The following is a 144,179-nucleotide window of genomic DNA, read 5'->3' on the forward strand; positions in this document are numbered from 1 at the left end:
CCCCATATTCTCATTAAAGATCCCACAAGGACTAGTCCTGTTTTTATTTTTTGCCAGATTCCAGTGTAATTAGTCACTAGGTATAAGAAGTCACAGCCATAAGAATTCAGTAAATGAAATTCTTCACTTTCCATTCTCATTTTAGGGTTAGTATATGCTGTTAAGTAGATGCCATCTTCCACCCTAGCAAAGCCTACAGTTGAGTGGTAAATGATGCAATTGTTACAGTACCTATAGCTTGTACAGTATGTTTGGTAATTAAAGGTGCTATGTTAGTATATATAAATACTAGGGTTTTCCTATCTTACAGTGAGGCTCCAAGACTTAAGAGGGGAGCAGGTTAATATACCACCTATGTCCTCTTAGCCAATCGCTGTTATATGACTGACTGGGAAAAAAAAGTCATTGAGAGACCCAAGTAGCAATGGGAATATTGTACTCTACGATTGCAGCAATAATTAAATGCTTCCTACGTTTAAAAGCTTAATGAGGAATTTCAAAAGATGTTTGTCATAGAATAAGGAGGATTCCTTTGCCACTAGTGAGTCCTCTTCTGAAAAGCACTTGACTGCCAAGAAGAGAGAGGAGCTTATACCACATGCAGCGCCTTTGATAGAGACCCAGTTTGTTTTGTTTTAGATTTGTTTGAACATCGCAAAATACACAGCCTAAAGCATTAGAGAAGACTTGACTGCAGAATTCAGTAGGGTTTATTCTACAAATACTTTGAATCAATGCTAGTGATACAAGTTGTACGAATTTCCTTTAAAAATACAAGTCAGTATAAAAGATTCCAATTAGCATATAATGCAAGGTAGTGAATGATTCAGTTTCAAAACGGTTAAGGAATTATCAGGTCTTTTTTTGGACCATGCTACAAAAGTATTGAAATCAATGCTGGCAGGAGACAAAAAAGGAGAAAGGTACCTAAAGGAAGGAAGTATCAGAGGGGTAGCCGTGTTAGTCTGGATCTGTAAAGGCAGCAAAGAGTCCTGTGGCACCTTATAGACTAACAGACATATTGGAGCATGAGCTGTCGTGGGTGAATACCCTCTTCTTCGGATGCAACTTGCATCCGAAGAAGTGGGTATTCACCCACGACAGCTCATGCTCCAATATGTCTGTTAGTCTATAAGGTGCCACAGGACTCTTTGCTGCCTAAAGGAAGGAGTATTTCAATTTGTAGGAGAGAAAGACTGCCTCCCTTACTTTAGGAGGGGCTTGCATCTTTTATTGCCAAAATATTTTAAAGAGCAATATGCGAAGTGCATAGCAGCCTAGCTCAAATTGGACAGAACTGCTGCTTTCAGCATTTCTTCACAGCACACGTTCTATTAATCCATGACACATTAGGTAGCAACAAGCTCCCTGGTATCTATGTAAACCTAAGGACCTGTGAAGAGGGAACATCTCCCTCCCTAAACATTTTGCCCAACAACATTGCCAGGAGTGGTTAATGCTGTTGCTTCAGCCTAAATGTCACTTAATTTGATGTTCAAAACCCTACCTTTGTAATGTTAAACCAGTGTGATTGCTTAAAAAAAAATTCAGTGCAATCTTGCTTGTTTATCATAGTTTCAGGGGAAATTAGAATATAACTATCAATTTTCCTCATTCCTAGTCTGATGAAAGCTTTTCCACTGAGAATTGTACTATAGTTTAGAAAAAGCCACTTACTGTTTCTTTATTTTGGAGCACGCTGCTATTTTTGTGGCTATTTAAAACAGTTAGATTTATGACACTGATAGGTGCCCAATGTTAAACACAACTATTGTGGGTCAACGTCTCCCAGGTATGAGTCTTTTAACATCCATTGCAATGAGAGCAGGGATGAATCAGGCTTACTGTTCGTTCCTGGAGAAGTAGGTTACTCTGTTTACACACAGACAGTAGGACCATATACTACCAGAGCGCACACATTGCATTTTTAGCAAGCTGGCTCCTCCCACCTCTTCCTCTTACTATACTTTTCACCATGTAAGGTTAGAAAAACTGTTCCTCTTACTAAACCCAGCAGTCTGTGTGGTAGCAGACCCATATTAGTTACCACAGAGCAGATAACATGCACCTATCTGCAGGGGCAGATTGAGGGAAGCTAGGTTAACAATGCATTATTACATTTCTAAACAAGGCTTCATCAGTGCAGACAGGGACAGAAATTCTGATTGTACCAAAAACCTGATCAGACTATGCAATCCCCCCAAAATTGCATACAGTAAGCATGTAGCTTACATACTTTACTCAATGAGAAAATCCTCCTCTCCTCCAAAGGGAGCAGCAGTAGAGCATGGACACCACAGAGTTTCTGCTACTGTGTGTGTGTGTACACACTCACTCTCTGTCAGGATTAGGTGCCATCCCCTTACTGACAACATACGGTGGGGTTTAAATACCATTCCAATGCTCAGTCTCTCTAAGGTAAGCCATTCTGGAGGCTGATTAAATGGCTGTCTGCTCTTAAATACGTACTGTCGTTCTGAGTTGTCTCAGTGTATTAAATGTATCCTAATTCTCTAACAGTCACATTTAACCCAAGTCAAAAACTCAGTAGCCCATACCATGGGCCCTGTTAATGATCGAAACAATGAAATACAGTGTGTCATTACGGCATCTACTAATATAGAATAGGTTTACTTTGTCTCTAAGTCAAATATTTAATACAAGACAGGTAGGTCTTATGATCAACTCACAGTTTATCTATTTGGAACAAAGTATGGCACAGATTCCAGACATCGCTCAGGAGCTTGTGTATTCACACACTTTTCCCTCTTTTGCAATGATTATCAATTCGCCAAAAATAGTGTAACAGTCAACAAAGAAGAGTGGAGAAAAACAGATTTAGGAGAAATCTTTCTCTTCTAGGAGGTGAAAGTAAGTGACTTTTCTTCTAGTTCTTTAGTAAGAAACTTTATTTTAGAAAATGCATTCTCTCCTTCTCAAAACCTTAAAAAAAATTGCAATAGCAACCCTTGCATTCAAAAGAAAACATGCAAACTTGATGGCTGAAAATATTCTGCATAAAAATCCAAGACACGAGGCAAAAGTGTGCCCTCCCCCACTCGTGCCTTTAGGGACTCCAAACCATAAACAGCTTTCAGTGCAATGTCTGTTACTTCCAGTTTGTGGGGAAACATATGGCCGAAGCTTGTCTTCTGATAGCTAATCTTGTCAGATGTTTGAAGCAAAACCAGTCTCAGCTATATTTAAAATGTCATTGTTAACCTCTGTTTCAATAAGTACAAACAGAATTCAATAAAATGCCAGAATCCAGTGAAGAAAAATGTTAAGTTCTACCCTGTGCCATACACGTTTTAAAAAAATTAGACAAACAGTTTCAGATTTTATTAATACACCCTTTTTAAAGTTTATTTCTGAAAGCAGCTCTTTCGCAAATCAAAAGCAGTTCCTGAGTAACTGCAGTAAACAGCGTCTTAAATATGTTGGGTTTTTTTGCCTCTCAGCTCTTCCGTTTTGGTTCTTACTTAATTTTTCCCTAGTTTCAAGTTTAATCACAGGTCCTTTTCCAAAAAATGTGCAAGTTCAGTTAGGAACATTTCCAGGAATCCACATGTTGCAGATGTTCCTGCAATATCAAAGAGCTGCACATTTGCCAGGTTGTGTTCCTACAGCTATTGCAGATTTCCCTCTCCAAACTTTATAGCGGGAGTCTTCACGTTTTCTTCAGCATACGTCGGGACTGCCACGTGTGGAACTTATTGTAGGCTGTCTGCAACATCTCTTCTATATGATTTATCAACTGAAAGATAAAACAAAGGGATCTTCCCAGTATCTGAGAAACGTGTGCCCTTACTCTGATCAAACCTAAATGGGATTGATTGTCGTTTCTCTCAGTATGAGGAATCAGGAGTAACCACTAAAGCCTAGGGAGTTGCATCAAGGTATGTGATGTGAGAGGAGAATTGGCCACAATTGTTTCAATTACAAAATGTCTTGAAGTTTTATTAGTCAAGTATGGCAGAGTATCAGTAAAGACAGTGGATATGCAGTTAGCTAGTTCAAGGGAAACTATGTGGATGACTTATGTTCAAGTGCTGTACTTAAAAGCACTTTCAATAGTCACTGGAAACTAGCTAAACAGGCCATTCATCCAATCATTGAGAAATCAGACTTGCAAGATGATAAAAGGAGAAAATTATTCCAGAATGTAATACCCCTACATCCTTTTCTCCATCAGCCATAGTTGTTTTTTTTTTTTTGGGGGTGGGGGGTGGGGGGTGGGGGGAGAGGGTGAAGGGACGGGGACGGGCAAGAAGATGAGAGAAACACACTTAAGAAGAATTAAGCATTATACATATAGTTAACAGAACAAATTAAAAACCCCAAATACAGGAGACCAAAATCTGCCATCCTGTGATAAATATGACAGGTTTCAGAGTAGCAGCTGTGCTAGTCTGTATCTGCAAAAAACAGGAGTACTTGTGGCACCTTAGAGACTAACAAATTTATTAGAGCATAAGCTTGAAGTGGGCTGTAGCCCACGAAAGCTTATGCTCTAATAAATTTGTTAGTCTCCAAGGTGCCACAAGTACTCCTGTTCTTTTTGTGATAAATATGAGTCTTTTTTTTTCCCCCCAAGGTCAATATGCACACAAATAATTGAAATGAGAAAGGATACTTTTTCCTCTTACATTTGTGCTTAAATACTGTCTCCGAATTTTTTCTTGGAATGGACAGAGCTTTGTAACTTGAAATCTTTCCAAGTTACTCTTCATTTTCATAACCTGAAAGACATCAATAGGAAAAAAGTGTACAAACTCCTGCATATGAACATTTTCTTGCTTTCAGCAAATTGAAATACCTGGAAGCTAGTACCTAGGGTTACTGTAAATATGCACAGTTAAAACAAATTGCTAGGAAGCACTTACTGTATTGAAAAGATGATCTCTGTTTTAAACTTATGGAAACAAGCACTAAATGGTTATGACCAGATGGCATTCACCCAAGAGTTCTGAAAGAACTCAAATATGAAATTGCGGAACTATTAACTATGGTTTGTAACCTGTCCTTCAAATCAGCTTGCGTACCCAATGATTGGAAGATAGCTAAAGTAACGCCAATATTTAAAAAGGGCTCTAGAGGTGATCGCGGCAATTACAGACCAGTAAGTCTAACGTCAATACCGGGCAAATTACTTGAAACAATAGTAAAGAATAAAATTGTCAGACACATAGAAGAACGTAAATTGTTGGGCAAAAGTCAACTTGGTTTCTGTAAAGGGAAATCATGTCTTACTAATCTATTAAAGTTCATTGAAGGGATCAAACAAACATGTGGACAAGGGGGATCCAGTGGACATAGTGTACTTAGATTTCTAGAAAGCCTTTGACAAGGTACCTCACCACAGGCTCTTACATAAATTAAGTTGTCCTGGGATAAGAGGGAAGATCCTTTCATGGATTGAGAACTGGTTAAAAGACAGGGAACAAAGGGTAGGAATAAATGGTAAATTTTCAGAATGGAGAGAGGTAACTAGTGGTGTTCCCCAAGGGTCAGTCCTAGGACCAATCCTATTCAACTTTTTCATAAATGATCTGGAGAAAGGGATAAACAGCCAGGTGGCTAAATTTGCAGATGATACTAAACTGCTCAAGATAAGACCAAAGCAGACTGCGAAGAACTTCAAAAAGCTCTCACAAAACTGGGGCAACAAAATGGCAAATAAAATTTAAAATGTGGATAAATGTAAAGTAATGCACATTGGAAAAAATAACCCCAACTATATATACACAATATGACGGGGGCTAATTTAGCTACAACTAATCAGGAAAGAGATCTTGGAGTCATCGTGGATAATTTTCTGAAGATGTCCACGCAGTGTGCAGCAGCAGTCAAAAAAGCAAACAGGATGTTAGGAATCATTAAAAAAAGAGATGGAGAATATCTTATTGCCCTTATATTAACCCATGGTACGCCCACATTTTGAATACTGCGTACAGATATGGTGGTCTCATCTCAAAAAAGATATACTGGCATTAGAAAAGGTTCAGAGAAGAGCAACTAAAATGAATGATTTGGAATGGGTCCCATATGAGGAGAGATTAGAGGCTGGGACTTTTCAGCTTGGAAAAGAGGAGACTAACGGGGGATATGATAGAGGTATATAAAATCATGAGTGGTGTGGAGAAAGTGAATAAGGAAAAGTTCTTTACTTGTTCCCATAATATAAGAACTAGGGGCCACCAAGTGAAATTAATGGGCAGCAGGTTTAAAACAAATAAAAGGAAGTTCTTCTTCACACAGCACACAGTCAACCTGTGGAACTCCTTGCCTGAGGAGGTTGTGAAGGCTAGGACTATAACAGGGTTTAAAAGAGAACTAGATAAATTCATGGAGATTAAGTCCATTAATGGCTATTAGCCAGGATTGGTAAGGAATGGTGTCCCTAGCCTCTGTTTGTCAGAGGGTGGAGACAGATGGCAGGAGAGATCACTTGATCATTACCGGTTAGGTTCACTCCCTCTGGGGCACCTGGCATTGGTCACTGTCAGCAGACAGAATACCGGGCTGGATTGACCTTTGATCTGACCCACTATGGCCATTCTTATGTTCTTAAACTTAAGCGGTTTAACCGAGCATAATATGCTTCACAAATGTACTGTGGTAATTTCTACAGTATCTTTGTCAGCAGCACTTTACATTTAACATTATTTATCTCTCTGCTTCAAGCCAACAGCGTACTATGATTTTTAAAAAAGTTTTGCAGTAGAAGGCCCAAGACATCTGAATAGAAGTTTTCATTTCCCATAGTAACCTTCTTTGTCTGATCCAAAATGAAGCACAGTGGTTAAACGCCTTGTCCAAAGTCAAATAGGAAGGCAGTGGCAGAGCTAGAATCCTATGCTTTGTTTCTGATTCCTCATCCCATGCTCTAACCTTTTTGAAGTGCAATTATACTCTGCAAGGTGACTAGAATGGCACAATGATTCTGTGGATGTGTGCGAGATTCTATACTAAACTTGCTCAGTTTAGACAAGTTCTTTCCTGCCTACCACTGTTATCTTGATTTTGAGATCCAAGGTTGATTGTATTTTCTTTCTGGTTCTCATTACCAGTAATCAGGATTCTGCAATTGGAATATAGGTAATATGACAATTTGAGCCACAAGAATTCAGCCACTTCTTCTGTATTGTGGTTAACAGGACAGAGAAAAACAGATTTAGGCAATAGCATTGGCAGATCACACTCCAATTACGCAGAGGGAGCAGACCTGCTGAGTTAAATACACTATTTTTACATAGTGGCTTTCTGTCCATAATCATTTAAGGAGTGAAAGGACAAACATGTAGAGTTATATTGATTAATAACACTGGTCTACAATTTTTGAGAAGTCGTCTGCTTCAGAGATAAAATGTGCTATTATGTATTTTGATGTGCTGAATTCAAATATGACAATTAAAACAACTGATTGGCTACGGTTTAAGATATTTAAGTTTTTACATTTTATGTCTATGTATATTGTGTAGATAGAGTTTTAATCATAAATTGTAAACCTAGGTCTTTTCATGTGTTTATGGTTGCTTTACATGATAATATTTCACCTGTCCTGTTTATGTAACACTTTAAAAATCAGCAAAAGGGTTATATAAATAAAATTGTTTATGAAACAAAAGGCAAAAAACTATTATGTACATAGTTTAGTCCTATTCAGTGTCTACTCGACGCTTCTTGGCTTGTCTCTTGTATTCATTAAATGGAGCATCTCTTGTCACTCTCCAGCAATAGTCTGCAAGCATTGATGGGCTCCATTTGCCCTGATAGCGTTTCTCCATTGTTGCAATGTCCTGGTGAAATCGCTCGCCGTGCTTGTTGCTCACTGCTCCGCAGTTCGGTGGAAAAAAATCTAGATGAGAGTGCAAAAAAAATGTATCTTTAGTGACCTGTTGCAACCAAGGCTTTTGTATGCCTTGAGGAGGTTTTCCACCAACAACCTGTAGTTGTCTGCCTTGTTGTTTTAGAGGAAAATTTATTGCCACTAATTGGAAGGCTTTCCATGCCGTCTTTTCCTTGCCACGCAGTGCATGGTCAAATGCATCATCTTGAAGAAGTTCACGAATCTGAGGACCAACAAGGACACCTTCCTTTATCTTAGCTTCACTTAACCTTGGAAATTTTCCACGGAGGTACTTGAAAACTGCTTGTGTTTTGTCAATGGCCTTGACAAAGTTCTTCATCAGACCCAGATTGATGTGTAAGGGCGGTAACAAAATCTTCCTTGATTCAACAAGTGGAGGATGCTGAACACTTTTCCTTCCAGGCTCCAATGACTGTCTGAGTGGCCAATCTTTCTTGATGTAGTGGGAATCTCTTGCACGACTATCCCATTTGCAGAGAAAACAGCAGTACTTTCTATTCGGTCTGCAGACCAAGCAAGAGAGCAACAACCTTCAAATCGCCACAAAGCTGCCACTGATGTTGGTCATAGTTTATGCACCTCAAAAGTTGTTTCATGTTGTCATAGGTTTCCTTCACATGGACTGCATGACCAACTAGAATTAATGGCAAAACACTGCCATTATGCAGTAAAACAGCTTCAAGACTCGTCTTCGATGAATCAATGAACAGTCTCCACTCATCTGGATTGTGAACAATGTTGAGGGCTGCCATCACACCATCGATGTCGTTACAGGCTACAAGATCACCTTCCATGAAGAAGAATGGGACAAGATCCTTTTGACGGTCATAGAACATGGAAACCCTATCATAACCTGCCAGGAGATTCCACTGCTGTAGTCTGGAGCCCAACAGCTCTGCCTTACTCTTGGGTAGTTCCAAATCCCTGACAAGGTCATTCAGTTCACCTTGTGTTAGGAGGTATGGTTCAGAGGAGGAGGATGGGAGAAAATGTGGGTCCTGTGACATTGATGGTTCAGGACCAGAAGTTTCATCCTCTTCCTCTTCCTCGTCTGACTCAAGTGAGAATGATTCTGGTGCATCAGGAACCGGCAGTCCTTCTTCGTGGGGTAGTGGGCGTATAGATGATGGAATGTTTGGATAATGCACAGACCACTTTTTCTTCTTTGACACACCTTTCCCAACTGGAGGCACCATGCAAAAGTAACAATTGCTGGTATGATCTGTTGGCTCTCTCCAAATCATTGGCACTGCAAAAGGCATAGATTTCCTTTTCCTGTTCAACCACTGGCGAAGATTTGTTGCACAAGCGTTGCAGCATATGTGTGGGGCCCACCTCTTGTCCTGATCTCCAATTTTGCAGCCAAAATAAAGGTGATAGGCTTTCTTAACCATAGTGGTTATACTGTGCTTTTGTGATGCAAAAGTCACTTCACCACAAACATAGCAGAAGTTATCTGCACTGTTCACACAAGTACGAGGCATCTCTGCTCACTTTGGCTAAACAGAAATGTGTCCCTTTGCAAAATCAAACACTGACAAATAAGAGAGCATGACACTGTATGATTTCTAGAGCTGATATAGGGCAATTTGTTCAGCAGAGTGATGTAAGCTTTGTTATGATTGCATCTTCCAGGAATAACATGATGCAATTCCTATCATGTATGATGCAATACCAGCTTCAGATTGCATCATTCATTGTTTTGCCTAAAAAGCAAGTACTGTCCAAACCCAGTCATAGATTTATTCATAGATCCAGTCAAAGATGTATTTTAGTCATTTCTGGTTTAAATTGAGATCCCTTCCCTTTATAATTCACTTATCCTCCGCCATTCCCAAGTCAAGGGTCGTATATACTGACCCAATAGCATAGCTTGAAAACTAGAGCCAATCAACAATTTTAAGCATCATTTTCATTCTCAGTGACCCAGAATTAGTAAAGTTTGACTACATTTATTTCAGAAGCATTTTGGCTATAGAGCAGTGTAATGTGATACTACAGCTTGAATAAAAATACTTTCAATTGTCTCGTTACAGAATACACATATGGTTACAAGATACACTGACATTTATACTAGCAAGTTTATATCCTCAATCCCTCTTACCTTTTCTTCTAGGAATGGTGTATTAACAGGAAAGCAGGACCAGAAGTGTCGCAGTAGCTCCCCAAGTGCCACATACAAGTGTTTCAGTTCAGACTGAACATCATTTGGCACCATCTCTGCAACAGGAAAAGAAATTTTCTAAAAAGCATGTTACTTAAATTATGTAATATGTAAGTAAAATAAGAGTTGGCTAATACATAGCGAAAGCTGTTTGATACCTGTAACAGGAGCAGTCTAGGGCTCAAACAACTGTATTATGCCAGTCCATAAGCAGAGAGTCAATTACACTATTTCTCTGTAGTCTATTTATCAGTCTCTTAAAACAGATGATCATTTAAAAAAGTTAGCAGTGTTTATTAAACTTATTCCCCTGGAGCTAACAGGACCCAAAAAACCACCCACTGTGGTAGGAACACTGGACCTTAACCTGCTTTCTAATATTTTGGGACTGACACAGCTACAACTACACTGCATACAATTATTTCATAGACAGATTTGGTTACAAAATCTGTTTCCAAATCAAATCTAAGGCTTGTTCCCCTAGAATAAATGAAATTTTATTTTGTAAATGGCAGAGAAAACATAAGAGCCAAGAAGCTACCCCTCCGCTTTTACACTCCAAGGCCAGGGAGTGTTGAGTTTTAGCCCTTAACTCAAGGCTTCAGAACTTTCATTTGTTTACACCTGGCAGCTGGACTGCTGCTGCTACCTCTTCTCTCCTGTGGTTCCTCACTGCTACCACTGCAGAAAGCCAGAAGGGGGAGAGAGAAGGGGGAGGAGAATACACAAAGTAGGTATAGAGATGAAAGCACCTAAGTGTGAGCAGAGAGACTGGAGGAGAAAGTAGGCTTAGGGTATGTCTTCACTAGCAACATGGCAGCACTTTAACATGGCTGTGTAGTCGTGGCACCAGTGCTGGGAGACAGCTCTCCCAGCGCTGTAAAACCCACCCCCACGAGGGGAGTAGCTACCAGGGCTGGGAGTGCGGCTTCCAGCGCTGGTGCACTGTCCACACTGTCACTTTACAGAGCTGAAACTTGCAATGCTCAGGGGGATATTTTTTCACACCCCCGAGCGAGAAAGTTGCAGCACTGTAAAGTGGCAGTGTAGCTAAGGTCTTACTGGCTGTCCTCAACTGAACAGAATGGCCACTTGGGCCTCACCCTATCTGCTCAAAATGGTGGCAACAGGTTGGAAGCAGCTAGACAGGGCTTTTAGTGGAGGAGTAAAATGGTCTTACCTTTAAATAACTTAATATTCTGTCAAGTATCAGAGGGGTAGCCGTGTTAGTCTGAATCTGTAAAAAGCAACAGAGGGTCCTGTGGCACCTTTGAGACTAACAGAAGTACTGGGAGCATAAGCTTTCGTGGGTAAGAACCTCACTTCTTCAGATGCAAGTAATGGAAATCTCCAGAGGCAGGTATATATCAGTGTGGAGATAACGAGGTTAGTTCAATCAGGGAGGGTGAGGTGCTCTGCTAGCAGTTGAGGTGTGAACACCAAGGGAGGAGAAACTGTTTCTGTAGTTGGATAGCCATTCACAGTCTTTGTTTAATCCTGATCTGATGGTGTCAAATTTGCAAATGAACTGGAGCTCAGCAGTTTCTCTTTGGAGTCTGGTCCTGAAGTTTTTTTGCTGTAAGATGGCAACCTTTACATCTGCTATTGTGTGGCCAGGGAGGTTGAAGTGTTCTCCTACAGGTTTTTGTATATTGCCATTCCTGATATCTGACTTGTGTCCATTTATCCTCTTGCGTAGTGACTGTCCAGCATATGCCAGCAATGCCCCTCTGCTATGTACATTGGCCAAACTGGACAGTCACTACACAAGAGGATAAATGGACACAAGTCAGATATCAGGAATGGCAATATACAAAAACCTGTAGGAGAACACTTCAACGTCCCTGGCCACACAATAGCAGATGTAAAGGTTGCCATCTTACAGCAAAAAAACTTCAGGACCAGACTCCAAAGAGAAACTGCTGAGCTCCAGTTCATTTGCAAATTTGACACCATCAGATCAGGATTAAACAAAGACTGTGAATGGCTATCCAACTACAGAAACAGTTTCTCCTCCCTTGGTGTTCACACCTCAACTGCTAGCAGAGCACCTCACCCTCCCTGATTGAACTAACCTCGTTATCTCCACACTGATATATACCTGCCTCTGGAGATTTCCATTACTTGCATCTGAAGAAGTGAGGTTCTTACCCACGAAAGCTTATGCTCCCAGTACTTCTGTTAGTCTCAAAGGTGCCACAGGACCCTCTGTTGCTTAATATTCTGTGAGTCAGTCTGACTTTATTTGCTCCTAGCTATCTTAATTCCATTTACCTCAGCACCAGAGCCACCACTGCCTCCTTATTGGGCAGACTGGATTGCTAGTTTCTTTCAGAATTTTTCCTTTGTCACTTCCACCTGATAACTTTTATACTTTGCAACTGTATTTTAGATGAATGTCTCTGCATTTGCTTTGTCAGCATAATCTGTTGTAGCCAAAAATAAAAAAGCCAGAGCCCCCACCGTGTTGTTGGTATAGTCTATACGGCTGAACGATAACATACTACGTAAAAACTTACGGTTTATGGCTTGCTGTGTCCCACCTTGCATAAGTGCTCCTCCAGGTGACAGGGCTGTGATGCTGCTAGTAGCAGCACCACTGGAAAGAACCTTAAAAAAAACCAAAGTCCTTTCATATCATTTCCCCCAGTGACTCGCTTTAAAACATTTTGGACAAATGAAGTTAAAGAAAAGTGTGAATTGCACTGGCTCAGACATATCAATCAGGACGTTAGTTAGTGATTTTAGATTGAAATAATTTTGGAAGTATAAAAGTAATCTCCCCATTGATGCGAGAGGGAATTGGACATGTAGTTCTACTAAGCATTAACTCATGTTGCCTTTGGAAGTTCCAGAAACCATGATGGGAACAGACAGCATCTGTCCACTAGTATTGCTCTCAAATTGAGGTCTATAGTGTGGGTTCTTAACATGCACATGATATTGCCGAACTGGTGCATGTATTGAGTGATCTTGACTTACATACAAATTTTTAATAAGGCAATATAACAATTAAAAGAAAATTTTCACTGGTCCTCATGACTTTAGTAGAACGGTGAGGCACAAACAATTGTGGTAATTTAATAAGGGCCAAATATAAAATTTTCTGAATGCAAGGGAGGTTACGAGAACCAGCTGCCCCAGCGAACCTGAGGGCACAGCACACAGGCAGCCATTTGATAACCTCAGAGATGTAATAGGACCTGTGTCCTACTGATTCACTTAGTCACAAACCACTGGCTGTGACCTTGTATTGCCATTGACTCCTCCCCTCCTTGTGTCTGAGGTAAGGGCCACCAGAAATAGCTTCACCTTCACCTGGTGGAGCTACGTCCCAGTGTGTGGCTTTGTTCTACCCTGTACAGTACAGGGATGCTGATTCCACTACATTTGGAGCTTCCTCACAGGTATGAGAGTGCTGTAGGATTTGTCCATCAGTATATCTGGTAGTTACTTGTCTTAATATTACAACTTCAGAGAACAGCTGAAGTGGTATGGCTAAAACACTGCTCTGCAACTTAAGTAAGTGTTGTTCTGACTGAAGACTTCTTCTAAAACAGTTTCCCACATTATGCAATTTAAGAGGAAAAGTATCAGGTTCACCTTGAGGGACAAAACTGTGCAAGTACCATAATTCTAGTAAGTCAAGAAATATCTGGACTAGTATTAAGGAGGGAGTTTTACTTTTCTGTATTTAAATTAAAATGAATTTTCCTACCTGAGTTAGTCTGGGTATATAGGCTTCCATTTCTTCTCTAATACTATGAAAAGAATTAATAATATCCTGACTGGTTGCATATTGCTGTGATTGAATTGGAGTTGGACCATGATAATACCTATGGGAAGAGAAAGGGGAAAAACAAAACAAAAAAAACACAAGGTAACTTAATTCCCAGTAGACTAAGATTTATGTAATGTAGCAGTTGCACCTCTCAGATTTTAGGTGCAGTACAAATTTGGCTTTTGGCCTCTATTAAAACTTAAATAAATCAGGGGTCTGATTGGAAATGTAAAAAATAAAATAAAAATGTAACTGTAAGCTTTCAAATTCCACCTGCAACCTAAGTTTTTCCCATATGTGACAGCAAAATGAGAAGGGACAGGCCATTCTTGATTTTTTGTTATGCAGATCTTAGGGCAGGTCTATGCTGCATTGGCACAGCTACAGAGCTCTCCTGTCAGCGTAGTTAATCCACCTCTGTGAGAGGCAGTAGCTACACCTCTACTCTGATATAACGTGGTCTTCGGGAGCCAAAAATCTTACCATGTTATAGGTGAGACCGCGTTATATCTGGGTAGAGAGAGGGACTGCTCCTCGCCCCAGCTCACCTCCGCTCTGCCTCCGCCTCCTCCCCTAAGGGCGCCCCCACTGTACTGCTTCTCCCCCCGTCCCTCCCTTCTAGGCTTGCCGCGCCAAACAGCATTGGCGCCGCAAGCCCGGGAGGGAGGGAGGAGAAGCGGAGCTGCAGCGCACTCGTGGGAGGAGGTGGAGGTGAGCTGGGGCGGGGGGCCGCAGCAAGTAAGAGGGGAGCGCAGAGGAACCGCTTGCGGTAACACTAATTCGGATATAACGAAGTAAAGCAGCGCCCCCCCCCCCCCCGGAGTGCTGCTTTACCGCATCATATCCGAATTTGCGTTATATCAGGGTAGAGGTGTATGTTGACAGGAGAAGCTCTCCCGTTGACAAAGCGCTGTCTACATGGGGGGGTGGGGGGGTTGTTAAGGTTGGTATGACTATATCACTCAGGGGAGTGGATTTTTCACACCTGAGTGATGTAGTTATACTGACACAGGTCTGTAGCATAGACCTGGCCTTAATGTCATCACCCCTTTTATGCTTTGCTCAGCACTGGCAGTACTGTCACTTAGTCAGACTCCAGATGAATGGGGCAAGTCCCACCTCTCAGGACTAGTATTTGACAAACACCACTACACCACTGGTTCACATTTGGAAGGATATCTTTGCAACTGTCAGGACAAGAGATATAACATTTTTCAAACTGAAAGGTTAGGTTCTGGAAGACAAAAGGGAAGCACATCACAAAAGAAGTGAATCAAACCATTGAGAATTGTCCCAAGTCAACACCCAAGTAAGATCTGTGTCTGTGGAGTGTGCAAATATTTCCAAATGCATCATACCAACAGAAATGCTGATAAGATGTCTCAAACTACATTAATAAGGTAAATTTGTTAGACTTTCGTACTCAGACTAAAATTATGGATCTCTTCTAGCAATAGTTTGTAATAGGTTTACTAAATTCACAAAAGTTATTATGAACTAAAGATACAGTTTTGCAAATGGTAACTACTTAAATTTGTTTAAACAAGGTTTCAGATTAATTAAATTTTAATCTAGAAGCACTCAAATGCCATGTAAAATACAAAGCAGATTAGGGACAGATTGATTCTGAATAGATCATAAAGAGATTTATATTAGTTTTAATATGTTGAAACATCCAAAGAACTGCAGTTTTCTTTTATTCATTGAACTTACCGATCAGATTTCTTTAGGTTTAGTGCAATAGTTTTAATGCTATTATTCTTTCCTAAATCTTCATATTCAATAGCCTCCTGTAGCTTCACCTGCGATATGAGACACAAATCAAAACTAATTACTTATGATATAGTTGCACATACGTAGACTGTGCTTTTTTCCTTGTCCCTTGTTTCCTGGGAAGAGAATGGAAAAAAAACAAGATAAATGAAAAAAAGCCCAAGTGGCTCAGATCCTCTGCTCTGGCAGTGCATCACCAGCATAGGTTGGGAGGAGAGGTGGCTTTGGCCGCCTAGCACAGTTCTCAGTGACACTGGCTGTGACGGCCACAAGATCCCTATACTATTTGCCATGGCATAGGGGGAGCTGCGGTATTTTCTCTATCTCACAAGAGGATTACCGCCATATACACAGGTCTTCCTTCCATGGCAGGCTGTTGGCCCTGTTACAGAAATAATTTTTTAAATGGCATTTGAGAAATTTTAATAAAAGCAGAAACTTGTCAAAGAACCTAGTGTCTGCCAGTTTTGAAGGAAGTCACAGTAAAACTCACTTGCTCTACGAATATATGAACAGGAAAAACATGACTGAAGCCATATTTAGGTAAATACTCTACTGAAATCCCACGTGCCAAGCTCCACGCCACCCTCCCTTTTTTAAAAAACATGTTCACACACACGTTTTAGTACTAGTGGCCTTTACTACTTTTTCTGCAGATCCTGACCAGGTTTTTTTTTTTTTTTAATATAATCAGAGCCACCTCATTTAAAAAAAAAAAAGCGCACACATACATAAACAACCCTTTTGTAGTCCATGTTTTTGTGCATGTGTTACTTAATACAAGAGGAAGGAACAGGGTTAATGTTTTTTTTAGTGCAGGAATTTAAACCTAGAGCTAGTTCAGATATGTTGCTAAATAAGGTATTCATTTGTGGTAGAAAATATTAAGGAGCATTAACAGTAGCATACTTAAATATGATACAATGAAAATTAAATGAAAACTGCTTTGGAGATCTCTTGCTTTCTTCATCCATTAAGTGTAGAGAGATTTTCCTTTAGTCCTGTTCTGTTGTTCATTCTCACTGAAAGCTGCACCATACAGTGAAGTCAGAGCTAGTGACTGCCCCAAAAGCTACAATGGGTATTTTCTAAAAACTATTTGCTACTTGTGTGGATTTCAAGTAATTTTTGGGGGCTAGGGGAAGTGTATGTGCAAAGGTTAAAAGTTAGTGGAGTTCCCCCCTCTCTTAGCTTTTTGGATTGCACTACAGTCATTCAAAACATTTTATTTTCTTAGCAATTTTTACATAATTCCAGTAATCTAAGAGAAACACTATAGTTGCCTCATTTTTGTGCACCAATAATCAATCAAATCTGACACTCATTTTCAGTTGAGCACGATGATTCTGATGCAAGGTCAACCCTTTAAGTTGAAGTATCAAATCAGCATTCTGCTTACTAATAAGTAGTAAGTGTGCATTCCTTCCCCAATGTATTCAATATATTGATTCCATGCCGTGGTTGCAACTACTATTATCTTAATTCTTTGCCTGGATATTTTCCTAAAGTGCTCAGGCACTTACAGTGGTAATACATTAATATAACCACACACAAAGAACAGAACATGCATTTTAAAATCCATTAGAAAGATATGGGGAAAAATGTCAATGTTCACTCAGTGAAAGAAAAAAAAAAACAGGAAGATTGTATTATCAATTAAAGTTATTTGCATTTAAATAACTAAAGAGCTCTTTGTCAACAGCATGTTCATCTTAAGGCTGTTGTATTTAATTAATACTTTACATTCATATCACTCTTCATACATTTAAGTAGATGATGCTTAATGCAGCTGTTTGCAGTACTATACTTCAACTGGAATTGCAGTGGCAAACTCACATTTTTCATACCTTTTTTATTGGTGGCTGAAAGAAATCTGAATCCCTGGAGTTTCCATCCATACTGCTGGTCTCACTGTAGTGATCATTTTGTGCTTCTCTTAAAATAAAAGACAGTATTAAAAGGAAGTGAACAATAAGTCATCTTTTGGGAGACTGACATTTAGACTGAAGACATGTAGTAGGTTAATCTGTTTCAAAATATTTAATTCCAAATTATTTCTTTCAAAAAGGTCTGCACTTAAATGACTGACCTATGGGTGTCACTCTAAAAAGGGTCAGTATTTTGTTCATGACAGGCAATGGGGATACGATTCCTCATCTCTGCACAAAGAAAAAAATAGTGTACTCCTGACATAGACAGGGAGGTAACAGGACCATAGTGCCGTGAAGCAGTCCTCTTGCCAACTAAAACTTAAGTCACACACGTTGTGTGCTACTGTTAATGCAGTTACATCACATCATTCCCGTGCCAATGTTGGCACACGGGGTAATAACTACTGTCATTTGCTGCTGCTTCCCTCTGCTCTATGGTGTTGAGATCTACTGGTCTGTCTTTCCTGCTAAGTGTTTTTCTTAAGGTTTCTCTTGGACACCCTTGTTTTCTCATACCAGATAGTTTCTACTTAACAGCTTCATGTGGGAGTCCATGTTAGTTTCCGGAGCACAGCTATTTCTTCTGATTCTGGTGGGGATGAGTGGCTGATCTCTCAAATCTCGTCACCTGTAAACAAGTATTTCCAACCAAATACCCAGGATCTGTCATAGGCATTTATTTTCAAAGGGGTCTAGTTTTCTGTCTAACATTTTGATGGATTTCCAGTTCTCGAGGCCATGTGTTAGCACTGAGATTGTTTGAATTGAAAATCCTCAGTTTTGTTCTGGGTATCTTAGATTTCCATACATTAAGTTTAATAAATGCTCTGAATGCCTTTCCTATCCTTGATGTCACTTCCTTCTTGATGTCTCTGTTGGCCATGATGGTGCTGCCCAGGTAGGTGAACTATTCTACTTTCTTGATGTTTTTTGCCTTCAAAATGTGATGTTACTGTTTGATGTCTGGGTTTCCAGTATGTTTGTTTTAGCAGATGTCTGTTTTGAGTGCTGCTTGGCATGCTGTATTTGCCAGGTTGTCTGTTTAACTTTTCAGGGGTGTTGTTCAGTACAGCAATATTAGCAGCCGCAAAATCTAGGCTTTCTAGGTATTTGCCATCTATCCATGCTATTTTGTATTGCTAATACTCTGTTATCCAGTCTATGACAATGCCAAAGAGCAGCAGTGATAAAAGGCGGCCCTCATTTCGTGCTACTCTCCATGTTAAACCACTCTTGTCTGGTTGTTCCCCCTTAGAACACTTCCTATCTCTGTACATGGCCTTGATGATATTGACAACTTTAGCTGGGATGCAATAGGACTGAAGAATATTCACGATGTATGTCTGTGCAGGTTGTCAAATGCCTTTTGAAAAATCAATGAAATAGGTAAGGAGGGCAGCTTGCCATTTTATACATTCTTCTATGAGAGTACTTAGTGCAAATATCTGCTCTACATAGGCTCTCTTGGGCCTCAATCCTGTTCTTCTCTAAGCTTTGCATCCACTGCCTCCATCATCGTCTGTAGTATCACATTGAAGAAGTCTTGCCCAACACCACACTGCCACCTCCACACAAACTTGTCTGGAGTGTGGGAGTGCTGGGCATTCTACATTCCCAGTATGAGAGTTGCTATTCTCTCTAACTGGCACTCTGAACATGATCACTGCTGTGTGCATACAAGAGGAAGTACTCCCACACAGAAGGACGGGAAAGTAAAGGTGCTTTAACATCCAGTTTGTGCATTTTGTAGAAAGGAGCAATCTAAGTTTTGGGGGATGGAATGTTTCCTACCAGAAAGGCTTATTAAGGTACAGTGTTCTATTTAAATGAAAACACAAATACATCATATGAGCAAATATAGAAGCACTAAGGGGAAAAAATGTCCTCCTAAAGAACAGATTGGATAAGTGGACTATAGGTGGGTGAGTTTTGCAGGACTCACGTGGAGAAGAAATCCTTCCTGGGCTGCACAGCAGCTACTACTGCAACAGACTTGTAACAGCCACCTCGCCTCTCTAAGGTTTGGCTCGTGGATCTGCATTAGTAGACCCAATTGCCCTGGCTCTTCTGTCCCCTCCCTCCTGAACACTGCAGTATAAGAAGCCCCTACAGAGCTATGCTCAATGGTTGGATGCAAGGACCTCACATGCAGTTCATACCACCTGCCCAATCTATCCCTCGGCATGGCAAAAATTGGACCAATTTCACTGCACTCATGGCCTCCTAGGCCTTAATTTAGGCTATAGTTTGGATGAGGTTGTCAAATATTCTCTAAAGTGAATCAGTCAAGGCACTTTTTTTTTTTTTATAAAACATGAAAAAAATCCAGAGATACAGTACAGAAGAGGAATACAGGAAGGTATTTCCAGCCTGCAATATTTTACACCACCTCGTGCAAAAACAACACGTCTTTAATTTTGGTGGTTGGCATGGCCTTATACATTGAAAGGAATTTTAAAAGTAAAAAATGGAATCCACATGATCAGATTTGTGTTTAGATCATAATATTCCACAGGCTTCAAGATAACACTTGTAAAGTTTTCAAGTTTGAGTTATTCGCCAGTTCTGAGAGCTTCTTCCTGTGCTGAAACTTACTGTTTTCTGAGCCCAGCTGCAAGGACCATGGCACTGTGATGATTAAAGCGTTTTATAATGGCAGCATTGCTACTCTCCTTTAAGGACTTTGAGGAGTTTGATGTGGATGGCACAGAGGAAACACCATAACCCTGCAAGTAAAGTAATTAACAGTTTGTTAGGTTATTCCAAACTAAATGCAGCATGAGGCATGGGTCACTTGCAGGTTTAAACTAATGTAAATGGTGGATTCTCTAACTTGAAGTCTTTAAGCCACGATTTGAGGTCTTCAGTAACTCAACCAGAGGTTAGGGGTCTATTACAGGAGTGGGTGGGTGAGGTTCTGTTGTCTGCAATGTGCAGGAGGTCAAACTAGATGTTCATGTTGGTCCCTTCTGTCCTTCAAGTCTATGGGTACGTCGATACTTACCTCTGGGTTCAGCAGTAAGCAATCGATCTTCTGGGATCGATTTATCGCGTCTTGTCTAGACGCGATAAATCGATCCTGGAAGTGCTCGCCGTTGACACTGGTACTCCTGCTCCGCAAGAGGAGTACGCGGAGTCGACGGGGGAGCCTGCCTGCCGCGTGTGGACCCGCGGTAAGTACCTTGTAGTTTGAACTAAGATACTTTGACTTCAGCTACATTATTCACGTAGCTGAAGTTGCGAATCTTAGTTCGAACTGGGGGGTTAGTTTGGACCAGCCCTATGAGTCTAAAAAGTGAGACCATTCCCTATTTTCCATTAGATCAGATATGTAGCAGTGATTCTGCATTTCCCATTTTCTGGGCTTTACTGAATGAACAGCATTGCAGTGTGGTCTAGAGGAATATACATAGTATTGGGAGTCCTCAGGGTCCTAATGCTGGCTCTATTGCTTACGTGCAGTGTGACCTCTCGGCCTTAGTTTCCCCATTTGTACACTGGGCATAGTACTTCCCAACCTCAGAGGGATGTTGAGAGGATTAATGTTGGTTTTGCACTTTGAACATGTAAGCCTCTGTATAAATGCTAATTCTTTATTTTCAAACTGTTAGCTGCAATTACCAAATTCTTATAGAAGTTTATAGAAATCCAGCAGGCCAAGGACTATTAAGTTTTCAGTAGTAAACAAATGAATAGGAATGTCATTCACCAAATCTGTCATCTTGTTTTAAATTTTATTAAGTGCTTAGAGATACAGCTTATATCCCTGTAAAACAATATAAAGTTGTACTAATTTGCACTCTGATTTTAGCTACTAATTCTTCTTTTCTAACCATTAAGTCAATGGTATCTTTGGAGCTGTCAAACATGTCTGATGGTGTGTGTGGTGCAAACTATTTGGTATTTAATATTTTAAATTGATATGAAGAAATGTTGTTTTAACTTCATTTTAAATAAATAAGTTCGACCAAAAATGTGGTAACTTTTATATTTATCTTCACTTTGAACTCAATCTTCTGTATTGTAGGATTCCTATTTACCAATGCCAGGTAGCCTCTAAATGGTAAGGATTAAATAAGGAGAGATTTATTTTAAAATGAAAAAGCTGTACAAGAATGCTTCTAGAAGCAAAGTTAGATTTTATACCAGTGTGCTTAGGAAGCCAGGTGAGGTAATGCAGCGCCATAGGGGGGGAGGGGGGGGGGAGGGGAAATCATAGCACACAGACTGAGAATACAAGTTCTGATTCTCCATCCACCTACCCCAATGTATATCAGAAGTAACTCTATGCAGGTATACTGGTGTAGAACTGATGTGATTAGAATCAGACCCAGAACATCAACACAAAGAGGAGAAATTCAGTGACAAATTAGCATTGGGGCACCAGAAGTTGTTCAGTGGAAAGTTGTATTTTAGTATTGTTTGTGGTCCTTTCTCAAGCTAATAAGGTGATTCAGTTTTAAAATGTAGAAACTCTTACATTTTTGTTTTACAGTCTCTGTACTTGCCTCATCTAACGATTTATCCTCCAAGGCCGTTAAATCTAGCAGTGGATTTTTCACCCCTTGAGACACCATTGTTTTTAACCCTATGAGAAGAAAAAAAAATTTTTTCTTGCAAAGTAGTATCTAAACGAGAATATCTGTCGACACTCAGGGTTGATAAAGTGTAAGCCTCAAAGTTATCTGGACTTCAGTACCTTAATATGATTCCATAATTTTCTTACACAACATAGTACTAAATTACTATTAGACACCAATAGACGTGCAGGAAATTTATTTCTAAAACAGCACTAGTTGTTGCTAAACTTGAATTTGTAGTTTAAACAACCAACATGTAAGATATTTGGTACATTTTGGATTATATGGGTTTGCAGGAACCAGTGAACTTAACACTTACAGGTATCAAAAAACCAAGGCTGTATCTATTTTATAACACAGGTATTTCTAAAAAGTACAATGATTTTTTTTTTTTTAATCCTCTGAATATGTTCCATGGCTGGGAAAAAGGGTAGTTCAGAAGGTTTTGCATGTGTCCAAGTGCTATTATGTGCAGTAACTTTCAGCCCTTTACAGCATCTATCATTAAAGTCAGTCTTTTGCTCTGTATTTTTGAAAATTATTACAGGAATTATTCTAACTAGTTCCAGATACTTCCTCATGCGCGCCCCCCGCCCCCAATTCTAAACATTTTCTAGTAATTCATCAATGGTACTGCGTTCAATATAGGCTATTATATTTAATTTTCAAGTAGATAGTGTAATATTAACTAGGGGTTAGAACAGGGAACAGGGAACTGGAAGCCATAACTCCCATGCTCTATTTCCAGTTCTGCCACTGTCTTGCTGTGTGATCTTGGGTAAAACAGTTAACCTTTCTATGCATCACTTCACCCATCTGATGATGTATGGCTTTTTGTTAGTTTTTGCTTTGGGATTGTCAGATAAAGGACACTATCAGAATGAAAAGCATTCAATATTCAGGATCTAGTCTTCTCTCCATATATGTGTGTATCATTCATGGATTATACACATACATCAAGAGAAGATTACATTTTCAGAATATAACTTTTAAGCCTTTCATCTCTAGGTCATTGTTTCAAATATGGTCCAAAACAGTGATGGTCAATAAAAGAAACCAATCTTTATCCACTTTCTAGAGAATTGATTTATCACAAAACCCACATCTGTTGAGAGTCTCAGCAGAGACATCACAGAATAAGTAGTCATGTGAACAAAACTATGCCCTACTATCAGAGGTACGGTTAAGGCTCCTTGGTACATTCTGAGGAAGCTTTCACTGACATTCATGCTGCATGAGTTGTGCAAAAAAGGAGTTTCTAGTGCCGGCATCTTTTAAGCACTAATTTGTTTCTAAGCATTTTAGTATGGCACCTGAAATGTCTTCCATAATCAGATACTGTAAATATATAAACATTCAGCCTGATCAACACTATCCAAAGATTACATCATCGGTCTTGGCTCCTGACATCTTGCAGCATTTATCAAATAACAGGACAAATATATTATTTTTAAAAATGAGAATGCTGGTTTTATCTGATTAATGTGGCTTTCAAAAACTTAGCCACAGTATACTGAAACTTCAACATTAATTAAAAAAATAAAGCTAACACCACAATCACCTGTTGCAGAGAAAGAAAAGCTTACCTTTTTCATCCATTTTGGCACATTCTGCAAAGAGGTCTTTTGAGCCTGTATTTAGCCTATCTCGATGGAAGTAGTGAGACTGGAAAAATCGTGTCCAGAATTCTTTTTCTGTCATATTATGTGGAACATTTTCTGCATATTTCACTTTTACTGCAAAACAAACCAAAGTGCTTATAAGCTATTTTGCAATTCAAGATACTGTTTTACCTGTCAGCATGTGATGGAAAACGACCTAAGCTTATGTTGAATAAGCATAAACACATGCAACTTATCCAAACTCCATATCTTTTTAGTATTAAAAAGAGATGGCAATTTATGCAACAAATGGAAGTTCTGTCATGCCCAACAATGCTTCTAACATATTGGAAACAAACACCAATAGCATATAAACTTTGAAAATGGTATAGCTGGGCACCTCTGGAAAATTTTAAATGTCAGAAGTCTAGTAATTTAAGAGGAATCCTTCCATATTGTTCCCAAGATGGACTGGTTCTTTTTCATCCAGGACTGATCAAACTAATGTCAGTATCAGGGTCCAATCTAGCATTTGTAAATCAGAATTTACCAACAATCTCTCATTAGAAAATTTTAGAGTAGTTAAAATAAATCCTTCAAATGGAGAGTGACACTTGGGCATGAACATTAACTCATGTCTTAAAGGCAAAGCAAACTGAGTAATTCAAGAGTCTTTTCAACCTCAAGCTTAAAATTAGGGTTGTCAAACGATTAAAGTTAATCGTGATTAATTGCATGATTAAAAATTAATCACATGATTAATCGCACTCTTAAACAATAGAATACTGTTTAAATCATGTCGGATATTTTCTATATTTTTCAAATATATTGATTTCAATTACAACTCTGAATACAAAGTGTACAGTGCTCACTTTATATTTTTTATTACAAATATTTGCAATGCCAAAAAAATTGTATTTTTCAATTCACCTAATACAAGTACTGTAATGCAATGTCTATCATGGATGTTGAACGTACAAAAAAAATAACTGGATTCAAAAATAAAACAATGTAAAACTTTAGAGCCTACAAGTCCACTCAGTTCTATTTCTTATTCAGCCGATCGCTCAGACAAACAAGTTTATTTACATTTGCAGGAGATAATGCTACCCGCTTCTTGTTTACAATATCACCTGAAAGTGAGAACAGGTGTTCATATGGTACTCTTTTAGCCGGCATTGCAAGATATTTGTGTCAGATACACGAAAGATTCATATGTCTCTTCATGCTTCAACCACCATTCCAGAGGACATGCGTCCATGCTGATAATGGGTTCTGCTCGATAACCATCCAAAGCAGTGAGGACCAATGCATGTTCATTTTCAACATCTGAGTCAAATGCCACCAGCAGAAGGTTGATTTTCTTTTTTGGTGGTTCGGGTTCTGTAATTTTTGCATCGAAGTGTTGCTCTTTTAAGACTTCTGAAAGCATGCTCCACACCTCGTCCGTCTCAGATTTTGGAAGGCACTTCAGATTCTTAACCCTTGGGTCAAGTGCTGTAGCCATCTTTAGAAGTCTCACATTGGTACCTTCTTTGAGTTTTGTCAAATCTGCAGTGGAAATGTTCTTAAAACAAACAACTTGTGCTGGGTCATTATCTAAGATTGCTATTACATGAAATATATGGCAGAATGCGAGTAAAACAAAACAGGAGACGTACAATTCTCCCCCAAGGAGTTCAGCCACAAATTTATTTAATGCATTATTTTTTTAATGAGCATCATCAGCATGTACTCTGGAATGGTGGCCAAAGCATGAAGGCACATATGAATGTTTAGCATATCTGGCATGTAAATACACGTCTACCCCGATATAACGCGACTCGATACAACACGAATTCTGATATAACATGGTAAAGCAGTGCTCCGGGGGGAGGGGGGCTGTGCACTCCAGCGGATCAAAGCAAGTTCGATAGAACGCGGTTTCACCTATAATGCAGTAAGAGTTTTTGGCTCCCAAGGACAGCGTTATATCGAGGTAGAGATGTACCTTGTAGCCAGCATTGCAAAAGTGCCATGCGAATACCCGTTCTCACTTTCCGGTGACATTGTAAATAAGAAGCAGGCAGCATTATCTCCTGTAAATGTAAACAAACTTGTTTGTTTTAGTGATTGGCTGAACAAGAAGTAGGATTGAGTGGACTTGTAGGCTCTACAGTTTTACATTTTGTTTTTGAGTGCAGTTATGTAACAAAACAAAATCTAATTTTGTAAGTGGCGCTTTCACGATAAAGAGATTGCACTACAGTACTTGTATGAAGTGAACTGAAAAATACTATCGTTTGCCATTTTTACAGTGCAAATATTTGTAATAAAAACAAAGTGAGTACTGTCTACTTTGTATACTGTGTTGTAATTGAAATCAATATATTTGAAAATGTAGAAAAAAATCCAAAAATATTTAATAAATTTCAATTGGTATTCTATTGTTTAACAGTGCGATTAAACTGCGATTAACTGTGATTATTTTTAATCGCGATTAATTTGAGTTAATCGCATGAGTTGGGCTGTTGATTAATCACAGTTTACTTAAAATATTTCCAGACCCTACAAAAAAACCAACACTGAAGTAAGGAAGTAAGACCATATAAGAAGTGCAGAAGAGAGTATGAGGGAATGTTTAAAAGCCCTGCACATTTTACCAACAGAAACAAGTGTAGGACTAACCCTCTGGTCTTCTAATGATCAAACATAATACAAAGCACTCTAAGTTGATTTTATCACATATGTATTGATTTTTCTGCCTACCTGCAGGATACGTCCTGAATATGGATTCAATAATGTCTGAAGTTAAGTTATACCTCAGACCATTGCAACCATCCGTTTGAGGCCGAACATCAGCCTACGGGAATAACATAAGAATATTGTCAAACTGGGTAAAACCTTGTTATGTGTTGAGTTAAAACCTTGTTAAAACTGATGTGTGAACCCACATTTAAGACAGTTGTCAGAGAATTAACCTATATAAACAAAAACAAAAGTAGCAGAGTGGATAGATTTTTTTTTTTAAGGCACAGTACAAAATGAAGAGCAGCTTTGATAGTCGCTTAAGGACACTAATTTATTTGCTCACAGCAAATGTCTTTCACTACAAAATTGTCTTTTCAAGTGGGAAGAATGATTTATCAATAAATATTAAAAGGACTGAATACACATATTTCTTGACTAAAAAGATTAAGGAGAGGGTGGATGATAGCCTATAAATATCTGAAGGTATAAAGAAAAAGGACAGAGGAAGTATCATACAAGGAGTAAAAGAATGAAATTGAAGGGGAAAATTTAGGTTAGTTATCAGGAAAATCTTTCAGATGGAGGTATAGCAGAATATGGAATTGTAACAGGAAATAGAGGAAACCTCCTTTCTCATGACATTTATAAATAGACCAGACAGAACACTTTAGGGCATATGCAGAGAACAATGCTGCACTGACAAGGAGATTAGCTTAACTTCGGAGACTATGGAAAGATAATGAATACTCCTGTTTAAAAGTGGGGAATTTCACTTAAACCCCCCCTCCCCCCACACACATATAAAGCTCAGGTCAGGGTTTTTTTTTTTTTTTTTTTGTATTTCATTAGGTAGAAAAAGATTTCAAAGCAATTGTATTTAGGGTAAAATTTAAATTTTAATTTAGCCACATTTTACAGAGAAAGTCTAGCCAAGAAATAAATGTGTTTGTTTTAAAATCCTTCCTATGTTATGTAGGTCAAACATACCAGAAAAGCTGCAGAGATGCCCACATCCTGCTTACTAGGTGCCACAGAATTATCCACAGCATTCAAGCTTAAACGGTTGGCCCAGAATTCTTCAGCACTAATTACTTGGCTCACAACGAGGTCTTTATAAAGCTGAAACAAAACAGGATCTTCTTGCAGCATTCTAGTAAAAGAATGTATTGAATAAAATTGAAACATTCCACACTAATTCATCAGGATTTCCATGTCAATAAGCCATATGGGTTCCTGAAGGGAACAGATCATAGTGAGGTAAGAAACGCACAGCATTGTCAAAGAAAAGTTATAATTAGTTGTATGAGTGAGATATTGAGGCCAATACTGCGATTCATATTGGCCAAAGTGGAGAGACTAAGGGTTTGTCTGCATGGGGACACTCAGGGAAGTGAAGAAAAATCAACTGAAGATGTGAAGTTCACAAGCATTAGTTTAAAAGGTATTAAACCCCTATGTGGTCACTCATTCAGAAGTAAAATGGCCGTAGTTCACTGTAGCTTAATCCTCACTTAAGAAGAGTCCACCCAGGTTTAACATGCTTTAATTTATGCACTTTAATTTCATATCTTTAGTTGATTCATCTTAACTTTTGTGAGCGTCCTTGTGTAGACAAGCCCTAAACAGAAACAAAGCTGCTGGACGAGGGATAGTTTTAATGGGGAAAAATGGTGATCCCTAGAAAGAAGATGGTGGCCACAAAAAGAAAAAAGTTACTTGCCTTACAGTAACTGGAGTTTGAAAGCTACTGTCAATCTATAGTCACTCTTGGTGCCCATGTGGTTGAGATCGGAGTCTTAGTCTTTTGGCCAGCACTGTCCAGTGGGGATGCACATGCACCCTGAGTGTCCTCCTGCTGTTCCAAGGATATAAAGGGCAGAGTATGCCCAACTGCCACTATTTCCTTCACCATCATCGAATCCAGACGTTCTAGGACTCCATAGTAGCAGGGAAGAAGGATGGGTCACGGAATATACATGGAAAACACATTTCAAATAACTTTTTTTTTCCTTAAGTGGTTGTCAATATATATTCCATTCTTGGTGACTCACAAGCAATGACCTGATGCAAGTAGGTAGGTGCCTGGAGTTTACATAAAGACTGCAGCACAGCATCAGACCTCAATGCTTCTACCCGGGAACAGGTTTACTAAAGTATGGATTGAACCACAAATAACTTCTTTTCAAGTGTCTGAAATAGGTATGCTTTGCCAGGAAGCTATTGGGTATCTAAACTAGCTAATTTGTAACAAATCTTAATACAAACTGAAACACACATGGATAGCCTCTGGGCTGATGCTGCTCAACCTTTCATTCTCTCAGCAAATGCTGTAAATTGATTCAGAGAGGTCCTTCAGGACCTTTGCAAATAAATGGATAGAGCTCTGCACATAATTTAAGGTGTGCAGCCTAACCTTCCCCTGATTAATATGTGACTTAGGGAAGAATACTGGTATGTGAATCATTTGGGCAAGAACTTGGGATGGGGTGTGAGTGATACCTTATCTCTAAGAAATATGGTATAGGGAGGTCCCGTCATAAGAACCTGTTTTGCCCCAACTCTAATTAGCTGATGTAACTGCTACTAAAAAGGATGTTTTCATAGATAAGTCAAGCGAGGGGGAAGAGCATTAAGTACGCCACAACCACATTAAGGTCCTATGGACTGGGAGATTTCCTTACTGATGGAAAAACACATAAGGCCTTTAAGGAATTTCACCACAAGGGGGTGGGAAAAAACTGTAGTTTTCAATGGGGGGCGGGGAAGGTGTAATAAGCAGAAGGGGCTACGAGGCGCACTCTAACAGAGCTAATCAACAGTCCCAAACTCTTTAGAGTAAGCAAGCAATCCAAAACAGGAGGGACCCGGTTGTCAATAGGCTGTAATTTACATTGTTCACAGCAAATCCTGGATCTTTTCCATTTAGCAGCATAAGTTAGTCCTACTCTGGACTAACACATGTTCCTCAGATGTCCAGAATGATCTCGCTGTCTGACATCCACTCAGGAGCCAAGCAGTGAGATAGAGGGAGGCTGGATTTGGATGCGAGTTGTTCATGTTGTCTTGAAAGATTAAGTTTGATAGAAGGGGAAAGGTTTTCAGTGGATGAACTGATAACAGCTCAGCTCCAGGTACCAAAGCTACCTTGGCCAGGTAGGAGCTATCATGATAACTGTGGCTGCATCCTATCCGCTATTCCTCAGCACCCTGGGAATCAGGGATTGGCTGGTAAGCATACATCATCCCTGGGGAATCAATGAATGAGGAGTGTGTTTAACAGAGATCCTGGAGCAGAAGCTGACATACTTCTTGCTCTTGTCTGTTGTGAGCAGGTCTATTGAAGGATGATCCCACTCCTAGAAAATGCAACAGACAATAGAATCCTTGATCATCTACTGGTGGTCTGATGAAAAATGTCTGCTCTAGCAGACCATTTGAGCATTCTGTAGACTCAGAAGATACTTGGTGCTACATGCACGAATTCCATAGCGAAACCACATTCTTTTGCCATAATGGGGATGAATGGGCCCCTTCCTGCCTGTTTATATAAAACATAGCCATTGTGTTGTATTTCATAACTTGTTTAGTCAGTCCTTGAGTCAATGGTAGGAACGTGGACCAGGCTTTGCGAAGGGCTCGAGGCTCCAATATGTTTATATGTAGTAGAATCTCCTGATGATGGTCCAGGTATGCTCCCCAACCCTGAAAGGGACAGGGAGACGGAGTGGGCATAGTATGGAACTGTAGAGAATATCCAGCTATGAGTATCTCTGTTATCAGGTTCCATGACTCCTTGAAAAATTGAAGAAGATTCCCAATTGCATGTGTGTAGGGAGTGGCACAAGAAGAAAGGGTGTTGATCCAGTAGACTGAGCAGAGCGACCCTCAACCAACCCACTGAAATAATCATTTAGATATAGAAGGAGAATGGGATGAAGTCATAGCCAAGACAGAAGAGCTCCTTTTTTGAAAATGCTGCCTTGTTCTTGGAAGCTTTGAGGCTCTCTGGTGAAAGAAGGTACCAGATGATTGTCTCTGTTTGGCATAAGTATGAGGTCTTCCCTATTTTGTCCAGGGGGGAGTCTGCCCTGCCTGAATTGGAGGCTGGGTGCATTGAATGGTCCAACAACAACAACAACAAAAAAGTAAGGTGCATCTCCCAAATCTTTAAAGTCTTTTAGGCCACAATTAACTTAACTTGAGGGGACTGGACTACTGGGATCAGGTGATAGTAAGCTGAACATCTGGGCCTCATAAAAAGGCTTGAGAGAGAATAGTTGGAGAGGAAGCTGTGCCAGAGGCCACAGACAGCAAGAAACTCCTGGAGCGATAAGGAACCACAGGGAGCAAGTTAAGCGCCTATGGGAGGCCTTGAGCTACAAGTCTGCAAGAAGCAGGGAGGTCCTTGGAATGAGACACACTGGGGGGGAACCTACTATGAAAATGACTCCAGGAAAAGCAGCCTAAAAAAATCAGTGCTGTATTAGAAGGATTTAAAGTAGGGCTGTCAATTAATTACAGTTAATGCCTGTGATTAACTGAAAACAAAATTAACATGTTAATATTTTTAACAGTATTAATCGCATATCTCTGGGAGGGATCCTACAGTGCCCGGTTAGGTGCAGTAACCCAATCTGCCTCTGGAGGACAGGAAGAGGAGAGGAGAGAAGAGGAAGTGGCTCCCATCCCAGCTCCGGTGGAGAGGAAGGGATCCTGACCCCACTGTGTCCCACTGCCCCCAGCCAGCCCCTTGCTCCGGGGACTACTCCCTCCATGTTCCATTGCCCCCCACCGGCCCCTCACTTTGTACCCCATAGAGAACAAAGGCCTGGTGAACTCAGCCTCCCTGCACCACTCTCTACAGCACTTGTATGAGGTGAATTGAAATACTATTGCTTTTGTTTGTCTTTTTTTGCAGCGCAAATTTGTAATTAAAAATAATATAAAGTGAGCATTGTACAGTTTGTGTTGTAATTGAAATCAATATTTGAAAATGTACAAAACATCCTAAAATATTAAATAGAATACCATTTATTTAAACAGTGTGACTAAAACTCTGATGAATTGCAATTAATTTGTTTAATAGCTTGACAGCCCTAAATTAAAGATGGCCCAGAAGGAGCTGAGAACAGAATCAAGAAAGTGGGCTGAAGAGTAACCAAAAGGGGCAGAAGAATTGTTTGTCTGATCTTTTGGTTGGACCTTTGCTATCCAAGAGAGAGACTGAACTTTAAGTGTGACCAAGCCATAATGCCAGGTTGCTTGAAGAAGACAACCCTGCAGAACAGATCAGCCAACAAAAGGAAGTGCGGGGGACTGGAAGAACCCCTGCGATGTGTACTGACATGAGGAGGAGCTCCGACAGCAACTGTCACCCAACGTCAGACATGCACAGTGAGTGTTTGTCAGAGATATGAGCCTTTCCAAGACAAAAAGGAATCTGGGATGCCCATTGTTAACTGGAATTGCTGCCTGGCAAAAGGGACAATACTTAAAGCCATGTAATTTAATCCTCAGTACTGACAAGAACATCCTGATCAGAGTTTCTGGGGGAGGGAAGGAATCAAAATAAGGAAGGTAAAAATTTCTAAACTAATCAAATAACTATCCTAGCACTAATATATATATATATATATACACACACACACACACACACACACTTATCTATAAAGACTATGAAAAAGGTTGCATTGAGACCTGGACACTGAGGAGCTCCATTTTGCAGTTATGGATGGTCAGAAGAAACTGAGCGGCAGGGGGACCCACTCTGCCCTTCATGTCCTTGGTACAAGGACACTCAATGTGCATGTGCAGCCCCAAAGGACAATGCTGGCCAAAAAAGACTCCAGTCCAAGCACACGCTCAGCAAGCAGAATATATATATATATAGAGAGAGAGACAAGAACTCAAATAGCCTATGTTTTGTTTTGTTGTAGGCAGTGTATTTATTGCACTTCACATGTTAAGTCAAGACAGTTAAGAATTTCCTACTCAGTCTCACGTTACCTATCAGAAATTCCAATCTAGAAATACTACAGAAGTAGACAGAAATCAGAGTTTGAGAGGTTATTTAGAAATGGGTAGTTTAAAAAAAAGCCTAATTACTAATGAAATAGCAAATTCTAGCCTGCAAACCCTCCATCATGTCCTTTCTAAATGGATACCATGAGGAAAAATTCAAATATTTTTTTTTAAAAACACAGAACTGGAGTGTGGTTTTCCAATACTTCAAAATTATACAACTGTTCCTACTCTTTAAAAATACTGTAATATTTAATGAACTGTGCACTCAAGTCTTATTTCCACCCTGCTGAACACAAGTCTATTTAGAAAAATGGTATAGCTATGTTCAATTTAGGAAGGAAACTGATTGGAGTATTTGTAGTCCAGGGTTGGGGAGGAAATGAATAGATTCCAATGCATCATTTATCTTGCTCTGCTTGTCTGCTAGAAGGAAGTAATTTCTAGTCTCTCTCTCTCTCTGAAATCCATTGATCCTTATGAGGTAACAGGTTAGTCACAAAGCTTTTAACAAAATAAATGGCTTGCTTACATAAGTCCTGTAATATGAAAACATGAAATTCAGAGGAATTTTACCAGAATCTAAAGCCAACAGATTTTTACTACTGAAGTAGAACACAACAAGCACTCTTGTGCTACAGCAATATAGCTCAAGAACTGTTCAAGTCACAAGCAACATTTAAGTTGCTTTTAGAGAGGGAGAAATGAGATTCCTTTTTGAAGATCTTCTCCCTCTCCCCTGCCACTTTACCTGTTCTTTTCCTCAAGTTCTTTATTTGCTTTCCTCTTGAATTTGGGTAACAGCTGCTGAAGAAGGTCCTTCACTGCATCTCTCTCCTTCACTGCTGTGCTTTCATTAGAGAAGTGGAAGTTGGTTGTGTCCCCTGCATGCAATACCAGCTGTAGCTGAATTTTAGCCTTTCCTTCAGGACTGATTTTCTGGCCTAGAATATATAAAGAACAGCAATTAGTGATATAAGTACATTTATGTAACAAACTTTCTCCCCAGAACATTCATTTATATGCTGTTGTCTCCATCATCCTATTAAATCCTGATATCCCACATTGGTGGCATTATAGCACATTTCTTCCAGTCCTGGAAGCGAAGCATGCCGCTGCCTCTACAAGTTAGCTTTAAAAGCTGCATCTCACTTTTCCCACTGCAACCAAAGACATCCTGAGAGGCCCAGATCCTGAGCTGCAGCAGAGTACTCCTTGGCCACCTTTGCTAGTTTTCTAGCAAAACTCGGAGCAGCCCTCAGGTCCCTCCAAGTTGCAGGGCCTAGCAATGGCCCCAAAGCGCTGCTTAGAGCGGATGGAGATCACTAAGTCATAAGGATGCCTGAGCCCTTCCTTCTTTCCCATAGCCACAGAGAAAAAGTAGATAGAGGACCAACTATGGGAAATCTACACTGCCCATAGTGCATATCTACCTGCTTCTATATGGAGGCATTGTCCTATTTGCACTGTTTCCCTAAAGCCAGCATAAGCTGCCCTACCACACCTCAAGATCTGAGCTCACAAACAACAAAAGGGAGCATCTTTCAGCTTCCTATGATTCTCTCTATGCCTACAGATGTAAAGGCTGGAATTTGAGAGAATGTTACTCCATTTACTCAATGTCTTTGCAAGAACTTATATCTTCCACTCCAGTCTTCTAAACTACAATATGTAAATGCTATGATAGGCTCAATAGGTGGAGAGGATAATAGCTTCACACTACTTCTAGATATAAAATAGGTGAACAGACTTTCTAAATGGATATTAAGCAGATATCTGTTAGCGAGCACTGCATTTTAGAGTTTTGACTCAGCATGATTAACAGCCACATATATCTTTTAAAAACGTTGTAACAATCCTATATGAATTTAGATAGCATATGTTCTAAGGCTACAGACAGAAAAAGAGGTATGCAATTTGCAAGGATTTGTGTTTTTGGTATTGAGTAAGGACAGACAGCACTAATCTGATGCAGGCACAGCACAAGCAAGCACTATGGAAACTCAGTTTTGACTTACAGCACACTACTATTTCAGTTGTGGGTGTTTATTGAACAAGATTACTAGTCAAGCCAACTGTCAAGTAATTTTGGAGGACATGGATGATATGAATGAACATATTTTCAGCTGTGACCCCACTATATATCATATTCTAATCTAGATTTCCAAAGATGAGAGGCTAGTATAATAAACTATTACACCACATAACTCGACCAAACTTTAATCAATTTACATCTCACTGTGAGCCGGGTTTTTATAGAATAGACTGTCGCAGAGCTAGATGCACATCCTAATTAGCCAAAAATAGGTTAGGTCAGGGGTCGGCAACCTTTCAGAAGTGGTGTGCCAAGTCTTCATTTATTCACTCTAATTTAAGGTTTCGCATGCCAGTAATACATTTTAATGTTTTTAGAAGGTCTCTTTCTATAAGTCTATAATATATAACTAAATTATTGTTGTATATAAAGTAAACAAGGTTTTTAAAATGTTTAAGAAGCTTCATTTAAAATTAAATTAAAATGCAGAGCCCCCCGCACCTGTGGCCAGGACCTGGGCAGTGAGAGTGCCACTGAAAATCAGCTCGTGTGCCGCCTTCGGCTCGCGTGCCATAGGTTACCTACCCCTGGGTTAGGTAGTTTCCTCTTAGACCCCCATAAATCCTGTATCCCCCAAAACAAGACATATGGCCTAAGTGATTTTCCATTAGACTACAATACATATTTCTGCTTCCAAGCTATTGCAGAGATTGTTAGCAAAGTGGGAAAATGAAAGAAATATTTAAGAAATTTGGGATCTATATTAAAAACCCCTGAAAAACTTTTGAATTGCAGAATCTTTTATGCCTGCAATTTACTCCTGGATCCACTCATGTTTGCCAGAAAGAATAATCTAATGAAATGACCAAATTGGCCAAATACATGTAAAATAAGGTTTGAGTCTTATTTAAATATTTACTGAGAATTTGCATACAAGCGCAATAGAAAGAGCTTTCACTTACATTTTATATCTGCATACATATGGCTGACTGTGAATCGGTCTTTGCCTTCAGGTGCCCATGCTATCCTTTCAGCCATAAGGTAGAGAGCTCCATCCTGTTTCTTTTGACGCACCTTCTTTACGATCAGTAACACTTCCTCAGATGACGTTGCCATGATGGCTATAAGGTGCTATTAAAAGCACATGGTACAGTTAGTTACTTAATTCAATAGCAATTAGTACAGTATTTCCATTGACAGATTTTTTCCAGTATTCCAACTTGTTTCAAGGCTTCAAAACTTGCATTTGCACTTCAATATTTACGTTCTGTAAACTAACAGCAGCATACAGTCATTGTCCAAGCCTTATCAGACAAACACTCTGAGCTCCACTTTATACGTGCGGTCAAACTTTTTCGGATTAAATAAAATAGTCACATACAACTATAATAACCCACAGCCATATTATACTTAGATTTCTTTTCCAATCCTCCTTGTGCTCCAGCTACACCTACATTTCATCTAATTCCTCTATTTTCTATTTCTCTTTTATGTTTCTTTACTGGTTTGTCAAGTTGTGAAGAGCGCTTATACCTCAGAGAGCGTGTACACTCCAAATCCCCGGTAGCATTTCATAGTACTTTCCTTTTGTGATGGGAACTCTATATGTTAAAACTACTTGGAAGGGAAGAGGGACGAAAGTATCGTAGACTTACAGGTTCTTGCAACTGTACCTCCCGAGTAAAACGATGAACTAGTTACTTTCCCCTTCCTTCAGCATGATCCACTGATTACCATGCAAGACTCGAATGAGACTTCAGACACAATCATAATTTTAACTGGCCTATTTATTTTGTTCCAAAAATACTCAAGCTCTAATCTTGCAACCACAGAAAGATTGAGAGTTTTGTCATTGACATCAATAAGCCCTTCTGTAATTGGGAAGAAGGATAACGAAAGTGCCAATGTCTTTTTTCCTTTATTGTTTTCCCAATCTTAAATTTCTCAAGAGAACAGATAAATAGTAACATACATATTTTACTATATTCCATCACTACAAACTTCACTCCTATCAGAATGACATGAAGTTTCCTTCCATACTATATCCTTTAAATATTTTATTCCCATCCTACTCCTGCAGTTTTTTTTGCCATGTACCTTACTGCCCCCGCCTCACTTTGCTACCAGTGTATTAAGTAGTTTTAGAGACCCTTCCAATACTTTGAATATTAACATTTACATTTTCTTATATTTTAATTGCCAAGATCTACATCAATACTTTAAAAGAACATCTGTATAATATTTTAACACCTATTAAGAATAGGTATCAGAAATCAATATATATATCTATTTATACTTACTTATGGATATGTTTTTTACCTGGATTTTAAATACTGTACAACTTTGAAAATAAAAATCTGATTGTTTTAAACTTGAACATCTATATGGATAATTACTAAGGACCAGCACTCTGCTCAGTGAAAATGTTACAAGCTGAGCAATCAGACAAGTGTGTTAAGTACAATATTTGAGAGAAGATGTTTAGTAGTAAGATGTATTTGCACTTAGGTTTTGATCCAGAACCAGATCAACAGGTTTGCTATTAACTTTAATGCTGCAGTATTGGGCACGTATATGATTTCTGCCTGTTTGTGACAAAACTGTGGTAATCACTAGAATACTTAGAAAAACCAGTAACAGCTGATATTTTACCAACAAAGACTTAATGTTTCTGGCACAGTACTTTGCAGTATGCAGCTTCTGAATGCATAATATCCCACAAGTGGCTTGTTCCATTGTCTGGGAAACTGAATGCACTACCTCCGTGCTTTTCTGTTCTTTTTTTGGTCATTGCTACTTCTTTTGCTTTTATGCCTCTGTTATAATTGTACTTTAAAGATGGCAGCTCTGACATAAATGTCTACAAACTACTCGCAAGTAGCAAACATTATCCAAGATGGGGGGGAGGGGAACCCTGAAGTCCTCTTTAAACAGTGCATTAACAATCAAAATATTTCACTAATCAGGGTTTAAAAAAATACTACACACCTACTATCGAACAAGACAAAATGGCTCCACCAGTTAGGTTCTGAGGCAATACAAATACTAAAATAGAAATCCAACAGCTTCTCCTCTAATTGCTGGTGGGAGGGCTCTCTTTTGTATTGTCTCTAGATAATATGTGTCTATTGAACTGAATGAAGAAGACACTGTCTTCTCTATCATCTAAAGCTTTCTAGCTGCTGTGAGGGAGGAAAAGTCCCCCAATATTTTATCCATCCCCTCAGACTCCATTTTTGGGGTGCACTTTCTATTGAAAGTCTGCAGCAGCACTGTGAAAGTGACATGATTCATGACAGTGTCACTACTGCTCCCAGGGGTCTGAACTACAGTTGTCAAGCTGACAAGTTGTGTTAATTTTAATCTGCCGCTTCTTAGCAAAACTATAAATTAGCAGCAAAGGCATTGGAGTTGTCTAGTTGAAACTCAGGAAGATGGCTCTGTGTCAGTTTACACTTGTTTCAAATTTGAAAGATTACCTTTGCAACCACGAAGACTAGAAACCCGGTTTTATTTAAAAGCTTAAATTCTGCAGAAATTGATGGCTTAGGGACCCCCAATCAAGAATGGTAAGAGGATTGTACATGCCATGTACTAAGCATTATGAAATTACAACTTGTTAGATACAGCTTTTAGCTATCTCTGACCGTAATTTATCTATGAAACATGAGGTTATGTTGTTGAACATTTGTGTTCTGCACCAGGATCTTTGAAATAACAAAATACAGAGGAGTCACATCTTACACGGGGGTTAGGTTCTGAAATCAGTGTGTAAGGCAAAAATTGCGTATAGTCAAATGTTAATTGAGTGGAATGGCGGGCGGAATCGCCCGCACTACAGGTACAGTATTTAAATTGTTATTTTTTTCTTTTTTGTTTTGTTTTGCCGAGCGCGTATAGTTAAAATTGCGTAAGTTAAATGCACCTATGATACAACTCCACTGTAGGTAATATTTCCAAAGAGCATGTAGATAAATCAGTGGTTCCAACTTGTGGGTAGGACTCCATGGAGGAGGCACAAAACTTCTCCTGGGACTGAAACTTTCAGCTGTATATGACTGCTGACACTCATCCTGCAGCATAAGTGGTGATTAAAAAAACAAAAACAAAAGAAGACAGAACTACAAGGGTTGTTTATTTCCCAACCCATTTGTGAATATTCCCCTTGAAACTGGGGAAGGAGGGATAAATGCAGGATGTGAAGAGCCCAGCAAAGATTGGACAGCGATAGTGGGGAAAAGGACCTTCAACATACCCACTTCCATTTCCCTAGTTCGTGGATGAAGTCAGGCAGCAGAGACTAGCTAGCAGCTACTTTTAAGCCACCTGTCTGGCTTCTTTGTTTCTCTTTAATTAGCTCTCCCCTACCATTCCTGTTCTCTGCTCCTTCTAGAGTAGCCAAGTAACATAGTGGCACCAGGGAATCTTATCCACTCCCCTCACACATGGATTAATTTGGGAAGTGAGGTATGGACAGAGAAGAGATGCCACTAATAGTCCTGATTTGGCTGAGACAAAAATGGGTTTTGAAATGGTCCTAGGCTTCTGTGACAGGCAGACAAGAAAGGGTGGTCATCTGTCATTTTACTGTAAGGAAGGGTAGAGAGCTACAACTTTTCTGATTAGACAAGCAAGACAACAAGCTGAAGAACTCTGGAACTTATGTTTTGGGCCTGTCTATACAACAAGTCTGGACCCCTGGCATGGTTAGAAGCATCTGTAGTCTAATGTAGTATTTTAGTTGCAGTAAGACTAGAAGAAACAACACCTTACTTGCTTAATTGAGAGAGAAAACTAAGATGTGAATGCATGGCAGATGCCACCTCTTCTTAAATCTGTGGCATTTTCTTTTAGGTTTTGGAAAAAGGAGAGTGGTGCTATTATTTCTTTGCCTTTAACTTACTTTGTATATAGGCCTATGGGCTGTAATCTCCAGCTAAATTTCCCACTATCAAACCTCTGAATCTTGAAGTTTCATTTTAGCTACAGTTTCAATGTCACAAGTGAAAGGAATACTGTGGTTTCCTGCCCTCTTTGGTACTTCTCACTATCTTGGATTTTATGGCAAGATAGCAATGCTGAAGGATGGACAATTACTGGTGACATTTCCATCTCTCCCCTTCTTTAACCTTTTGTTCCAGAACTTCATCTTATCCCTCCCTTTCCAAAGTTTCAGTGTCTCACGTATACACCAAACAGAAAAAGATCACCCAATCTGTTGATGTCATTTGTGCTCCTGCACAGTGGTGCTTTTATCAGCACTGGCAGCATAGTGTATTGAGTGGCAAACAGGCTCAACTGTGCTAGTAGCAGCACAGCATACTGAGACATGAGCAGACTCCTGTCAGTCAAAACACATGGCAACAAGGTCTAAAATGGGATGCTGATTCTTTAAAAAAAATGGGGGAGGGGGGGAAGTGAGGTAAGCCTCACAAAGATTTACAGAACTGTAACTTAAACCTGATCCTACAAGCTACTCCACACAAGCAGATTTTCACACCCACATGGGGCTCTGCAGAGATTCAGAAGTCCACCTGCATAAAGCAGCGTGCATGATCAAGGTATATATTTTAATAAATCACATGATTATCTGAGCTGGGTTCCAACCAGACCATCAAGCATCAAATCCTGATCATTACACAATGGCATTTTTTATCTTTAACAAACACACGAGCAGGACTTTAGGTTTACCTCATTTGGAAGGGCACCATCAGCAGGTCAACATTCCCTCACGTTATGCACTGCTAGAGAAAGGAACATGTTCCTGCCACCACCACCGCACCTACAGGCCCCTGGGTCCTCTCCCGCCCAGCTTGTCCTGTCATTCCCCCAACCCGGCTGCACTCCCTCCCCCACGCCCAAGCACACCGTGTATTAATAAATCCGCCTCTTCCCCTGTCCGCATCTCGCTCGGCGGTAGCGGCCAGCGCAGAACAAGCCGAGCTGCCCTCGCCCGGCGATAGGTGGGGAGCCCGGAGTAGCGGGGGCCGTTGTGCTCTCGGGCTGTCAACGCCGGCTCGCAGGGCTGGGTGCCTCGCTCCCCGCCAGGAGCCAGCACAGGGACCCCGGCCCGGCACACCCCCTCCCCCAAAGACACGGGCCCCCGCCCGGGGAGCAGCCGCCGCCCCCCGCTGTCCCAGCTCCCCCCTCCCCCGGAGACTCCGCGGAGCCCCTGGACACCGTCCAGACTCCTACCGTGCGGGCGGCTGCTCAGGCCCCAGGCCGCCGCTGGCTGCTGCCGCCGGGTGCGGGCGCGGCGGGATGAGGGGGCGGGTGGCGCTGGGTACTAAGTCCAGCCGCTGCCGGTGCCGCTACTAGGGGGGTCTCGCCGCCTCCTGGTCCATGGGGCGGCCAGGGAGCTGGGCAGTAAGGGCACGTGACCGGAACTAGCTAAAGTCCCGCGACGCATCGAGGGAGACCGGGTCACGTGATGGGGGAGACTGCTGTCGCCATGACACCTCCCGGTCACATGACAGGTTTTCCCCGCCACCATAACACTCCAAGATCACGTGATGGCTTCTCCCTCTCCCCCCCCTCCCGTCGCCATGACAGTGCGCGGAAGGGGGTGATGACGGGGTACCAACAACGCGGCCGCCACCGTCCGGTCCCTCCCATCCCGATCACCCGGCCCCGAACACCGAGAAGTCCGGCTCCTTCCTTTTAGTTCCGCCTGTTAGGTCCCGTCTCTTCCGCTCCGGGGTACCGCAGCGCTGAGGGGGGGCGGGGACTTCCCTAGGCAACCGCCCGAGGGGGGAGGGGTGAAAAGAGCGTAGCCGTCACGTGATCTGGGGTTAGCTGTGTGCGTGTGACGCACTTTTTTGCGGGCGGGCGGGCGCGCGCGCGAACTAACGTGTTTCAGGTGGCCGGGGAAGGATCACGTGCCGTGGGGGCGGGGCCGGAGAAGCAGCTGGCGAGTTTGGCGTTCGGTGGGTGAGTGTCCGCGCGGGGAGCTGGGCAGGGGGCCAGGAGGCGGGTGTGGGGAGCCGCAGCAGCGCTGGGGACCAAGCAAGGTGTAGTGGGCGGGTCCCATCCGTTTCCTGCCGTCCCCTCTCCTGTCCTGGTGCCGAGGTGTGACTGTCGCCCAGCTCCCCTGCCTGGGCAGTGCTGGCTCTCGCAGGGGCTGCCGTGTCCCCGGCAGCCTCCCCTGGGTGCCACAGCTGACACTGATACGCCAGCAAACCCCAGCGGGCGAGAGCCACCGTCTGCAGACTGGGAGCCTGAACTTGGAAATAGCTTCTCGGTTTCCCGTCCTGGCGGCTCCGCGTTGTTGTTGCTAGTATGAGTGGCAGCAGGGAGAGTCTCCCCAAGCAGCTCCTGGCCCTGTTTGCCCAAAGTGCTTTCAATCTGAGCTTAAAAATGAACGTAGGAATGGGTGAAACATACGCGCGAGCAAGAAGGTGACCCCGATGGACCTGAGTCTGCAGGCAGACAGCGCTAGTGGCATTGCTGCTCCCTTGGGAAAGCCATGGGCTGACTTGTATTTAGGTTCCTGTGGCAGCAATGAAGGAACATGTATGTCAGTTTCAACTACAGCTTGAGAAAACTGTGGGTGGTAGACATGAGTACTGGAGGTTCCTCAGAGAAAAGAGGATCTACAAAAATAGTTGGGGAGCTCCCCACCCATTCCTCAGAAGAACCTGAAGGAGGGGATGAATGGCAAAGCCCCTTCCAACAGTTGCCAAAAGCTTATGGCAGATGGGAGAACAATTATCCTTTTCCAGGTGTGGGTGGTGTGATTTGTTCAATCTGCTACTGTATGTAGTAGAGTGGAATTAGAGTATTTTGTTTATTAGGCCAAATCTCCCCTAAAACGTGTGAACAGCAATAGATATCTTAGTCTGTAAACACTAGAGATGCTCCCCTCCATATCCTGGAACAGACCCAAGAATTCCAGAAGTCCCAGTGTTTCTTTGCTGTCAGCAAATATCTTTGAAACTCGCTGTCAAAGTACATGTCTTATCCTTCTAGTGGCTGGTCCTCAGTAAATAACAGTCTGCTGCTACTGCCAATTAAGTGGTAGAAGTCTGTGCTGTGGATCTAAAAATGCCCACCCTCCCAATGACGCTAATGTAGGGTGACCAGATGTCCTGATTTTATAGGGACAGTCCCGATATTTGAGGCTTTTTCTTGTATAGAAGCCTATTACCTATTACCCCCCACCACTGTCCCGATTTTTCACACTTGCTGTCTGGTCACCCTACGCTAATGACATGTAGCGTGTTCAGTATAAAAACTTAAGGTAAGTTATTTTTTAAAAAGCCTGAGGAAACTGCCATTTTTGTATTCAGTGCAAGGTTTGGATGGTGGTGTGCAGGAAATAATGCATGGGACCCCAAACTGATAGATGAAGATAAAAATATTGAATAGCTATCCCATTCAATGCATGAATGATGGATCTTGTGGAAACTGTTGTATGTAGTTAGGGTGTATCATAGTGCACATGCACAAGGAGGCTGAGTTAAGATTGAACGGGCTACCTTAATTTTGGTATTTTTTTAACCTTTGAATGCTTGATATTGTAACATTCATATTTTAACAACATATTTTATATGTAATATCAATTTTAAGTGTGCCAATGCAGTGATTTACACTGGTTTAACCAGATTGAGCTTCAGAATTGATTTTTAGCTAAATCAATGCAATTTAGTCTATGGGCTGTGCCTAGATTGCACAGGAGACTGTAAACCCATCAGATATTTACCTTTAGGAATAATCAAATTATAGCTTATCCAACAGACTAACATTTCTTAAATTAATTTCAGTGTAAGTTCATAGACAAAACAAAGTAGGGCCCTACCCTTGCAGTCGGATCCATGTAGGAGGATCAAGTCTGCGGTCTGTTAGATTCCCCCCTCCCTTTTGTATCTTTATGAGCAGTCTTAAGTCTTTGTCTGCATTAAAAAGTGTTTCCCTGTATAGCTATTCCAGCAAATCCTCCTTGTGTAGGCAAAGTTTATACCAGCAAAAGATTTCTTTTGCCGGTATAGCTTATACCAGTTCTCTGAACAAAATAAGCTATACTGCTATACCCGTGTTTGCTGTCAGGCTATATTGGGTTAGGGGTGTTTCCCCTCTCCCCCCTTCTCCTAAGTGACAGCTATGTGAGCATACTTTTACGTGTAGAGTAGGTCTTGAAGAACAAAGGTGGGGCTAGAAAGTAAATTGTAATGGATCAAGAAAGGGATTATATTCTTAAATTTAACTTCTGCAGGTACAGCTAGAAGCTGAAGTAAATAATGCACCAATGATTGAGTATTGCCAGGCTTTCTTAACTCAATGACATCTGTGCCAATGATACCAGACTCTTACAGCCATGTATTGGCAGAACTTGAGTGTTTGGATCCATTGCTTTCTGCACTCAGGTTGGATTCTAGTCGTCTGAAGGTAAGTTTGGTTCATGCTTGTTGCATTTACTATGTTGTTTCTTTTTTTTTTTTTTCTTCAGACACAGAAGTCAATATTTTTGTCATGCTACAGCTTGGTGAATTACTGCATAAAATTACTTTGATTTGTATAGCTCTAGATTAGAAGCTATTATGCAATTTGTAGATTATGACTTGGTATTTGCTACTTAAACCTTGGGTCCAGTTTTATTACTGTCAGCTGCATGGTCGAGAGCAGTGGCTTCTTGGAAGAACAGTTAAGAGCAGTGTAGAACAAACAAAGATGGATTTTCTCTTGTCTATAATGAAATGAATAGAAAAATCTTGCATGTTATCTTTAAAAATGTTGCTTGCCCATTCTTAAAGTCAAAATAATTTGCTATTTAATTCTGTTTTTGAAGCAAATTATGAATATAAGGTACTTTGAAAATAGATTAGTCAGTTGCAGGGAAAATGCAATATTTAACCCCAAAGCCTCTAAGAGCATGGTCACTTAAACCTTAAATCATAATACAAATGTTTTAATTCAAATTATTTTTTGGTCAGCCCATGAAATTGGATGATTGGCTAAACTTTTAAGTGGATGCTACCTTACTCCGATGGACAACTTCATAGGTCAAAGTATAGAACAGTTTGCTGTGCTTATTGAGTATGATGGCAGATCCACCAAAAGAAAATAACTTTTGCACTTGTTTAAAAAATATAGTCTAACAAGGTTTAAAGTGCCCAAACAGCTTATGAAAAAACCTGAATGTGTCTTTTTCTGTGTCCTTTATCACTAAAGATATTTGCAGGAAAACAGTCTTCAAGAGTTTGTTTGCTTTTGTTGTCCACTCCCTTTTTAGAATGCACTGGTTGCACTTCTCTGACAACCTGGCCTTGCTGTTGCATATCTTGGGGGTGGGGGATGAACGATAGGCATAGAATGGGTTCTTTGTCAAAGCTTTGGTTTTTAACAAATAAAGGACAAATATGAGATGCCATTATCAGTGGAATTTACATTTATTTAAGTAGCTACAGTGTCCTGTGTCATAATTCTTTCAGTGCACATGTATAGCTGTGTCTCGGAAATGGCTGGCTCTGGGCAGTTCAGGAGGGGGATTAAACCTGATTCAAAAAGAAGGCTGGAAACAGAGGCTGTTCCTCACTCATAAGGTAAGGTTAGAATTGTGCAAAAACCTCAGGGAAGGGCAATATTTCAGTTGCAGAAGTGGGGAAATGGTAGCTTCGTATTAAAGTCCTAGGAATGTACAGCCTGTTGAATCATCCAAATAAGCTGAATTTTCTGACTTCTTTGTGTTTGAAGAGAGAGGTGGTTGTTTGCAAAAATAGTGCTTTGCAAAGTGTGGGGGTTTGAAAGAGGAGTAGCCTGAAAGGGTGTATAGTCTACGCCAGGGGTCGGCAACGTTTGGCACGCGGCTCGCCAGGGTAAGCACCCTGGCGGGCCGGGCCAGTTTATTTACCTGCTGACGCGGCAGGTTCGGCCGATCGCGGCCCCCACTGGCCGCGGTTCGCTGTCTCGGGCCAATGGGGGCAGCAGGAAGCCGTGGCCAGCAAATCGCTCGCCCATGCCGCTTCTCGCCGCCCCTATTGGCCCGGGATGGCGAACCGCAGCCAGTGGGGGCCGCGATAGGCCGAACCTGCCGCGTCAGCAGGTAAATAAACTGGCCCGGCCCGCCAGGGTGCTTACCATGGCGAGCCGCATGCCAAACGTTGCCGACCCCTGGTCTACGCAGTTGTTCTCCAGACTCATATTTTACCTTTTTAAAAATAAGTCTCTCTCTCTCTGTTATGTTCAAAAGAAAATCTTCAAAATGGGAAGTCAGCATAACCAGTTTGGAGTGTCTATCTAAATTTACAGCCAACCCAAAACAATAACTCTAGCTGTGAATTGCCTCAGTCATTTCAATAGGGGCTAACTCAAATGCCAATGATGATTCTCTAAATATTAACGCTGTTAGCTATTACTAAGGCTATGATTTTGTCACGGAAGTTACAGATTCTGTGACTTTCTGTGACTTTGCAGTGGCTGGTCGTGTTGGCTCCAGGGCTGCCTGAGCCAGGGCCAATCACACCAACCTTTGCTGGGGCAGTTTTCGGCCACCGCAGGAAGAATTTGGGTGGTGGGCTTGGGGCGTGGGAGGGGCAGAGCTTACCTTGGGGGGGCTCCCCAGAAACGGCAACATGTCCCTCCCTCAGCTCCTAGCTCTGCCTGCTGCCTCCGCCCCCGCAGCTGTCATTGGCCGCTGTTCCTGACCAATGGGAGCTGCAGAGCTGGCAGCGTGCAGAGCTAGGAGCTTAGGGAGGGACATGTCGCTGCATCCCAGAAGCTGGGTAGGGAGCCTCCCAACCCCCTCCCGAGCACCAGCGGAAGTCCCAGGCTCCTCGCCATTTGCGGTGCTTCCCTTCACCCCCGGACCATGCTCCCAGCACTAGTGGCGCCCCCCGGACTGCTCCCTCAGCACGTGTATTTGCGGCGCTCCCCGGACCACCACCACCCAGCGTCCGCAGCACTCCCAGTATTTAGTCAGGTGTATAGTACAAGTCATGAACAGGTCACAGGCAGTGAATTTTTGTTTACTGCCCCTGACTTGTCCATGACTTTTACTAAAAATACTCGTAACTAAAATGTAGTCTTAGCTATTACACTGCTCAATGCACGTAAAACAGGAAAAGAAGTATATTACGAAGATCTATCTATTCCAGTGTTCCCCAAAGTTGGTGGCATGTGCAAAGGACTAACTTGGGCTGGAGGAAATGTTGAAAGTATATAAATTAAGATTTTAAAGGCTCATTGGCTTTTAACAACATGTGTTAGGGTTGGAGGCAGGGAATGATGGATTTAATTTTCCTATGGGGAGGAATGGAGCTTCGCTTTCAAAAAGCTGAGACTGTATTATACTAATAATGAAGTGATTGCATATCAAATGGTCTGTTCGTTTTTCACTGTTGTAGGGGGAAGATGGATGAATAAAGGTTTTATTTATTTACAAGTCTTGATTTCTAAAAAAGTACAGAATTAATACTGCTGTGATGCCGGTGATGGGATCAGTAAACCTCCTTGTCAACCAAATGATTTGGAGGCACTTCTATTACAAATATTTCTGTTTCGTTGTCTTCTTGTAAATGTATCTCCTTCAGTACTAACTCTGTCTTTCACTTGTCCAAGTCCTTGAGACAGACATAATTTAGGAGCATTTTTAGATCTAATTATGCCTTTATGGGTATACTTTTGTATTTTATGCCAGGATTTACCCTTTATTTGGTTACTTTTCAAAGTACTCCTTAACACTTGAGTTGTGTACAATTCTTTAAAAATATAACCACAAATTTCCAGTTGGCCCAAGGGCCACATGAAAGATCTTCTTTGTTACTTGAAGTACAGAGTGAAGAGGATGCTGTCTAATACAGATGGTATACTTAACTTCCACGTGCAGGAGACGGTCTTTTTCACTGTGCTAAAATAGGTTGTCAGTTGGTCTCAGTTGCACTGAGGATTTGGTAATTCGTTAGGAGCCTTTTGCATTGAGTTCATCAGTTTAGAATCCAATCCAGATCAGTAGCTATCAGATATCTTTACAGTCTAACAATAGTTGGTGAATTGAAACCACAAACTCATTTTGGTTCCTTGTGCATTGCTGTTTGTATTCTCAAAACAACCTTCATCATTGGCAGAATTGAATGGGTTTGAAAACTGAACCCTTGTCATTCATGGAGCTGGTTCCCTCAGTCCAGAATTTAAGATATTGCGTAGTCGTGTCAGATGAAGTAATTTTCATTGCCACTACCTGTGTTCCTCTTCAATGAATGAACCACAGATCTTCAGTCTCCAGGACTGTCAGTTGGACGTTTTTCAGAACCAGTAAGTTCCACTTAAAAAAAGTGACGAGAAGGCAAAGAATCCAAGAGCACTCGAAGCTACTATGTAGACTGACTTTCATCTCTTGTTGTAGTTCTCAGGTAGAGGATAAGAACTGTGTATAACTAAACATAGTAATGAGAACTAACTTGACTACTGCACTTGGAACTGTAGTCACTTCATCACTTGACTGGTCTTTCTTGCATCAGGAAGGTGCCATTTCCCGGGTCGCCTGTTGTTTACATGATGAAGATCATGTTGCTGTTGCCACCAGGTGAGAAATTTGATTTAATTAATTTTCCCCTTCCTGCCCCAAGGCTATAAAGCAACTTCTCGGGTGGAGTGTATTCCACCATAGCCATGTTGGTCAATTTCCCTGTTAGCTAAGCCCGAGACATTTCAGCGGCATGTGAAAGTGTGTTCGCTGACCTGATAAAGTGAAATGGGTAATTAAAACATTTATACGTTGAAATTCCAGTTAGTTACATTTATTTAACTCACAACTGCCACCTTTATTGGCAGTTTCAGAACAGAGGCCCAGGTTTGAGTGAGCAACCCTCCAAGTTAGGGCTGATGTACATTGGTAGGTTGGTGTGTGGAAGCTTGTATTGTGCTTATCTTTGGATAAATGTAGCACTTTGTTTTTCAGAATTGTCAACCTCACACTTTTCATATGCACAGCATTCAAACACAACTTATATTAAAATGTATTCTTTGTTTAGCTTGCCTCTTTCTTGCAAGCAGCACTTCTTTACTACTGTTATAAATGATTGTCACTTTCAAAAGATCAGTTCTCTTAAAAATGTTAATCTCCTAACTATTACAGTCAAGGCCTTGTAGTGGTCTGGGAACTCAATCAGGAGCGTCGTGGAAAGCCAGAGAGGATTTATGTTTCCACTGAGCACAAAGGCAAAAAAGTCACATCTCTTTGTTGGGATACAGCCGCACTTCGAGTTTTTGTAGGAGATCATGTGGGAAAAGTGTCTGCTATCAAGATTAATACATCCAAACAAGGGAAGGTAAAATATTACCCATTTTCTTTGCAATGAGAGGAGATTCCAACAGATAGAGAGACAGATTGTGTGTCCATGTTTGTAAGTAAAATCAGGATGGGGGAAAGAATTCACTAGCAAATTAAGTTCTGCTCGTTTTAGAGACTAGTCAGGAGTGATGAACTAGATACTGGTATAAATGTTTGCTTCAATTCTTGACAGTATACATAGCTAGTCCAGCAAGTGGCAATATAATGTAAATATTCTAAAACACATTAGCATTCAATTTGGAGGTACGATTTACCACTTTTAAGAGACATTGAGTTCAGGATGCATTTTTTTGCACAGTGATGCAATTTCTTTTTAGAAGTCTGAGTGTAAATCCACAATTTCTGCCTTGACGATTACTTTAAATAGTCTTAAGTAATCAAAAGATGGATACACCACCTATTATGGTACTTCTGGTTAATTGTAGAATGAGTCCAACACTGTACAGGATGATAATAAGTTATTGTCTGCACTTACGGCGGCATATAGAATACAGGCACTGCACACCCAGCTAGCATAAGTATAAATAGCCATGTAGACATGACTTAAGTGAGTAGAGTAGAGTGTCCTCCATTGCTAAACACATGAGTATATACTCTACGTAGCTCTCTACATGCTCAAGCCTTGCCTCCTGTGTCTACACTGCTGTTTTTAACAGTGTAGTGTCCTGCTGCCGGAGTCTATTCCCTGCCACAGGGAAAGGCTCTGGCAGTGGGGAGGCAGCAGGAAACACTCCACCAGCTCCCCCTGCCAGAGACTTCCCTCGCTGTCTCCCCCTGCCAGAGCTTTTTACTGCCATGTCTAGCTACACACTTCAGTGACAAGTGTGAACGCAGCCCTCTTTCAATGTGGCACGTAGTTACATGTGTATTGCCTGTATTCTACACACTGCCGTAAGTGTAGACAAGGCAAAAAACCCTTTGTCACAGTCCTGGCTGAGCTGCTCCCACTGGATGCTTGGCAGGTAGCTGTGTTTGTACCCACACGCTGGATCCATGTGCTGCTAAGCTCCTCTGGATAGGTTTCTGGTTTCTCGGGCACACTTCCCAGGCATAAACTCTCTGATGCCACTTATGCGGAATGGGACCTTGTGGTTGAGCTGTCTTGGACTCCAGGATCAGTGCTGACCTCCCAAACCCTCCAGTCTCACCAATAGTTGAAGCACATCTTCCCCAGAGCTCCATTCTCATGAGTATTCTGGTTCATCATTTAATCCTTTAGGGACATGTGAAGTTAAAGCAAGTAATGCACAAGGGCTTTCTAAACTAGTTATGCTTTATTCATAAATCACAAGAGATAAACAGATATAGGCAAAATCTAATACCTTTACGCAATTCCCTCCCTCAGGTGCTCATGCTGAGAGGTGTTTGGATTTTGGTTAGTGCATTCAAGGTCCCAGGACCTCCTCTCCTTCCTTCCTCCTGACCGTCTAGCCACCTTGTTCTGTTCAGTGAGAGAACTACTCAGAACGCGCGGTGTCCATTTATAACTTTCCAGTTCCTCTGCCATGTTACTCTCCTAGTCAGCCTCAAAGCCTCCCTCAGGTGATCAAGATCCATAGTCAGGTGTGCTGTTGCTTGGTTACTGCCTGTCTGAAGTCCAGACTGAAAACACTAGTTTCTTGCAACACAGCCTCCCCGTGTAGGTAACTGTTATAGCCAAGGTAGACCTATTAAAATGTTAATGACTCTTGATGTTCCTGTCATAGATGTCTAGTTACGATCTGTGCCATGTATAATACAGTCCCTGTTATTAAATGGCTGATTCAGTATACACTGAGGCTTTCCGTGGTCCAGCAATTTAATAATATGAACCGGAATTCGTAAGTTTTACAAAAGGAAAGTCCCAAATCATGTCACAACTCCACAGTTAAACATGTTACCAGAACAATAGCAAAAAAGAGCAAAACTGGAACTGAAAATTATAGGAAAGTGGAAGTTTGGGTTTTGAGGTTCATATCATGTCAGATTTAGCCTTAAATCTGCAAAGTACTTTTAGAAAACTGGCTTCTGTCTTTTTTGCTATTTTATAATTAGGGCTTCAGATTTGTCAGAGCATTTTATATAAAAAATCATGGAGCAGTCGCTAAGCCTGTGACTTTTACTAACTTTGTTGTGACAGAGGGGCAGGCCAAACCTGAGTGGTGCTGCAGTCCCATACACCTGGTTGCAACACCTGGAGAGGGGAGCTGGGCCCAGCCCTGCAGGGCAGGAGCTGATGGTGTGGGGTGAGTCATGGACGTAAAAAGAAAAATCACAGATAAATGGGAGAATCATGCTATCTGTGACTCTTTTTTTCCTGCCATGACAAATCTATAGCCTTATTTATAATGTATAAAGTATTACCTATAAGAAAAGCCCGAAAGCCTTTGTATTAAAGAAAAAAATCTGCTTGTTTTATTTTAGAAATATCAAGTATGTCAACTCTATTCTTTCCTGGTTTTACTGGGTTACTTGGGGGACAAGGGGAGAAAATGTCTCTGGAATATATAATGTGTGCATGAAACCCTCACTAGAAGGGATTGGACTGTTGAAGACGTGCTTTCTCCAAAATGTTAATTGGCCATTGAAGCTAAATAATACCCAAAGCTTTTATAGTCAGGCTATGGCCTGTCTACATTAGAGAATTGTAACAAACTTTCCACTTGTGCTACTACTGGTTCAGCTGCATCAATGTCGTCATGAGTGAGAGCCCAGCTGTGTGCTACCCGATGTATGTCCCACAGTCTGTGCAAGTCATCTATGTGAGAATTATTTGGTGAATGGTATTTAGACAACATACTGCAGAGTAACGCTGAAACTTGCTGACATTTGTAGGTCACTTAAATTTGAAGCTAAGTTACCTTAGCAGATAACTTTTATTCCCTACGGGAATACACCTAAGGGAGACTATTGCTGGCTTAAAAGAAAATGTGCATTGCATGGGTAATGAAACACTTATATAGAAAGAGAAGTTACTTAAAAAAAAGTATGATATACAACAATGTAGTATAAATATACATTGATGGGGGGAAAAATTACAAGACACTATAAACAAGGCTCCCATCTTGCCAACACGTATGTGAATAACTGTATGTATGTGGGTAGTCCATTGAAATCTGTAGGGCTATTCACTCGCATAAACATTCTCAAATCCAGGGTCTTGTTTTTAAAGGAAAAGTAATGGTGTACGTTATTGGATACAGGGCAGAGTTAAATTAACGTGAACAACCACAAACAGCTTGAAGTTTGCCATTTTCTGATCTTTGAGTGCAGCACTTTGCAACTGTAACTTTTTCTTAATGTTGTTTTTATGGAATATTACCAGCATTGACCTACGCCCAGTATGTGGTGTTTTTGTTTGTTCCTTTAGGCAGCGGCTGCTTTTGTAATGTTTCCAGTTCAGATTATAACCACTGTTGACTCCCGTGTAGTTCAACTTGATTATTTGGATGGAAGACTGCTTATTTCTTCACTTACTCGCTCCTACTTGTGTGATACTGAGAGGTAAGTTATACGCTAACTGCAAAAGTATCAAGACATCTCTTAAAGCTGGAAACCGATTCAAATGGATTAGCTGAAAGATCATTCTGCTTTAGCATTTACATTTATCATTCGTAAATTTCATCACTCGAAATTGTTATCATTTAGCTGGTCAGACATACTCATCATTGAAGAGATTTACTGGCATATTGTACACCAGATGTCGTCCCGTAACAGTATTATCTTAATAGTATTAACGTAGTTCTTGGTTTTGCATCTAATTTTAGGGATTGGGTTTCATGGTTTTAAAATGAATTATAGCTTTTCTGAAGAGTTGTAAACTAAAGGTACATTATTTAGTGTCTACACTGCACATGCAGTTTAACGGACACCCTTAAACTTTGAGTTAAGCAGAGACAGCAAGGAAAATACTGGTCCTGCTGTGTAGACCCTAGTTAGATAGACCCAACTGGCTGGGCAAATAGCATAGAAATTATTTTGATTGCTAAAGCAAAATAAATAGTAAAAATTAATGCAAAAAGGATGTAATGTCTTCATAAAGTACACATTTAAAAATAATGGAAAACTGACTTATATCAAGCAAACAGGTTTAGTTTTTGTTAATCTGCAACTGTCTCATTGCTCTATACTTTGAATTATAATGGTGAGATTTTTTGGTTTAATTTATAAATAAACTTTACCATATCAAATACAAATGAAAATATTTTGGAAGCTTACAGTTATGAATGTTCCTTTGGTGGATACAGTCCTCCAAGAAAATGTTAAAAACAAAACAGAGCCTGTTTTCTATATTGTCTAAATATATATTTTCCCCCCACTAGAGAGAAATTCTGGAAAATTGGTAACAAAGAAAGAGATGGAGAATATGGTGCCTGTTTTTTCCCATCTGGAAAGAGTTGTGGAAGCCAGCAGCCATTAATATATTGTGCACGTCCTGGGTCAAGGATGTGGGAGGTGAACTTTGAAGGGGAGGTGCTAAGTACCCATCAATTCAAACAGCTGCTCTCGTCGCCTCCTCTCCCAGTTATTACTCTAAGGTAGTGGTATTGATGGTGGTTAGTGATAAATCGGGTTATGCTTTCATCCCAAGACTCTTTCTGTGAAATCTACTCTCTGAAAGTCACAAAATATAGTAATAAAAAGTCAAGTCATGAACAAAAGCTTCAGCTTGTCATGCAGCCTAGAGTTTTCATTTTGCAGCTCTCAGAAATGTGTTCATCTGTTCCTTATAGCATCCACTCACCCACCCACTTGCATCCAAAAGATGTGTTCTTCTAAAAGGGGGGGTCGTAGGGGAACCATCTGATTCATGACAGAAGTTCATGCTTCAGTAGTGACTAATGCAGTGCTTGCCAAATCAATTAGAAGTGGTCAATTTTTATTACATATCTTCGGGTTGGCAGTAGCTTTGTGCATGAGTGCTTTAAGAACTAATTTCTTTATTTTGTATTCAGTTTTGGCTTCCAATTAAATGTAGGTGTAGCAAGTTGTCATATTTGATTAGAGAAGTGAATTCACACTTTTTCTTGGGTTACATTTTCCATAGCAGAGATGCAAATTAAAGTTATAAATCTACAGTGTTGCCTTTGGATGCTCTAAAATCACTATTACTAAACATAAAGTTGTTAACTCACTACCGTTTGGTAATATGTTTGACTCTTTTTGGAATGGGTTAGGTTTGGGGTAAGAGTCATAGCTTTTTCAGAAATACTTCCAGTGTACTTTATACCTATGGAAAATATAAGTATATAATTATTTCATAGAATAATTAATTTTTTTTCTATATTTGTATTTTTAAATGTTTTTGATGGAAAACTTCTAAACAAACTGATCTCTGACCTTTACTGTAAATTATCTCAACAGTTAAGGCAACCAGAGGTCTTGGGCTCCTGTTTTGAAATATCAGTCCTTTTGTAAAAAGAACAAGGAGTTCTTGTGGCACCTTAGAGACTAACAAATTTATTTGGGCCAAGTACTCCTCGTTGTTTTTGCTGATACAGACTAACACGGCTACCACTCTGAGTCCTTTTGTAGTTTATGATGACCTCTTCCTTCCATATTCATGGCAATTTAAAATGCCACTGAGAAACAATTACTGCTGTTAGTTAAAAGAATTATGATAATCCATCCACCCTGTATTAATTCTAGAGGTAAATTGTAATATAGTCAGATTGTGACTTTAGTAAATATTGACATTCCTAGGTATTCCACTTTAGTAATAGTAGGTCTTTTGCCAGTAAACTTTGTTTATAAGTGACAGTAATAACTAAAGCCTCAATCTTACAAACATACCCATATGTTTATCTTTATACATATCACTTTAGTGGAATTAAATACATGCTTAAAGTTAAGCACGTGTGTAAGTGTTTACAGGACTGAGGGCTTAAATATTTTGTTAACATGATGTGTTTTGTAATTAGAATGAATTACTGTCAATTACCATTTAGATATTATATGTTTTATAGGTTGGATCCTCAGTATAATACTTCTGCCTGCTCCCTCCAGTCTTTGTCTTTCCCAAAACTGTTATATTTGACGTAAGTATTTACCAGCACTCTGCTTTATTAACAATATTATCTTTGTTAGCTTTCATCACATCTGTTCAAATTAACATCCTTCAAAGCCCATGAGCAGTAGTTTGGATTTGTTTATCCTCTTCTTCCCATGCTCCAATTCCTCTTAACCCACTCCCCCTCCTCGCCCCCCCCCCCAAAAAAAAAAAAACAAAAAAACCCGCAACCCTGTTGTCTAGTGAATTATTTTCAAAAATTTTTACAGGTTCACAGTTTCATGTAAATCTGCAAACCTTTTCCAAAAGTCAGTTTTTTTTAAATACTTCTTTTTTAACTGTAACATGTACAAAATAATCTTCCTACCTGAATTCCCTTTATGCGGGCTTGGTTAAAGACTATAGAAAACAGAGATGTTAGGTCAGGAGGCTGTGTCTTAAAGTTCAGATCTTGTTCTCTAAATAAAAAATAATAGATTAATTAAATACACTATTAAATGGAGTACTCTGGCAAGAGAATTTCCTTCCGAAATGAGTACTTTGAAACACTGCTTAATATTTTTTCTTTGCTTACAGCGAGCATTGTGTTATGACGTGGACAGAAAGGGGCATTTATGTCTTCATTCCTCAGAATGTTCAAGTTTTACTTTGGAGTGAAGTAAAAGGTGAACTTTAAGGAACTTAAGTTTTTGCTACATTGTTCATTACATTTTGACTCTCTAAAGTCCTGTACTTACAATTTCTGTTTCCACAAGGGGGTTAAATAACATTCACTAATAACTTTCTAGTTAATCATCAGCAATTTGAGACAAATTTTTGAATATTTAAAAAAAAAAAAACTTTGAAAACTAATCTTTAGAAATTGTTTGGATGCTTGCGAAATAAAGGTAGTAGGGGACAGTGTATTGAATCTCAAAAAGAAAATGGCCCAGTGTGATTCAATGAAACATCATAAATATTGTGGTTTCCTTTCCTTGCTTCTCCTTACTCCATTTTATTATTTTTCAAAGAATATCTGATGTGGATCTAACCCTAACAGATTAGGAGATTTTTGTATAGTATTCTTCTTCTAAGTTGTATTTACATTCTTCAATTTAAACAACTGCCGTGTTACACAAAAGGACTAATAAATGTTCTGAAGGTATTTAACTGCACTTTGAAATGAACAGGTCAAAATGCCACTGTTATGGAGTATTTGCACATTTAGTGTTTCTTGTACATCAAATTAATTAAATCCTTAACAAGCAACTAATTAATTTCAAATAATTGAACACCTGTCATTGTGCTATGTAGTTTCTGCATTTTTTGTTTTTTCAAAGAAAAAATATGTACATAATGTGTAATTAAGTACTTCCAAGTAACTTGGTAAAGGTCAAAGGACTCAGAGCTTTTAATTGTATGCAATGGTAATTATATACTAACATAGTGCCATCTAATTGTTATCCCATATTCTACTGGTGTATTTCAGGAATGGAAATTTGTTGTAATCATTAGTAGGCAGATTGAAAAGTACAAACTGTTTCCAATGTGGTTGTGGCCTTGTTAGTCCCAAGATATTAGAAACATAAGGTGGCTGAGGTAATGTCTTTTATTGAACCAACTTCTGTTGGTGAGAGAGACAAGCTTTCGAGCTTACACAGAGCTCTGCTTCAGGTCTGGGGAACTTACTCAGAGTGTCACACTAAATCTGTTCTACGTTGTATTGGTCCAATACAGAATTTGGACCAATAAAAGACATTACCTCACCCATTTTGTGTCTGTAAATTGTTTCCAAGTTTTCCCAGAAAGGAAATATTGATAAGTACATTCATCCCTAAGACCTTTCTACTCCTCTGTTTTATATAGATATCCAGGATATAGCAGTGTACAGAAATGAGTTGTTCTGTCTGCATACGAATGGAAAAGTCTCGCACTTCTCTCTTCTGCTAGTGGAGCGTTGTGTAGAACGTCTGCTAAGAAGAGGTTTCTGGAGTCTTGCTGCCAGAGTCTGCTGTCTCTTCCAGAACTCTATTATTTCCTGCAGAGTAAGTTATGACCTCTTCCCACCTCTCTACTACATCTATTCAGTTAAGTCCTTTTGTCCTAAACCAAATCCTATAAAACTTGCACTTTGGATTTTGGAGCTTTTTGTCATGTTGAAATGTAATTGTAGAACTAATAAGCAATTACTCCTTTATTAGAAAACTTAGCCTATAATTGCATGGGTAATAAATTAAAACACTCTGTTATGTTTCATATGAGCAATAAGAATATTAACAAACCTCTTCCTTTTTGTATTGTTAGGCAAGAAAATTTTTGCCTCTAGACAAACTAGAGCATTTAAAATCGCAGCTGGACCTCTCAACCCAAAGTGATGTCATTAGCCAACTGGAAGAATTGATATCAAAGCTGGAACCTTTAGATTCTGCATGCAGCAGCAGAAGGAGCAGTATTTCATCACATGTAGGTGTATATAAAGTTGATTTTTTTCCCCCCCAATTCAGTTCTTCCTCCTTTTGTTATAAGCTTGTCTATTGCCATCTGTAACCGTGGTTGCTGCAGGGACGATTCTGAAAATGGTTCCCTTTAAGCAATCCAGCCTTTGGCTCCCACCCAGACTGCCAAGTCTATATGGTGAGGATTATTTAAAACCTTATTCACCATATATAAAGTCCTACCAATCCCAAGGGATCAGACACATTACCCACCAGGTCAATGAATATTTCAGATCTTACCCAAATACACGCTTACAGCCAATTCTTATTAACTAATCTAAGATTTATTTAAAAAGAAAAGAGAATTACTGTGGTTAAAAAGCATTATACATACAGATATGAGTATAGTTCTTAGGTCAGTAGAGATAGTGAGGATGCTGATTTGTAAAAGTCCTTCCTGAATCAGTTCAGTAGGTTATAGTCCAACAGGCAGTCGATGTGTAGAGTTCGCTCCAATTCTTCCATGAGAATTTGCAGGGATAATTCAGGGTACACCTGGAGACCTCAGTCTTATGACTTCCCCATCAAAGTTTAAGCAGATCTGAAATAATAAGGGTCAGGCCCGAGTCCTTTATAGCTGAAGCTCAGCAGATAAGTCTTTTGACAGCAAATGATCACAGCAGGTGCCTTCCCGATGAAGAATAGGAACTATATTGTTACATGTAGAAGTTTAGCTTCAAAGCATTTCCTATGTATATGCAGATAAACTAGTTGCATTGATTAGCATATCGCAAATTACCCATTCAAATGGTTCATAGGTAGTGTACTACAAACTTCAAAGAGAAATAAAGACAATGATATTATTACACCACAAGTCTCATCTAAATATTAATATCTCTTTTTGATCTCTGAATCAATAGAATATAGTAATGAAACATTACAGACAGGAACTGAAGTTTAGCATCTACAAGCTAATTAGATTACATTGTTAAATTTATAATAAGATATAGGTAAACAGACAAATACAATTAATAGCTGCTCCTAATTCTCTAACAGTAGAGGTTTATATTTCAAGAACTCTGGTCTATTTAACATGGCTTTCTTAAATATATACAAGGAATGGTCCTGTTTAGCATTTCAGTACTATTCTAATATGTCCTTAGAGATGGATTTTGTTTCAACCAGCCTGCTGGTTGCTTAACCCTCGCTGGCTCAGTGTCACATAATCCTTCACTCTGCAGATTAGAAAAAAGGTTTATATTATATTTGCCTTTCTTCACTGATAGTGGCGAGATATTTATGGTGACAAGGCTGGGGGGAGGCAATAACTTTTATGGGACCAACTTCTGTAGGTGAAAGGTACAAGCTTTCAAACTACACGGCGCTCTTATTCAGGTCTGAGGAAGGAAATCAGAGTGTCTTAAGGTACGTCTAGACTACTCGCCGTATCGGCGGGTAGCAATCGATTTATCGGGGATCGATATATCGCGTCTCGTTAAGATGCGATATATCGATCCCCGAATGCGCTCCCCGTTGATTCTGAAACTCCACTGGAGCGAGCGGCGGTAGCAGAGTCGACGGGGGAGCCACTGCCGTCGATCCCGCGCAGTGTGGACCCCAGGTAAATCGACCCCCCCCCCCAGTGTAGACCAGCCCTTAGCTAAATACAATTTAAGACAGATTGTTAAACATAAGGGTTAACTCATGTTGTAGGAGACCACTTGAAAAGAGGTGGGCAATTGAGAGTTAGACTGTTATGCATAAAGGATTTGAAGTGGGCAATTAAGGATAGCAGGCAGCGGTGGGAGTGTATTACAAATTGTTGTAATGAACCATAAAACCAGTGTTCCTCTTGAGTCCATGGTTTTTGTTGTCCACCAGTTACAAATTTAAGTTCCCAGTTGACACCTACCACCCCACATTGGAACCCATAGTAGGTATCATCATACAGTTAAAACCCATATTTGATGCGGACCACATCCTGAAGTAAACCTTTCTTGAGCACCCTATCGTTGTCCTCAAACAGTCCCCCCAGCCTTGCCAAGCTCTTCATCAGAAGCAAGCCCCCCACTGTAACCAACTTAAAGCAGCACCAAACCCTGCCAGAATAACAGATGCAAAACCTAAAGACATATTTCCCTTGTTGCAATGATAGGTACCTCACACAACAAACACACCTTTTGAGATTCATGGGTCCTACACATGCTTATCGCAACTCATTCAGTACATCAAATGCCTCAAAACAACTTTGTGGGTGAAACCAGTCAATCATTACATTCTTGAATGAACTCTCTCAAAAAAATGATAAAAGATAAAACCACGTATTGCAAACTTTTCTCACAAAGTGATCGCTCCATATCTGTTCTTTCAATACTCGCCCTCAAATACCACAATACTTCAAAAGATGAGCCTGGGAACTTAAATTAATAACTCAGCTAGACACCGAAAAACATGGATTCAACAGGGACACTAGTTTTACGGTCCATTACAACAATTTGTAATCCCTCCTCTCTTCTCCCCCCCACTGCCTGCTACCCTTAATTGTCCACTTCAAATCCCTTATGCATAACAATCTAACCCTCTGTTGCCCATTTCCTTTGAAGTGGCTACCTACAACATGCATTATCCCTTATGCTTAACAATCTGTCCCAACTTGTATTTAGCTCACGCACTCTGATTTCCTTCCCCAGATCTGAATAGGAGCTCTCCATAGCCCAAAAACTTGTACTTTCCACCAGCAGAAGCTGGTCCAATAAAAGGTATTACCTCATCCACCTTGTCTCTTTGGCCTGGTCCCCACTAAGCCCCCACTTCGGACTAAGGTACGCAAATTCAGCTACGTTAATAACGTAGCTGAATTCGAAGTACCTTAGTCCGAACTTACCGCGGGTCCAGACGCGGCAGGGAGGCTCCCCCGTCGATGCCGCGTACTCCTCTCGCCGAGCTGGAGTACCGGCGTTGATGGCGAGCACTTCCGGGATCGATTTATCGCGTCTTAACCAGACGCGATAAATCGATCCCAGAACATCGATTGCCTGCCGCCGGACCGTCCGGTAAGTGAAGACGTACCCTTTCATATCCTGGGACCAACGTGGCTACAATCACACTGCAAGATACTTAGGGTGTCTATTACTAACTAGACTAATTGGGGTAGGAACCTAAAAATGTTAATTATGCAGTTTTCTAGATTTGTAAGGGCATGATTCGATAGATTTCATGTTCATCTAGGGCTACTTAATTCTATTCTCTGATCCACCATGATTCCTGTATGACAATATTTCTTTTCTAAAGCTATATTTTAGAGTGCTGTAACATTCCTCAGAAAATGCTGATTTGTGTGGAAATGTGACCTCATTTGGGCATAAGACTTTTACTCAGTTTTAAAAATTGGCTTTAATCTTACTTACAAAAGTGCTGTCTTACTCATGTGGTTGGTTAGGTGTTGACCCTAACTTTTAGTATCTTGTGAAAAGGAAAAACTTGCTTCATACTTAGCACTTACATAGCTATTTTCATCTTCAAAGCACTTTAGACAACTAATTATTCTCACAACATCCTGTGAGGTTATCCATGTTGTAGAGATGTAGAAATGCCCAGCTTGAGCTGAACCATGACCAGGGAGAAACATGTGTCTTGGAGCAAACTTTTGTGGAGGATCTATAATTGCACTTACAATTGTGTTAGCTAACTAGTTATTTAAGAATCCATTAACTGCAGTTATACCATGACCAAAACTCCCGTTATAGGCAAGTGCAGAGAGGAAGTGACTTGTCCAAGATACAATGTGGCTTTGTCAGAGATTATATTAAAACCGAGGAGTTCTTAGTTCCTCATCTTGTGCTCAGCCCACCAGACTTGCAGGTTTTTTTTGTAGTTACTCTTCCTATAAAAGTTTCATTTTAACTCTTACTTTGAATATTTATAAAGAAATTGAACTATGTGGCATATGTGTTTATTTTCAAGGTTTCAGATTAAAAGCTCTGGTGGTGCACTGAATTCTCAGTGTGGGTTAATAAGGATATTTTTGTGGCTCATGTGACTTTATTATTTGCCCTACAGGAAAGTTTCAGTGTCTTAGACTCTGGAATTTATCGTGTTATTAGTCGAAGAGGCAGTCAGTCAGATGAAGACTCTTGTTCCTTAAACAGCCAAACATTGTCAGAAGATGAGAGACTTAAAGAGTTTACTGCACACCAGGAAGAAGAGCAGGTGGAGCTTGGTAATGGCTTGCAATGAAAATATGTTTTTCAGTTGCCTTCTTTGTGTTCAACAAGTAGCTGGTGATATGGTGTCTAGGTTTAAAACAAGAATAAAACCCTTCATAGCTGTAAATTCCATTTGTCTTCCACCATTTAGATATCCCTGATTAAACCCTATAAGCTGTTCGGTGAATCACATGTGCCACATCTTGCTAGTAGTAAACCTAAAGTCACCACTTCCGTGGCCTCTTGTAGTAAAACCTTGTACTGAAAACTTTAGGAGTGAGATCCCGACTCGATTGAACTAAATGGTAGAACTCCCATTTATTTCAGTAGAGCCAGGATTTCACTCAAGATTTCCTTTTTCCATAGATAACTCAGCTAGGTTATTCTTAGCATTAAGGCAAACTACCCTGCATCAATATTAATCCAGCCTCTGCTAGCCTGATTTCCGCTTTTGTTGTCCTATCCTAACTCTAGTTGAGCCAGGCCTTATATTGGTGCCAGGGAGCTGCTACGTGTGGGTCAAGAGCTTTTAACTTTCTTGCAGGGTTTCTCTTCTGGGTTTTTTTTTTTTTTGGAAGGGATTCCCTCCTGTACATTTACACATTAGTGTATGAGGGGTGCAACCTTTTGAGAAACCCTGTTATTCCACCCAACCAGCTTTGTTCTTTTCTTCCCCCAACAAATATCCATCCAAAAGTTAGAGGCTTCTCTGGCTTTTCAAGGGGTAGTGTGATCTCTCCTTTCTGAAAAAACACACCTTTGTTAGTAGCTCCTTTCTATGCTGCTGCCTGTCTGTGTTGATAGAGGAAGCTGTTTAAAGCTGGGGAGGGGATGGAATGGCCTGCAGAGAGGGAGATGCTCTTGGTCTTCTGCTGGGAATATACTCCAATGCTATAGGGAAAGTATTGGGTTTTTTTTGTTTTTGGTTTTTTTTTTATAGTGAGCTCTCTCTTCAGATGCACCAGAAGAGCTGGATGAGGCAGACCTGAAGGCCCATTCCTATTAAATATTAAACTCCTTCAACCTCACCCACCCAATTTAGAGCTGCTAGCTATGAGAAGTTGTGGAGTCTCTTTTCTCCTGACCCCTGGATTGCTGATGACCTAAAATTAAGTGGGGCCAGAGAGCAAAACTCCCTTCTCATCAGGGAATCAACCTGCTATCCCCTGCAGAGTGGGAGTGTCCTGTAGGAAGGTATGGCGCCCATTGTGATCTCCCTGATCTTGCAAGAGGGAAGGTGAAGAATGCAGCTGTATTGTTAGACTCATTCTTTTCTAAAATCAAGGTAGATTATACTGAAGTATATGAAAATATGTCAGAGGGTTTCTTTGGCCTCTCTTTTTACTGAATCTGTTGGTGTCAGGAACTAAAATTTCATAGTGCAACAATTTTTTTGCCAAGGTGTTGGTGGACTTTCTCACCATGTGTGTCAAGAACGAGTGGAAAAAATAAAGGTTTAAGAGCTAATGCCATCTTTAGGTAGTTTTGTACTATTAATAAATGCATGTTTTGTGTCAATGAACTTTACACTTGTCATTTGTGATATTTGTTCACCCATCTTTACTTTTTGGTTATGCCATCTTAATGTATTTTAGAAAGTAAAACTTTCAAGTGAAGAGACTTGGCTTTACACATTTGGAGTTAGTTTTCCTATTGCTGCTCAGTTAGTGATTTCAAGTGGCTGGTTATTTCAAACTATAAAAGTCCTAGATGCTTCTCTATCTCAGTGTATGTGAGCTTCATTTGGTGCTTTAGGTCAGTGGTTTGCAAACTGTGGGTCGCGACCCAGTACTGGGTCGCAGAGTGTAAGGCACTGGGTCATGGCGGCTCTGATCAGTACCGCTGACTGGGCTGTTAAAAGTCCTGTTGGCGGTGTTGTCTGGCTAAGGCAGGCTAGTCCCTACCTGTTCCAACACCGTGCTGTGCCCGAGAAGCGGCCAGCAGCAGCCAATGGGAGCTGTGAGGGAGTGGTGCCTGCGGGCGAGAGCCGTGCGGAGCCGGACCTGCAGCTGGCCTCTTTCGGGTCCATGGTGCCAGGACAGGCAGAAAGCCTGCCTTAGTACTCCCGCTGTGCTGCTGACCGGGAGCCGCCCATGGTAAGCCTGCGCCCCAAGCCTATGCCCCAATCCCCTGCCCCAGCCCTGAGTGCCCCCCCAAACCCGGAGCCCCTTCCTGCGCCCAAACCCCTCATCCCTGGCCCCACCCCAGAGCCTACACCCCCAGCCCAGAGCCCTGACCCCCATCCCGCGCCCCAACCTACTGCCCCAGCCCTGAGCCCCCTCCTGTACCCCAAACCCCTCATTCCCATCCCCACCCTGCAGCTCTCACTCCCACACCCCAAACCCCTCATCCCCAGCTCTGTTGAGTCATGGGCATCAACAATTTTTTTTCAACTGGGTCACCAGAAAAAAAGTTTGAAAACCACTGCTTTAGATAATTTCCTGAGAAACGGATCTTAATGAATGCTGTCTTCTATTCTACATTGGAATTGGTTGCTCTGTTCCCATTACCATAAGTGGCCATTAGTCTTTAAATTGCTACTTTTCTACCTAGTGAACAAAAAGTTTGGTTTGCAAGCAGCGTAACACCACTTGCTGACCTTTCGGTACTATCTAGAGGCCCATTTCCATAAGGATGCTTTGAATGCTGGCAGTAGAACTGATAGTTCAGCTCCATTTTGAGAAAAAGAAACTTTTTGTTTTGAGGTACTAGTAAAAGCATTATCACCATTACTTAAAATAATCCTTTTCCTTAATCACACTTTTTTTTAAAAAATGCGATCGAGTTCACTTTGTACGTCTTTTTCTTGTACTAGGATATGATTTAAAAACAAAAAACGCCCCAATGCACCTGACCTCTGAAATAAGAGCAAGCTAGCCTGGAGTCAGTAGTGTTGTAGGTGACTACATAAATGATCTAAAAATAAGATGGCTGCCACAAGGCTGACCATAGGTACCATCTGTGCTTCTAACTGTAACTAGGTTTCAGTTTGACCTCATCAGCCTTTGCCTCTTTTAAAGGGTAGAGAGCAAGCACAAATGGACCAAATCACTCCATAGTTATTGGTATGCAAAATACCGTATATACTTGTTCATAAGCTGATTTTTTTTAGTAAAAAAGGGAAGCACCAGAGAAGGGGGTTGGCTTATGAATGGGTATAGAGAGGGACAGGTGGGACACAGCCCCTTCCCCAAACAGAGGGAGCAAGGAGAGGCAGCACAACCAACAGAGCCAGAAGGGAAGAGGCGGGGCCAGAGTTACTACCCTGACTCCCAGCTTCCTCCACCCCCTCCCCCCAAACATTTCCCCACCAGTTGCCGTCCTGGCCTGTCAGGGTAAGCAGCTGGTACGCCGGGACACTTTGTTTACTTAGGTTTACCTCTGTGCCTGCGGATGCTCGGCCCACCGGTGGCCTATCCTGATGGCCCGGGAGCCAAAGTTTGCTGACCCCTGAATTATAGGGTCGGCTTATGAATGGGTCATAAAAATTTTCCATATTTACTTATCCGTATTGGGGGGGTCGTCTTATAAACGAACTGGCTTATGATCGAGTATATACGGTAGTAGTAAAGGACATGGTGGAGGCTCTTTTGGTTACTCATTGGTTACTCATATCAGGCTGATATGAAGAGCCACAGTGTTTGGGTTAAGTTACACATGGATATCTCCTTAAATGCAATGGTGATGGACATCTTAGTAATGCCTAGTCTGGTAAAACCAGTATAATCCAATGTTATCTAACTTTCATGAAATATCACTACATAGTTTAATATAACATATTTGTTAATTTTTTTTTGAGCCATCTTGGTTACCTGCTGAATATAGCATTGAGCTGTTGCCTCAGAATAGGCCAGAAATCCATGTACAGAAGATAGTCATCCATCGAGAGTTCTCCTCTTACTGCCACTGATTTGTCAGTTGCCGCTTTATTAAATAAAGCTTCAACAGATTAATAAAACAAATACCTACTAGGTCTAAGGCCAGTAATGCTAAGATTGCCCTTGAATCCCAAGGACTGTGTGTGTGTATTGCTAGTCCCTATTCTGTCTCCAGTCTCCCATTCTCTTAAAATCCATGAAAGAACCTGCAAGTAAAAAAAAAACCCCTACAATTTAGGTCACAAGAGTAAAATTTTCCTATTAAAGGAAAGTGTGGGTCATAACTGGATTATATGTTTCATTGTCAAATCATTGCTTCATAATTTTATTATTTCAATTCCGTTTGTTAGACAACGCATCTCATGCTTCTATGGTGGTTGAGACTGATCGGAATGAGACTTTTCTCCCATTCAGTATTCCATTGTCATTTCGTTCACCATCTCCTCTGGTCTCCCTCCAAGCTGTCAAGGAAAGGTAAAAATCATAGGATATTTGTTCATCCATTACATTCCTTTTTTTCTGAATTCATATGTTGATTCATACTTTGCTAAAAGATAAAATCAAATTTGATAGGAAAGTTAGAGTTTAATCCTGACTCCATTGAAGACAATAAGAGTCTTGCCATTGACTTCAATTGAGCCAGGATTTCACTCTTGAGTTTTAAATGGAGGTTAAGAACACATACCATAGTCTTGTGGCTAGTGTTTCCTACTTTGAGTGAGTCTATTGAATGTGGCTATGGGATTTAGCATTTTGGTACTTAGATTGTTGAAGACTTTAAGGACCTGCTGTGTATTTTAATGATGGTATGTATTGTCAAGATATGTACCCCAAATCAATTAAATTGTCCTTTTCTTCCTTCAGTAAATCTTATGCATTCCTCACAGGTATCTGGAATCAACTGTGGTTTATACATACTGTATGTGAACAAACCAAGTCTTACGTTTAAAAATCAAATGTGCGCCTTTAAAAAACAAAACAAGCAAGCCACTAAAATAAGGAGGGGAAATATCTTGCATAAAACTGGTTATTTCAAAGCTCTGAATATAATGAATCTTATTTAAAACCAGAAGTGCTGGCCCATGGTGTTTGTAGCATTATCCTGAAATGTTGGGTTAGCCCTTTCATTCAGTTTGCTAAGTGTATTTCTCCTAGGCCCTTCAATAATAAAATATTGTTTTAATCAAATTACTTGATGCCTGTTAATCTATTGAAAGCTTCATCCATAAGCTTTATGTGGCTATCCACACCTTCATTTTGACCTTTCCAAATATCAAGCTATATCCTTTTAAAACAGTTTATTACCAGAGAACATTAATTTTTACACAGGCAGAAAATTAAATCTATAAATATTCATATGCTACATTCTAGTTACTCCAGTTTAAAGGCTTGGGTCAAGTATCAAATTTTATTTTGTGGTCTATAATCTTTTATAAAAATTTCCCTTCAACACTCACTGTATTTTAAGATCAGTAATCTCATGGGTTTAAACCCATTCCCTCTTCTTAAATTTGAAGAGCAGCTCTTTTTGTTATACTGTGTCACCACTAGGAGGAGCTCTTTGAGTGGTGAATGTTAACTGCTTAACCAGAGAATCCAGAAGTTCTACTTCGAGTGATTGCATATGTCCATTCTACTGTAGGGGTGTGTGTGTGTGTGTGTGTGTGCGCGCCTTGCACAATTGTTGGAGAACCTTTTCCCTGAGTAGTACCCATCAGGGAGGCTCAAGCGCTCTCTGCCATCACTCGCCGCTGCTTGCAGGTATAAAAGGACGGTGGCGGCTGTTGGAGCACTTCTAGTCTTGCTATTACATGTTGATTTCGCTCGCTCTTTGTATATAGTCCGTTGTTTAGTTGGTAGTTAGTTATAGTTCATGTTATAGTTATAGTTAGTGTTAGTTCTTTATGGACCAAATTTGATTCTCAGTAGCAGGCAGTGTACTGGAGCCATGCCTTGTTCTCTGGGGTTCAAGTTGTGCCGATCGTATGCTTGTGCTTTGCCGGTCAGTGGCCGACAGCCCCACTGCCTAAAATGTTTGGGGGAGTCCCACATCAGTGACAGTATCACATTTGTAGAGAGTTTAAGCCTCACTCTAAAAAAAAGAGAGCAGCAAGACTTAAACATCTCTTTATGGAGGTGGCACTTTGTCTTCCTTTGGAGCCATTGGGTTCAGAGCGTATGCCAAGCCCGGCACCATCAGTACAGAGTGCACCTCCTGAGACGTCTTCAGCACCATGTACTGTGTTTCTGGTATCAAGGAAGAGAGACACATCTTCCAGGGACTCAGTACCTCGTTCAGCAAGGCCAGCTAGAGGCAAGGACTCTGTGAGGGACTCAAAGGGGAAGCATTTTCTAGAGCATTCCTCTGCCACAAAGGCGGAGTTTGTCAACTCCAGAACCTATGCCAAGTCTGCTGAGACTAACCCCTGAATTTCTTGTACAAACACAGCAGACTGAAGACCAATTCTGGTATTGATGATGTCAGAGGTACGCTGCCACAGAGACTTGCTTAACCTTTTGGTACTGGCATCCCCAGCAGAGCAAGTGTGGTTTCAGCAATGGTAGTTCCTACAACAGGTCAGCAAGAGCATGCAGTACTGATGCCGCTTCCAATACCTAAGGGGCCAGTATATTCCAGAGGCAAGCCACTGTCACTATCCTGAGTATCACCACCTCTGGGTTCAGCTTACCTATCTCCTGTCTACATGGGTTCTACTCTGCTGTTATTGCAGGACTCTGTCATCTTGGTCATATTTGGAAGTGGGGTCTTCTGTGTCCCAAACCAGATGGGAGGGTTATTCTCCATCAGAACTTTGTGGTTTATGGATGTTCCAGCCTGAGAAATCATGTCTGAATCCAATGGGAAAGGCAGAGGAGATCCTACTAGCGTTGCTAGGGAGACCAAGAACCAATTTTGCTGAGGCCATGCTGGTGCAGTTAGTATGAGGTAAGCACAATCCTGCGTGGCCTTGAACAGGACATTGGATAGTAATGGTGTTAGAGGAAATGCATACAGGAGGGAGTTCGTCTGTGAGCACGAAACTCTGACAAAGAACCTGGGCTGTGACCCCCTCAGGAGCAGAACTGATGGAACTTTCTATTGGTCTTTGTTGCAAACAGGTCCTCTTGGGGAGTTCTCCACAACTGGACGATGGACCTGGCCACGTCCAAACAGTGACCATTGGTGGTGAGCAGAGAAGGACCTGGCAATGTGTTCTGCTCACCTGGGAAGCAAGCAGCTTTGGGGTGAATGGAGTTGGTTATCCAGAACTCCCAAAGCAGAATTACCTGCTGGCACAGCTAGAAGGAACTGTCTGTTCACATAGGACATAGTTGCTGTGTTGTCCGTTAACTCTAGCAGACTTTTCCCCCCACAGTATGTGGACGGAAGGTCAAACAGACTAGATTGGTAGCATGTAGCTCCCTGATGTTTATACGAATTGCGAGGGCCACAACCCTTGAGTTTGCAGGGTTTTGATGTGTCCCACCCAGGGATGAGGCATCCGTGACCAGCTTGAGCATTCGTTGCAGAGAAACGAAGTGAACTGCTGCACAAACATGCCAAAGGTCTGTCCATCAGTCCAGAGAGGATAAAGTTACCTGTGGAACATTAATCACTCTGTCTAAACTACGTCAGCAGGGGACATACACTGATGCTAGCCATCCCTGAAGCCTTCTGAGGGCTGAAGTGTAGTCTAGCGTGCTGTACTATGCACGTACATGCCTCCATGTGTCCCAGAAGCTTCAGCCAAGTGTGTGCTATGGTAACTGGATGTGCTCTTAGATCCAAGACTATGTCTTTGCGCATTTGGAGACTTGACAGGGGCAGAAACACTCTGACTTTTGTAGCATCGAGGCGTTCTCCGATAAACTCTATTCTTTGCACAGGTTTTAGAACTGATTTGTCCGTACTGAAGAATAGCCTTAGTGTTTTGAAGGTGGACTGAATGATGGTCATGCTGTACAGTGATTGAGACTTGAACAGGTCTCTCACCAGTCTGTCGTCCCGGTGGAGGAATCTGCAGATACAGTTACCTGCACCCTGCACTTTGTGATAATGCAACAGGCTGATGATGAGCTGAATAGAAGCAATGAATTGGTAATGAGTTCCATTGACTACAAACCTGAGAAACTTCTGGTGGTCTGGACGGGTTGTGATATGGAATAAGTGACCTTTAAGTCGGACGCAGTATACCAGTTGCCCTGTTCCAGGGAAGGACTAATGGAAGCTAGGGTAACTGTAAGGAATTTTATTTTCTTCGGGTACATGTTTAACTCTGTTAGATCGAAAATAGGTCTAAGACTGCCTTTTTGCTTTGGCACAAAGGAAACAGCACAAATAAAAACCCTTCCCCCCTGAGGAACAGAGGAACTTTATCTCAGGCTCCTGCTAGGAGAGATTGGACCTCCTGCTAAAGAATGGTCTTGCCAGAGTGGTCCCTGAAGAGTGACAGGGAAGTGGGATTTGAAGGGGGAGATATAAACAAACTGAAGGGAATATTGCCGCCAACCTACAGGCCTTCCATGTGGCAGCAGGGATGTCTCTTGGTTAGCACTATTGGAAATAGCTTGCTCAACAGATATTCAGGAAGTCCTTCTGAGTAGCAGAAATCCTTCAACTAGGTGTACTTATCTGGCTACATGGAAATATTTTTCTATTTTTTCTCAACAGAAACGGTGTCTCTCTAGTGCAGACTTCCATTAAACATATTTTGGATTACCTGTTGCACCTCAAACATCAAGATAGTTCAATTAAAGTCCATTTGGCGGCTATTTCAGCGTTCCACCCTCTACTGGGTAATAAATCACTCTTTTCCAACCCCGTAACTATCATATTTCTAAAAGGATTGGATGAATTATACCAGGGGTTCTCAAACTGGGGGTCGTGACCCCTCAGGGGTCACGAGGTTATTACGTGGGGGGTCACGAGCTGTCAGCCTCACCCCAGACCCCGCTTTGCCCCCAGCATTTTAATTTATAAGGGGGGGGTCGCACTCAGAGGCTTGCTGTGTGGAAGGGGTCACCAGTACAAAAGTTTGAGAACCACTGAATTATACCTTCAGGTACAAGAACCTGTTCCCGCAGGGGATCTCAACCTGGTGCTAAAAAAATTAATGGGACCTCCCTTTGAACCTCTTGTGAATTGCTCCCTGCTCTATCTCTCTATGAAAGTGGCATTTCTGGTTGCGTTAACCTCAGCAAGGAGAGTGGGTAAATTGAGAGCCGTGGTTTCCGAGCCTCCTTATACAGTTTTCCATAAGGATAAAGTGTACCTCCTCTCTCATCCAAAATTCTTAACAAAGGTGGTTTCCAATTTCCACATTAACCAGGCAGTTTATTTGCCAACTTTTCCCCAAAAGCCTACATGTATAGATGAGCAAAAACGTCATTTGTTGGATGTGAGGAGAGCGTTAGCCTTCTAATTGGGCCGTCCCAGACCCTTTAGATCCTCAGCACAGTTTTGTTGTGATTTGCGGCCAGGGTTAAAGATCAACCGGTTTCCACTTAAGAAATCTAGGAAGAAATCCTCTCTTGCACTTGTTTGTGCTACCAGTTAGCTTATGTCACACCACCTCTTACCTGGAGTATTGGTTCATTCAACTAGAGCACAAACAGCTTTCCTCACGCATGTACCCGGTTGAGACATTTGCAAAGCAGCCACCTGGTCATCAGTTCATACATTTGCTGCTCATTATGCCATTTCCCGTCAGTCCAGGAACGATGCCAGTTTTGGATGGCTTGTTCCACCATAGCTGTTCAGGTAGACTCTGAACTGTCTCCACATTAATCTGCTTGTGAGTCACCTGTAGTGGATGGACCTGTGCAAAATACTTTGAAGAACGACAGTTACGTAAAGGTAAGTAACTGTTTTTTCTTTCCGACATGGCTAAGCCTGTTCTGACCTGGAGCACAAGAACTTGAAGTTGCTTTTGAATCCTGGTTTTCTAAAGAACTCTTGCGTGTTATGGACCAATATATTTGAGTTTTGGAATGTAGGTAGGCCTTCCTTTGGAATGAGACATTCTAAGGGTTAGGAATGGATAATTGAAACAGAGGACCACTTAGAATGCTTTCTAATTTCTTCATAACTGTACATTTCCTGAATAATTTTCTTGTCACTGTGAAGGTCATTATAGACCAAATTAAAAGATAATTAACAAAATTCTTGTGCGTGTGCTTATTTAGAGGCTTTATCATGGAAAAATTAGCCTCTCTCATTGCAAATAAAAATCTCAGCATTTGCATAATTGTAAAATCCCCTCTATCAGGCAGCACAAAACCAAACTTCCAGTGTTTTATTTTGTGATCTCCATTGGGGCCTGAAAATCTTAGGAGTAAAGAACTTGACTAAAGCATATAAGTTCTGAGATGTTTCTTACTGAGTGCAACATGCATTTTTTCATGTTGAGTTCTGACTGACTGATATACTTGGTGGTTCCCAGTGTGCTCATCCTCTCTTCCTGCCTCCTTTAGATGATAAAGATTTCTGAAGTGAGAGGCTGGCTAGAAAGACCGAGATTTATTGTGTTGACTATGAGCTCTTCTCCTACTGCCATCTCAGTTGTTTGAACTTTTGACTCCTAGTGTTTCCAGCTTTGTACGCAAAACTACTGAAAAGATTGGCACCCTTCATATGAGTCCTGATGTCAGAGTGAGGCAGGAAATGAAAGATGATGATGAGTCTCATGAAGTGACTGCTAGTATAGCCGCATACTCCCAGGAAGAAGATGAAAACGAGTAAGTTCAAGCTCACGTGGTTTTACTAGTTGAATGTGCCAGCTGCCCAAAGGACTGGGAACTCATGTCTTCCACAATGATCCCATTCATTTCAATAGAATAGAGATTTTTTTTCCATCTGGCTGTATAGAGAGGCTCCATGAATTCATCTGGTCTCACCCTCCCCACCCCCTGCCTCCTTTCTCAATTTTTTACCTCAAAGCTTGTTCAGATGTCAAACTCTTCTAGAAAATGGATGTTAAGAGTTTACATTTGTGGTGCTGGAGTGGTTGAGGAAGGGGAAACTAATATAGTTCCCTACTTGCCCTTCTGGGTACCTAACCAGACGTGTTGATGCATGTGAATTTTAAAGCCTACATCCTATTTTTAATGAAAAGAGGAACAAGCAGCTTTATCACCCTCAACACTGGGTTGTTTAAAGGAATATGAAAACACTGTAGTGGCTTAGTCGTATGAATAAAGAACGAGCGCTAAATTGTTATCAGGAGTTAAATTGGCAAATCCATTGAAATATTTTAGGCAATGAATTTGTATTAGCTTAATGTTAGTTTTGTTTCTTGACATCTGAGAACCCTCATAGGTAATGTTTGACAAGATGAAAAAAGTTATTTTTCTTCTGCTCCTCATGTCCAGCTGCTCCATAATTACTGTAGTCTCATTTGTCTGTTTCTCATGAAAAGTAACAGAACTGCATTTCTCATAACAGAATTAATGCTATTTCTCCCTCTGTTTTAAAAAGATAGCATAATTTTTTCTTTATATTTCTTTCTAGTTTGGAACTACAGAGCCAGCCTCAAGAAGAGGACCGGCTAAGAGATCTCAAGATAGCAACGACAGAAGCTATGTAAGTAGAGAGCATAGAGCTATATTTTACTCTGGCAGAAAGCTTTTATTGTAAATATCTGCAGTAAATGATGCTGTGAAGGTATATCCACACATGGTGTACGGCTGTCTCGGGGTGGTCAAACTTTTTGGCCTAAGGGCCACATCTGGGTGGGGAAATCGTATGCAGGGCTGTGAATGTTGGGCTGGGGCAGAGGGTTGAGGTACGTGGGGTAGTGTGGGGTGAGGAAGGGGGTGCAGTGTGCAAGAAGGGGCTCAGGGCAAGGGGTTGGGATGCAGGAGGGGTGTGAGGTGCAGGAGGGGGCTCAGAGCAGGGGGTTGGGGTGCGGGGTGCAGGAGGGGTTCAGGGTGCGGGTTCTGGCCTGGTGCCACTTACCTCAAGCGGCTCCGGGGTGACAGCGGCGCGCAGCGGGGCTAAGGCTGGCTCCCTGCCTGCTCTGGCCTTGTGCTGCTCCTGGAAGTGGCCAGCATGTCCGGCAATGGCTCCCGGGGGTGGAGTGGGGCAGGTGGCTCCGCTGCGTGCTGCCCTTGCCTGCGGGTATCACCCCCGAAGCTCCCATTGTCCGCGATTCCCTGTTCACAGCCAATGGGACCTGCAGGGGGGTGGTGCCTGCAGGTGAGGGCAGCACATGGATCCCTCTGCCCCGCCTTCCCCAGGGGCCGCAGGGACATGGTGCCGGCCGCTTCCAGGAATGGCACAGGGCCAGGGCAGGCAGGGAGCCTACCTTAGCCCCCTGTGCCACAGGGCTGGCAATCCCATGGGATGGATTAAAAGCCCTGAGGGGCCAGATCTGGCCCGCGGGCCATAGTTTGCCCTCCCCTAGGCTATCTGAAAGTCCTTACTTGAATAGTGGCTTTTTTCCATTAAAAATATAACTTCATTGTGAGTTTTGCTGAGAAAAAGAGGACTGTAGCATTAGAGGTAGACTTGGATGGTTGCCTAGCAAGCTACGTGAATCATTTGGAGGTGAGATCCCCAAAAGCATACTTGGGGAAATTATATAGTGACTTTCCTACTGTCCTTACTAGTCAGGAAAACAGCATTGGTATGACCGATATCAAGACAGATGTGGGCAAACTACGGCCCGTGGGCCACATCAGGCCCGTGGGACTGTCCTATCCGGCCCTTGAGCTCCCTGCTGGGGAGCTTAGTCCCCGGCCCCTCCCCCACAGACCCTCTGCCGTGCGGGCCATGCTCTGGCCCGCCACTCGTGCTGGGCAGTGTGCGGAGCGCAGCTGGCTCTGGCTGGGTGGCGCGGCTGCGAGCTTCTGCTGCTGGTAAGGGGGTGGGGAGCGGGGGGGGGGGGGGTTGGGTAAGGAAGTGGGGATTCCTGGGGGGGAGGGGGCGGTTGGATGGGGCGGAGGTTCTGGGGGCGGTCAGGGGTTGGGGAACAGGGAGGGTTGGGGGTGGGTGTCCCGGGGGGTGGGGATGTGGATAGGGGTCGGGAGGGCAGTCGGGGGACAGGGAGCAGGGGGGGTGGGATCCTGGGGGGCAGTTAGGGGCAGGGGATCCTGGGACGGGGTGGTCAGCGGATGAGGAGCAGAGGGCAGTTGGATAGGGGTTGAGAGTCCCGGGGGGGGCTGTCAGGGGTCGGGGCAGTCAGGGGACAGGGAGCAGGGGGGTTGGATAGGTGTGGGAGTCCCGGTGGGCCTGTCAGGGGCGGGGGTGTGGATAGGGGTCGGGGCAGTCAGGGGACAGGGAGAAGGGAGGTTGGATAGGGAGTCAAGTTCTAGGGGGTGGTTAGGGGCAGGGGTCCCGGGAGGAGTCAGTCAGGGGACAAGGCACGAGGGGGGTTGGATGGGTTGGGGGTTCTGAGGCGGGCGGTCAGGGAGCGGGAAATGGGAGGGGGCAGATAGGGGGCAGGGACCAGCCTGTTGGGGGAGACACAGACTTCTCTACCCGGCCCTCCATACAATTGCGCAACCTCGATGTGGCCCTCAGGCCAAAATGTTTGCCCACCCCTGATCTAGGAATATACTAATGGTTGAGTTGTCCATTTGATATGTATAATCAGCTCTGGCATCTCTTGGCTATTTATTAAATAGCAAGTGCAACGCATTTCCACTTTGTTTTACAGAAACAAACTGCAAGATCCACTGGTTTTGTTAGAACCACAGTGCTTGAGAGGAGTTTTGCAGGAGTGGTTTTTGTATCTGGAAGAAACATTTGGTTTCAAAGAACCTTCCTTTTCAGATGACTGCTTATCCATTAAGAAAGATAAGAATGTGCTTGCTGAAGAACAGAGTGAGGTTTTAGAAGAAAATATTGAACCAGATCAACACAGTGAAGATCATGTAGGCAAAGGACAGACAGATGCCTTGCAAGGAAATACTGCACAGGATCAAACTAGCGAAGCTCATTTTGGCAGAGAAGTATGTGAAAATGATGCCAATTCAAAGGGAGCCTCAGACCATGTTTTTCAAGTGTATCCTCCATGTCTCATAGCACGCGATATTCAAAAGGACCTAGTAGAGTTGACAACATTATGTTTTGAATTAAATGTGTTTCCTTGCGAGAATGGGAATGCGAAAGAAAGTGCTGAACAGGATTTACAGCTAACAGTGTCATGGGTCTTGGCTTGTCGGTTCATAAAGGACTATTTCTTTCTCTTGGATTTAAAAAGACTGAAGCGATGTATTACAATCAATTACACTAGCAGTCCCAGTGTTTGGGAAACTTACATTGGAGGATTGAAAGGTAATGACTGTGGTGGCTTTTTGTTTTCACTTTTAAACCAATTGAAGCTAAGTTTTAGGTTTTTGTCCTGGAAAAAATCCAGCCTGAGGGGACATTCCTTTCTGAATCACCTCTGAAACAAGTGCTCTTTAGCTTTTTTAATAAACAAAACTAAGTTAATAAGAACCAGTGACTTCTAGGGGAAAATACTTCTTGTTTAGTTACTACAGTGACATTATTTCTAAACAAGTTAATATATAGTACAGCTTCAGTTAGCTGAACACGGTAGTGATATGAATCAAATGTGTTGAAAGAGAACTTGAAAAAATGTGGTGCTGTTGAACTCAAATAATTTCAATTATTTAACATATAAAGCTAAAATTAGGAAAAGAGTTTCAGCATCCTCAGTGGCTAAGTAGGCACAAGTATGCTCAAATATTTCAGCTTGTTTCCAAAGCTTGGACAACAGCACATTTATGAAGATCATTAGTGAATTGGAAAAGCATTTCCCATATTGGCATGCAGTTGATCACCGCAGGCATCCTTTCCTTCGCCAGAAGTCCCTTCTGCCCTTTCTCATACCTTTGCAATCCCAATGAATGAGGCTTCCTGGATGTAACTCGGAACAGAATTTGATCTGCTATATGCAACTTCTAAAACTGAAACAAAACCTTTATAGACAGGTCTTCAAGACAACCAATTGATAGAACCCTGATTCAGCATAGAAAGTTAAGCACATGCTTAAGTTCTTTGCTGGATGGAGGACTATGTTTGGGCATGCAGAAATCTGTTCCATGTTGGCTTAAGCGAAGTTTAGAGTAGAAAAGTATTAATTGCATCCTTGCATTGATTTGAGTGGTACTGCTTATATGCATGCAGTTAAGGATGTGAGGCTTCGCAAGATCAGGGCTTATGTGCCCAGTTTGCTTCCTATGAATTTAATAATGTCCTTTGTTGGTAATTTAAGCTTTAAATTGAACTTGTGGTTCATTAACAGTTGGTGTTGAAAATAAATTGAGGTTGGTCTGTTCTGTACACATGAAGCATATGTTTTGAAATTTTGTATGGGTTATGTAACTTTATATAGTAGAAAGTAAGTTGCCTTAAATCTTAAAGGGAAGAAGAAGCTGTAAACTTTATCTTGAAGTTTTTATATAAAAAAAATTCCCTAACAAAAAAAATCAATTTAATAATGTTAAATTTGCCATAACACTATTGATGGTAATTCAATCAAAGCCAAACACACAGCTTAAGTGTGACTTACTCACCTGCTTCCATTGCAGGCTAGAGATACATTTCCATGATGGGGACTTTGGAAGAATAAAGGAAATTTTTCTCTTCTTTAATTATTTTTTAAACTAGCTGAGTTGAAAAAAAATAAAAACTTAAAACATTTACAATGTTTTGTGTTTCAGAACTGACTCACGCTAGTCCAGTGACTTTGGCAATGGAAAATGGAGATATGTTGAAAATATTAAAACTGTTAAATGACTTGGGGCCCTGGGATAGTCCTCTGTTATTGGCACATGCTCAAAGGTCTGTAGTGCATGATTTTCTTTTTTTCATGTTCGTTAATATGACAAATTTCAGACTGTCAATTCACTTCTGTTTGCCTTGCTCTGGATTTGTATCCGCACTAGCCTCTTCAATGTTTTGTGAGACTTTTTTTGCAATGATAGTTCTAGTGTTAGCAGTGTTCAAGCAGAGGAACTTGAAACATGCTGGTAAATAAATTAGAATCTTGAAATAGGGTTGTATTTTCTTATCAAAGTGGCAATCTTGCTGTGATTTGGCATTAAAGATGTTTTTTTGTTTGTGCAGGCTCTATGAAAAGTTTGGGGAAACAGCTGTAAGGCCCTTGATCAAATTCTACCCATCAATCTTGCCCTCTGACATCATGCAGCTTTGTAGACATCACCCTGCCCACTTTTTAGCATATTTAGACAGCCTTGTTAAATCAAAGCCAGAAGATGAAAGGTAAAGGGGCTGCATATGTGCTGTATGCCTTTTTTTCTTGTTGGGAAATGGTTACGTAATGAAAAGACTGGATATCATGCAGCTGTGTGGTGGTTTTTTTTTTTAATGTAATGCTACTTTGGCTGCTCATTAAAAATAGAGTGGAACTTAACATTAAATAACCTTTTGTTTTGCCAGTTAATTTCTGTTCGCCAATCTCTTTCCCTCGCCTCATTACAAAGCAGATTCCATTTTATCGAGATTTTTGTAACAACTCTTTAATGATTTAGTTTACAGTATAATAAAACAGTATCAAATTAACTCAAACTAGAAATGGGCAACACTTCAATATCTAAAATTCAAATATGGATGTATTCTGTAATATTTCTGAAGATTAAAGGACACATAACTTGTCTAGAAATCATCTTTCCAGTGCACTGATCATGAGTATTTTTAAATAGTATATATACACAAAGTTTATCACACTTCCATATTCGGTCCATTTAAAACCCATGGATTTTCCCACTCTTTTTTAGGTCGTCCCTGCTTCAGTCTCTTCTTAATCCTGAAGCATTGCGACTGGATTGGCTGTGTTTGGCAGTTTCCCATGATGCGCCACAAAGAACAAATACAGTGGATGCTGAAGGAAACCCTAGGTAAGGTAGTAAATCATGTATATTTAATTGCACTGCGCAAACTAGACGTAGTTGTCCAGACTTGCTATGTGTTCCATGATGGAGCTGGCTACCTCAGAGTAATTTCATTTCCCTAGAGGGTGAAATTCACCCCAATGGAGAGAATCCCCATAAAGCCTTCAATTAAGCACAGGTCTGTAAGTGAGGCATAGTCTTGCCTTACCCTTCTGCGATAGGTTGAATTTCACCCTAGGGTATGTTACCTCATGTACCTCAAGATGTTTAACAGCAGCAACCAAAGAGTTAAACAACTTTCCTATCTTCATAATCCAGGCAGAAATGATCTCTTTAACCACTATAAATACATCTCTCTTAAGAAGCTGCCACTTTGTTTTGAAGAATAATTTTCAGTGTGTTTCTGGGGAACACATTTTTTTTAAATGTGTGAAATTCCCTTACTGGCTCAGTTAGAGTATAAAAAATGCCATTTCCTGAGCTGTGCACATGCCTCCTAACATGGATGCTGGTACACAAAAAGGCCACATTAACCTTTTTCTGTCCCTCTCTAATCACAGGGAAAATCTCATTTTAAGCGAGTCTGTCAAGACGATAGCTGGACACAATGCTCTTTGAATTAATATTGTCAAAACTTCATGGGAAAGATGAAACAATCCCTTTCATCTATTTGGCCTCCTGATAAAACAATCGTTTTTTAAAGTCATGAGACTGCTAACATTTAACTTGTGAATTAAACTGTCTTCCCAGACCACATTCACATTTGTTTACCTGGGGCTATAGCCAACTGATTTTGCTTCTGATTAAACTCCCAGCTGATTTTGTAACAAAAGAGAAGATGGCTGACATCTGCAAGTCATATGGGTAAGTTGGAAACGTTGTAGTTTACTGAAAAATTATGATTATTCTTGAAACTGGCTTAGTTGGTATCTTGGCCCACTGAATATACAAATGAAAGCCAATATGTTTCCTGCCAGTGTACTGTCAACTACATTTATTTAAATTAAGTATTTTGTGGCTGGCTTTATTTAAAAGTGCCATTATGTTTAGGTTATAAATAGTCAATGTAAAACTTACCTCTGTAGTATTACCTTGCTTTGTAGCAAAGAAGCAACAAAGTCATGTTATAACACGTTCTACACCATTATGTGTTAAGCTCTGTTTACTCCAAACAAATGTTATTGACCTAAAATGTGACCAAGGAAATAACCCCAAAGCAAGTCACAACGGTTGTACCTTCATAATTACACTAATACCTCTCCCATATTTAACCTGCTTTAGCAGAGACAAATTTACCCACCAGACTTCATGGACCTCTTGTATGCATAAAGACATTCCCTCTGTTCCTAATGACCTCCACTTCCTTATTTCCCTAATGACTTCCCTTCTTTTCCTTATGCAGTTCTTACCTCCATATGATGGTTGTTTTCCGCTTGACCCTTTCCCACTATCATACACAAAAAAACCCTCACTGCAATATGGGACCTAGATGTGTTTATCATTGAGCACTTATGACTTTTGTGAGGGTGGTGTTTGACAAAAGGCCGGCTCTAGTTCATTCAATAAACTGACAATTCTGGGGACTTATGGCATGGCCTATGTTTTGCCACATTGAAATGGCCAGGTTATTCCTAATATTTGGGGTGGTTTGCTCTTACTGATGAGTTTGCTAATCAGCATTTCATTACCAATGACTTTAGTTTAAAGCAGATATGTATTTGATTCTGGAAATCTTCAATCTCTTTTTTTAAGCTTCTGGCCTGGATATCTCTCTCTCTGCTTGGAACTGGATAGAAGACTAGAAGCCTTTACTAATATTGTTCATTTGGATGATATGAACCTATTGGATGGAGAACATGGTTAGTGAATCCTAACCCTTGAGCACACCAGTATAATACATGATCTATATTGATTACCGATTAAGTATAGAGAAGCATTATCGAGAGTTGAATGATGTATTTTTTTAAGCACTGGTATAGCAAGATCACTTGGCATTTTGTAACACTTAATGTAGTATATTGTACTGCATAAATATAATTGAGTGTATAAATCAGTGACACTGTAGTTTAATTCTTGTCTTCCAACAAAACAGCAGTGTTTAAAAAACAGTCTTGTTTTGAGTGGTTCAAATCTCTTGACATTTTAATCAGATTTTTTGGCTTCAGCTTTCCCTCTGAGTTTTTGTTGCCCCGTACCTTGGAGAATCAGCTAATTCACTAGCGCTATCTAGTGGTTTTTCTAGGCTATAGTGAGCAAGTTTCTGTATAAGATGGCAGAATTGCAGTGAAAATCTACAGTATCCTAAAAAGACACAAAGGAATTTTTTAATCCAAAATCACAGCAATGGCTATGAAAGCTGTTTTTATTGCTCAATATCCCTCAGTCCTAACAATTAGCTCCAATACACTTGAAAATGTAACAGTTTTGTGCAACTCAAAAAATAAAATGCATTTTAAGCCATTTAACTAAGATATGAATGTAGAATATTGACTCTAAAAAACTAGCTCCTTTTAAATGCAAATAGATGTAAAATTAGGTTTGCTACATGCTTTTTCCTCACAGATAACTACAGCCAGTCATTTAATTTTGCATTTAGGCTCAATTCCAGAGACTGTGGAAGAATGGAAGTTCCTTCTCCATCTTGCACAAAGTCACAGCACTGATTTCCACTGTCATGGTACACAGAATGGGAATACTATCGGCAATGGTAGCACTAATTGGTCAAACTGCATTACTGTTGAAAATGTAGCTCTTTTGTTGGCTAAGGTAATTGGCCCAGATCGTGCCTTGCCAATACTGCAGGAATGTGATTTGACAGCAGAATTGTCTGAGAGATTTACCAGGATCTGCGAAATACTGAGAATTGCTGAAAAAAGGCAAAGGTAAGACGTGTGTGTGTGTGTAGAACAGTTATTGATACTTCACTCAGTGCCGTCCTAGGCCATAGTTTTCTTTCATTAAATTTAAAAAAAGTGAAAACACTTCAGACTTCAGCTACAAGAGTTTAAACAGTGTTACAGAGTGGCAAAACTACCTGAAAATACTTCTGTCCCCAATTTAAGAGGTATATTTGAGACATATAGCTTACAAATGAAAAATGTTTTATCCCAAAATATATTCAGAATAAATGTTTCAAAAAAAAAGGGGCGGGGGGAGAAGAGAGAGAATAAATGACTAAACTATCAAATGTCCATTGCTGAAGAATTCTACATCCTCCTAGACCTAGACTGCTCTGATGGGTGCTCCATAAATGCTGTAATAGTGCAAAGAGACATTACAGTATTTGGAATTCGGGAGTCTACTTACACTGCAGCTGTTGCTGTCGAAGTAGTTCACCCGCAGATACACTGTTTAACTCCCTTAAAAAAAGCATGCATGGAAAAATGTAAAAGTTTTTGGAATTAAGTGAATTAAGTTCTAGAAGATGGCACTTGAAAAGGTCCTGTTGTATGTTACATCAATCCTGAGGGGTGGTTACAAGCAAGAGTGAAGGCCTGGAATCTAGGAAGCCCTAAATACTAGCCTTAAATAAAAAAAATACAATAAAATAAAAAACCCTGCTATCTATTTTCTATTATTTACAGTTTGCCACTCATGTTGTCTATTCAGGTTAGGGAAAAATCTTTAAAGGCAGGGGCATGATAGGGCTCTCTGAAACTGAATCATATTTATCACTGCATCAACCAGTTTAAACTCTTTCTAAAAGCTAGTGTCCAGCAAATTAGTAAAACTAATATGTTTGATTATTTTTTTTCTCTTTTGTCTGTAGAGCCCTGATACAGTCCATGCTGGAAAGGTGTGACCGTTTTCTGTGGTCTCAGCAGGCATAGCAAATATGCCAGGAAACACTGAAATGAAGTTGTGTACTGTGCATATTCTGCATTAAATTGCCTCTTAAGTTTCATCACCTCTAAGAAACAAACTCTTGTCCACACAATAGTGTATTCAGCCACACTGCATGAAAATAGCACCTGAATTGGGTTTTCTTCTCCAGCTCTTCCTAAATATTTTAAAACATGCTTCTAAAACAGGATTCAGAAATTGTTAGAGTGAAATACTCCAATGTTTATGTTGAAATTAAGACCACAAGTGTCCTAACAGATTTGTTTTTTTACAATAGGATTAAAAGTGATGAATGAATTTGATAATAACTCTGAATGAATTAAAACAGTGGCTAAACGTACAGTCCTTTGAACATTAAATTAGGTTTGAAAAATAGTGCATTTTGCCTTCAGCAACTTTTCTGTAGGTTGGTTAAGATGTAAATTTCAAAAGGACTAATTCTGTGTATATTGCCAGCATGAGCAGCCCCTGCTGGTAAACATTAAGACTCACCCAAACTGTTTTCCCATCTGACATTCACTTTTGCCAATAGCTGCAGTGAACGCATGCAAGAATGCAGATTTTTCCTTAATTGTATAGAATATTTACTTTTTTGATTTATTTCTTGGAATAGCTACATCTTTATCTTAAGAGCTATGTAAAATAATGTTATGGGATATTGATTGCATAGTGTTGAAATATGCATTAAATCTTTGAAATACTCATTTATTAATAGACCACTGGAAAGAACTGTAAACACAGCATTCGTAAATTGTATGAATCTGTCACGAGGTCATCTTCAGATGAGTTACCACAGAGATCAACATATCTTTAGATGTCAATATTTCATAACTGATTTTTGATCTTTTTGGATGAAATGATGCAACTGCATACCTTTTTATCTAAAATTGCCTTTTAAAAAGTATTTTAAAGGGATGCTGTCAAGTTAAGAATCATTTTTTAAAGACCTTTACCTCTGTTAAGATAAGCATTAGATTATTAAAACTGAATATTTAACACCTAATTTTATGTAATTGTTTGCAAAAAATAGCTTTATACCTATTCTGTTTACTCTGTGAACTTCCTAGAGCTTAGATAGTGAAAACAGACTAGTGAGATTTGGTTTTAACTCATTTCAATTTAGAGCTTTATTCACTAGCACAATGCTATAATATCTAGGCAGTGGTCAAACCCCAAAGAACTAACTCCCTATAAAAAAAGGTCATTTTTTTCCTCCTACACCAACATTTTGTGAGTAAATTTATTTGACAGTATCCCTTTAAAATAAGAGCCTTTATATGTTTTATGTATATAGTTTTGTCTCCATTGTTAGCTGCATTCCAAATTAATGATTTTATTTTATTTAAAATTTAATTATTTTTTGGTCAATGTAAGTTTTATCTGTAAAGTTTGGTCTGATATATAAAACTGCAGTTGGATGGGTAACCTTTGTCTCAATTGTGAGAACAAGTCATTCCCTTGTGGTGGAGCGTTTCATAACTCTTCTCGTGTGGGAATAAATGTCTACAGAAATAGGCCCAGTGGCAGGTATTTCATACCTTAAGGTTCCTGTCTGTGAAAAGCCAACAAAACGTCCTCTTTCAGCTTCAGTATTTCCTGGGGTTGAGATTTTCAGCTGAAGTTTGGAAACAGCACAAATGTGCCATCTTATCCCTTCAGGCACCCCATGGTCTTATTTATTATAGGTGTAAAAAGGATTGGAAGTCAGCAGGGCCGGCTCCAGGTTTTTTGCTGCTGCCGAAGTGCAAAAAAAAAAAAAAAAAAACCCCACACAAAATTGGAGTGCTGCCACTGAAGCAACCCCCCCCCCCCAAAATGGAGTACCACCCCCAAAGGACCGGAATGCCGCCTCTTGAGAAGTGCCGCCCCAAGCACATGCTTGGAATGCTGGTGCCTAGAACTGGCCCTGGAAGTCAGGTACTCTTCTGTCGTCCTAACTTTGGTATTGATATGCCATGAGGCTTAGAACAAATCATTTTACCTTTCAGTGCCTGTTTCCCTACCTCTAAAATGAGAGCACTTCTACCTCATGTGGGTGTTAGAATTAGCACTTCAAAGAAGTAAAGATCTATATAAGTGAAAGAATCATCTGTCTCAGGAAAATACATAACCAGTTCTCTTTGGGAGAAGTCTAGTGAAATCTTTTCAGTTTAGAGGATGAAGTGACATGGAAAAACAGCTGAAAGCTTTGTGTACTGTGGCAGAGTTCTGACCTTGTCCCCGTGGGTCCTGCGCTTCTAGGCGGTTTATGCTAGCCTCAGTGGCTCACCTGTGACCCTCCACGTAGCCCTTCTCTCCCTAAGGCCAGGGTTACAGTCTACTGAGCCCTTTTCATCATAAGCCAGCAAGGAGGTTGGTGAGAGAACTCCCACAGTCTCTGTTGTCTCTAGGGCTTATTTCAGAACAGTTTAGCCTCCTGTCCTGACAGGGGCCTGTCTTCCCTTCCTAGGAGGTGTTTCTGTAGTGGCAGGTTGGGGGGAACCTGGGCCTGCCCTCTACTCTGGGTTCCGGCCCAGGGAGAGTATGGTCAACCTTTCACTGCCAGAGTTGCTACATTTCCTTGGGCCACTTCCCTATAGCTCTCCTGCTTCTCCCTTCTTCCCCCTTACCTTAGGGCTCCCTTACTGATGGTTTGAGGGTGTCTTCGTTAGCCAGCCCTTCAGCTGCACTTCCTCTCCTCTGACTCTCCCCAGCCTGACTGGAGTGAGCCCTTTTATAGTATCAAAAGGGCCTTAACTAGAGTCAGGTGTTCACATTACCTTAATGGACTCACCTGACTCTTTGCAGGTTAATTGGAGTCAGGTGTTCTCATTAATCTAGAGCAGCCCCTACTCTGGTCAGTCAGCAAACAGAAAACTGCTAATCCAGTGGCCAGTATATCTGCCTCTACTACTTTGTTGTACCCAACTGGCCTGGGTCTATCACAGTACAGAACCTTTATTTTAAAACGCACAGTTAACAATGCTGACTTTTACAATATATCACAAACTTTCTTTCAAAGAGCTTATTTTTCATTTTGCATAGCACTGTTCATATTAACCACAGTTATACAATATTTTTTAAATTTATTGCACCTACAATGAACTTGTATTCATGGTTTCAACTAATTTTAAGAGGTTTCAATAAAAAGAAAAGTGTTTCTGACTTAGTCTTGATTTCTTCATTTATATGTGAATAAGATGTGAAGGATACGTGACCACATTGTGACTTCATCCTAAGAAATGCTGCAGTTGCACACTGCTAGCATAAGAAAGGAAAGTCTGTCACCCAGATACGTTCTGAGCCATTTAACACTTGTGTTTAACCTTTTTGGCTAATTCTTTGTGAAATCATGTCACTTGGCTTAGTAAGATTGTCTGTATAGTAGGTTTGTATGTCAAGACAAGAATCCAAATATGTTGGTCAAACCCCCAAAGAGGTGTAGTTGCAATAATACCTAAGTGTATTTACATTTTTGTACATTGTTTAACAGAAGAAAAAAATACAAAAGACTCAACTGTCAAATATTATACATGAAAGAACCAGAACATTATATCCCCTCTCTTAGAAAAATCACCAGCCACTCTGTATCCAGTAAAAGCATCTGGACTCCTCTGGAGGATGCATGGTGTTCTTAAGACTCAGAAGATGTGCTAATATTCTGACTTCTGTTTTAGCCGTAATTAGGTTTTATTAGATCATGTGGTTTCACAAACAGGGCAATCTTGGGTTTAACTGGAGGTATTACCCTGCAAGCATGAGGACAGCACTTTATTCTGATGCTTAGCCATCTTCTGCTGGACAAACTGAAAGGACTTTCTTGATCTGTGACTGAAACTGTACCTTTCCTCATTAGATACCCTAATCATCTGTCTTACTGGAATGCCCAGGCTCATTTCCAACTTTTCACAATAAGCCTAGCCTTTTGGATATCTTCTCAGTGAGGTGGGGTAGGTCTCAAAAGATAAGACAACCTTGCTGAGAATCAGTAGAATTGGGTTCTACCAGTGAGTGCTGTGGCCTTTGATCTATTGTGTCTCTGTGCCTCAGTTTCTCTACCTGTAAACTGAAGATACTTACCTGCCTATGTAAAACACTTGGAGATTTGTGGATGAAAAAGATTGTATATATGCAAGAGGTTCATGCAGCCTGCGGCTGGTGCATGTGATGTCAGTGTCAAGTGTGTTCCCTGCACAAACACCATTTAAAAAACTCCATAAGGGCAATAAAGATTCTACCTTGAAACATGCTGAAGTCAGGAAATGCCAACGTTAAAATTGAATGTGCAGCTTTAACACTGCTTATGTGCATGTATGCATCACTATACCGCCCTCAAATACTTTGTCAAACTTTTGATAACATTATATATTATGCCATTTTTTCTGATGGCCTTAGACACCTGTGTGACACTTATATCCCTGTGTACAATCCATAAGTCACACATGAAGTTTGTGAAAATAGTTTATACACAAGATCTACAGTTAATAGGGCCAGGGCCCTATATCACTCTTCGCTCCTCTTACAAGATTGTAGAAATACTATAACTGCATTCTTTGAGAGTGTTTTCAACTATGCAAACAGCCAGCTGTGGAATCTTATTTTTGCCTGTGTAAATTTAAGAACTTTAGAAAGTTATGGAATTTAAGCTTTTAAAAGAAAAGAAAAACATATTCTGTAAGAACAACCCTGAATGTCACTGAATTATGCATATTACTGAATTGACAACTTTAGACATGGAACAGATGAAGCTTTTAACATTGAGGAATGTTAAAGGACTGTTTGCATGATATTGTAAATTACCAGCACTCTGCTTCGTACTGTTTGCATTTTAACTGTGAAGATCCGAAGGCTGGCATACTGCATGGCAAAGTTAGCCACAGCAGCATACTCGTTCTTAGGACATCAGTTAAAAAGTGCTGAAAAATCATACCAATCAGTGTTTAAATATAAGGTGAGATTCTTAAACCCGCATGCCTGCCAAATCCAAAGTATTGTTACAAGGAACTTCCTTTTAACTTACCAAATGTTAATTGTTTATCTCCAGTCATTTTGCCCTTCAAACTTTTTTGTTATAATAGGACAAAATGTACTGAATGGATTTTGTTTCAAATTAAAAAAAAAAAAAAAAGTTTCCTTTTGGGTGGAGACCAGGCCTGTAAAATTGCAGTCCAGAAGCTTGAATGTTTTTAGAATGTTGAGTGAATGAAAAGAGGGCTAAAGGAAACATGTAGATAACCTTAAATACCACTGTTAGGAGAGCTCCAGCTATACAACCCACTGCTACTTTAAATGATGATGTGCAGTGTCTCTGGTAGGCAGATCATAGAGGGTCTGAAAAACGAATGCATTATAATGAGTGGTATCCAGCAAGTTCAGTTAATCTAAGGGAAAATGCAGGTGTAGCTCAGGGACTACTGAGCGTCTAAATCTCTACAGTTTTGTTACTACAAGTAGTAAATTCTATCCAGGATAACACTACCTAGGAGTTATCTTTCCCTTTTTTTACAAGACTAGTTGGAGTTTGTCTAAAAAAATGTAGAGGCTCATGGGAATAAAATGAGTAAGATTAATGGAAAATTACACGATTCAGCCTAATATGTCATTTTGCTGTCTAGGCTGTTACTGTTGAATGTAGACACTTCCAAAAGCTTCCAGAAAGCTCAAAGCCAGATTGGTCAACAGGGCATTGAGAATGGACAGTACAGCTATGGTCTGTTGTGTTTACAAGTCATAGAATTCTGTTGGGCTAGTGAGCAGGACTGATTTAGCACTGTTTCACAATACCTTCCCGATCATGATGACTTTATTCAGATTACATTCCCATAAGAACCACACTGACCATTTACAAGATCTGCTGTTTAGTTTACAAACTTTAGAGGGCAAAGTCTGACCTGAACTAGCAGATATTTACCTGCATTTTTCCAGTTAGAATCAATAAGAGTTTTACATATTATCGCCCATGCACAGATGAATGTAAACCGTATTTACGCCATTTAAATAAAATTTTGATAGTTAAGATTATTGATCACAAATGAAAACACTTTACAAAGTAACCTGAATTACTGATAGAGCTGATGATTCCAATCCACAAGTAATATTTTGAATTAAAAGATATTTTTGTAACTCTTCCTATAACTGCATCTAGCTTATGGCTTAGATCTTGCCAACAAAGCTATACAATAAGTTAACCACTATTCAGACAAATTAACTTCTCCCTGTAGAGATCATAGTGGTGGTAATAAAAGCTAGTTGATGTTACTCAAAATTCAAAATTTTGACAAATTTCCATCTAAATTTAAAAGGGGGAAAAATGAAAATATCTGCAAAGATGACTTCCCATTTCTGACCAGCTCTGATAATTTAAGTTTTATTATTTATTTCTATTACCATAGCCTCTTGAAGCCAAAGTCATGGACCAGGACCCATTGGCTAGCCACTGTACAAACAATTATACATAAGGATAAAACTGATTTGGCGTTTATGGTACATGCAAGATGATTACTTAAAACTAATGCATAAAAATCTCATATAAAGCATTACTCATTTCAGTAATTAAAAAAAATAGAAGCAAGTCAGAAAAAGTGACTGCCTGCAACTTCCAGTAAATGATGGACATTTCATCATATTAGGCATTGGTTAAGTAATTGATCTTTGGATCTATAGAGAGACAATACAGACATTGACCAGTTGAAAGCAGGAAGCCTCAAGAAGAAATAAGGTAATTTACTGCAATAAATTCCCAACAGAAGCAATGTTTGTTTGCATTCAACAAGCAAAGAATTGCCCAATTTGAATTTAGCCATGTTTCTGTAAATTATTTCCTATTCTTTGAGATAAGGCTTCCTATAAATATAGTACTATTTTTCTTGTGAGAATCCACCAGAAAGAACTCCATTTTTTAGGGGCTTTGCAATACAGCACCGGTAAGTTTAATTCTAAATGGAAACTTCATATTTATACCATTTTACCTTGCTTTGTATTCAATTTTTGTCTTAGAACAAGTGATTTTTATGATATAGAAACTGTTAACCAGAAACTAAAACGTCTATATTTACATCTTAGCTCTGAGACTGATGCTGTGATGGCAGAGAGCATTTCATTTTTCTGAGTAGAAATCATCACTTTGGTAACTTTTCTGAATTGTGTGTGATCCTTTTGATCCATGTACCTGCTCTAAAGCAGTTATAAGAGGAATGAACATTATGGCTGGAGTCTTTAAAATATTGCCCAGTTTTCTGACATATACTCTCCTTCTATTACAGCCTAAATAAGTGAACTATGAAGTTCTACAACTGCATGTTGTTGTTGTCCCTGGTACTGTGTGTCAGTGCCCAGAACTGGTTCACTGATGCTGGAGCATTCATAAGGGATGCTTATCGAGGTATGCTTTTTACTCACTGCATGTTCGTCATCCAAACTGTTCTCAAAAGTTATGTGCAGAGAGCATGGTGTAGCTATTTATAACATAAATAAAATAATAAAACCAAAGCCAAGCCAAAGACAGGAGCTCTAGAACAATTTTTGATAAATACTGGTAAATAAAAAATTTACTCAGTTCTTCACAAGAAGATACATTAGAATTTTTTTCTGACCCCTTAAAAAGATGCAGTTTTAGGTCCCTCATTGGGAGTCCAAGCACAAGGCTGCTGAACCAGAGCAAATCAGATGGCAGGTATGGGCCATAGATTGTACTAAATCCTATGGATTATAATTAAACAGATATTTTCACCAGACAAGGTTCATTTAACGTTTAGCAAGATGCTTAACTGCTACCTGTGCACTCAGCTGACCATGTTCTGACTTTAACTGTTTCAACTTCCTGATGTGGATCTCAGTGGGTCTAGTAAAATCTGGAGGCATAAAAATGCATTGATAACTAATGATTACCTTTTATTTGTTAGTTCTTAGTTTTGTGAGAGGTGTATGCCAATTCCCAGTAAAGTAAATATAACATACTGTAAATGTTTGAATAATTTCAGAAGCTTTCCTTCCCCCTCCCGGAAATGTTTCTGGGGTCAGATAACTTGGGTCCTGATTCAGCACTACAGGAATGAGCATCTTTTGCAAGGTGCTGAACTTCCCTAATTCCCAGTCTGGTGAGTTGAGGGCATTCAACATCTTGCAGAACTGCATCCTTAGGTCTTGACTGAGGAAAAACACTTAAGCACATGCTTAAATCAATCCTTATTTAAGAAATCTTAAGCATGTGCTTAAGTACCCTTCCTGAATAGAGTTGCTTTCAATCATGGAGGTATGTGGATGGAGATGTGGATCACATTATAGTGGACCACCAGGTCTTCTACTATTATGATTTATTTAGTCTCAAGAAACAACTCAGCATCATCTTTGATTCTAGTTATTGTCTCCTATTTGCCATTGCACTTTTTAGACCCTAGTATCCTCATGTTTTAACTTTTAGGTTGATACTCCATGATCTCTCCCTTTTCGTAAGAAGTGTTGGGTGTTTTTTTCTTTTTAAAACTATAGTGGTAGGTAGAGGTTCACATCTATGAAATCAGATTTCTTGTTCTCACATTGTACATTTGTAGCCTAAAAATTCTCATCACTTTGTCCCCAATTGTCTCCAGTCTAAATCAGTTTAGAAATTGTTAGTTAAATTGCTGCAAAACCCTGGAATAAACACTCCTACAAATGCCTTAAATGGATTTAGTTTAAATGGACTTAAGTGTGTCAGTGATTTAACTAAATTGGTTTCTAAACAGATTTAGTTACATTGATGCAGAAACTGTATGTAAACAAAGCCCTAAAGGAGACTGATGCTTCTAACATGGAATCACACCTCTACTCCATTGTCCTGGTGACCCTTAGAAAAGCACTGAGAGAAATTTGAGGGTTTCTTTGCCCCTAAAGAATTCCCCAAAGATATTGCAACAGAGTTTTGTGGAGATTCTATGGTTTTATGAGATCCTTTTCAAAGGAACTCCTTTTCATCTCCTCCTCCAAAGATGTCACCTGGTGGAAGCTACAGTTAATAAAGCATAAATTGCTGTAAATCCCTGCATCTCTAAAGGGAGGCCTGGGTACCAAAGAAAGTTGGGCAATTTTTTGGAGGGACAAATATTAAATTCACCAAAAAATGCATTTCAGGGGGACACTGCAAATTTTTGCAAATTTTGGTCAAATTTGGCAAATAGTTTAGGCTAGAAAAAAGATCAAAACTACAGTAATAATTTTCACAGTGGCCTATTCTGACATTTTGCTGCAAAAATGTCTATTCAAATCAACCTGAACAATTTTTTTCGGTTTTTCGTTTTGATGAGCAAAACCATAACAAATCAGTTTTGGTTTGAAACTAAACACTCTTTTTGGGATTTCTCTGATCTTCCACTGAACCAAAAAATCAAGTATTTACTCAGCGGTATATACGAGCCTTTCTGCCTTCTCTAGAAGCACTTTACTTGGAAGCCACAGTGGTGAAGTGACTAGAATGGAATAACATCTAAGTTTTGTTTTAAATTTGCAGTGTCTCTATAATCCTTTCTCTCTTCTCCAGGCGCTGGGGATATGTGGCGTGCATACAGCGACATGCGGGAGGCAAATTATAAAAATGCAGATAAATATTTCCATGCTCGTGGGAATTATGATGCTGCCCAAAGAGGGCCTGGCGGTAAATGGATAGCAGAAGTTATTAGGTAATGGATTCTACTTGGATTATGAGTTACATGTCAGTAAAGAGCTATGCAATCAAATTACTATGAAGTACATTGTAATTCATAACTAGTTATTGTCCTGTTTGAAGTGAGGACATTTTTATTTAACCTCTGGCTAAGTGTGAAGACCATGCCCATTCTTGAGTTGTAAAGGTGATTTCTGAGCTGACCTATTTGGATTTGTTCTGATATCAGATCCCATTACTATGGGCAGGGAGGCCGATGTTTTCACCAGAGGGCTTTTAAAATTTAAATAATTGCAGGACCTCACTTTAATCTAGAACCTGTACATATTGCCCTTGGTATTTCATCCAAGAAAACTATGATCATAGGTTCATTTGTAGTCCTCTAACAAGGACTATTTTAAAATATTGCTGTTGAACGTGATGACTATGATACAAAGGAGTTTGAGGAGTGGGTAGAACTTAGTGGAGGCAAGTAATGGGAAAGCTTTTTAATTCACAACTGCTGCACTGATGCACTTCTGGGATGACCTGCTATTCACAGACAGGCTAAGGTTTGTTTCTGTGTTTGTGTGAGACAAGATAGGCAAGCTAATATATTTTATGGAACAACTTCTGTTGGTGAGGTATTTGTGCGGGTCCTCAGTTATATGGAAAAGTAGAGATTAAGCTGTGGGGGATAAGTGAAAAGTAAATAATTTAGTTATTGAGATTTAATAATAATCTAAGATAATTTTAAAAAGCAACCGAGGGTCCTGTGGCACCTTTGAGACTAACAGAAGTATTGGGAGCATAAGCTTTCGTGGGTAAGAACCTCACTTCTTCAGATGCAAGACGCTTGCATCTGAAGAAGTGAGGTTCTTACCCACGAAAGCTTATGCTCCCAATACTTCTGTTAGTCTCAAAGGTGCCACAGGACCCTCGGTTGCTTTTTACAGATTCAGACTAACACGGCTACCCCTCTGATACTAAGATAATCTTTGTTTCCTTTTTCCAGTGATGCTAGGGAAGATTGGCAGGGTGGCATTAGTGGCAGAGGAGCAGAAGACACACGTCAAGACCAGGAAGCAAATGCATGGGGCAGAAGTGGAGGAGACCCAAACCGCTACAGACCAGAGGGCCTTCCCTCAAAATACTAATGCAGCCTGTAATAGTTTACGGTGGTTCCATTTTTCTACCAGTTGTGCAAAACCACAATAAATAAAATCTTAAATTTCTGAAGCTCTCAGTGAATGAACAAATATCCTCAGCTACATTAGAAAGGATAAAAAGCAATATACACACAAATCTTCATGATTTGGGCCCAAAGGTAACCCTTAACTGCCTGGGATTTGGAAGATTCTTCCAGATTATTTAATGATTGTCCTTTACTGGATTTGTTGCACATTCCTGGAAGCAGCGGGCACTGGCCACTGTCAGAGACAGGCTACTGGACTATTGTGATCCATTATGATAATTCTCCTTGTTATTGTTATAACCATTTTACAGACAGGGATGTTAATTGACTTGCCTAACTTCACAGGGGAGTCTATAGCAGAGCTAGGAATGGAGTCCAGTCCTCTGACCATAAGACCATCCTACCTGGCTAATTAGTTTGGGGCGTAAAAACCACCATACAAAGTTTTAGGTATCATGGCAAAAATAGAAATTTTGGGGGGAGGTCAGGAGGAAAGTTAACATTTTAAATGAAAGGATGAAAACACATTTTCCATGGTGCTGGGAGTCTAGGTCCACTTTAATGAGCAGTAATGGTGCTTATGTTTTAAAAGTATATATTTATTATTGTCAGGTGGGTAGAACCTCTGTTCCATCTGAGGTCAGGCTAGAAAGGCTGGATCAGAGTCATCACTGGATGAAATTTCCCATTGTTGCCGAAGAGCAGGAGTGAGGGGAAACAGCATCAGACAGGGGTGGCAAAACTAAGTTCAGGACTAGTTAATGTACATTGATAAAAACTTGGAGAGATTATAGGGTTTAAAAGGCTCCATGCTCACAACTTGAAGTCAAAAAGAAAGGAAAGGAAAGGAGAATCACAAAATCAGATCAAAATGAAACCAGTGTTTTCTGGTTGTATGCTTCCTAGTCTTTGGATAGTTACCAGGCAGCTGACCGCAGTCTCATCAGAGTTTTCTGGTAGTACATTTAACCCTAACATCTTCACTTAAAAACAGAGGAATCTTAGAAACTCAAAATCATGTCGGCCTAACAGTCCTGAAGAAGAGCTCTGTGCAAATCAGAAGCTTGTCTCTCTTCCCCAACAGCAGTTGGTTCAATAATAGACATTATTACCTCACCCACCTTGTGTCTCTAATAGCCAGGGAGCACTAGAGCTACAACAACTCTATAATTAGCCCCTAGTCCCACTCTTGAACCAAAGATCAAACAAATTTGCAGCATGCAGTGCGGGGGTTCATAGCGTGATGCTGGTCAAATAATTTTTTGGGCCTTTCCTAAATTTTTAGGGTAAAAATGCATAGTCAATAGGCCTCAAATCTTCTTATTTGTTGGAGGCAGGGGGTGCTGTGAAGTGGTTGAGGAGCTGTCTGTGGGAGGCAGAGCTGCAGGGGGCACTGTGGGGTGGCTGCAGTGCTGTCTGTCGGTGGTGGCAGGGCTGCAGGGAGCGCGGTGGGGCGTCTGTGGCGTCTGTCTGTCTATGGGGGGGCAGGGCTGCAGGGGGCGCTGTGAGGTGACTGAGGTGCTGTCTGTCTGTCTGTGGGAGGCCCCCAGCGCCATGCCTCTACCTCGCCAGGCAATGGGCGGAGTCCGCCTGCCGTAGGCCGGCACTCCCAGACCAGCAGCTACTTGGGTGGTGGTGGGGAGCTGGTTCTCCGTGGGGTCTGGGTACTGGGGTGGGGTGGGGGGCAGGGCAGCCGGTGTCCAATGGGGTGTGTGGGGTGGAGGGTGGTGGAACCGGTGCACCGTGCGGTGTGTGTGCGCTGTGGGGTCTGGGTACGTGGGACGGGGAAGCCTGTTGCAATAATCCACTGCCTTTGAGGGCTCCGATACGACTTGCAGCTCTTTTTTCGCCTATCAAGGGGTCTTCAGTGAGATCTCTCCAAGCTGCACCTCTACCTCCTCCAGACCTGGAAGCTGCTTTCAGCGACCAGGTCCGTTGTGGCCACCAAGGGAGTGGACCTCCTCGCGGTGCCCCTGCTACACAACCCCCTCGTTGTGCTGGAGGCTGGTCCTGGCAGAAACTACCATAATTGGACACTTCCTGGACTACAACAGCGGGCACTGGGTGGATCCCCAAGCGCTCGGTCTGCGCATGGGGATTTCCACCCTTCAGACCCCCTGCACATACTCCAGGAGGTGGGGATAGCCTTCTTGCCCATCTCTCAGGTTTTCATTGAGTGGGTCCTATGGGAGAGTGCTCCCCACTCCTCCCTGGCCCTCTGGACCTTTTCATCAGGCCCCCGTCCTGCAAGCCCCTCGGCACCCTCCCCTTTATACCCCAACCTGGCTGTGTGCCCTGCAGCCGGTTCGCTTCCGAACCGCACTACGGGAACTACTATACAAACTCGTGCTCCACACGTTTCACTTCCTCACCCTTGTGTCCCGCCCCGATACCAAGTGGCGGGACTATTTATCACCTGTAGATGGTGAGGAACCCTGGTGGGCCAGGCTCTATTCCAGCCTTGTCCCACATCCCGTCGGGGATATCGGTTGGCGGCTCCTTCATGGAGCCATGAACACAGGTGTGTAACTAGCATGGTTCACCCCCATTCCTGACACCTACCCCTTTTGCCGCATGAGGCAGAACCTGGCGCACACTTATCTCGAATGTGCCAGGTTGCTGCCCCTATTCTGGCTCCTCCAGAACCTCCTGTTGAGGTTCTTGCTGCACTTTCCCCCACCCCTCTTCATATATTCACATACTGCCCGTGGCCCCACGAAGTTGCGAGACCTGCTCATCAACCTTCTCCTGGCACTGGCCAAAGTGGCCATTTACAACACCAGGAGGAGGATGCTAGACAAAGGAGGTGCTCTGTGACTGTGGGGCCTATTCCCACTCCTCCCTGGTCTCATGCATCCGGGCAAAGTTCCTCTGGGCAGCATCCGCTGGCTCCTTAGACAGCTTTGAGGAGAAGTGGGCACTGTCTGGGGTTCTCTGCTCGGTGTCGCTCTCTGGATTCCCTAGTTCTGAACCCGTGGCCTCTGCTCCCATCCCCATTATTCCTTAGATGTCCCAAGAATTCATTTGGATCCCGGGTCCAGTGGTCCCTCCCACAAGGCTGGAGGAGGGGCCTTTAGAGGCGGATGGTCTTGTGCCCGCCTGCCTCCCAGGTTTTTCAATAAGGCCCCGCTGCCAGGTGAGCTCCGTGTGGCAGGAGCCACACTCGCGGGGCTGAGCAGCGAAGCCAGGTGGGGCTGATGCAGAAGCTGCACCCGTCCCCACAGTGGCATGAGCCCCTGAGGAGGGGTGGAGGGAGTGGACTGCAACTCGCTCTGGGTGCCCAGCACACCTCTGCATCGCCAGGCGATGGGTGGAGTCCGCCTGTCCCAGTCCAGCACTCTCAGACCAGTGGCTGCCTGGGTAGGTGGGGGAGCCGGTGCTCCTTGGGGTGTGTGCACTCTGGGGTCTGGGTATGTGGTGCAGGGAGGGCTGGGGGAGCCGGTGCCCCAAAGAGTGTGCGCGCTGTGGGGCTTGGGTACGTGGGCTGGGAAAGCCTGTTCCCCATGTATTGTGTGTGCTGTGGAGTCTAGGTACACAGAGGGAGGGCAGGGGAGTCAGTGCCCCGTGGGGTGTGTGTGCTGTGGGGTATGCCTACATGGGATGGAGGAGCCTGTGTCCTGTTTGCTGTGTGTGCTGTGGGGTCTGGGTACGTGGGGTGGAGGGTGGGGGAGCCAGTGCCCCGTGGAGAAGGGTGTCCAGGCGGGGTAGGGACCTGGGTTTAGAGAGAGTAGATGGGGTGGAAGGAGGAATTAGTGCTAGGAGGAGTTCATGTCATGGTGGGGATGGGGACACAGGTTGTGGTTGCAGGGGACCCCTCCGTGGTTTGGTGGGGACAGGGACAGCTCTTGCCTGGAGTCACTCCACAGTCATCTTTTTTTCCAGAGAAGCAGGATTTCTGGAAAGCTTCTGGTCCAGAGATCGTGCTGGATTTCTGAAAAATGGACTGGAATCCTTCACCCCCTTCTAGTGATGCTGAAGATGAGGAGGCTGCAGAGGATTCCATTGGGAACACAGTCTACAGCAAGCATTGGCTGTTCAGTATCATTACAAAACTGATAGAGGTGTGTGATAGATCCAGATCTAATGCATCCAAGGGTGCTGAGGGTATTGGCTGATGTGATTGCAGAGCCACTGGCCATTATTTTTGAAAACTCGTGGCAATCAGGGGAGCTCCCTAACGATTGGAAAAAGGCAAATATAGTGCCCATCTTTAAAAAAGGGAAGAAGGAGAACCCAGGAAACTACAGACCAGTCAGCCTCACCTCAGTCCCTGGAAAAATCATGGAGCAGGTCCTCAAGGAAACCATTTTGAAGCACTTGGAGGAGAGGAAGGTGATCAGGAACAGTCAACATGGATTCACCAAGGGCAAGTCGTGCCTGACCAACCTGATTGCCTTCTATGAGGAAATAACTGGCTCTGCAGATAGCAGTGGACGTGCTCTATCTTGACTTTAGCAAAGCTTTTGATATGGTCTCCCACAGTATTCTTGCCCGGAAGTTAAAGAAGTATGGGCTGGATGAATGGACTATAAGGTGGATAGAAAGCTGGTTAGATTGTTGGGCTCAACGTGTAGTGATCAATGGCTCAATGTCTAGTTGGCAGCCGGTATCAAGTGGAGTGCCCCAGGGGTCGGTCCTAGGGCCGGTTTTGTTCAACTTCTTTATTAATGATATGGATGATGGGATGAATTGCACCCTCAGCAAGTTGGCAGATGACACTAAACTGGGGGAGAGGTAGAATCATAGAATATCAGGGTTCGAAGGGACCTCAGGAGGTCATCTAGTCCAACCCCCTGCTCAAAGCAGGACCAATTCCCAACTAAATCATCCTAGCCAGGGCTTTGTCAAGTCTGACCTTAAAATAGGGTGACCAGATAACAAGTGTGAAAAATCGGGACAGAGGGTGGGGGGTAATAGGCATCTATGAAAGAGCCCCAAATATCTGGACTGTCCCTATAAAATTAGGACATCTGGTCACCCTACCTTAAAAACCTCTAAGGAAGGAGATTCCACCACCTCCCTAGGTAACCCATTCCAGTGCTTCACCACCCCTCCTAGTGAAAAAGTTTTTCCTAATATCCAACCTAAACCACCCCCACTGCAATTTGAGACCATTACTCCTTGTTCTGTCATCTGGTACCACTGAGAATAGTCTAAATCCATCCTTTTTGGAACCCCCTTTCAGGTAATTGAAAGCAGCTATCAAATCCCGCCTCATTCTTCTCTTCTGCAGACTAAACAATCCCAGTTCCCTCAGCCTCTCCTCATAAGTCATGTGCTCCAGCTCCCTAATAATTTTTGTTGCCCTCTGCTGGACTCTTTCCAATTTTTCCACATCATGCTTATAGTGTGGGGCCCAAAACTGGACACAGGTCTTCAGATGAGGCCTCACCAATGTCGAGTAGAGGGGAATGATCACATCCCTCGATCTGCTGGCAATGCCCCTACTTATACAGCCCAAAATGCCGTTAGCCTTCTTGGCAACAAGGGCATACTGTAGATATGCTGGAGGGTTGGGATAGGTTCCAGAATGACCTAGACAAATTGGAGGATTGGGCCAAAAGAAATCTCATGAGGTTCAACAAGGACAAGCGCCGAGTCTTTCACTTAAGACAGAAGAATCCCATGCACAGGCTGGGGACTGACTGGCTAAGCAGCAGTTCTGCAGAAAAGGACTTGGGGATTACAGTGGATGAGAAGCTGGATATGAGTCAGCAGTGTGCCCTTGTTGCCAAGAAGCCTAACGGTGTATTGGGCTGCATTACTAGGAGCGTTGCCAGCAGATCGAGGGAAGTGATTATTCCCCTCTATTCGGCACTGGTGAGGTCACATCTGGAATACTGTGTCCAGTTTTGGGCCCCCCTCTACAGAAAGGATATAAACAAATTGGAGAGAGTCCAGCAGAGGTCAATGAAAATGATCAGCGGGCTGGAGCACATGACTTATGAGGAGAGGTTGAGGGAACTGGGCTTGTTTAGTCTGCAGAAGATAAGAGTGAGGGGGGGATTTGATAGCAGCCTTCAACTACCTGAAGGGGGGTTCCAAAGAGGATGGAGCTTGGCTGTTCTCAGTGGTGGAAGATGATGGAACAAGGAGCAATGGTCTCAAGTTGCAGAGGTGGAGGTCTAGGTTGGCTATTAGGAAACAGGGCAGCCCGGGGGGACAAATGGGGCAATTTACCCCAGGCCCTGGGCCCGCAGGGGCCCCCACAAGAATATAGTATCATAAAATATTGCAACTGGAAATATTGTACTAGGAAATCCCTTTTTAAATTAAAAATTAAATTAATGGAGATATCCCATCTCCTAGAACTGGAAGGGACCTTGAAAGGTCATTGAGTCCAGCCCCCTGCCTTCATTAGCAGGACCAAGTACTGATTTTGCCCCAGATCTCTAAGTGGCCCTCTCAAGGAGGGAACTCACAACCCTGGGTTTATCAGGCCAATGCTCAAACCACTGAGCTATCCCTCCCTCTGGAGAAGCAGATCGAATACAACCAAATTTGTTATAACAACTTTAGAGACTTCAAACAGTCTTTTGATAGCATTTGGCCTAAAAGTTTATGACAAGTCTTGAGAACATATGGCATCCCCAAGAAATTGATCAAGCTGGTAGAAAATATCTACAGCAAGTCAATGAATGTGGCGAGAGTAGTCAAGAAGCTGATGGAAAGGTTCAGGATAACCATAGGAGTGAGACAAGGATGCACTCTTTAGCTAGATTTGTTCAACTTGGTACTGGAAGCAGTATTGATTAGCACTGAGAGATAATATGACTCCTTTTATTTCATGTGGGAGGATAGTGAATCACCTTTAGATTCACAGGGGATATTGATTTCATAGCATTGTCCCAAGGAAAATTTACAGAGAATAACTGCCAACGTAGATTAGGAAAGCCGAAAATTTGGACTGAAGATCAGCACGAGGAAGGCAAAATCTGTGACAACTGGAAGAGAAGAGGGAAGAGGTCAAGATCAAACTTAGAGACAAAGAACTAGAACAATTGGAAAAACATGGGACTTGCGAAGATGATATAAAAGAAGAGTGGGACTAGTGGCTACTGCATTCAGAAAACTCTGCAAGATGTAGAAGGCTAAAATCAGTGTGTAGGAGACAGTTACCATGCCTGTACCATTGTACAGATTGGAATGTTGGAGTGTGAGGAAAGCTGAGGAATGTAAGATACTAACTGCAGAAATGAACTGGCTGAGGGGAGTATTGAGAGTTTCAAGACTGCAGAAAATGAACAATGAAATGATAAGAAAACAGGTAAAGCAAGAAATAATGTTTTTATGGGAGAGTGAAGAAAGATAATTGCAGTTTGAACACGAGTCAGGAATGTACCCTGAAAGGGTATTATATATGGTGATATATACCAGAGTGCAAGGAACTAGAAATGAGGAAGACTGAGGATGTGTGTTGGATAGGCACAGTGAAGAATGATATAGAACAAAAAGGTTTAAAGATTAACAAAACCATGGAGCTGGTACAAGACAGAAAGTGATGGAAAGACTTCATTTGGCCCCGTCGTCACTGTTGAGCTGGCAGATGGGAATCAAAAAAGAAGCTAGTTCCCAGGTTGATCTTTGAAGTAAGGGAGCAGGGCTATGGGAGTTGCTTCAGGGAAGTGGTTCATGGAGTACCATCTGTTGGTCATTGTTCAAGGATCAGCAGGGATAAATGGCTGCAGTTCCTTGTATTTTACATATGATTTGAACTAAAGCCTTCGGTAATTAGAGCTCAATACATCAACCATTATTGATGATAATTCTGATGGCTTTCAAATTTATAATGGCTGTTTATCACTATACTTTAAAATGCTGAAGATTAATGTGATGCTGCCTTTAAAATGACACATTTCTCTATAGCCATGATAACTATTATTGCTATTACATGTAATTAAATCTGATAAAAGACTAAGTTTATCAGTTTGATTGACAAAGTCCCAAAGTAGTGATATAACATGACTTGTTTATTTTGTGTGACAGATTGATACCCAAAGATTACAAACACTGAAGTATTAACAAATTCTCAATTAAAGAAAAAGAGACATTCTCTAGCTGCTTCTTTCAATTTTCAAAATAAACAACTTGAGAGATGTCTCCTTTACTTCTTGTGGCTTAATGAGGTGAAATAAGAGGAGGATAAAATTTCTAATATATTCCTCTTGTACACTCCGATCAAGTCCTAATGGTAATCCCTTGCCTTGTGTTTCTTTTTATATGCCTGGTGTGAGGGCATTGGTTAAATTCTCATGGCTTAGGGAAGGGTCAAGTTTGTTGAGAGAGAGAAAAATAATTAAACTATAAATTTTTTTGGTACACTGTTGATAATTCAAAAATTTGGAGATATGCTGAGTAGGAGTTTGTAGAATTTCTTGTTAATCCGATTGAAGAAATAAGGATGGTAAAGCCTATGGACACATCAATGTACAGTAACTCCTTGCTTAACATTGTAGTTATGTTCCTGAAAAATGCTACTTTAAGTGAAACTATGTTAAGCGAATCCAATTTTCCCATAAGAATTAATGTAAATAGGGGGGGTTAGGTTCCAGGGAAATTTTTTTCACCAGACAAGAGACTATGTTTATACACACACACACACACACACACACACACACACACACACACACACACACACACACACACACACAAGTTTTAAACAAATAATTGAATACTGTACACAGCAACGATGATTGTGAATCTTGGTTGAGGTGATGAACTGAGAGGGTGGAAGAGGGAGGGATATTTCCCAGGGAATGTCTTGCTGCTAAATGATGAACTAGCACTCGGCTGAGCCCTCAAGGGTTAACACATTGTAGACTGTCAGGCTACATTAACAAGGCAGCACAAATGGAGGGAGGAGACACAGTATGGCAGAGAGAGACAGAGACACACTCTGTGTGTGTGTGTGTGTGTGTGTGTGTGTGTGAGAGAGAGAGAAAGAGAGAGGGAGAGACAGATACACATCGTATGTGTGTGTGTGTGAGAGAGAGAGACGCGCATTGCCCCTCTAAGTACACTGCCTTTTTAAGTAGATCAGCAAGTTGAGACAGGAGCTGCTGCCAGCAAGCTCCCTAGTCCTGAGCCCTGTCATGTCCCCCCCCTGCTCTGTGGAAATGGGGGTAAAGGAGCAGGGGGCAGGAGTGGGGACACCTTGACATTAGCACCCCTCTTTGCCCCTACCCGCCCCAGCAAGCAGGAGGTTCCTGGGAGCAGCTTCAAGGCAGAGGGCAGGACCAGCACTCGGCAGTGCAGGGAGGGACAGCTGAACTGCCTGACAATTAATAGCCTGCTGGGTGGCTGCCGCACAGGGAACTTAGGGGGGCTGCCGGTCCACCCTGGTTCCAAGCCCCCACCAGCTATCTCCAATGGGCTGCTCTTTCTGCAAGCTATGGGCAAAGCAGGCGGCTGCCAAACAACATTATAACGGAGCATTGCACAACTTTAAACGAGCATGTTCTCTAACTGATCAACGTAACAACAAAACAACATTAACCGGGATGATATTAAGTGAGGAGTTACTGTATATATATATTTTTGTCATTGACTGTAATTGACAAGCCAGCATGGATTGGTAGATAACTCACCTGTCATAGTGAATGTGACAACTGCTTGATCCAGCCTGATTGTATTAGAGAAAGATTTGATTTGTATATGGATATTATATTTTAAAAAGGAAGAAAATATGTCTAACACTTTTTCCCCCCAGGATCTCTTTTTCAGCCGGAAGCATTACAACCGGATTGGCTGTGTTTGGCAGTTTCCCATGATGCACCATAAAGAACAAATACAGTGGATGCTGAAGGAAACCCTAGGTAAGGTAGTAAATCATGTATATTTAATTGCACTGTGCAAACCAGACGTAGTTGTCCAGATTTGCTATATGTTCCATGATGGAGCTGGACTTCCCTTCTTTTTCTTCTGCAGTTCTTACCTCCATATGATGGTTGTTTTCCGCTTGACCCTTTCCCACTATCATACACAAAAAAACTGACAGTTCCGGGGACCTATGCCACTTTGAAATGGCCAGGTTATTCCTAGTATTTGGGGTTATTTGCTCTTACTGATGAGTTTGCTAAATCAGCATTTCATTACCAATGACTTTAGTTTAGAACAAATAACACATGAGTGCACCAGTATAATATATGATCTATATTGACTATTGATTGCTGATTAAGTATAGAGAAGCATTTGTCCAGAGTTGAAAGATGTGTTGTGTTTTTTAAGCACTGATATAGGAAGATCACTTGGCATCTTGTATAACTTCATCTAGTATATTGTACAACATAAATATAATTGAGTGTATAAATCAGTCTTAAAACAAAACAGCAGTGTTTTTTTTTTAAATCATAGTCTTGTCTTGAGTGGTTCAAATCTCTTGACATTTCAATCAGATTTCTTTTGGCTCCAGCTTTCCCTCTGAATTTTTGTTGCCCAGTACCTTGGAGAATCAGATATCAGAGGGGTAGCCGTGTTAGTCTGGATGTGTAAAAAGCAACAGAGAGTCCTGTGTCACTTGTTAGTCTTAAAGGTGCCACAGGACTCTCTGTTGCTTTTTGGAGAATCAGATAATTCACTAGCACCATCTAGTGACTTTTCTAGGCTATAGTGAGCAAGTTTCTGTATCAGATGGCAGAATTGCAGTGAAAATCTACAATATCCTAAAAAGACACACAAAGGAACTCTTTGGCTCTTAATTTAATTCAGAACCTCAACAATGGCTATGAAGAAAGCTGTTTTTAGTGCTAAATGTCCATAAGCCCTAACAATTAGCTCCAATACATTTAGGCTTAATTCCAGAGACTGTGGAAGGATGGAATTTCCTTCCTTTCCATCTTGCACAAAGTCACAGCACTGATTTCCACTGTCATGGTACACAGAATGGGAATACTATTGGTAATGGTAGCACTAATTGGTCAAACTGCATTACTGTTGAGAATGTAGCTCTTTTGTTGGCTAAGGTAATTGGCCCAGATCATGCTTTGCCAGTACTTGCTAGGAGTGTGGTTTGAGAGATTTACCAGGATCTGCGAAATACTGAGAATTGCTGAAAAAAGACAAAGGTAAGACGTGTGTGTGTATACCTAGAGAACAGTTATTGATACTTCACTCAGTGCCATAGTTTTGTTTTTCATTAAATTAAAAAAAAAAAGTCAAAACATTTCAGACTTCAGCTCCAAGAGTATAAACAGTGTTACAGAGTGGTAAAACTACCTGAAAATACTTCTATCCCCAATTTAAAAGGTATATTTGAGACATGAAGCTTAAAAATAAAAAATGTATTAACAGAAAATATATTCAGAATAAATTTTCCAAAAAAAATAAAAATGAGGATCAATGACTAAACCATCAAATGTCCACCACTGAAGAATTCAGCAACTCTTTACCCATACTGCATCCTCCTAGACCTAGACTGCTCTGATGGCTTCTCCATAAATGCTGTAATAGTGCAATGAGACATTACAGTATGTGGAATTTGGGGGTCTACTTACACTGCAGTTATTGCTGTCAAAGTAATTCACCCGCAGATACACTGTTTAACTCCTTAAAAACAAAAAAGCATGCATGGAAAAACATAAGAGTTTTTGGAATTAAGTGAATTAAGTTGTAGAAGATGGCACTTAAAAAGGTGCTATTGAAATTTGTTACATCAATAGAGAGGGGTGGTTACAAGCAAGAATCTGGAATCTAGGAATCCCTAAATACTAACCTTTAGTAAAAAATAAAATAAAAAAATACCTTGCTATCATCATTTTTCTATTCTTTATGGTTTGTCACTCATGCTCTCCATTCATGATAGTGATAATTCTTCAAAGGCCGGAGGGGGAATGATAGGGCTATCTCTGAAACTGAATCATATTTATCACTGCATCAGCCAGTTTAAACTCTTTCTAAAAGCTAGCATCGAGCAAATTAGGTAACTAATATGTTTGATTTTTTTTCTCTCTTTTGTCTGTAGAATGCTGATACAGTCCATGCTGGAAAGGTGTGACCGTTTTCTGTGGTCTCAGCAGGCATAGCAAATATGTCAGGAAACACTGAAATGAAGTTGTGTATTGTACATATTCTACATTAAAGTGCCTCTTAAGTGTCATAACCTCTTAAAGAAACAAACTCTTGTCCACAAAATAATGTATTCAGTCAGACTGCATGAAAATAGCACCTGAATTGGGTTTTCTTCTACAGTTCTTCCTAAATAGTTTAAAACGTGCTTCTAAAACAGGTTTTAGAAATTGTTAGATTGAAATACTCCGAAGTTTTGTTGAAATTAAGACCACAGGTGTCTGATAGATTTATTTTTTTACAATAGGATTAAAAGTGCTGAATGAATTTGATAATAACTCTGAATGAATTAAAACACTTGGTTAAAGGTACAGTTCTTTGAACATTAAATTAGGTTTGAAAATAGTGCATTTTGCCTTCAGCAACTTTTCTGTAGGTTGGTCAAGATGTAAACTTTGAAATGATTAATTCTGTGTATGTTGCAAGCATGAGCAGCTCCCCTGGTAAACATTAAGACTCACCCAAACTGTTTTCCCCTTCTGACATTCACTTTTGCCAATAGCTGCAGTGAACGCATGCAAGAATGCAGATTTTTCCTTAATTGTATAGAATATTTACTTATTTGATTTATTTCTTGGAATAGCTACATCTTTATCTTAAGAGCTATGTAAAATGATGTTATGGGATATTGATTGCATAGTGTTGAAATATGCATTAAATCTTTGAAATACTCATTTATTAATAGAGCACTGGAAAAAAGTGTAAATGCTGCATTCGAAAATTGTAGGAATCTGTCACGAGGTCATCTTTAGATGAGTTAGCACACAAATCAACATATCTTTAGATGTCAGTGTTTCATAACTGATTTTTTTACTCTTTTTGGATGAAATGATGCAACTGCATACCTTTTTATCTAAAATGGACTTTTTAAAAGTATTTTTAAAGGGAGACTGTCAAGTTAAGAATCCTATTTTTAAAAAACCTTTACCTCTGTTAAGATAAACATTAGATTATTAAAACTGAATATTTAAAACACCCAATTTTACTTAATGATTTGCAACTAGCTTTATACCTATTCTGTTTACTCTGTGAGCTTGGATAGTGAAAACAGACTAGTGAGATGTACTTTTAGTTTTATCTCATTTCAAATTTAGAGCCTCATTCACTAGCAAAATGCTACAATATCTAGGCAGTGGTCAAACCCCAAAGAACTAACCCTCTTTCAAAATTTTTTGTCATTTTTTTTCTCCTACACCAACATTTTGTGAGTAAATTTACTTGACAGCATCCCTTTAAAATAAGAGCCTTTATATGTTTTATGTATATAGTTTTGTCTCCATTGTTGGCTGCATTCCAAATTAATGATTTTATTTATTTATGTATTTATTTTTATCAAAGTAACTTTAATCTGTGAAGTTTGGTCTGATATATAAAACTGGAGTTGGATGGGTAACCTCTTTGTCTCAGTTGTGAGAACAAGTTACTGCCTTATGGTGGAGCATTTCATAGCTCTTTTGGAGCAGGAATAAATGTCTACAGAAATAGGCCCAGTGGCAGGTATTTCATACCTTAAGATTCCTGTCTGTGAAAAGCCAACAAAACGTCCTCTTTCAGCTTCAGTATTTCCTGGGGTTGAGATTTTCAGCTGAAGTTTGGAAACAGCACAAATGTGCCATCCTATATCTTCAGGCACACCAAGATTTTATTTATCATAGGTGTAAAAAAGATTGGAAATCAGGTACTCCTCTGTCATCCTTACTTTGGTACTGATATGCCATGAAGCTTAGAACAAATCACTTTACCTTTCTGTGCCTGTTTCCCTACCCCTAAAATGAGAACATTTCTACCCCATGTGGGTGTTAGAATGAATTAGTTCAGTTTTATACAGCACCTCAAAGAAGTAAAGAGCTATATAAGTGGAAGAATCATCTGTCTCAGGAAAATATATAACCAGTGCTCTTTCTTGCACCTAAAATGAACTTGTAATTTTAAGAGGTTTCAATAAAAAAAAAAGTGTTTCTGACTTAGTCTTGAATTCCTTATTTATATGTGAATAAGATGTGAAGGATACGTGAACACATTGTGACTTCATCCTAAGAAATGCTGCAGTTGCACACTGCAAGCATAAGAAAGGAAAGTTTGTCACCCAGATATGTTCTGAGCCATTTAACACTCATGTTTAACCTTTTTGGCTAACTCTTTGTGAAATCGTGTCACTTGGCTTAATAGTAAGATTGTCTGTATAGTGGGTTGCATCTCAAGACAAGAATCCAAATACGTTGGTCAAACCCCCAAAGAGGTGTAGTTGCAATAATACCTAAGTGAATTTACTTTTTTAAACATTGTTTAACAGAAGAAAAAAATACAAAAGACTCAACTGTCAAATAATATACATGAAAGAATCAGAACATTATATCCCCTCAGAAAAATCACCAGCCACTCTGTATCCAGTAAAAGCATCTGGACTCCTCTGGAGCATGCATGGTGTTCTTAAGACTCAGAAGATGTGCTAATATTCTGACTTCTGCAATCTTGGGTTTAACTGGAGGTATTACCCTGCAAGCATGAGGACAGCACTTTATTCTGATGCTTAGCCATCCTCTGCTGGACAAACTGAAAGGACTTTCTTGATCTGTGACTGAAACTACCTTTTCTCATTAGATCCCTAATCATCTGTCTTACTGGAATGTCCAGGCTCACGTCCAAGTTTCCACAATAAGCCTAGCCTTTTGGATATCCTCAGAGTGAGTCTAGGCTGGAAAGGTAAGACCACCTCGCTGAGAATCAGTAGAATTGGGTTCTACAAGTAAGTGCTGTGGCTTTTGATCTATCACTTCTCTGTGCCTCAGTTTCTCTATTTGTAAACTGATGATCCTTACCTGCCTATGTAAAATGCTTGGAGCTCTGTGGATGAAAAAGACTATATACATTCAAGGGGTTCATGCCACTGGCGCCGACTTCTACACTGAAACATTCTGAAGTCAGAGGGTCCTGTGGCACCTTTGAGACTAACAGAAGAATTGGGAGCATAAGCTTTCGTGGGTAAGAACCTCACTTCTTCAAATGTAAGAAGTGAGGTTCTTACCCACGAAAGCTTATGCTCCCAATACTTCTGTTAGTCTCAAAGGTGCCACAGGACCCTCTGTTGCTTTTTACAGATTCAGACTAACACGGCTACCCCTCTGATATTCTGAAGTCAGGAAATGTCAACGTTAAAATTGAATGTGCAACCTTAACACTGCTTATGTGCATGTATGCATCACTATACTGCCCTCAATTACTTGGTCAAACTTTTAATAACATTATATATTATGCCATTTTTTCTGATGGCCTTAGACACCTGTGTGACGCTTACATCACTGTGTACAATCCATAAATCACACATGCAGTTTGTGAAAATAGTTTATACACAAGATGTACAGTTAATAAGGCCAGGGCCCTACATCACTCTTCGCTCCTCTTACAAGATTGTAGAAATAATTGCATTCTTTGAGAGTGCCTTTAACTATGTGATTATGTACACCGTAATGCAAACAGCTTTATAATATTATTTTTGCCTGTGTAAATTTAAGAACTTTAGAAAGTTATGGAATTTAAGCTTTTAAAAGAAAAAAAATCATATTCTGTAAGAACAACCCTGAATTTCACTAAATTATGCATATTACTGAATTGACAACGTTATATATGGAAATTTGCTTGACAAAGCCTTGGCTGGGATGATTTAGTTGGGGGTTCGTCCTGCTTTGAGCAACAGGGAGTTGGACTAGATGACCTCCTGAGGTCTCTTCCAACTCTAATCTTCTAGGATTCTATGATACTATGATTCTAAAATTATTTAAAAAAAGTCAAAATAAATAAACCAGCCTAAATAAGACATGAGTGAATCACAACAACTACAGAAACACTAAATTGCTCACTGTAGCCAATTTCCAACTTATGCTGTATAAGAAGACAGAGGCTGGGTTCACTTTCCTTAACTATTTAAGATTTTCAAAATAAGAATTGTGTTAAAGGCCCCAAAGTAATAATGTAAGAAAGGCTTTATTTTTGATGGAAGGGATACCATAATCATGAAAAATTGGAGATCTTTACGATTAGTTATTTCAATGAACTTACAACAGCAAACTTGCTTAAAAGTGCTATTTTAATTAGAGCTTATGTCAGACCAGTTAGTGTACCTGGAGAGATCAGACCCCCATTTGTGAGAGACTTGCAGTTGTCAGACTCAAGGGGATCTACTACAGAAGAGCTAGGAGTTTTGCAGTTAATTCAAGAAACTTAAACTGAACATGAGACGGTTCAGCATTAAACTTTGCTGGCCCCACTTTGACTGGAATTCTGTTGGATATACAGTTTTAAAAGGAATGGGGCATATCTATATCAAAGAAAGTTAATAATCCAATATTCTACCTGGCTTAAAAATTTAGACTGACCTAGAAAAAACTTGTGAGGAAACCTGCTGGAGGCTCTGACCTCACAACACTAGTAATCTATATTTTGGATTAATGTTTCTCAGATTAGGTTATTATTAATCATGGCAGGTTGTTTTACCCCAGGATCAAGAAAAAGCTTTTCTCAAACAAAGAAATTTAATGGTTCCACACATTTACCTAAACCATGCAACATTTCTAAATGTCAGGAGTCTATGAAGATAAGCTGGATCAGAATCACACTGCAGACCTGTGGGCCATTTCCAATAAGGCTATAGATCCAAAAAAATCATTTTTCTTCCCCAGTAGGATGCATTGTTTTCTTGAATAAATATCCAATGCAGTACTGACTAGTATCCATTAGATATCAGAAAACCCCATGAATTCATTGTTTTTATGCCTTTGTTAGGCAACTCTAGGGTTCTGAATTATTTTTATTTCACACATGGCCTTCTGCTGTGAATCTTGCATTGTTGTACTCTCACGTCAAAATTTTAATACATTTTTTGGTCCAAATTAGTGATGTATAATTGCCACTTAGTGAACCCACAAATAAACCAGTGATTCTTGGAGAAATTAAAAAAACAAAACAAAAAAAACCACACCACAATTATAATGAGGCCCAAGTAGGCAACCACCTCAGTTTAAAAAAAAAAATCAAGTTTGTCCTATTTTGAATTGAGGGACCTAACTGCTGATACACTGACACTTTGACTTTAAATATAACAAACAGAAAATGCTGCCTCTGTTTAAGACTATTTCTGCACCTCACAATTAGATGTGTTTAGCCTTTAAAAGGCCAATGTAATCTCTGAATCACTCAGTGCAGAACAGAATAGTCATGACAGGACTGTAATCAAGGCAAAGTTATATTTCTTCATTAAAAGTGAGGTAGGTATTTGTGTGCATCATTCAATGATGCAGGAAGCAGTTTCACGTTAACTGTATGTAGGCTTGCTTACATACTGCATATGAAAAACCCCAGCTTCAGCAATTTTAGTCTCAATTCTTCAAGCAGTTTTGGACTTGCAAAGACCCCAAAGTGACATCTTCCTGTTGGGTGGTACTTTAAGAGTGAGGGTGCAATACAGTATGAGTCAAACTCCAAACACCCTTGCAAAACCATATTAAATTGTCAATAAGGCAGCCATATTTGCAAAGAAACAGGGAGGTGCCAATTCCACAGTGCAGCTACTGGAGAGGTTTGCAGACATTCTGTCTGAGAAGCATGATGGCTGAAAAGGCTGCAGTGCAACTGTATCCCTGACACATGGGAAGGGAAAAGGATGCCCTTATAACTGCAGTAACTTTTCAAACTTAGTCTTACAAAACCTACTAGAGCCACTGTGTTCCTTTTGTTAGTTTCTCCTAAGGAGTTTGTACAGAAGGTCTCCCATCGCTCCCTGACATCATCTGGAAGCTCTAGAGTAAAATGGAGGGAAAAAGTTTTAGTACCAATATCACTCAAGGCAGTTAGTTTTCACTCTCTTCTCAGCTCCCAAAGTTAAACTTGCAAAAATCACTGCAGACCATGTTCTGCTATACATACAATTGAAAATTTTCTCAGGCATTGTTTATTCTAACAAGGTGTGGTTTTCAGGCAGACATTTCCAGTCTATTAGATGACAATCTCAATGGCTCACCGGTGCAGTAAGCCTGTAACTGTACATGAGTATAAGGAATGTGGGAGTAACCTCGAGCACGTGAGGACTTGGGAAAGATTAACACTGCAAGAAGGAACACAAGGGATAGCTGAGACTGAGAAGGTCTATGCTGGAGAGTAATTATTCTAGAAGTACCTGTGTAAATAAGCCATTCTCCAGAAGAAGATACTTGATTCAGTGTAGTTTTCATTAGGGCAGGCCACCAGTGTCCCTCTAATTTTTCCCCACATGTGCAGAATGAATTTTGTTATGTGCACCAATATGGAGGAGATGTGTGACATAGCACCTTCATATTGGTGCACATAACAAAATTCATGTGGTAGGGGTGGGGCCAAGGGGTTTGGAGTGTGGGAGGGGACTCAGGGCTGGGACAGTGGGTTGAGGTGCAGGGGTGTGAGGGCTCCAGCTGTGGGTGCGGGCTCTGGGGTGGGGTTGGAGATGAGGGGCTCAGGGCTGGGGTTGGATGGGGTGTGTGTGTGTGAGGGCTCCAGGGTGGGGCCAGGGATGAGGAGTTTGGGGTGCAGGCTGCCCCGGGGCTATGGCAGGGAGTGAGGATTCCCCCCAGCTCTCTCTCCACAGCAGCATCTGGGCTGGGAAGGGAGAGGCACCTCTCCCCGCTGCAGCAGCTCTGGGACTGGGGCCATGCGATAGGTCCCTCTCCCCCACCCACGGCAGGTCAAGGGGTGGGCTGGGGCCGGGAGACTGGCACCTATCCTCTGACCATGGCAGGTTGGGGAGGAGGGGGCAGGCTAGGTGGGGGCCGGGAGAGGGGCACCTGTCCCCCACCCATGGCAGGTCGAGGGGTGGGCTGGGGCCAGGAGACTGGCACCTATCCTCTGACCGTGGCAGGTTGGGGAGGAGGGGGCAGGCTAGGTGGGGGCCGGGAGAGGGGCACCTGTCCCCCGGCCACGGCAGGTCGGGGGGGCAGGCTAGGTGGGTCCGGGCACTTCTCTCCCAGCCGTGGCCGGGTTGTGGGAGAGGCACCTGTCCCCCGGCCACAGCAGGTCCAGGCCAGAGCTGGGTTCAGGTTGGGGGAGGAGCACCTGTCCCCCGGCTGCAGCAGGTTCGCCAGGGCTGGGTTTCCTAAGCCCCTGCACAGTGCTTAATAGGCTGCTGCGTGGCCACACAGCTCACAGGGAATTTAGCAGGCAACCCCCACTCACATTTATTTGAAGAAGCCAGGACACTGCTTCCCTACATTTGGGGAGAGCAAGTCACATATTAAAAGTATCCTAATTTAATAGGTTACCTGGACTTACACAAACAGTAAGACCTTTGCTTCTTTCCCTTGGACAAACAGCTTTTGGAAAGAAAGCCCCTATTAAAAGCTGCCTTTTAAATTCCTAGCATAATTTAATTCTACAAATCCAACTAACAGAATGGTGAAACAAACCTGCAGAAGTTTAATGTTACCTTTAATAGCTGTTGTACTAGTGTGCTGTTTGGCCCCTTATCAGTACTGTGCACAATACAGTTAGCTAGCCTTGTTAAATGACCCATATAACCATGCCGCCTTCCTCCTTCAGCCCTGAAAAAGAGAAGTTCAAATGTTCATCTTCCCAAATAGCTGGCTGTTGAAGTATTTTGTAGTTATGGAATGCTAAGTCTATAAATCCAAGGAAGCAACACAAAAAGTTAGACCAGACAAGCGAGGAAGCAAAGTACTTTAAATACTCGTAAGGAGAATGAGTAATGTATACTTCAAACCAAAACGTTTTTGGGCTGCTAAAACACGTTTTTTGGGCTCCCTCTCTGAACTGTTTTTAAAATGCATAAAGCTATCCATAAAGAAAGAGAAGCATGTTTAGTCATCAAGTTATTCTCCTGCTTCTACATAGTTTTGAGGGAAGTTAGTCTGGTCAGAGTAAGAGTGAAAATCCATTTAATATTAGATCCAATTTGCTAACAGGTTTGGAGAACCTACCTCACATAGTGTCAAGTATCAGAGGGGTAGCCGTGTTAGTCTGAATCTGTAAAAAGCAACAGAGGGTCTCACTGGCGTCTGATGAAGTGGGCATTCACCCACGAAAGCTTATGCTCCAATACTTGTTAGTCTTAAAGGTGCCACAGGACCCTCTGTTGCTTTTTACCTCACATAGGACGCTCAGACACCTTTCCTGAAAACTAATACTTTTCACTTACTACTTCAAAATATTCCAGAAAGGGAGTTTTGAGTCTCTAACAGTGCTAAGACAATTCACTAATTTAGGCTACAATAAAATATTCCCAGATTTTGTAAATTCTGTCTCAGGGCTAGCCTAACAAACTTCTACATACTAGATTAATTGGGACTGTAGTTTGAGAATGGCATTCCGGACATTACTAGAAATTCCTAGGTCTTTGTCCAAAGTGTTCCGCTGCCAAAGCTAACATGCCTGACAAGGAACTGGAAATAACAGCTCCCAGAATGACACCTTGCAGGGCTGAAGGACAACAGTTAAGCCTAGCTGGAGCTGGCCTAGCCTTGAGAAACTGAAAGTTAGACAAACATCTAGATCTGAGCTGCACAGCCAAACACCAGCAGCTGGTTGCAGGACAGGGATATCTGTCCTCAGCCTGGACATATTGGCTTCATTTGAGGACAAGCAAGATTGGGTTAAGGAACCACTTGCCCAGTTGGGCAGGGCCAGCTTTAGGCCAATTCAACCAATTCCCCTGAATCGGGCCCTGCTCCTAAGAGGGCCCCCAAGCCCCGGTAGCGGGGTGGCCCAGCTTCCCCAGGGTGCAATTTAAAGGGCCTGGGGCTCCCAGCAGGGCTGGGGGCCCCAGGCCCTTTAAATGGTCACCAGAGCCCCACTGCTGGAGCCCTGGGGTAGGGCTGTGGGGCTCTGGGGGCTATTTAAAAAGTCCGGGGCTCCCGTTGCTTCTTCCGCCCCGGCCCTTTAAATAGCCCTGCTTCCCCAGGGCTCTGGCGGCTATTTAAAGGGCCGGGGCGGTAGAAGCAGGGGAGCCCCAGGCCCTTTAAATAGCTCCCAGAGCCCTGGGGTAATGAGGGGCTCCGGGAGCTATTTAAAGGGCCGGGGCTCCAGCTGCCTCTGCCGCCCCAGCCCTTTAAATAGCCGCCGGAGCCCCGCTGCTTCCCCAGGGCTCCCTCGGCTATTTACAGGGCCGGGGGGGGGGTGGAAGCAGGGGAGCCCTGGGCTGCTGCTGCTGCTGCTGCTACCCCGGTAGGGGAGGGAGGAGGAGGAAGAGGGGGCACTTACTGTACAGGGTGGGCTGTACCCGCACCCCTTGCCCACACCAGCCCCGCACCCCCTGCCCTGCCCGCAGCCAGCCCCTGTCTCCAGCCAGCCCCGCACCCCCTGCCCTGCCCGCACCAGCCCGTCTCCAGCCAGCCCCTACACCCCCTGCCCTGTCTCCAGCCCTTCACCCCCTGCCCTGCCCGCACCAGCCCATCTCCAGCCAGTCCCTACACCCCCTGCCCTGCCCGCAGCCAGCCCCGCACCCTCTGCCCACAGCCAGCCCCGCACCCCCTGCCTTGCCGCTGCCTGCAGCCAGCCCTGCACCCCCTGCCCACAGCCAGCCCCTGCTGCATCCCCTGCCCTGTCTCCAGCCAACCCCTGCCGCACCCCCTGCCTGAAGCCAGCCAGTCCCGCACTCCTGTCTCCAGCCCTGCCACACATCCCTGCGACCCTGCCTGAAGCCAGCCAGCCCGCCCCACACACACCCCGTCTCCAGCCAGCCCCGCACCCCTTGCCCTGCCTGCAGCCAGACCCTACCTCCAGTCAGCCCCTGCCCTGCCTCCAGCCAGCCCCATGTCCAGTGGTGCCCTGCAGTTCCCAGGGCAGTAACCCTGCACACCTGCTTCAATGAGGGGGGCAGGGAGCAGCTGGGACCCACACATGTGCACACTCTAGGGTGACCAGACTGCAAGTATGAAAATTCGGGACAGGGGGTGAGGGGTAATAGGATCCTATATAAGAAAAAGACCCCAAAATCGGGACTGTCCCTATAAAATCAGGACAACTGGTCACCCTAGCACATCCCAGGGAGTGGTGGGGACCCATACACATGAAACGGAGCTCATTTCTAGTTCAGGCCCATCTTATTAAAAAAGAACTTTAGGTAGGGTTAACATACATCCGTATTTTCCCGGACATGTCAGGCTTTTTGGTTCTTAAATCGCCTCCCGGAAAAATACGGACGTATGGTAACCCTATTGGTACAAAAAATACATACTGTGGCACATCCCTTAAATCAGAACTTTTTATAGGGAACCGGTTGCTAAGAAATGAAAGGCTTTTTTTTTTTATATATACACATAGTTTTTTTTTTTCCGGCATCTCTGCCAGGGCCCCGCCGAAAATGTTCGAATTGGGCCCCGCACTTCCTAAAGCCAGCCCTGCAGGCAGGCATCCAGTCTGCTGTTCAAATGGAGCTTTTCAGTTACAAAAGCAACTAGATGGGCAGCTCAGGAGAAAGAAAAGTTAGAAGCCATATCTTGCACAAAGAGTTTGTCTACATAGGGACACTAAGGAAAATTAATCCAAATTAACTAAAGGTGTTAAAGTGGATTAGTTAAAATGCGTTAAACCCGTGTGGAAACTCATGCAGGCTTAAAGTGATCTTAATTAGGTTTTGTTTAATGAATTAAAGACTTGGCTATATTGTGCCACAATGCACACTACGGAGGTGTGAAAAGCAGAGTACACCAAAATGTTATGCTCCAACTGCACCACATGGATGCTGCTGGCACAAACTAAAAGATGCGTAATTCACATTAACATAGCCCTGTTTGAAAGACTGCATTAATCCCCTGTGTGGAGACACATTCAGAATGGAAGTGGCCTTAATTCAAATATAGCTTAATGCAGGGGTTCTCAAACTGTGGGTTGCGACCCCAAAGTGGGTCTCAACCCCATTTTAATATTAGACACCTTCTTAAGAGTTACACTTTCATCAAAGTCTCTTAACTGATGCCCTTTCTTGATGATATGAATCAAACCTGATTATAGTGAATATTTCACCACTCCAACCCACAATAAGAACCAAGACAAGATGTTCTCATGAGTCTTTTAGCTACAATTCAATCCAATTTAAAACTCACTTGGTCTTGCTTTTAAAGTTAATTGATTAAAGCACTGAGATCCACATGGAGTGTTGTCAGTTATTGTATTTAGAGAGGCAAGACAAGCCCCTCAATGGAGAAACACAGCCATCAAGCAGAACCTCTTTGAGCATTGTGAAAGCAGAGAAGTTATTTAAGAATTGCAAGCTTAAGCACTGACAGACACTGTGCGCACACTTACAGCCAAGTGTGGTGTTCTTCCAGACTTAATCTGTACAACATTTACTCCTGGGGGAATACTGCACATGCAAAGAATTTATGTCCCCCGCAGATTTCTTTGCTTCCCTGCAGAAAAATGACTTTCTGATGGGGAAGCAAAGGGAAGCCACAGGAGCGGTCAAGCAACCCTTCCTGGCAGTATGTTTTGGGTGCCCAGGGCGGCCGGCAGAGAGGTAAATCACTGTGGGGCAGGAGATGGAACTGAGGAAGACCCAGCTGGTGGCTCCTAACATGTGTAGGCTCAGTTGCTAATCCGGGCTGGGCTAGGGAGGACGGGACTTCCTCTTCCCCTGGACGGCATTCGCGGCCAGGTCAGACCCACCCACAGATTTCTCCCCCAGCTGCAGAAAGCTCTGCAAACTCGCACACCCTCTCCCTCTGCTTCCTGCACCCATCGCTCCTCAGCTGCAGGGGGAAGGATCTCTGTACAAGGAGCTGCTCCCTCAACTGCCCAACCCCTGTGCATCCAGACGCCCTCATACCCAGACCCTCCTGCCGAACCTAACCCCCCATCCCCTGCACTCAGAACCCTCCCGATGAGCCCCGAGCCACCCACACTCAGATCTCCACCCTACCAAGCCCCAACCAGTTGCACCTCAATACCCACCCCACTGAGCCCCATTCCCCCAGCATCTGGATGCCCCCCACCCCACTGAGCATAGCCTCCCACACCCAGACCCCGCTGAGCCTCAACCACCTTCACCTAGCCCTCCTGCAGAGTCCCATTACTATTGCACCAAACCCCTTCCCCCAACAAGCCCCTCTGCATCCAGATCCCCTCCACACCCGGATACCCAACTGAGCACAGAGGGGTTGGACTCTGGGGTGTTCCTGGGGAAGGCCCTGTCCTTGCACTGTGTCAGGATTGGGTGCAGCCTCACTGCTGAGTCTGTCTGGGATGGGGGTGGAGGGAGCTGCACAGTGATCTCTCACTTCTGTGCAGCCAGTGGCCTGTGCTCCCCAGTGCCATGCTGGAGCCTCCACATTTATTTGACAAATAACATTTAAAGAATTTTGCAGCATTTTAAAATATTGTGTACAGAATTTTAATTTTTTTGGTGCAGAATTTTTAATATTTTGGCGCAGAATGCCCTCAAGCGTAAACATTGTTTTACCTCTCCCTTTCTATCTGGTGCTCTGTAAATCCTACATGAGTGATTGCTCAGGGTTTAGGAATTTATTTATTTAATTTATTTATTTTTTGGTAATGAATTAAGGAGACTGAAGGCCTGAAGTGAGTGACTGCTTTTGTTTATTTAATTACCAGTTCCTCCCTCTCCCTCATTCCTACAGTGCACCTATCAGCCTAAAACGTATAAATTAGCATAACAGATGACTTGTTATCCTTATAACTGTCCATATATGAGGCAGAGAAATGACCGGCAGTTTCTCTCCCCATTTAAATCATGGTCTATTTTGGTGGTTGGAGGTACTACTTCCTATTGTGGGTTTGGAAGTATTTGGATATCACGGCAATGGGCATAGTATGAAAACCTAACTAGTAGCTGGTCTCTTTCATTTCTGTCTATACCAAGTAGAGAACCAGACTCCACAAGACCAGAGCATTTGGCCAGGAATAAAAACAGTGAAAGGAGGAAGAATATGTATTCAGCATCAGAAAATGAGAGACTATGTTCTAATATAAAGACAAAAAGATTGTAGAAGTTAAAGAACCAAGCCAAGAACAGCCCCTCAGTAATTTTGCTTTATAATGCATCCCCTCCCCCAAAACAACTCTCGTGAAGTTTAGATTGTAAGCGCTTGAAGGTCCTTGTCTGAAGTGTCAGGCATAATTTTTGGTGCTATATAAATAGTGTGTAATATTAATTAATTGGTGTCCTGTCACAGGAATGTAAGGGCTTGTCTTCACTACCCGCCTGGATCGGCGGGTAGAAATCGATCTATCGTGTCTCGTCGGGACGCGACAATCGATCCCCGAATCGACGCGTGTACTCCACCAGCACAGGTAGGAGTAAGCGCTGTCGACGGGGGAGCCGCGGCAGTCGATTTGCCGCCGTCCTCACAGTGGGGTAAGTCGGCTCGGATACGACGAATTCAGCTACGCTATTTGCGTAGCTGAATTTGCGTATCTTAAATCGATTTCCCCCCCCAGTGTAGACCTAGCCTAAGTCTCACATTAGGCTCCCAATTTTAATAATCCTTAGGAAAAAAAAAACTTACTGAAGAACAAAACAACTGGGATTTCTTTTGTTACATTTACTACAGTGTGCAATAAGAGTTAAAGTTGGGTTTGCATATTGCATATTTCTTACACGAGTCACTTCCGTGCGTACGCAATACATTCTCAATTCTTTACTGTAGTAGGTTACCAGCCACAGGTATCAAGCTGCTTTACATGAAAAAGTCAGAGAACTGGCCTGTGTGCTAAACACTGGTTCATCTTTGAGAAAGTCTGCACATCTTTTAATGGGAGCTTGAGGTTAGTAGATCTGTAGGGAGTCATTTTCCATACTACTTCCTCATGAGAGTTCAGTGTCAGCAACACTGTCCAACAAAGCACACCAAGATCTTTGCAGAATGAAAAGTTACTTAGCTTGTACAGTAACTGAGTTCTTCAAAATATGGGTCTCTACTGGTATTCCACTGCTGGTATGCATGCGCTCCATGAGCCAAACACCAGAAGATTCTTGCCAGCTGTGTCCATTGGTCTGTGCCTGTGCCCTTTTCCTCCTCATGTGGTGAACTGAGGGCATAAGGAGTGGTGCAGACCAACAACTTCTGCCACAAATAGCCCTAAGATTTCAGAGGGGGAGAGCAGTCTCAGAACAGAGATAGGAACCCCACATCTTGAAGAACTCCAATTACTATATAAGATAGGTAACATTCCTTCAAGTAATGGTCTATATGTGTAAATCCTGTGGATGACTAACAAGCAGTATTAATTGAGGAGGGGGGTGCAAGGACATCTGCTGCCCCACCGATCAGAGGACTGCTCTGCTGAAGGAAGCATCAGATGAAGGAGCTTGCACAAGGCTGTAATGTTTTGTAAAGGTGCGAACAGAGCCCCACATTGTCGCTTTACAGATTTTGAGGAGAGGGATGTCTTGAAGTGAACCTACTGATGCAGCCCCAACTTTAGTTGAGTGAGTCCGCACACAATGGTGGAGAAGGGGCATCGTTAACTCAAAGCAGGATGGAGCCCAAAATCCATTTGGAAAGGTTCAGAGGAGATAACTTCCCCTCCCTTACATTCCACAAAGGATTTAAATAGCACTTTGCCCTTTGTAGGTAGAAAGCCAAGGTCCAACAGATGTCCGGAGTGAAGTCTCCTATCCTTCACTGGTACCATGAAGCTTTGGAAAGAAAACAGATTAAGTGAATATTCTGATTTAGATGGAACTCAGAGATTACATCAAAAATTCACCTCCACAGTAGTCTCAGCGAAATTTTGTCTGTGGAATAAAGTGTAAGGCAGATCAGCCAGGAGGGCCCCCAGCTTATCTACTCCTCTGGCTGAGGTGATATCAACCAGAAAGGCAACCTTCATCGACAGATGAACATGATGCCAAGGGTTCACACAGTCTTTGTTAATGCTGACAGGACTAGACTGAGGTCCCAGTCAAGGTAGGTTTTGTTATCAGAGGTTCTAACACCAACACTATCTTTTAAAAAACATTCTTCACCCCTCTGGTTGTTCTCCAGAGGGTGACAGGTCTTGATAAGTGCTAAGTGAATCCACATAGAGCTAAGAGCTACTTCCAAAGTCTTTCAGGAGAAAAGGTAGTTCAAAATGACAGGGATGTTGTCATCTTTCGGGGTTATTAGACAATGTTGGTGCCAAGCCGAAAACTCCTTTCCACTTTTCTCTGTAGCACTTGTATGGAATCCTTCCTACTGTTGTTAAGGACAGATTGTAGTGCTTCTGGACATGCACTTTCTAGGTTTGTTGCCCATCCAAATGCCAGGCTATCAGGTGGAGGGATGCTGGAGTGGGATGTCTGATCTTGCCTCTGTCCTTGGTCAACAGGTCTGGGAAGAGCTGAATACGGATGCATGGGCATGCTGATATCTGGTGAATGCTGGGAAACCAGAATTGCCTGGGCCATCTGGGAGCAAATCAACATCATTGATACTCCCTGTTGCTTCACATTCCTCAGAACCTGAGGTAAAAGTGGAACATGTGGAAAGGTCTGTCAGTTGTCCTCCTCAGTTGGTCTTTAAATTGTCTGTAGTCATCACGTGGTAATGATGAGGTTGGTGCAACCACCTCGCCTGCGCTTGAAGATTCCAACCCCGTTTGAGCTGGTGGTTCCTCCTCTTCCCTCCATTAGTTTTTGTGGTTCAGGATCTTCTCTGCAAAGGGAGGGCCCTAAAGTGACGTTTCCTATGTTTAGGGTAGTTGGAGCTAGGGTTAGGGTTCCTATGGGAAGGGCTCCCCGTCCTAGTCTTCGAGTTTCTGTGGGTACGGCTCCCCGTCTAGGGTTAGGGTGCTTGGATCTAAGGTTAGGGTTCCTATGCTTAGGGTACTTGGATTTAGGGTAAGGTTTCCTATGGGTAGGGCTCCCCACCATAGGGTTAGCATTCCATTCTGGATAAATGCTTAGTTGTTGGGCCAGAGAGTGGGCAAGTGTGTGAGGATGACTCTTTTGCCCAGTGGTTAGGACACACAGGTGGGATACCCTGGGTCCTCCTGCTCCAAATCACTCTTTCATTATTTATGTCCTGTGGAACAGTTAGGTTCCTAGTGGGATTTACAAAGCATATAAGCAGACTAGGTGCCTAATTCTCATAGAAGTTCAATACCTTTGAAAATCTGGGGTCACTTTTGAAACCTCTTATGTCACTTTGGTGCTTCTGAAAAATTGTACCCTAAATCTGTATTCCACAAGCAAGGTGAAATTGTATAGGGAGATTATCATAGAATATCAGGGTTGGAAGGGACCTCAGGAGATCATCTAGTCTAACCCCCTGCTTAAAGCAGGACAAACCTGCTGGTTTTGGGGTTTTTTTTAACCCCAGTTCCCTAAATGGCCCTCTCAAGGATTGAGCTCACAATGCTGGGTTTAGCAGGCCAATGCTCAAAGCACTGAGCTATCCCTCCCCCAATCTTAGTTTTCACATGTAAGCTGCCTTTCTGCTTGGCTGACAAAATGTGGCAAACATAGGCCTAGTAGCTATTGTAGATCAGAGAAGGGGAAATGCATTTATATTTTTAACACTGCTCCCTCCAACTAAAAAGTCTGAATTACCAACACTGGCATCAGTACATGAGTACTGATGTAATAGGCTAACCAGAGTGCTAGACCCAGAACACAATAGCAATAAAATAATCATCACCATGGCAAAAGAGCTATGTCCTATCAACATGACTTTTGGAGACAGATGTTTGAGGCCTGTGGGGGGAGATAAAGTATTGTCTATAATGTATGGTGTAAAAGAAATGCAAATGACTATAGAACAAAAGCAGCGAGAGGATCTGATTATTTTGGTCGAAATAACTTATTGTGTATGGTTTGTACTGCATAACAATAATTAAGGTTGCATAGATTTGGGAGTAGTAGTGTAGTAATACAGAGAAATAGAATCATTTCTCTAATGGCCTTCTTGATACAGAAGAGGATTCTTAAAGCACAAAATGACAGAGGGAGTTCATGAATAATGTACTTTGCAGCAGGGGAGAAGGAGGAAAACAATTTATGGAATGAGGGTGACTAATTTTTTTTTCTAAAATTATACTGAATGGGATTACAAAACTGAAGTGTTGTGATGGCAATGCTGTAAATAGAGTGGGAACTCAGATGTGAAATGTAAGAGAGGAAATGGAAATATAGGGCCAGATCTTCAGCTAGTGTAAATATCCATAGTGCCAGTGACTTCAGTGTAACTATGCCAGTTTACACCAACTGAGGATCTGACCCATAACGTTTAGCTGTAAAGGACTACATTTTCAAACACTGCTAGGTACAAGTGTAAGCAGGTGCCAATACAAAATGTGCGTGTGTAATTTCTGAGGCTTTGTTTGAAAATTAAATAAAAATAACACAACTATAAACAATTATATTCTCTCTCTGCTTCCACTGGTTTGTTAGACACCCAATTTGTGCGTGCAAATACCAGTTTGCATACATAAATGGGTGTACACACAATTTTTCATATGCAATTTTGGAGACCAGTCAGAGGCTGTTTAAAAATTTACCTGTAAATAGGATATGGGAGAGTATACTATATAATAGTGATTCCAAATGAGATCACCTCTCTAGGGGGAAACATGGCAGCTGTTATATTACACTTCAAACACTACATAACAGGACAAATAGTGGAGAGGAATATCCTATCCAATTGAACCTACAGAAAGAATGTAGAGAGGCAGGATATAATTACCCTACACTGGAATTTTAATAGGTAACTAAGGGTACGTCTACAGTACGAAATTATTTCAAAATTATTCTATTCGAATTTTCAGAAGCGATTTTATATATTCGATCTTGTGTGTCCCCACTAAAGCACGTGAATTTGGCAGAGTGCGTCCACAGTACCGAGGCTAGCATTGAATGTCAGAGCGGTGCACTGTGGGTAGCTATCCCACAGTTCCCGCAGTCCCTGCCGCCCATTGGAATTCTGGGTTAAGCTCCCAGCGCATGATGGGGCAAAAACATTCTTGCGGGTGTTTCTGGGTGTGTGTCGTCAGTTGCTCCTCCCTCCATGAAAGCTATGGCAGACAATTGTTTCACGCCTTTTTGGAGTGCAGACGCCATACTGCTTTCAGCAGATGGTGCAGTACGGTGCACCGCTTCTCTCCTGGTACTATGAATCCACCTCGCATTTCCTCTCATCTTTCTATGTAATCTCTATAAGTATCTACTCTTTCTCTTCCTCATCGACCGCTTCCGCTGCCAAGTCTGCTCGGCCATCGTGAACCGAGCACCACAGCTTCCACCGCCAACTCTGCTCTCCCGCTCTTGCCACGCTACCAAGCTTCTCCATGTTGTCTGTCCTGGGCTCCCACCTCCGTGAAAGCTACAGAAGACAACCATTTCCCGCCTTTTTTCGGCTATCGTGAACCGAACAGCACCTTATCCGCTGCCACTCTGCTGTCCTATGTTTCGCGCCCTTTTTCCAGGATTACCCGTGCAGGCGCCATAGCGCGGCAAGCATGGAGACCACTTAGATCTCCGCTGCAGTTTTGACCATTGTAAATATCTCGCACATAATCCAGCACAGTACCTGCACAACTGGGCGAGGAAGCGACAACAGCGCGATTACTATACTGATACTATACTGATGAGGACATGGACACAGACTTTCCTAGAAGCACGGTATGTGGCGATTGGGAGATCATGATGGCATTGGGCCAGGTTCATATCGTGGAACGCTGATTCTGGGCCCGGGAAACAAGCACAGACTGGTGGGACCACATAGTGTTGCAGGTCTGGGATGATTCCCAGTGGCTGCGAAACTTTCGTATGCGTAGGGTCACTTTCATGGAACTTTGTGACTTGCTGTCCCCTGACCTGAAGCACAAAGACACCAAAATGAGAGCAGCCCTCACAGTTGAGAAGCGAATGCCCATAGCCCTGTGGAAGGTTGCAACGCCCGACAGCTACCGGTCAGTCGGGAATCAGTTTGGAGTGGGCAAATCTACTGTGGGGGCTGCTGTGCTGCAAGTAGCCAACACAGTCATTGACCAGCTGCTATCAAGGGTAGTGACTTTGGGAAATGTACAGACCACTGTGGATGGCTTTAATGCGCTGGGGCTCCCTAACTGTGGCGGGGCAATAGACGGAACGCATATCCCTATCTTGGCCCTGGAAAACCAGGGCAGCCAGTTCGTAAACCGCAAGGGGTACTTCTCAATGGTGCTGCAAGCACTGGTGGATCACAAGGGACGTTTCACCGACAACAAAGTGGGATGGCTGGGAAAGGTGCATGACGCTTGCATCTTCAGGAACTCTGGTCTGTTTGAACAGCTGCAGGAAGGGACTTACTTCCCAGACCAGAAAATTACTGTTGGGGATGTTGAAATGCCTATAGTTATCCTGGGGGACCCAGCCTACCCCTTAATGCCATGGCTTATGAAGCTGTAAACAGGCACCCTGGACAGTAGTAAGGAGCAGTTCAACTATAGGCTGAGCAAGTGCAGAATGGTGGTAGAATGTGCTTTTGGACGTTTGAAAGCGCGCTGGTGCAGTTTACTGACTTGGTTAGATCTCAGCACAACCAATATTCCAATTGTAATTGCTGCTTGTTGTGTTCTCCACAATATCTGTGAGAGTAAGGGGGAGACGTTTATGGCTGGGTGGGAGGTTGAGGCAACTTGCCAGGTGGCCAATTTCACACAGCCAGACAACAGGACAATTAGAAGAGTGCAGGGTGTGCTGCGCATCAGAGAAGCTTTGAAAGCCAGTTTCATGTTTGGGTTAGGGGGGTGGAGGAGGAGGGAAGGACAAGTCCAGAAACCAAATCAAAATTTTGGATATTCCATCTTTCTGTTGCTTGTGCAATCCTCTGGTGTTGAGTGTGTGGGTCCCCGTAGCCTCCCCCCACCCCAGTGTTCTTAGCCATCTGGGTGAGGAGGCTATAGAACTTGGGGAGGAGGGAGGGTGGTTATACAGGGGCTGCAGCGGCAGTCTGTGGTCTTTCTGCCTTTCCCGCATTAGATCCACCATACAGCGGAGCATGTCAGTTTGCTCCCCCATGAGCTTGCCCATAGCATCCTGCCTGCTCTTATCACGCGCGTCCCTCCTCTCTTCGTGTTCATTTAACGCTTTATGGGACTCCGCAATTGTTTGCCTCCACACATTCAGCTGGGCCATATCAGTGCGGGAGGACTGCATGAGCTCGGCAAACGTGTCGTCCTGAGTTCGTTTTTTCTGTCTTCTAATCTGGACCAGCCTCTGGGATGGAGTAGATAGGGGCCGCATTGAAACATTTGCACCTGCGGGAGGAGAAAAAGGGAGGGTAGTATTTTAAAAGATACATTTTAGAGAAGAAAGGGGACACTCTTTCTCAGTGAAACAGGCAATTCATAGTACACAGCACATGTTCTTTCTGTACAAGGTCGCATTTTGCCTCTCATACTGAAGTGCCTGCCACTTTGGTGTGAGTAAGCCATCAGACATGGCCGGGCAACAGAATTCAGCTTGCAGGCAGCCATGGTAAGCCCTAGGGGCATGCAGGGTTCTGCTTCTTACGCATTCACTTCAATGTTTTCAAACTGCCAGACCCCCTTTCCCATAGCAAGCAATGCCTGGTGGGTTTACTATATAAAAGGAGGGCCTGCGGGCTCTCTGGGATGATCACTTCACACAACACACACACACACCCTCCCGCACCCACCGCGTGGCTCCGATGAGGCTCTGAGCAGGAATGAGCCCTTTAAACTAAACGCAAACAGCCCAGCACGGCTGGGTTTCCCCTCACCCCCCACCGTATGGCTCTGATCAGGCTCTCACTCACCAGAAGTGCCTTCTCCAGGGTCATGGTCCAGGAGCCCGCCTTGGGAGTGGGGGGAGGCTATTGGCTCCAGCATTAAGAATAGTTCCTGGCTAGGGGGGTAAACGGATTCCCCACCTGCTGCCTGTGCACTGTCCTCCTCCTCCTCCTCTTCATCCTCCAATAACTCATCCTCCTCGCTCCCTGCAACTCCCCCCTTGCAGGTGTCCCCGGACAGTGGTGGGGTAATGGTGGCGTCACCCACCATAATTGCATGCAGCTCACGGTAGAAGCAGCATGTATAGGACTGTGACCCAGAGCGCCCGTTCACCTCCCTGGCTTTTTGGTACACTTGCCTGAGCTCCTTCATTTTTGTACCACACTGTTCTGTGTCCCTGGAGTAGCCTCTTTCCATCATGGCCCTGGAGACTTTAGCATACGTATTTGCATTTCTTTTTTTGGAATGTAGTTCTGCCATAACAGATTCATCTCCCCAACATGCGATGAGATCCAGTACCTCCCGTTTGGACCATGCTGGAGCTCATCTACAAATCCAGGACTGCGTGGTCTTTTGTGATGGTGGACTCTGCATGGTCACCTGTGATGGTGGACTGTGCTGATGGTCACCTTGCTGATGGTGACCAAACAGGAAATGAAATTCAAAAGTTCCCGGGGTTTTACTGACTACCTGGCTAGTTCATTGGAGTTGAGAGCATTGTCCAGAGCAGTCACAAGGGAGCATTTTGGGATAGCTCCCGGAGGCCAATTACGTCCACAGTACCTGTAACCTGGAACTGCGATCTCGATTTTAGCGCTACTCCATTTGCTGAGGTGGAGTACAGAAATCAAATTAAAGAGCCCTTTAAATCGAAAAAAACAGTTTGGTCGTGTGGATGGAATCAGTTTTATTTCGAATTAACTCGGCTAATTCCGAAATAACCGCGTACTGTAGACCAGGCCTAAGTACATAACACAAATTTTACAAAAATGCCATGAAAACTTTTATAACCACAAATGACTAGGCTTGAAAAATGGTACCTCTAACAGTGAATGATGTGTTGAAAATTTTCTAGCCGAACAATTTTCCATCTGAAAATGCTGATTTGACAAAATCAAAACTTTTTACAGAAACTTATCAGTTTTGTTGCAGTGCGAAATTATTGAAATGTTCCATTTCAGCTTTGTTCTTTTGACAATGTTATATTATAAATTATACTATAACGCAGGAGTTCTCAAACTGGGGGTCGGGACTCCTCATGGAGTCGTGAGGTTATTACATGGGAGGTCGCTAGCTGTCAACCTCCACCCCAAACCCCGCTTTTCTCCAGCATTTATAATGGTGTTAAATATATTTAAAAGTGTGTTTAATTTATTAGGGGGGGTCGCACTCAGAGTCTTGCTCTGTGAAAGAGGTCGCCAGTAAAAAAGTTTGAGACCCACTGCTGTAACGTAAGAGCTGAAACAAAAAAATTCAGTAAGGTTAAAACAAAATATTGATTTAATAAAAAATTCTAAGACTTTGACTCTGTCCCAATTTGAGACAAATCCAAATTCTGAACGCTCAGAATATCTCATGGACCGGAAATTCTGTTTTTTGACCAGCTCTATGAATGACTCCCTAATAATATCCATGAGCATTTGTTCTGTACTGACTTGACTCAAGGAAAAATTACTACTGGTAAACTCATTCAGGAATACCACAAATAATGGAACATACAGGCACTGAATTGTAAAGGCTCCTTGATTGAACCTGATGCAGTGGGGACTTGGGAACAAATGACTGTTTTGTATGCAGTATATTTTAGGAAGGAGATGTGCCAGAAACAGCTTTTATCTCCAGCTCAATTCTGCCTATAAGGGGCTTAAGTCTGTGAGGTGCTGAGCGCCACATGCAAAGAGATGAGTGCCCTAAACTCTATGAAAATTCAATATTGGCCCCTAAGTATCTAATATTCATGATTAAAATTCAGATACCCAATTAATGAGTACAAGTATCTATGCAATCTTTGAGTCACAATTCTTCCATGGGTGGTGCAATTATGTACTGCCCCTTACCCAAAGCATTGAGCAAACACTCATTCTTAACCTAAGTAACAAATACTTTATTTTGTGAATTTGCAACGTGTTCAAACACACAGACACAAAAAAAATAAAAATAAAAGAAAGTCAAACTGACATTAAGGTGTTAATGTATTTGTTACTTATCTAGTGAAAATGTAATGGCTGTACTGATAGCTAACCCTTTGAATCCTGTCACCTCAATAATCTCCTGACATATGTGTTCTGGCTTAATTCTAAACCAGTATTTCCTTGTGCCTAATTCTAATTTGTTGCTTTTTAATTTAATTTAGTTGCCATTTGTTCTTGTATTATGAAATGGGATATATAAGATTGATTGGCCTTCACTTTACAGTATCAGTCATTCATTTTCTAAACCTTATTATATCATATCTTCTTTAGAAAGCAGAAGACTAGCAAATGAAATGTCAGAATAGTTTCTGAGATAATTCATGCTGGGGTACTTTGTTATCTTGTGAAATTACACTGTGCTAGTCTGACAAAAAGGGGTGCACTTTCTCTTTAACTATTGTAACATTGAAAGCAGAATTATGTCTCTCCCAATTTGCCAACAATTTTTAAAATGAAATTTCAAGCCTTCAGTATGTTGCAAATCCCTGTTCTGTACTTTGGTACTAATGTTTGTAATATGACCTTTACATTAGTAGACAGGTGGGAAAATACATGTATTCTATCATCTGGCTAATAACTCCCTATCTGAGTATGCCGTTTTTATGTCAGTTGTGCCACCTGAACATTGGAATAATTATTTCTACATTGAACTGATCTGCCTTTAAACCAGTCTCTGAATGGGAAAATCTGATTGCTAGAGCACTGTGTTAAAACAATCCCATTTTGGTCAAATCATGTTCATTTCTGGACATTCATTAGCCCAGACATGGAAGATCTGTGGATCCCTTGAAAAATAATTGTGTGCTGACATGTGAAAGAATCCTAGAGATATCTCAATGGAGTTATAATTGCAATTATACCACTTATTTGAGAAGTAATTTGCTGGTCAGGTGATGGGCCCTATTTGCTTGAACTTTGTAATTGTGTGTGACTGTGTTAATATACTCTGCAAGACAGTTCAGAAGCAATAGGGAATGCAGAATGTAGTGCCCCATGTAGCTCAGTGATGTGAGCCTCAGGGAACATACTACATCCATTTTCTAAAGACTGTATCTAGTCCCTATTTACTTTTTGGTGAAATGCAGCTTGACTCTGATCTCTGAAGCCTTTATGGTTTGGTTCTTTTCAACCAGAGAAATGATGTTCCTCTCCAGGTATCATCATGGCAACTGAGTGCAGGTAGGGCACTCAAGCTAATATTCTCTAGATTTTCATGTCTAGGCCAATGATGGAGTGGTCTCAATATGGCCCTTGGCCCTTGAACTTGTTCTCTCCACTGTTTTACCAGATCCTGAGTCTGTTTGTGGAGTTAAGTTCAACTCAGAGTTCTTGGTCCTCCTCTTCTTAGAGGGGACCATGATGTGTTGTATGCAGGAGGGAATTAATAAAGTGAGGGACTTTGGGGTAGAAGGAAATTCTCTAGTTCTCTGCAGAAGCACACTGGATGTGTGTCTGTCTGTTCTCTCTGTGTGTTCCATCAATAGGATTGGTCCTCATAGCATGGTATAAGAACTATCTTGTTTATCTGATTTTTGCCTGTGGGGTTGATTATAGTTTTACAACTGGATGAAATCTCCAATATTGACATTGTTCAGCAAGCTAGATGGATGAGTCCTTCCCTAAATTAAAACATAAATAATATTTTGCTAAATTTATCTCTAAGATGTAGAGATGGAAGAATTTTTGAATAATATAAAAACTAGGGCTGTCGATTAATCACAGTTAACTCATGCGATTAACTCAAAAAAGTAAACACGATTAAAAAAATTAATCACGATTAATCACAGTTTTAATTGCACTGTTAAACAAAAGAATACCAATTGAAATTTATTAAATATTTCGAACATCTTTCCTACATTTTCAAATATATTGATTTCAATTAAAACACAGAATACAAAGTGTACAGTATTCACTTTATACTATTTTTATTACAAATATTTGCACTGTAAAAATGATAAAAGAAATAGTATTTTTCAGTTCACCTCATAGAAGTACCATAGTGCAATCTCTTTATCTTGAAAGCGCAACTTTCAAATGTAGATTTTTTTTATTACGTAGCTGCACTCAAAAACAAAACAATGTAAAACTTTAGAGCCTACAAGTCTACTCAGTCCTACTTCTTGTTCTGCCAATGGCTCAGACAAACAAGTTTGTTTACATTTGCAGGAGATAATGCTGCCTGCTTCTTATTTACAATGTCACCTGAAAATGAGAACAGACGTTCGCATGGCACTTTTGTAGCCAGCATTGCAAGGTATTTACATGCCAGATCTGCTGAACATTCGTATGCCCCTTCATGCTTTGGCCACCATTCTAGAGGACATGCTTCCATGCTGATGATGCTCATTTAAAAAATAATGCATTAATTAAATTTGTGACTGAACTCCTTGGGGGAGAATTGTATGTCTCCTGCTCTGTGTTTTACCTGCATTCTGCCATATATTTCATATTATAGCTGTCTCGGATGATGACACAGCATGTTGTTCATTTTAAGAACACTTTCACTGCAGATTTGACAAAATGCAAAGGAAGTACCAATGTGCGATTTCTAAAGATAGCTACAGCACTCAACCCAAGGTTTAAGCATTTGAAGTGCGTTCCAAAATCTGAGAGGGACGAGGTGTGGAGCATGCTTTCAGAAGTCTTAAAAGAACAACATTTCAATGTGGAAATTACAGAACCGGTACCACCAAAAAAGAAAATCAATCTTCTGCTGGTGGCATCTGACTCAGATAATGAAAATGAACATGTGTCAGTCCGCACTGCTTTGGATTGTTATTGAGCAGAACCCATCATCAGCACGGATGCATATGCCCTGGAATGGTGGTTGAAGCATGAAGGGACATATGAATCTTTGGCGCATCTGGCACATAAATATCTTGTGACGCCGGCTACAACAAACAGTGCCATGCAAACGCCTATTCTCACTTTCAGGTGACATTGAAAACAAGAAGTGGGCAACATTATCTCCCAAATGTAAACAGACTTGTTTGTCTGAGTGATTGGCTGAACAAGAAGTAGGACTGAGTGAACTTGTAGGCTCTAAAGTTTTACATTGTTTTATTTTTGAATGCAGTTATTTTTTGTACATAATTCTACATTTGTAAGTTCAACTTTCATGATAAAGAGATTACACTACAGTACTTGTTTTAATGAATTGAAACAATATTGAATCATAATTGAAATAAATATAAAGTGAGCACTGTACATTTTGTATTCCGTGTTGTAATTGAAATCAATATATTGGAAAATGTGGAAAACATCCAAAAATATTTATATAAATAGTATTCTATTATTGTTTAATCACAATCAATTTTTTTGAATCGCTTGACAGCCCTAATAAAAGCCTACACAAATTTTGGTCAAGATTTTTTTTTTTTATGGTTTGCAAAGATTAAGGTTGGGGAGGCACTTAATGGGGAGGGAGGGATACCTTGAAAATGTGCCTTTCTGTATCTTTATTTTGGAATTGTAAATCCTGAAATATTTACTGATAGGAATTCTTATGGTGCTCATTACTGAGTGAAATTATATGGCCTGTGTTATGCAGGAGATCAGACTAGATGATCATAATGATCCCTTCTGGTCTTAGAATCTGTGAATCAATGTAGTATCTGAGGAATAATACCATAATCAGAGCTGGTCTTGTGGGGCTATCAGCTCAAAGTCAGACAGCACTGGAAATCGTCCAAGAAAGCTTGATCTCATGAGACTTCCAGTATAAAGAATTTCAAACAAACATCCCAACAAAACTTTATAAAATGTATCCATCACTACTTAGGAACATTTTAACTGGAATCAGTTTAGCAGCGGTACTAATTTGATTACAGTAATTTAACTCTGTTTATTTTAAACTGAATTTCTCATTCTATTTGAACAGAAATCAAAATCATACTGAGTTAAAGTTCTTTGAAATTGGTATTGGAATCAACTATTTTTCCATAGAAAGAGTAGAATCCTTGTGGTTGAATACTGCAGAGAGGTCCATTAATCCTAAACATTCATAAGATCCAAACCCCATGGAAATAGGTGGAAAGACTTCTGTTGACTTCCATGGGTTCTGGATCAGGTCATTAGGTGGCAGTGTGGAAAATATTAGTGGAATAAGGGTTAAAATTTGTTATTTCTTCTTTTTGCTAGTCTTGGAATCTCATTCTCAAATATTGAAGCTCTAGCAGCTCAGATGGTGAAAACTTTTTGCACTACTTCCCAAAACATCCCAGTGACACCTGCTCTTTATGGACCTGATCAAAAACGCATTGAAGTTGAGGGAAGGCTTCCATTGATTTTGGTGGTTAGTAGATTAGACCCTGAGCAACCATCCAAGAAAAAGCATATGTTGATTAACTTTAAAGTGGCCACAAGGACAGGGGTTTGGCTACTGGAGGTAGCTACTAGAATAGATTTAACTATAATAAAAGTGAATATCAGATTATGTAGTAATTCCTCTGGAATTTCTGACAGTCTGCTTACTCTGATCAATGAAGCCAATGCTTCATAGCACTGTAAGCACATAGCATAAAATTCACCTAAGTGGAGGGCCCATCCAAAGCTCTCCCAAGGGATGAGGATAAAAAATCAAGAAACAATGCGGGAGCGGGTGGTAGTGGGAATGGGTATTGTGGGGCAGAAGCAGGATTTAAAAAACAGTCCTCCTGCACTGCAAACAACATGAACCACCCGCTCCCGCATTGTTTCTTGAATTTTTATCCTGCTCCCGCTATTATGGCAGCAGGTCCTGTAGGACCCGCAGGCTCCCAATCCTACTGCAGGGCTCTACTCCCTAGGCTTATGGTTAGGGTGACCAGATGTCCCATTTTTAAAGAGACAGTCCCTTTTTTGGGACTTTTTCTTATATAGTGCCTATTACCCCTCCCCCCCACACCCATTTTTTCACAGTTGCTAGCTGGTCACTCTATTCATGGTGAGTCTATGCAGTAGCATAGGCGCCGACTTCTGCTGGCACCGGTGGATGCTCGACCCCCCTCGACTCCCGGACCCGCCCCAACTCCACCGCTGCCCTGCCCCCATTCCAACCCCTTCCCCAAATGCCTGCCCTGGCCTCGCCTCCTCCCCTAAGTGCGTTGCGTTCCCGCTCCTCCCCCTCCCTCCCAGAGCTTGTTACATCGCGAAACAGCTGTTTTGAGGCAGCAAGCACTGGGAGATAGCACGCCGCTTCTCCGCCTCAGGGGTGGAGGTGAGGTGGGGCGGGGAGTTTGGCTGCCAGTGGGTGCAGAGCACCCACCAATTTTTCCCTGGGGATTCTCCAGCCCCAGAGCACCCACGGAGTCAGTGCCTCTGTGCAGCAGGTTGGTTGGTGTAGATGCAGTGGCCATGCAGAAGGAGATTCTACCCTGATCCTTATCAGTGCACTTGGAGAAGAAACCACATGATCTAGGAAACCAAATCCACTCCAGAGGTATGTTAGTGATTGAGTTGCAGCCCTATAGCCTGCATCCATCTTGGGGAGGATTACATATTCTCTAACTTAATTCCATAGTTCCTTCTGCAGGGCTTGATTCTGTAAGTGCAGGGCACTCTGACCTTGATCCAAAAAAGCTCTTTAAGCATGTGTTTAGCTTTAAGCATATGAGTAATCTTACTGACAACACTGGTGCCATGTCTACCATATGGGTGCCACAGCGGCACAGTTACAGCACCATCGTTATGGACCTGTAGCGCTGGACCGGAGAAGATTCCTTCAGCAACAGAAGGGGTTTTTCCATCACTGTAGAGCTCCACCTCATCGAGCGATGGTAGCTAGACTGACGGAACATTCTTCCATTGATCTAGCTGCATCTACACAGGGGGTTGAGTTGACACAGGTACAGTGCTCAGGCTTAGGAGGATTTGTATACTTAAAGTTAAACATGTATTTAATATACTACATATTGTGCATTATATGTAATTTGAAAACATGCTATTGTAAGGAAAATGAAACAAAATGCAGCTGTTCTTTTATTTTACCACTTACCTAAAGAATTTTTTTTTATCAAGGCAAAAATCTTACATTGTAACATCACAGAAAAAAACAAAACAAAAAGGGCAGAAAGTAGTTTACCATGTGTAACTCTGTATAAGAGTAATGTAAACAATAATCACCATCTTCTGTTCATTTAAAGCTCTGTTTAGAGTTTAGTCTTCATTTACAATACAACAAAGTATAAATACATTATTTTTCAGGACTGATTTGTTTCTTCTGATGAAAGTAGATTATCTAGTGCCCCAGCCTCTGCAAAGGGGAAAAAGAAAAACACAGTCATGATTTTTAGCAACAAATAGTTAAGTGCAAAGTTTAGTATTAACAATTAATTCCTAAAAATCAACCTTATGATCGCTAAACTTTCTTACTTTGCTTCCCTTTGACCATAGATGAGGCAATAGGCTCATACTTTTCATGGCTCATTTCTAGGCTATTTAATGTTTCTTCTGAATATTAATAAGTCATAACTTCCTGTTATAATTTACAGTATTTAAAAAAACCTTCTACATCGACCTTGATGTTTTGATTCATATCACTGAATATCAGTATCATAAGATTTAATATTGTTTGATTAAGTTTGATCCTGCAACTGGCTCAGGCTGGGCAGACCCCTGCTGTGGTGACAACGCAGGAAAGGAAACAGAACACCAGGTCTGTGGTAGCCGAAAAGCCCCTCTACCTCCAGGAACTTTTCCTGGGGCTTTTATTCTTTACACTTCCCTGCTTACAACGCTTCTCATTGGTACAAATCTTGCGCATAAAAAAGCCAGGCAGTATACATGCACATAAGATAACGAACCCATCTCTTGAGCGCGTGAATGCCAGCTGCGAGGGAACAATCAAATCAGCCAAATAAGTTTCCCAAACATAGGCGCTAGAACAAGGTCACTCCTGCCTCATTGCCAAGGGAACAGTTTGCCGTTCTTCAAGGCTTGTGATTAGGGAGGAACACATTCCTACACCCTGCACCGAGCCAGTTTCAGCATTGGGGCCTAAAAGGCCAACTGTGATAGTGACCTCCAAGAAATCACTTGTGAGGGAGTTGTTATAAATATGCCCCTTCTCTTTAAGATGGAAGTATATGAATTATCTGAATAATCATTATTGTTAAAAACATTTCTCTATAAAATGGATTATTTTGAGAAAGAAAATGCATAAATCAATATATTTACTGTAATAAACTGACATTTGACTAGATGTGTAAAAAGCATTTATATTACATTATTATTATTGGACTGAATTTTTTTTTAAATCAGATATTGATTTGGAGTACATATTCATGTCAAGCTCTCGCTGGTAGCCATTGTTAGCTAAAAATGTAGCATCACTCGCTAACATTCTGTGTTTTGTAGCTTTGGAGTACCAGTTCTGCATCACCGAAAAGCAATTGTCCACGATCCAGTGGATTTGGTTTTTGTGTAGTCTCAAGGTTGATGGTAACAGTAAGGAGGAGCACGTAACTGTGCGGTCCAAAGAGCAGACCAGGTAATTGTTACTCAAAAAGTCACAGTTCAGCCCCTGGTTGACACTTGCTCCATGGGGAAAGTAATTGGTATCAGCTCTTTACTAGGTGCACATTACTTCTCTCTCCAGGCTGGCTCAGTTTGCGGAGGTCAGGGCTCAGCCTATTCCCCAGCCCTGCCCAGTCATTCCTGCTCAGGAGGCTGCTCTGACCCCCACACTGGGACATAGCTTACACAGGGGAGACAGAAATGTCTCTATTGCACTGGTATAGAAACACCAGCTGACCAATATTAAATCAGGATCTCCTTGGACTTTCTTTTAGCACTAAGAGACTGAGGGCCAATAACCCTCCTCTGAATGGGAACTCTAACTCATCTGCAGTAAGCATATGAGTGGTCTTATTGACAACACTGGGGTCATGTCTACCCTATGTAGGGTGACCAGATCAGGATCAATACCCCTGATCATGGATGTCCCAAGAGACACCCTCCCTGAGCCATTTATGCTTTCAAGCTGTTCATGCGGTGACTGTTGTTCCCAACTTGTGGGTGGATTCACCAATACTGACTTTCCACTCCCTCACTTGGAAATAGCCCATGTATGGATAAGTAGAGTCCTCAAACAATAGTTATTTCAAGTGACTACCCTGTAAATGTGGATTTGGACAGACGCTCATTGTTCAGTTAACAGGGAGAAACAGCACTGAAAGATTGGGAGAATAAAGATTTTTAGAGCATTGTATGAATGTTTGAAAATGTTATTTTAGATCCATGTAATCTATCAGATGAGTAAAAATGTTGAATGGAAAAATACGCGTACTCCCCACAGAGACTAAGTAAACATGCTCTGCAGGAATTAGGAAGAGAAGTGGAACCACCCTCTCCCAGCCCAGAGCACAGAACAGCTGCATAATTACTACTAAGCCTCCAGAGACCAGACTCACCTTCCAAACAGATCCATTGATTTTAATGGGCTACCCTCTGAAAGTTACTTCTCAAAATGAGGATAGCAGATTTGGGCCCCAGTTTTGCATATTAGACATTTCTGTAAAAATGTCAATTGTTTTTCAAAAAGGAGGGTTTTTTGTGCAGTTAATCCACATTAATGTTTTTATTATATAGCAAAACCAGGGTTATCGGGAAAACTCTGTTATCCCAAACATGGTCATGTCCTACCACGACCTCTTAGAGATTTTGGGGAAACTGAAGGTATTTTCAAGCTTTGATTGTATTAACTTATTCAACATGCTCCATGAGATTCAGGTAAGCCAGGATGTGCTGTTTTTGAAAAATGCTTGAGAATGGCACAAAATCTTAGGTTTGCTTTTGGACTGAGGCTGGACAGTTGAAGTATTCTGAATCCCTGGAAGTGACAGTATTGCTCAAAGATCCTTAACTATACCATTCAAACAAATACAGTCTCTATAGACTGTGCAATGTAGTCTGAAGTTGTATTTTAGTATTTACAGTAGTTAACACTGGTTGTATTTTAGTATTTACAGTAGTCTTAGCAGAGGATTTTTCTGAACCAAGACAGATCATTTTAGAAAATGATGCCAAAACTGTCCAGAGTTTTATTTATAAAATTCATAAAATCTTGAAGTTAACAGACTTGAAAAGATATTCACAGTAAAGTGAAATTAATAAAAACACAAATGTCTCATTCCAGTGCATTAATTAAAACAAAAACACAGCACCTGTAATTTTATCTAACAATAAATTCATTGCTCTGAAAGTATCTATAATTCATTATATTCAAAGGTAGGGATTTATAGAGAAGGCATGTGACAAAATTGGTGACTTTTGAATGAAAGATTCATAATGCTTGCAATTAGGAAGATTAAAGGCATGTACTGTGTTATTTTTTTTCTCCGAATGCAAATCACTTTCTAAATATTTTGAATGTAGCAGAGTTGAAAGGAGCAATTCTATATTGGCTGAAAATTTGAAAAAGGTATATTTAAATAAATTAATTTACTTTGCCTGAAATTTTCAGAAAAACTCATGAAGATCTTCAGAATTATAATAGAGGTCTAGTAACCACTCAGGTTTTCTGTTTGCTTGATGCTATAATAAAGTCATAGTCCTTAGTTAGGCATCCTCAGAGGTCTCAGTCCTACAGGTCCTATATAGACAGTTCTCCAGTATTTCACAGGGAGTTTTGCCTCTGTTTGAATGCTGTTGCCACACAGGTGAGTGATGTCACAATTTCAGGGATATGACTTCACCACAGTGTCCAAATGGAAGGAAAATTTATTTCCTTTGTCACTGTCTTACACAAATGTAAAACTTGATAATGATAAACTTTGGAACATATCCTTTTATTCAGTCTTTTAAGTAAGAGTAAAAATATTGACCCTATTAAATATAGTTCAAACAGTTTTGGCAGTTGTCATTTTGGTAGTACCTACAGGCTCCAAGCAGGATCAGGACCCTTCTGTGCTAGGCACTGTACACATGTATAATGAAAAGATGGTTCCTGCACCAAGGAGCTTACAATCAACATCTCAATCCTGCAACCACTTAGTCAGATACTTAGTGTCATGCACTTCTGTGACACTACTTGTATGTTGAATTTTAAGCATCTTCATAAGTGTTTTGTGGGAGCAGGCTCTTAGTAGTTTCTTCCAGATTTCAATCCATTATTTGTTAATATGGATATTCAGCGATATTGTTTCAGCACATTATGTTCTAGGAGTTATGTCAAACATAATCAAGCCCATTCTCCAGTGATGCTCAACAAAGTCGCACAATTTAAATATGAATCTACAATTATATATTCAATCCCAGTCCTGCAGCTCTTATTCAAGAGTTTTGTCCAAGTAAGGATTACAGAATCAGATCCTCAGTGACTGAAATAAAACTGTACTTTTAAATGATTGAGACCTTTACTAACCTTTAAGATGCAAGTAAGTCAAAAATTCAATTACTGTGCGTACAACATTGTCGTCAACCACTGGTCTCCCAAGATTACCTAGAAAACATTTATTGGATATTTAATGTATAGATAGTATGAATATTTGTTGATACATTCACTATTGTGACTAAAGTTGTAAGAGTTCAGAAAAATCCGTGAAGCTACACTTCATTTTAAAAGTTCAGTGGAAAAACTGAGAGCCAGATTCTCTCCTGCACTGAAATACATTTGGTGCAAGAATGGGGTGACATCAGGGAGCTTGTTACACTCCCTGATTCTGGAGCTTCTGTACTAATGTAAGTTAAAGCAGCCTTCAGGTTATTTGGTTTACAGTGCTTGTAAGGTCCTCCAGGGCTGTCTGTGGAACTTGTAAATTCTGAAACCCCAGTCAGTGAGTTTATATCTGAAGAGACCTCAGAGACTCAGGATTTCCGGAGAAAATAGGTCCAAATGTATTCACCCATTTTTATTGAAAAATAGTCCACTGCATTCGTTCCCCTTGAACATGTAAACAATTACCATTTTAAGACAATTTTATAAGAAGCCACTACATTCCGCAAGTGAAAAATATGTTTTTCAAAATACCTAATTCAATGCCAGTGAAACTTAAAAAATGTCTCCATTGAATAGGGTCTGCATGAGAAATTTCAGGTGCAAAGGAGATTCAGAGTTGATGGAAGGAGTGTGCTTAAATGAAGTTTATAAGAAACTAAGTTACAATCTTTAGGTTCCATCCTGCAAAGTGCTGAGCACTATCAACTTGGGGTGACTTTATTGGGAAGCCACATCTGCAGTTCCACAATGTATAGTTTCCAGATCACGTATTTTACAAAGGAACTGTCTACACATCCACAGTTGGAAAATATAGTGAGTCAGTGAGAAGTGTTACTAGATCAGAGTGCACTAACTGTCCCTTTCATCAATATTTCAGAGTAGCAAAATATATTATATTATAACGAACTAATGGTCTTCAACAGAATTGTACAACTTATGGGAGATGATTCAATGTTCTCCTACTAATGAGTAATAAGCAAAGAACATTACCTGAATTTTGGACCTTTGTTGACTATCAGATGTGTCTCTATTGTACTGTCAGGGTTTGAGTTAGATTGTAAGTTCCTTGGAGCAGGACTCAGTCTTCCCCTGTTAGTACAATGCTGAGCACAGGAACAACTATCAGCCTTCTAGGGATTGGAGTAAGAAATGGATCTCATTTGAGGTTTCCTAACAGAGGACTAGCTCATGTCTTTTGATCCATACATAGGGCTCTTGCCATGTGTGGATCACTCCCTCACAATACAGAAAAGAGCCACAACAGCTCCCAAGGCATCTTCTGGACCCCATAAAGAGCTATCTGTGTGTCTGGAGAGCTGTGCAGATTAGAAGAAATCAAGCAGTGGGTTGAACAGGCAAAGAATGGGTAGGTCAAGAGAAAGTCCTGAAGAGGGGACCTATAGGTTATACTTAAAAATTCACTCACGCACCTGACTCTGTCATGGGGAATCCCCTCCTTTAAGGGAGGCCTCAACTGTGCTACCAAGTAGCAGGGCTAGAGATTCTGAAGCAGCACAGAGCCTCCATATGTATGGCCAGAAAGGAGAGGGTGGTGTATCCTGCTCTCCCAATGGAAGACGTCAGAGGAAATGCTGATGGGAATTTCACAGCATTTGCTGCCTTAACATGGTGTTGCCTGGTAGGTGTGATCTAGATATGAAACTGCAATTCTCTAAAGCAAAAGCTTCCCGCTGCTAAGCTGTATTCTGTTTAATTATGATCGATCAAGCGAGAGTTGGTTGATATATCAATGTTTAGAAATGGTGTGTTCCTGTTAATAGCCTCCAGCTGAGTACCTGCTTTAACTCATTGACTCGATCACATCACCTTTTATATATATATTTACTATTACAAATTGATATTGGAAACTCTATACACAGTGTTTAAAATAAAACATCCCAATAAATGGCAACTAAAAAAAAAAAAAGTTTGCCTCTGTAGATGCTCCCCAGCTGCCTCTAGCATCATTCACCCTTTGTCTAGGAATGCAATCGGAGTATTTTTTTAGTTCAACAAATAAGTTTCAGATATACCAAGAAAAGGAAATGGCTTTTGTATTGGTCTAAATATTTGCTTAGAGAAAATAAGGTATTTTGAACAAAGTAACATTTTTGCATACCAATACGTAGGAATTAGATTAACCATAAAATGAAATGCTTTAGGGTGTACATTTAGGCAAGAATATACACAGCAACCCTTTTTGAATTTTGAACCATTACGATCAGCATAGAGTAGAAATTTTACAATACAAACAAGGGTTATAAAACCAGGGACGATATACTGTAAGGTTCTGATCCTGAGAAGTACAGAGCACTCAACTCCCATTGAGCTCAGAGTTGTGAATGCTCAGCACCTCTCAGGATTAAGGGACTGTTCCAAAACCCATTGCATTACATGGAAAGACTCCTACTGACTTCATTAAGCTTTGGATCAGGCCCTAAGTCTTCTAATTGAAACAATTTATCTTGTTTAATTATGGAAAAATTATACAATTATACCTGAGATGGGGTTCTTATGAGAAATCCATTTATCAAAAACCAGCTCCATACAGCATTATCAACAACAGCTTTCAGTTCTCTGTTGATGTGATAAAAGGTGTCTCTTGTTTCTATAACTTTCCCGAATATATGATCTCCCTAATATCGTCCCTTACTGATCACACTCCTGGACTAATCAGTTAGGACTTGAAAGCTTTGTTTTGAAGATATATAAAGAAAAAGGTAGGTTTTATAGTCAAATATGTTAATTTGGATAAAATGAAGGAAACTCAAAAGCTTTTGTCCTGCCAGTCAATGTATGACTCTGCATTTTAAACTATTACAAGGCAGAATACACATAATTCAGGTCAGATCTACAAACTCTGGCATCTGTGAGCCAAATTTTGCTTTCCTTTCTCATATGAATACTCTCATTGACTTCAATGGGACTACTCATGTATGTTAAGTACATTGTCCTGCCTACAAGCAAGCTTAAGCTTCCATTTAGGGGGACAATAACTCAAACGTAGTAAATAAAATGCTATATACAGAAGCATAAATTCTTGGCTTTCATAATTTCATTACCTATTTTTATATCCTCTTCAGGCTGTATCTCACGTTTACCAGCTAGGCCATGTTTGTCAATAAAAGATCTGTGATTATCTACTGCATCTGTTAAATAAATTAGAGATGAAGAGTTAATTTCATTTACAGTCTCCAGGTTGATTTTGATGGATTTTATTGAGCTAGCTCAAAAAGATTTAAAAGAGACTCTCTTTATAGCCTTCTTTTCATTTGTGCCCGAGAACATGATGGGATTGTTGATGGAATGATGTACAATTAGTGAATCAAAGGAATCATTCTTAAGCTTATTAAAGAAGGCATTTTTTAATTTTTAATTACATTTAATTTTAATTAAAATTTTTAATTTTGTGTATTTAGTTTATATCCATTAAGGGCCCATTCCTATATTGCTTGCACTCCCAAACTCTTCCTGAATTCAGTGGGAGTTTTGGGTGTACAGGGAATGCAGAGTTGGACAATTCATGTGTAATTTAGGAATGTGGTTTTGCTACTCTTTCCTCTTAAAAAAAAAAAAGTTGCCAAGTAAACTGCAGTTAGTTTACATGAATAACCTCCAAAAACTATCTTACATTCCCCAGGTGCCTCTTCTCTCCCCTTTGCAATGGGCATTTCCTGTATCAGTAAAAGCTGATCAATACGACCTGCAACAGAGGATGATGCCTATTATCCAGTCTTAGAGAAATGGCACTCAGCAAATATATGCCCCCATTACAGAATGGCATGTCTGTCTGTCTTTCAACACAGTCTATTCTGGCATTGCTGCTTTAAGGCAAATATACTTACAGACATTTACAGAATCAATAAATACATCAAAGGTGCATACATTTGTATCCCAAGGTCAGTTACAAAAGTGAATAATAAAGGAAAAAAGACAGTTATGATCCTTATATGGACAGCAGTATTAATTATCTGTAATGTTTATCATATACTATAGAGGGTGAAATTAGGCAACCCCCAGTAATATTTAACATAAAAAGTAGTAAAGGGTAGGTATAGATGTCTGTATGTTTTATGCCTCTCAGCATCTTGAAAACCTTGGGTAAAAATAAATGACAATTATTAAATCAGATACAAATAGTTTTAAAGGAAGGCTTTTTAGCCAATTGGGACACCTTCACTTTTCATCTCCATACTTTTTTGGAAACTTGAATTTTACCTTTTCAGCCTCTCAGACACTGGTGTTTGTTTTTAATTACAAAATGGAATTAAATATTTTCCTCTTGTAAATTACTGATATTTATTTACAATCTCAGAGAGTTTGTTTTGTCCAAGAATAGTATCAGAAGATTATGCGTCTGGGCATTTTTATGTAGATTTAGGGTGAAATCTTGGCCCCACTGAGTTCAGTGGCAAAACTGCCACTGATTTCAATGGGGCCCAATTTCACCCATAGTATTTCCCCCTTGATTGACCTCCAAAATTCCATAAAATGTTATAACTACTTTGCAAGGCAAATGCCCTTAGAGTCTATACAATTAATCATCATTATTATTGTATAATTGGAGGTAAAGCTACTATTTTAGAGTAACAAGATGTTTGCCACCTAAGAATTACAACACATTAGCACTCTAAGAATACCCAAATGTGTAATTCCATATAATTTAGTGCCTTTACATGGCATTGCTTTTGAAGAGGAAGTTTAAATTCTATTTGTTTCTATCCCAGGCTTCAAATGTGTAACTAACTGAAGGTTCTCTGAAATAACACTCTTTAGTTTTACATAAGAAGGTTTAAACAAAAATTACTTTAATAGCCCGATTAATGGGTAGAACACTCATGACCGACAATAGGCATCAAGTGACCATTTTTAATAGAATTTTAAAATATAGAAAATTAAATATTTGACTTACGTGGCCCAAGTAGGTAACCAGCACTATTCAAAGTCCAGCCCCTTTTTTCTTTTGCCTTACAGAGGGAAAAGTGCAGGTAGTTTATTTATTGCATGATTTACATAATACTTTCTGAAAAAAAGAAACATGAATCTGGAAGGTTGGTTTGTGCAAACAGATTCATTAGGGTTCCTAATGAGCTGATATTTTTTTATTCATAAAAAAAAAAAATTCAGTCTGGGTGAAACCCTGGCCTCACTGAAGTCAATGGGAGTTTTGCCATTGATTTCAGCATGACCAGGATTTTTACCCTATATAGACAAAAGTGCAAATCACACAATGCATTATAAATTTTAAACCTTACAAGTTATAATAAATGTGATCTGCTCCCAATCTGCTTTACTGAAAAGTATATATATTTCCCTGTAGATACTGGTTTGGATTTACACAATTTGTCGTGTCTCAGCTGTTTATATTTTGTAAGCTTCATGTAAAACAAAAGAATTCCTTGTTTTTTTCCTAAGTAAGATGGCCATTCATTGAACTTTACAATATAAAACTAATAACCCTTGTTTTGTTTACTTTGTAGCACATTTGTCATAAGTAGATGAGTTTTAAAATGTCCAATATTCCCAATTGTTCATCCACCATCCAAAATATTTTCGGGCACTTGCTTTGTTTTGCTCAGCCCTATATCTAACCAGGTGCCTGTCAGTTTACTGGTACTTGTCAGCTGAGACACTGAGCATGTCTAATGGATAGAGCCCCTGTAAATGAAATTTATACTTACTGATAAAACGAGTCCAAAGGTCTCTGAGAGGGTGGCGCAAAAGATCAAAGATAGAAACAGGAGACTAGTCCACCTCTGCATCTGAAAGGAGACCACAAACGCTCGGGTTAGTTGCTTTGCCTTCCAGTTTGGGATCCCAGGTATGGGGGTTTAAATCGACTTAGGTTCCCGCAGGAACCTGATGCCTTAAGAAACATCGAGACAGGAGGAACTTATGAGAAGGAAGGTTGTGTATCCGGGGGTGAGTCCTGTGCATCTGAAAGTTCAGGAAGGAACGGCAGAGAATGTCAAATCCTAAGGAAGCAGGAACACCCCCAAAGTCGGAGACGGGGATGGAACCTGACCGCAGTGGGGCACG

The 144,179-nt window shown here is 41.3% G+C and overlaps 4 protein-coding genes and 1 long non-coding RNA gene across 19 annotated transcripts in view; 3 read left to right on the forward strand and 2 right to left on the reverse strand.

Moving 5' to 3' along the window:
- Window positions 1-687: 687 nt before the first annotated feature.
- Window positions 688-40,825, reverse strand: GTF2H1 (general transcription factor IIH subunit 1). Of its 9 annotated transcripts, none has more exons than XM_042858797.2 (17): window positions 40,685-40,825; window positions 40,181-40,230; window positions 38,415-38,562; window positions 35,452-35,620; window positions 33,206-33,398; window positions 27,421-27,583; window positions 26,452-26,545; window positions 23,689-23,838; window positions 22,031-22,110; window positions 20,118-20,248; window positions 17,439-17,526; window positions 15,532-15,620; window positions 13,756-13,873; window positions 12,557-12,647; window positions 9,978-10,093; window positions 4,650-4,742; window positions 688-3,757 (listed from the first exon to the last, which is right to left on the reverse strand). In XM_042858797.2, exons 4-17 carry the CDS (start codon window positions 35,603-35,605, stop codon window positions 3,671-3,673), a joined length of 1,647 nt encoding a protein of 548 aa, XP_042714731.1. In that variant the 5' UTR covers window positions 35,606-35,620; window positions 38,415-38,562; window positions 40,181-40,230; window positions 40,685-40,825; the 3' UTR covers window positions 688-3,670. The 9 variants fall into 9 exon arrangements, 8 of the variants coding, with proteins under 8 accessions (XP_042714731.1, XP_042714730.1, XP_042714732.1 ...); XM_042858796.2 differs by having other exon boundaries at window positions 40,181-40,233; window positions 40,685-40,822; XR_010600956.1 differs by lacking the exons at window positions 38,415-38,562; window positions 40,181-40,230 and adding an exon at window positions 10,579-10,718 and having other exon boundaries at window positions 40,685-40,824.
- On the forward strand, window positions 10,712-16,180 carry LOC135983371 (uncharacterized). The gene is made up of 2 exons (XR_010600960.1): window positions 10,712-11,243; window positions 12,268-16,180. It is a non-coding gene; the product is annotated as an uncharacterized LOC135983371 (long non-coding RNA).
- Window positions 40,826-41,051: 226 nt separating the features above from the next.
- On the forward strand, window positions 41,052-85,110 carry HPS5 (HPS5 biogenesis of lysosomal organelles complex 2 subunit 2). 5 transcript variants are annotated; one of them, XM_042858794.2, is made up of 23 exons: window positions 41,052-41,188; window positions 43,701-43,873; window positions 44,917-45,027; window positions 47,941-48,005; window positions 48,558-48,750; window positions 52,123-52,256; window positions 53,075-53,290; window positions 54,719-54,790; window positions 55,339-55,427; window positions 56,608-56,786; window positions 57,046-57,204; window positions 61,236-61,395; window positions 65,610-65,733; window positions 71,845-71,997; window positions 72,770-72,841; window positions 74,919-75,538; window positions 76,933-77,053; window positions 77,339-77,494; window positions 78,010-78,129; window positions 78,874-78,987; window positions 79,876-79,982; window positions 80,720-81,005; window positions 81,893-85,110. In XM_042858794.2, the coding sequence occupies exons 2-23, from the start codon at window positions 43,766-43,768 to the stop codon at window positions 81,951-81,953; spliced, it is 3,420 nt and encodes a 1,139-aa protein (XP_042714728.2). In that variant the 5' UTR covers window positions 41,052-41,188; window positions 43,701-43,765; the 3' UTR covers window positions 81,954-85,110. The 5 variants fall into 5 exon arrangements, with proteins under 5 accessions (XP_042714728.2, XP_005294005.3, XP_023957936.2 ...); XM_005293948.5 differs by lacking the exon at window positions 41,052-41,188 and adding an exon at window positions 41,282-41,419; XM_024102168.3 differs by lacking the exon at window positions 41,052-41,188 and adding an exon at window positions 41,294-41,415.
- A 3,451-nt stretch (window positions 85,111-88,561) lies between these two features.
- On the forward strand, window positions 88,562-92,796 carry LOC101931201 (serum amyloid A protein-like). Of its 2 annotated transcripts, none has more exons than XM_065594751.1 (4): window positions 88,562-88,663; window positions 89,208-89,326; window positions 91,460-91,598; window positions 92,577-92,796. In XM_065594751.1, exons 2-4 carry the CDS (start codon window positions 89,224-89,226, stop codon window positions 92,716-92,718), a joined length of 384 nt encoding a protein of 127 aa, XP_065450823.1. In that variant the 5' UTR covers window positions 88,562-88,663; window positions 89,208-89,223; the 3' UTR covers window positions 92,719-92,796. The 2 variants fall into 2 exon arrangements, with proteins under 2 accessions (XP_065450823.1, XP_065450822.1); XM_065594750.1 differs by lacking the exon at window positions 88,562-88,663 and adding an exon at window positions 88,710-88,868.
- A 40,857-nt stretch (window positions 92,797-133,653) lies between these two features.
- LOC122174547 (galanin peptides-like) overlaps window positions 133,654-144,179 on the reverse strand; it is a 10,999-nt gene continuing 473 nt past the window's right edge. The window contains exons 2-7 of one of the 2 annotated variants that reach the window (XM_065594746.1): window positions 143,822-143,902; window positions 143,053-143,107; window positions 141,772-141,843; window positions 141,203-141,289; window positions 138,066-138,143; window positions 133,654-133,955 (exon numbers count right to left, since the gene is read on the reverse strand). In XM_065594746.1, the coding sequence (XP_065450818.1) occupies window positions 133,903-133,955; window positions 138,066-138,143; window positions 141,203-141,289; window positions 141,772-141,843; window positions 143,053-143,107; window positions 143,822-143,902 (426 nt within the window). In that variant the 3' untranslated portion in view covers window positions 133,654-133,902. The remainder of the gene's footprint in view (window positions 133,956-138,065; window positions 138,144-141,202; window positions 141,290-141,771; window positions 141,844-143,052; window positions 143,108-143,821; window positions 143,903-144,179) is intronic. The other variant, XM_065594747.1, reaches the window with a different exon arrangement.

The sequence above is a fragment of the Chrysemys picta genome, chromosome 4, assembly GCF_011386835.1.
Source record: "Chrysemys picta bellii isolate R12L10 chromosome 4, ASM1138683v2, whole genome shotgun sequence".
Classification (NCBI taxonomy): Eukaryota; Metazoa; Chordata; order Testudines; family Emydidae; genus Chrysemys; species Chrysemys picta.

What these genes read in the sequence shown, in the direction of transcription:
- GTF2H1 (XM_042858798.2), bottom strand. Translation starts at nt 35,605, where the DNA reads ATGGCAACGTCATCTGAGGAAGTGTTACTGATCGTAAAGAAGGTGCGT. An exon ending in GCAGCTGGGCTCAGAAAACA is followed by an intron (nt 17,527 to 20,117) that starts GTAAGTTTCAGC and finishes TTTTATTTTAAG; the next exon opens with AGAAGCACAAAATGATCACT. An exon ending in ATATACCCAGACTAACTCAG is followed by an intron (nt 12,648 to 13,755) that starts GTAGGAAAATTC and finishes GTTTTTTTTAAG; the next exon opens with GTTCTTTCCAGTGGTGCTGC.
- HPS5 (XM_042858794.2), top strand. Translation starts at nt 43,766, where the DNA reads ATGACATCTGTGCCAATGATACCAGACTCTTACAGCCATGTATTGGCA. An exon ending in AGAAGAGCAGGTGGAGCTTG is followed by an intron (nt 61,396 to 65,609) that starts GTAATGGCTTGC and finishes TCCGTTTGTTAG; the next exon opens with ACAACGCATCTCATGCTTCT. An exon ending in GATGCTGAAGGAAACCCTAG is followed by an intron (nt 78,130 to 78,873) that starts GTAAGGTAGTAA and finishes CTGTCTTCCCAG; the next exon opens with ACCACATTCACATTTGTTTA.
- LOC101931201 (XM_065594751.1), top strand. Translation starts at nt 89,224, where the DNA reads ATGAAGTTCTACAACTGCATGTTGTTGTTGTCCCTGGTACTGTGTGTC. An exon ending in CATAAGGGATGCTTATCGAG is followed by an intron (nt 89,327 to 91,459) that starts GTATGCTTTTTA and finishes TCTCTTCTCCAG; the next exon opens with GCGCTGGGGATATGTGGCGT. An exon ending in TGGATAGCAGAAGTTATTAG is followed by an intron (nt 91,599 to 92,576) that starts GTAATGGATTCT and finishes TCCTTTTTCCAG; the next exon opens with TGATGCTAGGGAAGATTGGC.